The following is a 121,896-nucleotide window of genomic DNA, read 5'->3' on the forward strand; positions in this document are numbered from 1 at the left end:
AGATGTAGTAGGTAACACATTTCAGCTTATGAATGGTATTTTGCACATTTGATGCCTTCATGAAAGGGCAATAAAAATGTAATACAATTTTCTACTCCATTAATTTCAGGCAGCATCTAAGTTAGTATTTTGCCTAGTTTCAAGTAAGCTAAAGCTTTTGGTTGCAAAGCCAGATACATTTTGGGCGCTGCGGCATATTAAATATATAATAAATAGTTTTTCTGCATGAGAAATACAATGTGTGGCGGGAGTATGTGACAAAAGACCGAAATAAGTGACTGTCACGCTCAATGCGTGACATTTGAGAGAGCCCTGTTTATGTCAGTCAATCTTACAATGTACCATCTTACTCAGGCAATCAATGAATACAATGCATGCCACATTTCAAATGAAAAAGCAAAGTCCATTTTCAATTGAATTTCATATGTCTTTCGAGTTATGACCCTGACATATTTCAATCTCAATGGAAATTCACCATCAGCTATTTCACTTCCTCTCAAGTTGCCTATGGATCCTGCCAAAACTCAAATTAAGTTGCAATCCCATTTGCATTTCCAATGCCTGCACATAAACTTGTCAATCACAGTGTTGGGGTGGGAATATATTATAGGGCGTGTATGTATTTGGAAGCAGCATCACTCACACTCTACCATAGCTAAACGGCCACAAGGAGGAGGACAAGAAAAGCTAAAATGATTATGTATATTATGTACGTTATGTATATTAAATTATATTACCTTATATTACCTTAGTTATTTTCCAACAATTATTAACCAACCTTTTAATATTGTTCGCAAAAATGCCCCATAAATTATTTTTAGTTAGTGCCTTAGCTAAAACTAACATGAACTAACAATGCTCAACAGTTTGTTTTAGCATTCATTAATCTTTGTTAAGGTTAATTAATGTCAGTACAGTTACAAACTTCCACAGCGTAGCTTAAAGCAACAGTATGTAAAGAAACATATACAGAGGATGTAAATATCTTTAATAAAGTCTAGGCCTCACACAACAATAATCCACAACAAAATCAGCAGAGCAAATGAATGTGTTCATGTCCGACTGGACAGAAACTAAAACTAAAGCAGTGTTTTGGTTAAAGGGATAGTTCAACCAAAAATTATATTAACCCCCTAGGCCTAGGGTCCAAAAACGCGGACCGCGTTTTGACGTGTTTTTTCCTTATCATGGCAGAATCAACTTAAAATACTCCATCATTAATAGTCATACACTTACGTGTTTGACATCATTTGAAACGGTAAAGGGTCTTCTTTAATATGTGTTCATTCACAATAACAACAGATCTTTGTGTTTTTGTCAAATAAAGAAAATAAACAGGGTGTGCATCCAGACATTTCTGTCTCCGCCAGCTGTCTCTCAAGACACGTTACAAAAATCAATTGAAACTCCGCGAAAATACTTGTCACACAAACATGATACACATATCCAAAGAAAGCCTGAAATGTCTAATTTTAAACAAGCTAAATATAATCGAAAACAAATAATGCCTGTTTATGTAATCTGCATTGAAGTAAAGAGAATACCGTTTTTCCTGGCTGACTTCATTATCTTTAATTCGGTCACGCCCACACGCGGTACCCGCTGTTGACATGGAAATCAACAGACGAGCGGTTCAAAACATAATAAAGCGTAAAGTTTATCAGATTTTAAGACTTTACCGCATGTTTGGATTATAAACTTTATAAACACACGTGAGGAATATCTTCATTTTGAGGAAGAGAAGCATTTATCTTTAACGTTACCTTAGAAGAACAATGGAGGACGCACTGGAGCTGGAGGAGGATATTAGAGGTAAGTAACGTTAACAGTTAATTTATACCATTTATATTTGCTATCATGTAATATGCTCATGGCTTGTGCAGTTTAGTCTACATACAGTAAGCAACCTCAGCAGACTGCACGCTTCGGATTGAAAAACTTTCGCATTGTTTACAAACAACCGCGATCTCACGTAATGGCGGATTTCACTGTTGCATGCTGTAACAGTGTTAAACACAGTTATTCACTTATATCCTTCATGGCAACTTTCAGTAAGCCTGAACTGCTGTATCGTTTAAGTGTGTGCTGTAATATGATTCCATGTTTACATGCTAATTTGGGCCATTCTACCGAATTGGTGCAAATTGACACTTCAACACTTCTTGAAAAAAGTGTGTTTTTTCCTGCAAGCTTTGTAATCATAAACATAGTAGAACATCTAATGAACACTAATCTACTGATTGGACACTTTAGTTTCTTAGCATGTTTTTATACAGTTTTGAAATGTTTTCTCTCTCCCAGAATTTGTCACTACCGAAACACAACAACATTTGATATAAAAATTTGGTTTTTAATAGCCTATTCTGATTTTTTTTACATTAACCTTCTAAATATATATATTTTTTTACATTTTTTTAAAGACAGTGTCATGGTTATATTGATTAGAAATATTATTTTAACAAAACTATTAGAGTGGTTCATCAAATTAAATGCATTTTGAAAGCAATATTTCTCTGTAATTGCCATACATGCACTTAAACAGTTTTCAAATTCAAGGATTCATTAGTTTAAATTTATATCTAACTAAATAAAATTATGTCATCTTTTCTGTTAACAAAACCTATTTTATTTTTTCAGAACATTATTTGTTTCGGTTGTGACATCAAATGTTCGGTAGTGACGACCATATTGGATTGTCCATATTTTGTGTTAAAAAAAAGTAATTAGTTAGTCAAAAATGGTTGGCATTATGCAGTCAAAACATACAGCATAAAGAATATCTAACGCAACACCACATAAAAGCAGAAAAAACTGAAATTACGCTGAAGAGATGGCGGATAGTTAAGACCTTGAAGGAATGCAAGATGCTGTGTTGATTTTCACATCTCTTGAGAAAAAGATGACATAATGTATGTCCATATAAAACTTCAGGCCCACAGTATAAACTACAGAATTTGGTGTGTGTGCACCCATGTCCATCTGTAATGTTGGTGTACACATGTGTGCCTGTTTTTCCATTACACATTCTAACTTCTCTAGTGATGAGCAAGTCACTCGAAACTCGGATCATTTAACCCGATCCCTAAAATGACTCGAGAACCATGAGTCCTTAGTGACCATTAACCTGAGTCAGTTGAGTCCTCTCAGATTTTGCTTTAAAAATGAGAAATTGGATCAAACACAAAGCTCTTCAAACGTTTACAACAGAATTACAACACATAACTCTACATAAGCTGCCATATGTTCTATAACTTGCAACCACGAGTTAATTTACATCACCAAATGTCGACTGGGGGTACCGAGTGAGCCAAAAGCTCACTCGTAATTTTCTGCAGCTCAGAGTCTGAGTACAAAGGGATGCATGCGCGCGACAATGAGTTGGTCAGCGGCTCAGGGATTCACACAGAGAGGGATTCAACTCATAGAGCTTGAATCCTGGACTAGGAGAAACGAGCCTTGCTTGTGTTATTAACCCACTGACTCATGTAGGCTAATCTGTTGCAATATTTGACTGGCACAATGTTTTGGGTAGAAGCTGCAAATGTTTAAAAATTTTAAATACGAGGAATGTTGCAGCAGTGCTGCTATAAAGATCCGCCACCGACAGACGTACACGGCTCCTCTTGTTGACTAAGTCACTCAGAGTGACGTGACTGGTTTACTCACAGGACCCGTGCAGGAGCGGGCGAGCGGCTCTGTCTGGGACTCACTTACAAGATCATGTTCTTGCGCGGATGAGTGACTGTGTGGCTGCATTAACCGAAGCCTATCGTGGATCTTGTAAGTCAATCTGAAACAGGATACGTTCCTCCCACGTCCCAATTCAACAAAGCCTCACATCTTTTAAACGTGGTGTTGATATATTTGTCGTTATGAAATGAAACTAAACACACACACACCGAACTTTTACAATTATGTTATTGATAATGTTACCACGGACATGCATGTTTTTTTACAAGTTCCTCAGGTCACATGACCCCTTTTTTGCGAGCAGAGAAGTCGTAGACTCGTAGCTGCATGCGTGATCTGAGTTGCTTGGTTGCATTAGTAATTAGCGATTGGAACTGGGAGATTTTGACCAAATGATTCAAGTGACTCAAGTGACTCGCACAACCCGGATCATATTAGTGAGTGACTCAGAATAACCCGAATCCTTAAAAAGATCCGGGTTGACCATCACTAAACTTCTCTAAACCTCCTTAACTGATTCTCTTGTTGCTGAGTTTGACTTTTTTGAGTTTGAAGTAAACTTAATTTTTTATTTGATTTGAGGTTGGTTGAATCAATCTTCATATAAAAGAACTAGTGAACGACCGATATATCGGCCGTTTTTTGCGAGTTTTATGTGTATTGACATTGTCCGATTTGTGGCTGCTGTGTTCACCGAGTTTTTCCGGCATTATTTACAGACAGAAATATCGTTTTTAAGTTCAATAAATGTTACTTTTTAAAATTGAGACTTATAAAAATGACACGATGATGACAAATGTTACAAGTAAACTAAGTGAGCAAAAGAAGTATCAGTTCAAGAAAATAGGTTCTCTCAGTCTGTCCGCTCTACTTTCATCTTTCCGTCTATGCATGTTGGTGATTCCTCTCTCTCTGCAGCTATCTCTACAAATTAACCAAAGATATTTACATTTACATTATTAGTGTGAGCCTGCCATGTCTACACTTAACAATGACATGTCAATTTACAATGATACTGATAAGTGCTATCTGTTATGTCAATTATATAAAGCAATCAGTCAAAGTCCCACTTAATTATCGCAGAAAGTTTTCCTAGAGACCTGGGGCCTCATGTATAAAACTTTGCGTAGATTCCATCCTTAAAGTGTGCGTATGCACATAAGGCAGAATTTGCGTACGCACAAAAGTTTTCAGATTTATAAAACCATGCGTACTCCAGAAACTGCACAAAATTCCATTCATAAATCCCAGTGAGCAGAAGATTGTGCGTACGTGCGTCCCGCCCCCATCTCCTCCCCGAAACAACCATATATGGAGCGTACAACCCTTAGTTTTACTGGGCATAATATGGTCTGCATATCATTTTAATATGGATTGACATTACAAAACACAAGGAAAATATCGTAAAAATATATTTTTAAATTCAAAATAATTAAAAAAATGCCAAAAATATATATTTGCTGAAATATATTTTGAAATATGTTTACAAAAATATACTTTTCACAAGTAAATACATTTTAAAACATTAAACATATATTTAGCCCTTCATATATTTTAATTCAAGGAAATAAATTCATGTCGCATTGGAAGAAAAACTTTGTTACAAACCTGTAAACAAAACAGTTTTAAAAAGATTAAAATTAAATAGTTTCAACTAAGTTAATTTTATAAATTATATTTTTTATTTAGCATATGTTTAAAATATACTTTTGGCCAGAGAAATTATAATTTTTTGCCTTATGGGTTTTTATGAAATTATAAAAAAGCTGTTTAAAAACTGGCATTGTCAAAGTTGATACTGGTTTCACATATGGCCAGACAGGTGTCATTATATTCATAACATTTTTAATGGAAAACAAACTCAGAGGGAGATTAAATGTCTTTGACCAGCGGATGGTAGAGATCGTTTCGGGTCATGTTCGTCTTTATCTCAGGCGGCAAGCGCATCAATTATACCATTGAACGCGATTTAATGCATTAAGACTGCAATATTACATAGCCTACCTTATAGAGAATAGGCTGCTATAGGCAAGACGAGCCCAGCATATAAAAGTTTTGCGTTAAGTGTTTCCCATAATAAAACAAAGACAATGATGTATTACGCGGCGCAGCCACAAGGCATGAAGATATAAAAAAACAAAAGTTCAGTAGCTACAAACGAAAAGTTCAGTACAAACCTAAAAAGCATATTTACAGGTAAGCAGATGAAACCAGAATATAAAAACCAATGAGTTTAAATAACTTACGTGTTAGTGTTTTTCTTATATAAACTCGCATTGAACGTATCTTTATTTTAGGCTAAACTTTAAATGGGCTACGTTATTAAATGTCCTAGTACATCACATTATTTTTCATCATCTTACAGGTTATAAAGTTTATTGTATAGGCACTCGGGTTTACTTCTGTCAATTGGCCTAATAAAATCAAAACTATTTTTTACAGTTTTGTCTATGATTAGATGAAAAAGACTAACAAACTTCTTATCATTCCTTAAATACATGAAACATTAGCCTTTAGTGTTTGAGTGAAGAAAAGACTTTTTCATATAGTTCTTTTGCGTTTCAAACATGCAGACGCGCTCATGACAGATGTGTGTGGGACTCCATTCACCGCAGAGGCTTTGTCTTTTCAATACTTTTCATCTGTTAAATATTTGCTACGCATAGGCAGATGCGACTCCTATATGTAGTTTGAGTGCTGATCTTCATGAATGAAACAGGAATATTAAAACTAAATGTGTATAAAAACAAGAAAAGAGTTTGTGTTCTTTCACTCCGCTCAAAAAGAGTGCGTACGCACAGTGGAGAGCATCCGTACGGTGCGCACTTATTTACGCCAAGTTTATTTTTTATAAATCCCGATATGTGCGTGGAAAATTGCGTACGCATATTTCTATGCTCATTTTGTGCGTACGCAACGTTTATACATCAGACCCCAGAGGTAGAATCATATAGCCTTCATTTATATCAATAATGAGTCAAGCTACTACTGTATGAATTAATTAAATTAATCTGGCCTAGTTCATTTTATCTTAGTTTGTAGTCCTAGTCAAATCACGTACAACATTACATAAATTGACTGACAAATTATTTGTACTGAAAAAGAATATATGTGCAGTTGAAAGTTTCTATTTATTAATTAAAATAAAGAAATAAGTGTCATTTTGTCACTACCGAAACAATCACGTCACAACCGAAACGTCAACAAATGTTTCGGTTGTGACTGTTTCGGTAGTGACGATTTAAGCTAACTTTGATCCTACTGCTAAGATGCTAATCAGTACGTAGTTAGCTAGCACAGTTCTCGACATTGAAACATGAGTAAAACCTAAATGACCAGTAGAAAAAATTTAAAAACTGAATTAATCATTGAAAATGTGTGATCGGTAGTGACATTCATAAATGTCACACACTGATTTCCAAACTTTTGATCACATTTACTTCAAAACCATGGGATTGATCTAATCACCATGTCACCACAAGGCAGAGAGGCACAGACAAAGTTTCTGGTTCAAAATGGAGGGGAGTGGCTTAAAGCAGTATTATATTATTGACCAAACTATGCAATGTTTCAGTAGTGACGTGAAAATGCGGGACAGTCATTTTTTTACATGATTTTACATGATTTTCACTGAAAATATCCAATAAATATATTTTTGGTTTTAATTAACAAAAGTATTCAAAATGATACTTCTTAAAACAATGATAAAAAAATATATATTTCATATATATATATATATTTCATATATTTTTTTCCTATGGTGAAATTCAGACCTTGGGGTTTGGGCAAACCACCTCTCAATTGAAAGCACCATATAAATGATGATATTTTATATATAAAACCTGACGCTACCTCAAATATTACTTTGGGTTTTGATTGCTATTTGCTTATATTTTTTTATTATCAAACATTTTCCTACATTAATGCTTTTTAAATTAGTTTTTTAGTTCCGGGACAGCAATTTGCATGAATTCGGTAGAATGGCCCATTTACAAACAAATCCGCGTGACCTCCCGTAATGGCGGATATCTTTTACATGTTTTACAGTGTTAGACACAGTTATTCACCTTTCGTATCCTTCCTGGCAACTTTGAGTAATGCTGCACTGCGGGATTTGCTCTAAAATGATTCCATATTGTTTACATGCAAGGTAATTCCAAACATTGCGCTTTACACGCGACACCGTTTTTATGAGCACCGCGTTACACGAAGACGCGAGCTCGCGCACATGGACGCCATATGCAATGTTTTTTAAAAGTTCATACACGCTTACAGAAAAGCGTTTAAAACAGAAGCTAGACGATATGGGGGGGCATCTGAAAACAGTCATCTGAAAACAGCTTTTAATATAACTAATCGCTGCAGATGTTTATCTGAGATTTAGTTTATGTACAAGATAGTTTATATGAATGTAGTATCAGTGATATTTACCCATAAGTTATATATGTAAGGGTATTTCTGTTAGGGATGCACCAAATCCAGGATTCGGATTCGGACAAATACTGGGCTTTTTGACGGGGTTCGGGTTCGGACGAATCCTAGATTTTTTTCCCACCAAACCGAACCCTTGGCTTGCTGGTCGACGTCATGCGGCCGTTGATTACACACATCGGGTGCTGACGTGGAGATGAGCTTTTTCTTTCGGTGAGCCTTAGGGGCTGGACACACCAAAACTTTTAAACATGGCTGAAAACGCCTTGAGGACGCCAAATGCCAGCTGTTTTTCAGCCGAGCGCTTGGTAGCTGTGATGCTTCAGCTGTGAGCTGGTTGGTTGCTGTGGTAATGTCCCGCCCCTCCTCCACTGTAATTGGATGGCCGTGTGAAAACTGACATTGACGAGCGGAGCTTCTCACTCAAAGTTAAATATAGTTTTCAGCGCGGAGCTGCTTGCTTATTGGAAAAACGAGCGTGTCGCAACGCATCGCTTTCATTATGCATAGACTTATGGTAATTGTCAAAATAGTTTTTCCAACTTGTCATCCTGGCATAATGTACAGTTAAAATTAAATAAAATGAAAAATACACTGCTGTGGACGTTGTTTACTTCATTAATGTGTTTTACTGTGTTAATGGGATAAGGATGCGAGTAGGATTCGGTATTCGGTTTCGGCCGAATCTTAAACGGTGGATTCGGCCGAACCTAAAAAATCTGGATTCGGTGCATCCCTAATTTCTGTGGACAATGTATGCTAACAGCAGTTTATAACTCTCTTAGAGGTCTGCATCTCTCTCATCAGTACAAAACTATTAAGTGGAAAAACACTTTTTGGACATAAAGTTATATGGTAACATGAGCCACATGAAGTTTACCGCTCTGTTGTGTATCATTTTCTTAGTTTATACAAAGTTTTTGAATAGGGTTTGTTTTCAAATAAACTGAAAATGTCCTACTGACCTTCATTTCTATTTTGATTATATTGTTAACTTAATAAACCTCAAACAAACATGTGTACATTTGTCCTCACATTCTTTACTGTAGTTCCCAACATTCCTGCCTCATTATGCAGCTCATTATGCAAACCTTTGTTTGCTAGCTGTCAATCAATCCTTCTCGCATACGGCCCCTCTAAACAAAAAAGTGTCTTACAATTTCTAAATCAATATATTGTTTTATGTGAATAAGTAGGCAGGATGATTTTCACATCATTTTAAAGAAAAAACTCTAGACTACTAGATTCTGATTCATGTTTAGTATGGGTTTTGTGGACTTATATCAGTGACTTAAAAATGTAGCTTTTTTAAAAACCACGCATAAACATTTTTCTCTCAAAATACAAACATACATGTAGCTCATATAATATTTTAGCCCAGTTTGTGCTGAACGCAGTGGTATGAGACACTTGCCATTATTATGTTTTAAAGCAACTGAAAAAAGACCAAATGTAAGAGCATGTCAGAACCTCTGACAGTGTCCCAAAATGGTCATACCCCAGAGGGTTAAACCCATGATTTACAACATGGGCCATCTTAGACGCACTTTTCTTAGTGACGTATGACAAATGCGGAGGCACAGAGCAGCAGCAAAGAAACATCTGCAAAGTGCGTACGCTCTCTCATGAATGCAGACGCATCTAAGATGGTTATTTAATGGAAGCTAGTTATTTTTGTTTATGTGGTGGAAGGCAGTTATGGGTGCCGGCGTGACCACGCCCCCCTAGGTAATCACTTTCACTTGCATTCTGGTTAGGATGAGCATATATAAAGGCTGAAGGTAAGGCAACCGGATGTCATGCTCAGCTGTTTGCATTTTTTTCAGTATTGCATTGCTGTCACACGAGAGGTATGTACTGGCGGTCATTATGCTCGGTCCTATTATTTGGTTTTAGCATTCTAATAGTTGTTTTCCGTTTAGTATAACCTCTTGTGAAGTTGGCATTTGTGCCGCAGCATTCTCTATTAGAGGATCGCAAACTTTTAGTCTCTGGTAATTTACGTGGCATTCCTTGCATCGGGAGATTGAAGGCTCAGCTGTGCTGCATTTCCGATATCTTGTTCCAACATAAAAGGTATGTACCGACGTTTTTCATAAGTACTGTTGTCTGGTTTTGCTCTTCTAATAGTTATGCTTTTTGCTCATTGTAGCTCTCTGAGGCTGGCATTTGTTGCCGTGGCATCCTCGGCATCTGAGCATTACGAACGATTGGTTCATTCTATATTAGGGAATCGCTGTGTAATTGAGGCATGTGCTTTTGATCTGCGGCTTCTGTCACAAGTGGTTGATGGGGGCGACGGATTCGGCCGCGGAGTATAAACTCGCTCCTGTCCATTCAGCCTTCCTTAAGACATGTGACTGTTGCTAATGTTGTTTGTGTTTCAGGTGTTTGAGTTACCCGGCATCATGGCTTAAGGTCCTAACACTGCTGTTTTGCTTTTTGTTTATTTTGGACTCTTTGCGTAGTTTATTTCGTTTAGGTTAGTAATTTGTGTATTAGCTTATTTTTGTCCTTTTTGTGTGATATTTAATACTCTCTTGGTTTCTTTACGTTTGCTTATTACAATTTATTATTTGTTTTTGTTTGCTTATTCATTGCAATTTATTATTTGTTTTTGTTTGCTTATTAATTGCGATTTGTTATTTGTTTTCGTTTGCTTATTACAATTTATTTGTTTTGCTCATTTGTCACGGGGTGACTATTGTAGGGCGGAACCAAAAGTGGCGGAGACAGGTTCCACCTGAAGATGGTTTCCGCCCGGGCCCGATTTTTAAAACACTTTTACTTCCTGGTCTCCCTGACAACAGAATTTGGGGCTTATTAGAAACAGGTGCGCAGGATTAATGTGGCAACCCACGATTGGAAGAGAAATGAGGACTGGCAATATAAATAGACCGGGAAACACAAAGCAAGGAAGTCGATTTCGGGAGTAAGCTCCGCTCCGCCAAGGGCGGATTAAACATCCACTCCTCCGAAGGCGCTGTTGATCCGGGAATCGCTAAAGCGAGCGGAAAGAAGACGGCCGAAGGAGCCGAAAAGAAGGAGTGGAGGCTGTTTATACAAGGAGCCCCGTCGTCGTGCTTAGTTGCTGTATTGTGGTGCTGTGATCGGTTGGTGATACCGTGTTGTGCTGTGTTACTGTGGATACCACGGAGGATTGGAACACAAAGGACTGGGTGAAGGAAGATCGCTAAAGTGAGTTGAGCGAAGTAAAGACCGTTGCTGTTTGAAACCGGATAGCTGGGAAACTGCAGCAAGTGTGAGTAAACGGATCCGATCATTCAATGTTGCTGATACCAAGTGTCATTTGATCTTGTGCTGTGTAATATTACGGCCCCACCGACGAGAGAGAGAGCCGTGGGCGAGTCGAGGAAACCACTCTGGAAGTGAAGCGTCTATGTGAGTAATACTGCCGTTTACGGTGTGTGTGGTGAATGCAACGTATCACCTGATCTTGTGCTGTGTACCATTATGGCCCCACCGAAGAGAGAGAGAGAGGCGTGGGCGAGCCGAGGAAACCACTCTGGAAGTGAAACCTTCATGTGAGTAATATTGCTGTTTGTGGTGTGTAATGTGCATACAAAGTATCACCTGATTTTGTGCTGTGTATCATTACGGCCCCACTGAAGAGGGAGAGAGAGAGAGACGTGGGCGAGCCGAGGAACCATCCTGAAAGTGAAGCATCCACGTGAGTAATATTGCCATTTACGGTGTGTATTGTGAATGCAAAGTATCGCCTGATCTTGTGCTGTGTATCACTTCGGCCCCACCGAAGGAGGAGAGAGAGCGAGGCGTGGGCGAGCCGAGGGACCATTCTGAAAGTGAAGCATCTACGTGAGTAATATTGCTGTTGATGGTGTGTATTGTGAATACTAAGTATCACCTGATCTTGTGCTGTGTATCATTGCGGCCCCACTGAAGAGAGAGAGAGACGTGGGCGAGCCGAGGGAGCCATTCTGGAAGAAAAGCAGATGCGTGAGTAACATTATAGTTGGTGGTGTGTATTGTGAATACAACAAATCACCTGATCCTGTGTTGTGGGTAGTCGTGTAGCATTGCGGCCCCACCGAAGAGAGAGAGGCGTGGGCGAGCTGAGGGACCTTCCTGGAAGCAAGACACCGGCGTGAGTAGGATTTCAGTTTGTATTGTGCTTGTACATACAAAGTATTACCTGGCCTTGGGTGAGAGTTAATCTGTAGTGCTGTGGCCCCACTGGAGAGGAAGAAGCGTGGGTGAGCCGGGGAGCATCGGAGTTACCAAAAGGGGGTCCTGTGTCCCTTTTCCATCTACCTCACCCCCACCACGACAGGCCACTCCACCACTCATACGGCGGCCCGGGTCGAGTCTGGCTTCGTCCATAAATCACGAAGTGTGTGTGTAGTGCTGTGGGTGAGTCCCTGTCTTCATTTGTGTGTACACTAAATCGCTTGCAGTGCCGTGCTGTGCCCTTGTTGACAGAAGCCATTTTCGAGACCCGAGGAATCGTGAGAAGACTCAGGCCGTTGAGGTCTGTGGAGTGTGGGGGAAAAAGTGTGCAAGTTGGGACTCCCTTGGGTGTGCAGTAATAAAGTTCTCTTCCCCGACGATTAAATGGGCAGCGGTGAAGCATCTGGACGATCCAAGTGAGTAGACCAGTTTAGAATCTGTCGCGCTGAAGGGTCATTGGGTTGACGGCTGCGAGACAATAACTACCTTTGTGTGGAGCCTCTTCAAAGGTTCGCCCCAGTCCCGTGTCCTTGACGCCGTGAGTGAAGGAGGATCCAGGGAAGCGTTCGGCTCCACGCTATTGTTCTCCACGTCCGATCCTCCCCTACCCTTGGAGGCCGTGAGTTGAAACACACTGTGTGGGTCTCCTCGATGCTTAGTCTGCTGCTTACCTTTGCTTACAGCACGAACCTAGAAGGAAGGGAAATTCCAGTATTGTGTAAACACTTACCTTTGCTTACAGCACGAACCTAGAAGGAAGAAAAGTCCCAGTATTGTGTAACCCTTACCTTTGCTTACAGCACGAACCTAGAAGGAAGGAAAGTCTCAGCATCGTGAATTACTTGCCTTTGCTTGCAGCACGAACCTAGAAAGAAGAAAAGTCCCAGTATTGTGTAACCACTTACCTTTGCTTACAGCACGAACCTAGAAGGAAGGAAAGTCTCAGCATCGTGTATCACTTACCTGTGCTGGCAGCACGAATCTAGATGGAAGGAAGGACCTAGAAGGAAGAAGTGTTCTCACGCGCCTAATACTCGCCTCCACCAAGAGCCTAAGGAGAGGGGGAGAAGAGGATTAGACATTTGGTCGATATCAGCTGTTGGAATATCCCTGGCACCGGGTGAGACTTGTAGCCAGTCCAGTCACGACCCTTTCGTGTGATTGCCTCCAGGAGACGAGGCGCGCGCCACAGGTACAAGTGAGGACAGCCCACGGACCTCGCCCCCCCCCCCGTCCCCGAGGACCCCCGCCTAGAGGCGCGACGAATCATTGTTTTAAATTGCCCCTCTTCCCCATTATTTTAAATAATTTAATAAAGATTTGTTTAATATTAACTCTCCACTCGTGTGTCTGGTCATTGGGGTGGCTTTGGGACCTCCTCGAGTTGGACACTAGGAAGGGGCGTGACCCTTTAGCTATCTCGGGTCCGCTCTGACCTGTGACACATTCACTGCAATTTATTATTTGTCTTCGTTTGCTTATTTATTGCAATTTATTATTTGTTTTCATTTGCTTATTGCAATTTATTATTTGTTTTCATTTGCTTATTGCAATTTCTTATTTGTTTTCTTTTGTTTATTCATTACGATTTATTTGTCTTTTGCTTATTCATTGCAATTTACTATCTGTCGTCTTGTGCTTAATTCTTTTTGATTTGGGTAAATGTTGAGTGTTTTTCTTTTGAAGTGTTTGATTATTTTGTCTGTAAATTGGGGCCCTGAGGAAGGCAGACTAAGACTGAGCAGAAATAGCCTCCCCTAATGTGGTGTGAATTTGCAGTGAATCTGTTAAGGTGTTGCAGTGATTTGGTGCACGTGTGTATTTATTATTACAGTTACTATTAAAGCTCTGTTTCTAGTCTGCCTCCTGGTTGTTATATCCCAGTTTCAGGCTTGTTCATTTTCTTTTTTATTATTCCTTATTTCATGTCAGTGGTGTGCCTTGATTTTTATGAGTGCTCTTGCAGGCAAGATCTTTTAAACATTTCTTCTTGTAATAAAGCTTTATGAATCTTTTTAATACCAATTATCCACGTCTCTGAGTCCTCTTTTAGGGAGAGTGAACCTGTGGGCCTTTTTGGGTTCTTCATGGGGGGGATAAATCCCAGGTGGCGTAGTCGTTGCGCTTTGGTAACCATTAGGATAATTACGTATGCAGGTTATTTAGTTCTTTAGAACTCGCCCTTTGGCGTGTGTATCGCCACATTTATAACGTTTAATATATGGATATTTCTATGACAACACCGCACGGATTACCCTCAGAAGGCATTTGTTTGTCCCCCTGAAGCCGGTTGGATTGCTTTTGTGAAGGATGAATGCACATTTTTTGGATTTGAAGGAGGTGGACCCCGTATCTTACAAATTACATAAGATTCAAAGAAAGACCATTCAGGATTGGGATAATGACTCTGTCTAATCCCTGATGGGGGGGGTGTTTTGAAGCAACTGACTGGAAAAAAATGTTTTCGGAGCAATGGGGGGAATTTGGACTTACTTAATGACTCAGTTTGCTCGTATTTGTCCTTTTGTGCTGGCAATGTTATTCCAACTAATGAGATCAAACTTTATCCAAACAATATGTCATGGGTTAGTAAAGAAATGAAACACTGCATTAATAAAAAAAAAGGCATTTATTGAAGGTGACAAAAGACTTGTAAATGAAGGGTAGCCAAGGTCCGATATAAAGATAGAATGGAGGAGCAATTCATGAAGGAATACAAAAACTTTATGGCAGAATCTTAATATTATGATGGGAAAGCAGGTTTCAGCTCGAGTGAGGTGTTCAATTCCTATTTCCTTTGTTGAGCAGTTAAATGATTTTTATGCAAGGTTCAATGTGATCAGCTCTGAGAAGGACTGGAAACTGATAGTAATGCTCCCACGCCTATCAGTGTGGATAAGCAAAAGGTTGTTTCCACTCTTTCTAGGTTAAAGCCAGGGAAAGCCCCAGGCGCAGATGGTCTGAAAGCCGTATATTGAAGGAGTGTTCAGCTCCATTAGGTGGAATGGTGGCTCAGCTCTCCCAGTGGTCATTAATACACTGGATATTTTCCAAAAGCATGGAAAGAGACAATGATAATTCCTGTTCCTAAAAAATCTAATGTGAAAGAGATGGAGAATGTTAGACCTGTTGCACTTACCTCAGTTTTCTGTAAATGCATTAAGAGGGTGGTAGTAGGGGAGTGCTTTGTCAATGTAGGTCAGTGTTTAGACCTGCTTCAGTTTGCCTACAAGTCAAACCAGGCAGTTGAAGATGCTTGTCTAACTCGTTTAGATACTGTTACCAGTCATTTGTATGTTCTATTTATGGATTTTTTACACAATTAATATTAATTTATTGTTGGACCATCTTCAAGGATTGCAAGTTAATCTGACTCTTGTGCAATGGATAAAGGATTTTTTTAAAGAATAGACTATATGTTAGAATGTATGACCATAGACTATATGTTAGAATGTATGACCAGAAATCAAGTAGTGTTATTATAAATACAGGAGTTCCGCAAGGTTGAGTCTTGTCACCTTTTTTATTTTCCATATACACAAATGATATCATGTGTGATCCATACCCTAGCATTCAGACAAAACACCAGAAATCAATAGGCTATAATGATGTTCATTAAAGATAATTTTAAATATTTTAGTAGAACATATCTGAACATTGGTACGTCACTAATAGGGATAATTTACACATGTGTTCAACTTCATGCTATAACACAGGAATCGACAAGCAGATGACATCAAAGTGCGGGAAGAGCGGTTCGAAAGCAAATTCCTCCGATGATTTCTCGACTCACCCTCGTGCTACTTTAATGTCATCAGCCTGTCGTTCTTGCAGCGCAGCTTGAATAATAATAATAACAAACTTTATTTTATATAGTGCCTTTAAAGTTGCATCTCAAAGCGCTTTAAATCAAAAAATACATTATAAAGTACACATACATCAAATGTAAGAACATATAAAAGAAGATGCATACAAAGGGAATAAAATCACTTATATGCTAACCTAAAAAAAAAAAAACGTTTTAAGTGAGGAGTTAAAAATACTTTTTAGAGTCGGCCTGTCGAATCTCAATGGGAAGAGAATTCCAGAGCCTGGGAGCAAACAAATAAAATGCCCGGTCACCCATCAGCGTAAGTGCGTCGAAGGAATCATTTAAAAGCCAGAGAGCGAGGATCGAAGATTGCGTCTTGCAGCATATGCAGTTAAAATTTCAGGCAGATAATGTGGCGCTAAACCATTCAATGCCTTGTAGGTGAGCATGAGGATTTTAAAATCAACACGAAACCTAACTGGGAGCCTGTGCAAGGACTCCAGAATAGGAGTGATGTGCTCACCTTGCCTAGTTTTTTTTTTTTTTGAAGTCGACACAATCTATAATAGTGGGGTTCCCCCTACAGGAGGTCTTATGATGACCGCTGCTGTTATAATATTTATTTTTTCACAAGTAAAAATCCTTTTTGTTTTAACATTCAAACAGACTCAATGCGCTATATTGAATACATTATTACAGAAGTAATATGATTTATTATCTGTGAATAAAATAAAAACATGTTATCTTCCACTGGGAAATTGTAGCACAGTCGAAGTGAATTGTATTAATTATTTGCACGCATTTTTGAATATGGACACTTTTGCAATAAAAACTACATGACGACAAAAGGTAAGACTTGTTTTTGCATTTAGCCCTGTTTTACTAAGTTTTATTTTGTGTTTTAGTCTTAGTTGGTTAACTCATGTGCTCTATCACATCATTTAATAGTCTTCATTGTGTGTAGTTTATTAAGTGTTAATTGGCGGTTGTCATGACAAGATTTGTGAAGGGATGTCACAAAGTATGTTTTGTTTTGATATTGTCTTGTTTTAGTTTATCTGTTACTGCAGTTGCACTTAGTTAAGAATTACAACATTTGAAAAGCATTTCAAAACAAACATGATTTCTATTATTGTTTTTCATTTGTATTGCTTCCAAATTGTTGTCTGTAACTGTACATCTGTCCAATCTTAGTATGATTTTGTACAGGTTGGTGGAGTATGTACACATATAATGTGGATTCATTATTCGATAATGGCCTTCTTGTACGATGAATTTTGCCATACCATAGGTTTTTTGGAAACACCACTGGCAGGAAGTGCAACAGGTTAAAACTTTTACGTATTTGGGCACTGTGATTGACAGCCAACTGTCCTTTACACAACATGCGAATGGTGTCTACAAGAAAGCTAATCAGCGTTTATTTCTTCAGAGTCAGCTGAAAAGATTTAATGTTAGACAGGACATTATGACTACAGTGTATTGGTCACTTGTGGAATCAGTCATGACCTTTAATATTGTTTCTTGATATAGCCGCCTTTTACCTGGAAACAAGAAAAAATATCAAGAACTATTAAGTAGTCATCAAAGCTTACCGGGGTCTCACAGCTTTATCTTTCAAACCTTTATTATATGGCAGTTAAGAGGAAAGCAGCTTCTATTATTACAGATTGTACACATCATTTTTATGATGATTTTCAAATACTTCATCAGGTTCCCGGTTTAGAACTCCTTTGGCTAAGGAGGCGGCTTACAGGAATTATTTTGTACCCAATGCAATAACTATTTTAAACAGGGTTAAAGGTGCGAAAGAGGATGTTCTGAGAATCCAACGCCTTCCAAAACTCGTACACGAGTATTTGAACACGAGTGTTTGTTTACCACCCCATATGCTGTGTCGCGTCAGTGGATTCATTGTGTGAAATATGATAATAAACACATAAGACGTGTAACGTTAGATCAGTCGACGCTACTCCCATTTCAACTAGCATGTAGCAGACTGGTTACTGTCTTACAAGCCTACAAGAACAACGTCAATATACCTGAATAACAGTACAAAAATAATTGTTCTACAAAGAAAGAATAATCACTGTTACCTGTCGAGAAGAATTTTTGCGAACTGTGCGTCTGTCTTGACACCTCTCTGTTCCTTTATTGCTCTCCAGCGTTGAAATATTTCTCCAATAACGACTCTGGTTACATTACGTTCTTATGACAATGTTTCTTCTCTACCATGGTGCAAATTCGAGGAGGAAAGCAGGAGCGACAATGAAAACAAACCGAAACTTAAGACGGAGTTTTATGCGCTATGCACATGCGTCGCCTGTGTAAAGTTACTGGAGCACACACATCTCTCACAAGGATCGTAAAGGCAGTGATTGATAAGCCAGAGGGTCAATCACTGATGCGATGACCACATCAGCAATTGGCTGATGTTTTTAATGCCCTATCTTGTGCACAGCTGACGTATATTAATATTATTACTCTCAGTCCACCTAATTTCTTTTATCAGTTAGTAAAGACAGTTTCGAGTAATACTGCAAAAATGTATAAAACAAACATCCTCTTTAGTACCTTTAATTAATTGTGTGTGTGGTTGTTTTGTAATCTTAAAGATGTTTGTTTTAAAATTAATTGTTTATTGTGGTTGTATGTATGTATGTATGTATTGTTATGTTGTATTGTATGAGAGCCTTTTAACCAAAGAAAAATTTCTATCTTTGCTTATGCACAATAAAGTTTCTCTGAACTCTGGACAGCTTGGGGGTGAGTAAATCAGGGGTTTAATATAATTTTGGCTGAACTATCCCTTTAAATAAAGCAGGATCACAAGTAATAAAAGACTATTCAGGATACTGTTAAGATTAATGAACGGAGAACAAAGTACATGCTGTTACCAACAAAAATCACGAACAACTACACAACCTGCCCTGGTCACGCTATACTTATATTACATTTTTTTCTCAGTTGCTTAAACACATTTCTTGAAACTGGGCCTCATATTCTCAAAACATTAAACACAATTGCATAACATCTCACCCAATACTCCAAACATCCTATTTTCAGGTCAAAATGAAGCTCTACACTCAAACCATTTACTTTTACTGAAAAACCAAACTTTTCCCTCACACACTACAACATAGTATTACACACTGGTGCAATAAATCAAAACAATATATCCAAAACTGGTGAGTTGCTTGTGGTTCTCCCCCTCAAAAACCTTTTCTTATGACCAAAAAAGACACAATAAATGTATGCATTAGCACATTTTTAAGAAACAACAAGCTCTCCTGTGCTAACAAATTGACACCAGGGGATCTTATAAAAACTTTCATTTTACGCGAACCCACTGAAAATCGAGCAGGACCAAAACATTTTAGGGTTGATCGCGGTCAAAAAATTTCGGCGACGACGTCCCAAGTATAACAGCAGCAATGACAATGTTATTAATATGACAAAGTAAGTGTTTTGGTTAATGCCATTAATGTTTATTTTTTTAATCAGTTGATACCCCTAGTCAACTAAATTAATATAACATGGCAAAGATGAATGCACATTTATTGATTCAATAGATTTATAGCATTTTGGAGAAAAAAAACTTATGGAAAAATAATTTTATAATAAATCTTTGAAAAAATGTTGAATCTTTGAATTTTTATGTTTTTATAACCTAAAGATGCTATGTGAAAGTTTGTTACAGAAAATAGTGGTTTTTATCTTGTCACGTTCTTGGGATAGAAAACACGTTTTTACCGAAATTAGTCAAAATGGATGTATTGCGTTTTGGAACCAAACTCTTCATGTAAACCTAAAATTGAAACTAATTTTATTTTTTCCTATCAGAATTCAGTGGCTGCACAGTGCCATACTTAAAGGGATTTATGTTAAACTTGGCTAATAAGGCACAATGACTCATCAGCATAGGTTATACTTTAAAGCTCCACTGTGTACTTTTTTGAGTTAATTCTTAGCAAAAACCCACGTTTTCTTTCAAAAGTATGTGCTCATTCATGTGTAATTACTTCCATCCCACTAATCAAAGTATTCTCGTAAGTGTAGAATCTGCTATTTAAAACACATACGGTCGAGTCGCTCGACTGGCACATCCATGTTGTGCCTCCATCTTTGAAATACATTCGCCGACGAGGGACATTCCTGAAATTCAAGCTCCGCCTTTCGCGCTTTCAGTCACTCACGCTGCCCGCTAGCTGAAGCCTCCGGAGGTTGCATGTGTAGGCGGTAAACGTCATCGAGACAACAATTATAAAGCTGACAATTATTCTAAGTTAATTGTAAATTGATGTAATATGCTTATGACTTGCGAATGTAATGCTCAGTTAATTTAAATAAACCAGGCTTGATGACGTATGCAGCCCGGATATGCGACCTGCGTAGACTGAATCCTTCGGGTTTTACAACAGCCGCACACTAAGATGATCCCGCGATCTAATGCTTTGATTTGAGGCAGATTTGAAAGCCTGTTGAAGAACTATTCTCAAGCACATTAAAACACGTCGCCAAGGAAGCTAAACGGGGATTTAAAACGACAACGCGACAGGAAAAACATCAAGACCAAAGTCAATATTGGAGTAAGTTAATGTTAGTTTACCAAGATCATGAGGCTCAAGGGACACAAAAGTTGCATACTTTCTATCTTCTCCACAGGTAATTCAGCATATTCGTTTACATCTATATACAGTCTATGTTGTAAACTTGAAGTTTTATAGTTCTTTGGCTAACTATAGCATGGTTATACATAACACTTGTTAGTGTAAACACGCATGTGGTTTAATGTGTTCGAACAGCCACACGCCGTCTCTCCGCCCATTTATGTAATCTGAGGTACTGAGATAAAAGTTTTTCATCTTTTCTGACCTCTAACACAAACACACGGTGTACAGCGCAATTTTTAGCCTTTCATTGATAAAAGCGTCTGATCTGCGCGTCTTTTGTTTCATTTTACAAGTGTGTGAAAGTTGAGTGATCTTATTTCACCAATATCAGAGAAAGCTCTTACATATACACGGACATGTAACGTTTACTTAAAACATAAGCATTGGACTCTGACATAATTTTAGTTTGCCTCCATTTAAACCCGTCATTACTCCCGCTCATGATTAAATCTCCCTAGTAATCTGGAGAGAAGCGGTCGAAAATGGACAAAAAGAGACAGATTTAAACACCAAGTGTAAACGTAATGTGTCTCTCTCGTCCACTTGTGATCTGATCAAAGAAAACACATCTTAATACCAAGTTTAACAGCCCCTGTGATATTTTTCCTCGCGTCGATGAAAAAGGAGTGTCTAAGCTACGTTTATGGTTGCTTTTTGTATGTGATTTTAAGCGGACATATCATGACAATCAGACTTTTTCCATGTTAAACATAAATCTGTGTGCTTTGATGGATCACAGGCAAAGGACATTGCAAATTGTTCATTTTTTTCATTGCCTTTGCTTTGTAGCTACTGGAAGCCATGTTAACCTTGGCATGACACGGCTGGGCCACCGTACGAGTTAAAACGCGTTCCGAATGGGGGGGGGCTACAAAGTAATATTCAGTTGGTTGTCATATAGACTTTCACCGCTAGATGGGAGTAGATCCTACACAGTGGAGCTTAAGGCTACATTTACACATAGCCGGGTATTTTGAGAATCGAATACTTTCCCGCCTCCGTTTTCAATAATAACATCGTGCACACAACATCATTTTCAAAAAAACTTTCCATTTACATCAACCCGCATAAATACGCCGTCAAGCGGCATAATAACTATGCCAAACCTGTGGGAGGCAGTGTAGGAAGGGGAATACAGCCATGCAAGCCAATCAAAATCGTCAGAATCGACACCAACGAAGAACACGAGCGACTTCCTGTTCCTTTCATAACAGCAAACATGATAAACCTGATTGATCAGTAGCCAAACAAACTGTAAGGGCGCTCTCATGACGTTTAAGAACCTAAAACCCCGTTTCTCCCAGTTGACACGGCAACACATAACCGGGGTAATCAGAAATATCCACTTTGGCTGGAGGTTTTAGAAATAATAGTTTTCTGTAATAAAAACGCAGTTTTCGTGTAAATGACAGGCCAAACCGCAGGGAAATATATGCGTCTTTCCTTCGTGTAAACGGGGTATTAAGCTTACTACTTTATTGCTTTGAGCATTTTACATATCTAGAATTATATATAATTATATAGACCAGACATTTCCTTCCTTACCAAGTAAACCCAAGCATTTCAATGAGCCATCAATAATTTCACTACTTCCATATTGCTTTAAGGAAGATGAAGGCATATTGTGTAACAAAACTGTTGCTCAACTTGCAACTTGCTGTTTTTTTAACACAAGGTGGGGGTGATGCAATGCAATGGTCTAATGTCAGAGGCGTACACTGGTATTAACTGGAAAAAAGGCGTCTTGCACAGAAACATGTTTAATTTTAGTAATATATTATTTTATAGTTAAGTTGAAAATAGTGAATGGTGTATAATGACATGTTTACTATGCTATAAACATGGTTTATGGGGACACAGGAAGTGGACAAACTAAATAGTACGTTTTCAAAGATTAAAGACTATCAACAGGTTTTTGTGACATTGGGGTTAGGGACTGGGGTTAAGTTAGGGAAATAGAATATACAGTTTATACAGTAGAAAATGCATTGCACCTATGTTGTCCCCGTAAACCACATATGCCATTGCGTGTTTGTGTGTGTTATTAAAAAAGACATAGCTGAATGACATGGAGGAACAGCAGTAGCAGACTCGTGTGGATTGAGCACTTACCCGTTTATGTGACATCAGACTTTAGTTACTGTAGGTGTTTGCATAATGGCAAGATAAAGTCTTGTTGATACCTTTTTCACATTAGCAGACACTAAAAAAATACCAAAATCAACACTATATCTTAATGCAATAGGATATAGAAATAGCTCACTCAGAAATTTAAACACACACACACACGCACGCACACAGACACACACACACACACACACACACACACACACACAGGTTTCCATGTATATTGTTTATTATTATTACAATATTTATATTGTGTAATATATTATTATTACAATATTTATATTGTGTAATATATTCTATCTATCTATCTAACCCCAACCATCACAGAAAACTTCCGTATTTTACATGAAATAGTCTGTGTATTTTACAGTTTCCTTCTGTTTTTGTGTAAAACAGAATTTATTTGATAATAATACAGAAATGTACCGTGGAATTAGATTTGAAATATAAAATAACAGAGAGAACCTGTTACTGTAAATAATCATGACTTTCTGTTTTTTTATTTTTTATAGAAAATGTCCTTAATTTCATATGAAAACACTGTTAAAATACAGGGGCCCAAAACATATTTTATTTACAGTTTGGGGAATTTTACAATGTTTTCTCTGTTTTTTTACATGACAGAATACGTGTCTTCAAACCACAAGAATATTGTTTAATAAAATGTGTAACATGATTTACATAGTAATTCTGTATAAATATACTACACTAAATATCTGTTTTTAAACAGATTCTAAATTATTTTAGCAATCGTAAAAATACAGTTTTAATTATGGGCTTTTAACAAGTAAAAATACTGTAACTGTCACGGTTAGTCTGTGACATGTTTTGTGTCTGTTCTGATTCTTATCACCTGGACACTTACTCATTGATTGCCTGTCTTGTTTCACCTGTTGTCAATTAATGTGTGTGTGTATATATACCATTGTCTCTGCCATACTCACTGCCGTACTGGAGAATTGTTGGGAGTATGAGTATAAAAGTATAAAGAGTTTTGGATGGGTAGCAAATGAGGAGGCACAGGAAATGGGTATAACAGAGATAGAGGTAGCTCCATCTGTTGTAATTTCATCTATACCCCCATGGTTATTCCCAATGCCAGAAATAGACCTATTCATACATAGTGAGATGCATAAAGATGAACTAAATTTGCCATTAAAAATAATGGTTCAACAATACATTAATCAAGCATATAGCAACATGACTCACATATTCACAGATGGATCCAAAGATCCAAAAACAGGTAGAGCAGCTGCAGCTGTTTATATTCCTCAGTACAATATCAGAATAGCAAAAAGAGTGACTGATCATATAATTGTTTTTACAACAGAACTTGTAGCCATGTTATTGGCTTTAAATTGGGTAGAAGAAAAGCAACCTAACAGTAGTGTGATATGTACAGACTCACTTTCAGTTCTGCAAAGTTTAGAAAGTGGATCATCTTTAGCCAGACAAGATATTTTAAACGAAACATTACAGAAGGTATATAACATAAAGCGCTTAGGGGTAAAAGTAAGGTTTTGTGGGTTCCAGCCCATATTGGAGTAAAGGGAAATGAGGAAGTTGATAAACTGGCAAAGGAAGCATTACAAGATCCCGAAATCAACATCAGATTGCAGCTAAGTAAAGCGGAAATAAAGGGGATAATTGGGAATGAAGTGAAAAAGAGTTGGCAGAGATTATGGGATAATGAAATAAGAGGAAGACATCTTTATAGTATACAAAGAAAAGTGGGTGTGGAAAGAACGATGATAAATAACAGGAAAAATGATGTAATAATAACAAGGTTACGTATTGGGCATTCGGCACTAAATCAAAGTCTATATAAAATAGGTAAAGATGAAACAGGTAATTGTGATAAATGTGGATATCCAGAGACAGTAAAGCATGTATTACTAGAATGTATAGCATACAACAGAGAAAGAATTGAACTGGTTCAGTTACTAAAGAATGGGAATGTAAGTAGTCTTTCACTCAAGGAAATATTAGGAGAAGGAACAAATTATAAAATACGTGAGGAGTTATTAAAATATTTAAAGGATACAGAACTGGTAAAAAAGATATAGAGTTAATCATTAAATATCTTTTTTTTTTTTTTTATCACCAAATGTATTCAACCAAGTAGTGCTCCATACTCCAATCCAGTAGGTGGCGGTAAATGCACCTTAAGTTGGTTTGCCACCCGCCATTTAAACAACAGAAGAAGAAGAAGAAGAAGAATACTCACTGCCGGATCATTGTCGTAACTTCCATGTGTGTTCCATGTACTGCGTGTTCCTGTTTTATTTACCTGCCCGTTGTTTGCTACTCGTGTTTTGTTTCTCATCTGTTATTAAATGTTATTTATTTCATTGTGAACTTGCAGTTGTGTCCTTACTCCTGTTCCCAGTCATGACAGTAACAGCTATGTCAATTTCTGACACCACGTGTGTCACAGATGATCAGAGATCTGTTAAAAAGAAACTACTGTAAAGTGAAGTATACTCATTTGTTAATTTGTACAGGTTGGCATTTTCTATTTTCTTAGTAATGCATCTTTGTCTATCATACTTTTAGGTGTATAAAGTATTCAAAAATGTTACTCAGGTGAAAGTACAAGAACTGAGTGTAAATTTTACTCAATTAAAAGTAAAAGTATCTATACAGAATCATACTTGAGTAAAAGTAAAAAAGTACCACATTAAAATTGTACTTGAGTATTAAAAAAGTAAAAGTAAAGAAAAAGAGATTCATGTTTAAGCTTTTCATCTCTAAAAACATGAAGTGAATGAACCACATTTTATCCTTTGCAACTGTTTGTATTTAATTTTATTTCATTATCAAACTATAAGACTACTACATCATTTCCAACATGATCTCACAAAGTTCCATGGTATAGTCACAGAAGTTTTTGCTCATTCATCTGTGTTATTGTCACGGATCTCCGCATTTTTCGGTCGCCGTGATTTCACCAAGTAAGATGTGATCCTGGATCAACGTTTTAATCAAAGATACCCCAACCTACCCTTAACTCTAACCCTAATCATTTTAAACCCTCAAATTAGTGTGAAATAATAGTTTGAGGGGTATCTTTTAAAAGCCCCTAACCAAATCCTAAACCTAAATCTAACATACACCCTAATCCTGCAATCTTATTGGTTAATGTAAATGATGATCCAGGACCAACAATGGTGTTGATCCAGAATCACATCGTACTTGGTGAAATCACATTCACCGCATCTTTCTGTGTCTGTACCACTGACTTTCTTTTCCGTGTCAGTTTCAAGTATTGGTTACTCAGTTGTTTTTCCTATTTTTAAACCATTTTCACGTGGGTTTGGGTTAGGATGTCACTTTGACTATTGATTTATACTATTTTTTCCAGACTTTTAAACAATTGTCGCCTGATGTTAGGGTTAGGAGTTGGGTTAGGATGTCATTTTATGTTACAGAAAGTCGTTCTAAACCCAAACGAAAATGGAAAGAAAATAGTAAAAACAATTGATTAACCAATATGTGAAACTGACACGGAAAAGAAAGTCTGTAGTACAGACAGAAAAATGCGTAGATCCGTGACAATGACACGGATAAATGAGCAAAAAATTCTGTCACTATATCACGGAAATTCGTGAGACCAGGGGGCATATTACAGAAAAATCCAAACTTTAAAATCTTATCTTAACTGTTTGGTAACCATGGTAATTTCAGTTAGGACCTAATTTGAGACAAAAGCTATTACAGAATGACGATCCTAAATGCATTATCTTATCTTAACTGCAGATAGAGAAGTGGTATTACAGAAGCATCCTAACTTGACAAAACATCCTAAAAACGGTCTTAACTTTAGGATAGCCCCACAGGTGTCCTAACTTAAAACTTTAATGATAGCCAGCTGAAACAATCACATTATGATAGAGCTGCGGGAGAATTACATTACATTTTTTAACAAAGTGCAGAATGAAAAACAGCAATGTTTGTTTTTGGATTACTCTTTGAATATATTTACCTTCACACATTCACATAATCACAATGTTTCTCACTTGTTGGAGCGATCTTTCAATTTCTATCATCCCTCATTATTAAAAAAACAGTTAAGTTATCTAATCTGTGAACACTTGATGGGATTATAGTGAATACAGTACACACTTGACTCAGCATCTATTTCTTCTCATGTCTCTATCAAATGTTGAAATGTACAGTAGTATCCTAGCACTTAGGATAGGAAGAATAGTTTTTAAAATTTCACATTTGCTAAATGTTTAAATTGAATGCGGTAACTGATAGATGATGTGCTAAAACACTAATAAAAAAACACAGATTATGATTATAATGAATTTAATAAAAAGTATTTTTCTGTCCCATTAAAATTAAAAGGACAATTCTTTTGTTTACTGTAGCAGCAGCTCACGCATTGCTGGTTGTTTGGTAACAGACATGACAGTTGATAGCCGAACATGATTAAGCGATTTGGGATTTCCTAACTAGAGATGAGATAAGATTTGATGAGATAAGATGAGAATCCTAAATCAATTTAAGATTTGCTTCTGTAATATGAATTTGTGAAAAATCTTAATTTAACACATCATATCTTAAGTTAAGACCTAAGATAGAAAGTTTCTGTAATACGCCCCCAGGTTGCTAATTTCAGTATGCAACATGCTACTCAAAATTGTAAAACCTCAATTTTAACCTAAATTTCAAGCTCTATCAAGCCTCTCACAGGCAGCCAATGCAGGAAGAGGTGTATTAGACCTTGTTCACACTGCATATCCGATAGGAATCCAATCACATTTAGAACGCGTTAACGGCAAAAAAAAAATTTTTTTTTTCAAATATGTTTCAGGCTACATCCAGAGGTGGTTTGAAATCCTTTTCAAATCACATTTCTGGAAATCCATTTCAGTCTGACCACCCTGATCGCATTTGTGTAGCTTTTCGGTTACGTCATGCTGTCACCTCACGTGAAACATGTCAGATGTCCAGGCAGATTGTCATGTCAGCACGACATCATTGCCATAGAAACAGTGCAGATAATCCAGAAAATGGCTACAGGACGCACAGATCAGATCTGAACAGTTGTGATACACAATGTGAACAGTGAGTCTGTCAAATTGGATATGCACCAAAATCAAATTTGGTCTGACAGTGTGAACAAGGTCTTGATAGAGAGGCTGCAAATAGTAGGGAAAGTGTCAGACTTCATGTGTTGTCGGTTTCAAAGAAGCAAAAAAATCTTCATCATCAGATGAACTGTTGGCCAATTTCTTAGTGTGGTCCAAAGGCTCCAGAATAAATGAGATTTAAATTGAACGTGCCATCAGCGCGAATTCAATTGGTTTGGTAGAACAAGGGAAAATAGATCTCTAAAATAGAAGTACTTTTTGACTGTAAATAAAATTGTAAGGAGTAAAAAGTACTTTTTTCTTAAAAAAAAAAAATTAAGTAAAAGTAAAAGTGTTGATTTTTAATTGTACTCAAGTAAAGTAAAAATTCCCTTTAAATAATACTTAAAGAGCCAGTAAGATGACAATTTTAAGCATCCTATCACTATTTATAAGTCCCGGACAACAGGTTTAAATGCATGCAAGGTCAAAAAACACTGTAATTTTCTCAAAATATAAATTTAAAATTACCCCATTTCTCAGAGATCCCCAAACGATTCGTGTGAAGCCGTTCAACGACTCAGCCTGCCTAAACCCCACCTTGCAGTAGCCTACTCTGCTCTGATTGGTCAACTGACAGAGTGCCTTTGCACAGATCAGTCTCACAGACCACAGATCGGTGGCACAGACCAACAACAGTGCAATATGTTTTGACCTCGTGCTAACATGATTTACTGAGAAGACATTGTCAACATCAATACACATCATTCATCATCATTAATCCAAGCAATAAAAACGACGATTGAAACTAACATTTTATACTCATTTAAGCATTTATGTAAACTAACCGGGTCATAGCAAAACCGTAAATAAGCATGCATTAGCCGTTTGCTAACGTGACTGGCTGACAGTAAATTAACAGTTTAAACACACAACATCATTCATCATTAATCCAAACAATACAAACGACGATTGAAACTAACAATTTTACACTCATTTAAGCATTTATCTAAACTAACCGGGTCATAGCAAAACCGTAAATAAGCATGCGTTAGCCGTTTGCTAACGTGACTCTCTGACAGTTAATTAACAGTTTAAACACACAACATCATTCATCATTAATCCAAACAATACAAACGACGATTGAAACTAACAATTTTACACTCATTTAAGCATTTATGTAAACTAACCGGGTCATTGCTATCGTGACTCGGACAGTATAGTTAAAGTTTAAACAACGATATCATTCATCATTAATCCAAGCAATAAAAACGACTATAGACATTTTACACTCATTTAAGCAAGTATGTAGCTATAATCATACTTACAGGTTGTGGTTTGGAGACGCATGTTGTTTCAAATAAAGTGGGTACTGAACCATCTTTCATTGCCAAACGTCTAAATCCCCCCGTTAAAAATTTATTTTAAGCACTGATTCTTCACAGCCAGACACGTTTAGAATATCCCTCCTTGAAAAAGTCTCCTTTGGTAGTGAAGACAACACAAGCTGAAAACACAGCGTGAGCTGATGTTTACACTCACACACTACCTAGCTGTGGGCGGGTCATAGTTTTCGTTTCTCCCACAGGCAAGGCTGTAGGCGGAGATTAGTATCTCGTGTGACGTGGATGCGTTCGTGTTACGTGGATAAAGACAGGCAGGAGATTCAATCCATATAACAACTCGTTTAAGCGATTCAGAGTCGACTCCCTGCTTTAGAAGCCAATAACTTTATTAATTGTGCACTTTTTGGTTCAACTACTTTACACGTTGTTTACATTGATGGACAGCTACACGACACACTGCAATAAAGGTTAGTTTCGATTTTGGATCTGTGTGGCTCTTTAATAATACGAATCTGTGTGTTGATTTTTGAAATGTGTTTTCAAACAAACTGAGCGTAGTTAACTCCTCCCCCTCCCTTCCGTGCTTTCATGAACGCGCCCAAACCCAACCCCCAAATCCTTCTTGGCGTTTATTGGTTAGAACACTTTAGCCCTATTCAGACCGGATTAGTTTTACGGGTGACCTCTGAGAAAATCGTGCTTCTCAGAGGTCCTCTGCGTTTTTAATCCCGTCCGAATCGGCCATGTCTGTGTTTTTCTCTGACGACCTCCGTAAGAATTCCAGAGCAATTTACCTACTGTTTTTCCACCGAACTCAGAGGTCCTCTGAGAAATTTAATCCCGTCCGGATGCAAATGTCTGTGTTTGCTCGCAATATCTTTTGAAAACGCGGTTCATTTCGTGTTTTGGCCAACGTGATCTGCTGTAAGGTCTTACTAATGCGCGTATATTGTATTTTCTGAGTCCCATTCATTCAGATATGAATGTTTTTTCGCATTCGGCAAAATAAAATAATTAAATCAATACGAGCTGAATATCAAACACTGTTAAGACTAAACACTGTAATATCATTAACATTATAAGAAACTCCGTTCAAAGTTGTTCAACTCCGGAATGGTTATGTTAATTAATAAAGATATTACATTTTATTAATAATTATTTCTTCACTTCTTGTTATAAGCAGACAGTTATATAAAACACGTAAGCTAACGTTACTTTAGTAGGATTTGTATATTTTATTTTATTTGTTAAAATTAAATTAATAAATTACATGTTCTGTCATAATTTTACATTTAAAGCAAAATATGAAACATTACAAACATGCGTATCCAGAGCACGTGCTACTGCAATGCCCAAATGCATGAAACAGACACTCCCATCTCTGGAATAGCCTGCATCATTTTAATCCCGTCCGAATCGGTATATAAAATCACAGACGTCCTGGGGGACACGCTGAAACTCAAACGTCGTTTGGAAAACTAATCCCGTCCGAATAGTGCTTTTGTTATGGTTTCTGGTGTAGGTTTGGCCAGTTTGTTATTATTGCAGTTTGTGGAGGCTGGGCTGTCTACAGAGATCGCGTTTTTTTACAGTTTGATCAGCGGACAGGAAGCAAGCAGATAGTGAGGAGATGTTTGCTGTATGTAACAAAAAATGTTTTATGGTCTAAAACGTGTGAATTCACTTAGAGAACCTTTAAGTACAAAAATCAAGTAAAATTACTCAAGTCCTTTACACCTCTGCTATAGTTTCTTTATAGTTTTCCTTTTCACTACCTACTATGTGACTTTATTCTGAGCCTTATGTTTTCAATAAATTAGACTACACAATACCACAGTATTGGACTCCTTTTAAGGTGCAATAATTCAAGGTATAAATTTGTAACATACTCAGTTATATAGAGAATATATAACCAGTAGTGAAATGAAAGTCATGTCAGCTCCATGGACAGAGTAAAGTATACTGTAAGTAACTCATTGTTTTTTTCTCATGAAATAGACAATTGTCCTGGCACCAGGCCAGCTGACAGTCTTGCCTGGGCCTGGGACAAGATAATCTAAGGGCGCACTCACACTATCCAAACCGCGCTCGGGCGCGTTTGACCCCCAAATCCTGGTTTGTTTGACTAGTGTGATCGCTCTGTTCCGCGCCCGGATTGGGGTATCGCGCCGTGGCCGGGTTGCAGAGGTGGGCCGGAGCGGTGTTCACTTGGGCGCAATCGCGAGATTCAAAAGGTGAAGACGTCAGTTGCGCGACCACTCACCTTCATCTTCCTCCGTAAAAACCTTTTGATGTGAGCAGTGGGGTTACGTGAATGTCCTAGCTGCATACGTAACAGATCAACTAAGCAATATGATGACATGTGATAGGGCTGTCTGTAATCGCGCACCAAACGACTCAGAATAAAAAACACAGACTTATCATTAAGGTGGGTTCCAGTGTTAAGAGAGCGCTTTACTTCCTGCTTTTTTCAAAATAATCACATCTTAATGACGAAAGCGCGCCCGGACTCGGATCGATAACAAGTACAGTGTGAGTGCGTGCACCTGGGGGAGTAGGGAGGGGTGACAATCGCGCTGGGGCATGGTTTGGTTTGGATAGGATAATGTGAGTGCGCCCTAAAAGGCCCCCCCGCCAACTTTTTACTGGTAACAAGACATTTTGGCATTATCAGATTCAGGACCCATGAATATTGCATTATTATACATTGTATTCAACATTTATATAGTAGTTAAATGTAGTACTGACACTATATACTGACACAAAATAACCATTATTTATATAACGTCAAACCCCTCTTTTGAAAACCCCAAAAAAGTCATACCCGAACTAAAATTAGATACAGTTCATGAAGCCTTTACACTAAAAGCATAAACTTAGCTTAGCACACCATCAAAACACAACAAATAGTGGGATTAAAACCATGTTTTTGCTACAAACTCACTTTATAACAGAATTCGAGTGTTTTAAATAACCACATGTGAGCTGATGTGGCTTTGGGTCCTAAAATGAAACTATAATATAAAGTTATTGTATTCTACAGTGCTAAAGGCTAAGTTTATAAGTGTTGCATTATAATAAATATACTGTATTGGTTATTAAAATACCCGACATGACTGAAAGAACACAGATAGACCATATATAATCCCAACTGAGTTTATTGTCTTCTTGTTTTAATCTGTCACATTATATTGCATTTTAACACAACTGAATGCTATTTTTACATATTATTTGTTCTGTTGTCTATAAAATAGTGAGTAAACAGGACCCAGTAATGACCCACGACCCAGTAACTCCTTGTTTAATCCAATCAGCTCTGTCTAAAACGCGCCCTCATCTGACAAAATCATTATACATTTACATTAAAGCTGTGCTGATGTTGCTCTTCTCATCAGCGTTATGAGCGTTTTTTTATTTTGAATACGAGTGGTAGTTTTATTTTATTTTGAATACGAGTGGTAGTTTTATTGTATATTGCATATAGCGCAGACAATTTGTTGCGAATTCAGAAATATGAGAGAATACACGGTTGCTCTTACTACAGAACATGTCCATGGGCATACTGCATCATAGGTAGGGAGAGAGCTCGGACACAGACTCACACCAGAACGGGTATGTGTGGTAATGCTAACCTTTTGTTAAGTCACTCATGATGAACTCGTTCAGCCCTCTTCTCTGTCAGTGACATCCGTGACTGTTGACATTTACGCAAAAAAGAAAGTACACGGAGGAAAGTACCCTTACAGAACCCCCCCTCTTAAGGGCGACTCCTGGAGCCCAACACTCATCAAATATAATGTCCCATGGTGGGTGGGTGGGCAAGGACCTCTTGGCTGAGGCGAACCAGACGACTCAGGTAAATCATGCGAACCAGATGACTCAAATGAATCAGGCAAACCAGACAACTCAGGCAAACCAGACAACTCAGGTGAACCAGGCGAACCAAACGACTCAGGTGAATCAGGCGAACCAGACGACTTAGGTGAATCAGGCGAACCAGACATCTCAGGTGAATCAGGCGGACCAGACGACTCAGGCGGACCAGACGACTCAGGCGGACCAGACGACTCAGGCGGACCAGACGACTCAGGCGGACCAGGCGACTCAGGCAAACCATACGAATCAGGCAAACCAGACGAATCAGGCGAACCAGACGAATCAAGGGAACCAGATGAATCAAGCGAACCAGCCGACTCAGGCGGACCAGCCGACTCAGGCGGACCAGGCGACTCAGGCGGACCAGGCGACTCAGGCGGACCAGGCGAACCAGGCCTATAAAAACCTATGTTATTCTAGGATAAATACCCTTGAAAAAATACTAAGAATTGTCAGTGTCTACCAAAAACTTAATATCTAAGCCTCTGTGCACTTATTTTAAAGGTAGGAATCTCAGGTTTTATTAAAACATGCTCAACATGCTCCCTTGGCATTAACATAACACCACATTTTTTAAAACATTCTCAAATTAATGAAAAAGGATGCCGAATACAAAATGCTGCGCCACGCAGCAGCCGGCAGGAACTTCAGAGTTGCGCAATGCAGTAACCGGCGGTAGATGTAATGTTTTGGCGTGCAGCATCAGTTGTGCATCGTCCATCGGCACAAACCTATTACTCGGTTAGCTGAATTTGATTGTTGATGATTTGGCTTGATCTTGGATTATTTGGTTCTTTGAAGCTCATCCTAGAGTTGCTGTCATAGCAACCGGTTCGTAAGATTACTGCTCGAAAGCAGGCTTATTTCATGTAAACAAGATTATATCACACATTTTTAAGCGGAGGTGATACGTAAACTCAGTCGCAATCATGTATTCACCATTATACGAGCGCAATCTGCACAAGATGCACGATTAATATGAAGAGCTTTTTAAATTCAACATGTAATAAAAAAGATAGATTGAATCTTTTAGCGATGTTATTTAAAACATATAAAAAATGTAAAATATAATGTTTATGTACTTGCGAATCTTGTTTTTGTGGAGCAGCTGTTTTGATTATTATTCTTAAACGAATGACAAGACAAACATGCTTATGATCACATTCATTTTTGAAAACAGAAATCAAACTTCTTTAACCAGCAGGAATAGATGTTATGTAGCCTACAATAAAGAAAATTACTCAGTGTGAAATAAGTTTCCTTTGAATAAACTCATCTCCAATTTTACTTTTGTGTTTAGATTGTCAAGTAGGCTTACAATGTCACACATGAAAGGGTTTGCTAGTCATTTCTATCTTTAAAACTCTGTCTACAAAGATGTTACCCTGTATTTTCAGTGACGAAATAATGCCAATAACCAAAAAAAAAAATGTTTTTTGCACATTTTAACATATCTTTATCTTCTTTACTACACTTTTCTGTGCAGACTCAGCAGATGCAGGACTTTCAGTTAATGTGGACTACTGCTGATATTGTTGTAGTCAGAAATCAGTTAAGAGAATCATGCAATTGAATTAAACTTATTTAACCACTTGTAGGTAGTTTATCTACATGACTTTCATCTGAGATGATTTCTTTACTGTCCTGTGCATTGCTATCAGAAACAGTTGCACTTTATATTTTTTTGATGTAGAATAACATTTACTTTCCCTTACTGCACATCATAGTTCATTTACCACATTCTTGGGAACTGCTGAAAGTGTTGGTGTATTATCTACAAAAGCACAAAAGAGGATTGGATCTTATAATAAACTACAATTCAAAGTTTATTTAGCAATAATGAAAGTGTTGCATTGGCCGTGGGTTTAAGAAAGAGCAACTGTCTCCAGAGATGATCTGCACAATCAATCAGTTTAGAGACATCACATGAAGATACAGGACCACCACCTGTGTTTTTTATTCTGCTTTTTGGGTTGCTGTTATAAACATACAAAACAGCATTTAACTGTTTTTAAAGAGACTTAAAGTACTTTAGGAGCATCAAAATTTGATTACAATCATTAATTTCAAAGACAAAATATATAAACCATATACAAAGACAAAATATAAAAACTATATACAAACAACATGTACAACTATATTACATGCAGGAATAAAAAGGATCTAGCTTGGAAGAGGGACAAAGTAAAGGAGACGAGAAAGGAGAGCCAGTCTGGTTCCATCCCTGCAAAGAGTGTCTGCCTTTATTTTTCTACAGGCTCCAAATTAAGTACAACTTCGAAATTTTCATACATTACTTTATACATTTGAAATTTGACAAATTCCCTTTTCTCAGGCGGCACCATTTCCAGGGTTAGGAGCCAGACTGGACAAGAAGCGCTCCTCAGCTGAGCGTGGAGGTGGCTCAGGACGGGTCCGGAGTGCCTCCAGGAGCTACCGCTTAAAATTTCTCCTCTGGCCTATCCTTCTTGATGCTGTATGAATTGATAGCACATTTTGTCCAATGAGCAGAAAAAGATTACAGGCATTCACAAGCCGTCAGTGTTGTGTTAGGCTATGAGTGCTTAAAGCTGCGGTCGGCAACTATTTTGATCATATTTTTTTATCATATTCACTGAAACCAACACTATGGTCCAATAGAACAACCTAAATTAGACTGTTTAAGAAAAAACCCCGCGCTTCTAGCTCCACCTAGAGCCTATTATTTGTTTTGCAAAAATCCACCGCTCCCAGTTAATTTGGTCCAATCAGCGCAGGCCGGTTCATTTGGTCCAATCAGCGCAGGGCTGTATAAAATCTGCCTGTCAATCACAGTACCTGCATGCGCCACAGATCCCCCTCCCACTTATGCGCGTTACAATATCACGTGCATCCGCCTGAAGTTCACAAGCGTGTTGGATTGAACGCAGCGTAATGGCGAAGAGAACTTTCACTAACAAACTTCCGATTCCTCGGTTAACAACCAGAGCTAGGAAAACAACCAATGAAAAGAAGGAAACAAAGATAGAAAGCGACCGTGACCCTAATAAAACTAGGATCAATATCGGACCAGCATTTAAAAGGTGGAGGAATCTACGAGATTTTAAAGGGTTCAAGCTGGATGCAGAGCTTGCCACATTTCTTCTCGACAGGTAATTGTGCTTTATCAACCATTGATTGTGTTTCGGAGTGTTATGTAAGTAATCTAAGTATTCTTGCCAAGTATGTGTTCACAATAAAACTGGTGCACACGCGCTGACGAGGACAAGCTCGAGAAGGGAGGTGGCTCGGTGGTAGTGGGGGAGGGAAATGAAATTGTAAACATTTGGAAACTGCTCAATCCTCCAGAGTTGCCGACGGCAGCTTTAAGTGTAAATATAATATACAATGGATATAAAAAGTCTACACCCCCCTGTTAAAATTGCATGTTTTAACAGGGGTGTGTACAGATTCTGTATCACTGTACATGAAAGCATGGTCATTTCTGCCTGTGCACACCTGTGGGTACAGCTGGAGAAGTGGAAGGGCCGGAAGGGGTAGCAGCAGCAGGTTCTGGCAGAGGGGACGTAGGCTCACTGCCATTATAAACAGTCGGCCCTGTCATGACAACATCAAAAAGTAAGACAACATTACAGCAAAGACAAATTAATTTTCACTTTCAAAGCATTTTCACCATAAAAAAACACCAACATATATGCCCTGTTGTGTTGCTTGAGTTGGCAACACACCTCCTTTCTCTTTGTGCCCTGATGCTGCCGCGTCTGTCACGCCCAGGTCCTCCGGGTACTCATACCCTGTGGCCTGACTATTCTCATCCCCCCTCTCCATATTCCCACTTGTCTCCCTTGGGGAGATGAAGGGGTCGAGGAAAGACAGGACCGCAGAGTACTTCCACTTTCTCCCTGACCCTGCAGCTGACCTAATCCTTTTTTCCATCTCCTTTCTTCTCTCCTTTAAATATGTGTCCCTCAGCGTCTTCTATTTTTTTCTGCACATTTCCTCTGAAAAAACATGAACTCGTCGGCAGGAAAGTAGTTGTACAATATACTCAATTTGCCACCTTTTTACTTGCGTGTAGTCTCAATAGGTATGCACACACACGTTGGTGTATGTGGTTTACGGGGACATCTCCATAGACGCAATACATTTTATACTGTCCAAACTGTTATATTCTATTCCCCTAACCTACCCCAATCCCTAACCCCAATGTCACAAAAACCTGTTTTAATACTTTAATACTTTTACTATTCTTTACTTTAAGTTTTGTTTGCACGTTTTAAAACAAAATTATCTCAAAATACCCTGATTATAGTGGTAAACACATTAAATGAATATAAGCAGTTGATAAATAAAATTGATCCGTGCATTAAAAGTGACATTATAAAACGGCTCGTTCTGGTTCTTCATTCTGATTGGTTGAAATTTTTATTTTATTTATTGGTTTATTTAACAGGGACAATGCAGTAAACATTGCTACACTTCCAAGCAGCCAATGCTCTACATATAGGCTTCTAGCCAAAGGCTAATTTGCAGCCCCAGTCCCTGGTTAGGCTTTTTTTAAGAACAATAAAACAATAAATCACACAAAAAAACGAAGTGAAAGTTAAAAACAAAAACAAAAAAAACAAAAACAAAAAAAAACAAAGCTGAGACTGTGCAAGACTATCAGTGTTCACAAATTTGTTTTTGTTTGAACCACTTTTTCAAATTTATTTGAAAAATGTTCAATTTTGTTTGCATTTTCAGTTCAGTTGGCAGGCTGTTCCAAAGCAGTGTACCTTGAACTGAAAATGTGGATTGTGCAAATTTTGTTTTTCTCTTTGGTACTATGCAATTCTGATTAGTTATAGCTCTTGTAGTCATCCCCTTACTACTCTGTTTCAATATTAATTTGCATATAATGTCTGGAGCAAGATTATGTACACATTTAAAAACCAATTTAATAAGAGACAAACTAATAAAAATTTCATAACTAAGCAGACAATGTTTTTGTATAATTTTGCAATGATGCCATTTATTTGGTTTCTTGTCCAGAATTTTTAGTGTTTGTTTATATAAAGATCTAACAGGTTTAATAGTCAGTTGAGAAACCTGACTCCAGACAATCACACAATAAGATAAATGCGAAAAGATCATTGCATGCATATACAACTTTGCTGTTTTTAGAGATACATACGGTCTAATCATGTAAAAACAATTCAAATTTGATCTGATTGTTTTACACAGCCTCTTTACATGCACATCAAATTTTAAATGAGAATCTAAAATAACACCTAAATATTTAAAATTGTTAACTGTCTCTAATGCGTTCTAAGCCGTGATAAAATACCCCGGTAAACCCACGGTTCAGACCGCATCACAAGTATAACTGCGCCACTGTTGCTGCGTACTGATTTATGAAAATAAACACCACAGTCTTTAATCATATTTAAATTTTTCTACATTTGCACAATTATGGCGATATCCCGATAAATGTCATAGATATTGCCGAGTCATTTCGTCAATAAAGAGAAAACGTTCTCTGGGTTGTTTTTTTCTTAAATGGATATTTTCGCTATTGTCCACTAGATGGCAATCTTACCCAACTTAAACACTGACACATTTACTCAACACAACAGCGTTGTGGTGGATTTAGCGTGACGTGTACGTTTTGATGGCTCTGAATCTGATCTCTTACAAAAGTTCTTCACAAAAATTGAATTATCTCCACTTTTGAAAATTTGAGAGGTGATAACTGATAAGAGAACAAATGAAGGTAGGATGAAACCTTTTTTGTTGTTGTTGGAAAGCAGATGGTCTGTTCTTTCATTTGATATTTTATGTTTTAAAGGATAAGTTCGGTATTTTACACTTAAAGCCCTGTTTTCAGATTGTTTATGATGAAATAGAACAGTTTTGACTGAAATTTCGACGTTTGCGGCTGCCCCGAGAATTTTTGGGTGTTTGTGTTTCAGCTCCTACCTTTACAATGGGTTTAATGTTGCACTGGAACAATCCTTTCTAAAATGCATTAAACTTTCGTTTACAAAGACGTGAAACTTATCGAGTGGTCAGGGGTGTTCAATGATATGCTCACACAAAAATTGCGTTAAAAGATGCTTTCCAACAGCTATTTTAGCATGCGTTGTTAACTTGTGGACCTATTTTTCCAAATGCCCCACACCCGTACATTCTTCCGCTTAGAGCTTGAATAATAGACACTCCAGCCCAGTTGGTGGCGCTAATCCGCCATTGCCAATTGCAAGAATAGAAACAAAGTTCCCGGCGCGGAGTAATACCGTACCTCACAGCACAACTAATACAAGTCAATGGAGTTGGCAAAAACTACGATAAAACCTGTTGGAATGCGTATTTTGCAGCGATTTTTGTGTGAGCATACCAGTGAACACCCCTGACCACTCGGTGAGTTTCACGTCTTTGTAAACGAAAGTTTAATGCATTTCAGGAAGGATTGTTCCAGTGCACCATCAAACCCATTGCAAAGGCAGGAGCTGAAACACAGACACCCAGGAATTCTCTGGGCAGCCGCATATGTCGAAATTTCAGTCAAAACCGTTCTATTTCATCATAAACAATCTGAAAACAGGGCTTTAAGTGTAAAATACCGAACTTGTCCTTTAAAGAAGATAGTTTTTCTGTTAGGCATTAAACTAAAACTGGGTCGGGCAACTTAAAAAAAAAACACACTGACAGGGAAAGAGTTAAGCATGCTTCCAAGCATATATGATCATCACTTCAACAGTTGCACCATATAAATGTTAATGTATATTTTAGATGAATATTGATTTATAAAAAATAAACATCACAGTCTTAAATAATATTTTAATTGTGTCTTTGCTGCGTCTGTGTTGCTTTAGAATTGCGTTCTGTTGCAGCCACACTTGATTCTGAGGAACTACTTTGTTTGGCGGAAGAGCAATATTTGTACTAATATAATTACAACTTATTTGTGTTTCATTTTGTGAAACCCTGCTATGCATATGAAGTAACCGTTTTATAAACACAATAAACCCCCGCGAAGCAGTGGGCTTACAGTGCATTTTATAACAGCTAAGGGGGTTGTAGGCACTCCCCTTCGCGTCGTGCCTAACAACGCCCCTTAGCTGTTATAAAATGCACTGGTAACCCACTGCTTCGCAGGGTTTATTGCTTTAGTACACCCAGCATTTTTAGAGTATAAACCTGATGTTGTTTTTAATGTTAATCAAACCACAGACAAAGAAAATCATAATTTCCCTGTCTTGAATGAATAACTTTTGTAACTTTAATAAGGATTAATCCAATCGACACAGTAAAGAATATGCAGTGTTATCTGATTACTTATCTGACTTATCTTAGTTTCAGTACTGTAACTGAAACTATAGACCAGTGGTGTCCAATCCTGCTCCTGTAGGGCCGGTGTCTCTGCAGTTTTATTCCAACCCTAATCAAACACACCTGATCCATGTAATCAAGGTCTTACTAGGCAGATTAGATACTTTGAGGCAGGTGTGTTGAAGGAAGTTTTAGCTAAACTTTTCAGGACACCGGCCCTCCAGGACCGACTTTGGACACCCCTGCTATAGACCAGTGTTTCTCAAACTTTTTCAGCCCAAGGACCACTTTATCTTCAATTTTTTTTCTGAGGACCACCTAACAAAATCTCACTCTAACACGCCCCCAAAAAACAACATAATAGGAAGAATAAGCTAAATTTAAGTTTAATATGCAACTGTTTAAGTCAAAAACTACTTTTTAAACACAAATGCAATGCCATGTTCAGAAATTATTATATGAATTTTATTTCATTTAAAAAAGTAAATGTGAAATGAGTTGCAGCTTAATATGAACAACAAACTGCACATGTGAAAAAAACCTGCAATTAAACATACTGTAACAGCCTAGGTTCCACTTAATGTCATTCCAAAGAGCCAATAGTTTAAAACTGAGGTGGTGGGTATATGAAGTCTATGATTGAAAACTATGGTAACAATAAAATGCTGAAAAAAAAATGTTCCCCTTAATGTCCAAAATCACTGAAATTACAGGAATTTTACACATGAAACAAAAACTTGTACATTAGAAAACTAATAGAAATGTGGATTTAGCTGCTTTCAGTTGAAGCTTGATCTTTTCTTTTGACTCCTCTTTGGTTTAGCCATCGATACATTTTTAAGTTATTAAAACAGTATGGCAAGAACTTATATCACAGTTTCACAAGTGCAATAAAAATCTACTTAGGGATGGCTCCCGCGAAACTGACGTTTCGACACTGTGTCGAGATCCCAAAGCGTAAATGTTTCGAAACACTGCTCCGAAATGTGATTCGAAACACCAATGTCACGTGATGAAGTGATTCGAAACACCAAACGGTGCATTTCACAAGTATTTCGAAAGGTGGCGTACCTGTCGAATCTGCGTCGAATCTTAAACTGACAGGGTATGAAACAAATCTGACAATACCTCATAGATGCGTTTTTGGCAAGATCAAATACTATAAATTACTGAAAAGAAGTAATTTTTCCTCATAGGTATGTAACACTTAGGCTACTTACAAAAAATGCATGCCAGCAACAAGTGTCCCTTGTGTGAGAATGTTTTCAAAGGCTGGAAAAATTATATGTAAAAAAGAAGCTGGTTGAGTTTATCAATACATTATCAACGATTTATATATTTAAATCAAGATCTTTATATGTAAACAATGTGGCATATTATGGCTTGATATATTTTATGAATCTCTTATTATTTATTTGGTATATCTCTATTCTATTTTTTTTTTATTAAATAGACCCGAATAGCCTATAGTTATCGACAATTGTGAGCCTAAAAGCTCATGTAGTTGTCAAACAACAACAAAAAGCACTGTATTATGATTGTGCAGCACATGCATTTCCCGGGTTCGATCTACGCATGAGAGTCGAGAGCACTACCCACTCTCCCATTCTATCACTTGTGTGTCAATCAAACAACATGTGGGATACAATTTGTCAGCGCTTGTCTAAAATCTTGTCAAGGCTGCTTCATGTAAAGACATGCAAACGACCACTAGTTGTCACTGTGGAGGCGGTTTCGGATTGATGTTTCGAAACCTCGAAACATACGGCACAATTGATTCAACTGTTTCAGTGTTTCACGAAGCCTCGCTCTGCCCACCACTAAATCTACTTAAATAAGTGACGATTGTATAAACACTTGCCTAGTTTAGGTCATCTTTTGGCGGACCACTAGTGGTCCGCGGACCACACTTTAAGAATTTAAGAATTACTGCTATAGACTGTCACGGTAGGCAATCCATTGTTTCCTCCGTGTCGTGTGTGTGTGTGTGTTTGTTTACTCACCTCAGCCATGTGCTCATTAGAGCGATTCAGCTCACCTGTGTGTTGATTGTCTCGCTCCAGCTGTTTATCATTACATCTCCTCCATAAATACTCACATGACTTTCTGTTCCCTGCCAGATTCTCACTCTATCCGTGTGTCTCAATTTGTTTCCTAGCTCCGAGGTCGTGAATCAGTAAATCGTGTACACAGGTTCGGGCACTGGTAAGGACCCTAGCTCACTTCACATTGGGACAATGCTCACTTATTTTTCTGTCACGTGGCTGCTTAAGCGCGTTGTAATCACTCACAGCTGTTACTCATCAACAACTGGCAAAACTTACATCTCTCTGACTTAATTTTAAAAACAGTACATTGTGAAAAATGCTGTCATTATACTCTTTCATATCTGTGCATAAAATTGAAAGCATATAATTACATTTTAAATGTAATAAATATATTTACAATTTGAAATATAATTATTTTAAATATTGAGTAGATTGTAGGCCATTATTGTGTAGTAATGTGTGTTTATATTTACAACTAAAACAAACGTTTGTCTTTATAAAAGTTCTGTAACATTTCATAAAGTTTGAGTTGGATCACGTGATGTTCGGTTGGCGAGCTTCAGAAAAGGTCACATGATTTCCGGTTAGGGAACATAGGGACCATCGATGCTCACTGGTTTTTGAGTTGCATTGTGGGAATTTTTAGGGAACGAACGTTCCAGTGCACTGAACGGATTTTGCGATTGAGATGTTTCGGCTCCTGTGTTGCGTGGTTGTCTCGTGTCATTTGGATTACGTGTTTCAGTTAGATGTGTATTGTCGTTGTCTTCGTGTGGATGTTCCCGTGTTCAGCCTGGATTTCACCACTGCTCACCACTCCACCAACGTCGCACTCAATACCATCATCACCAGCTTCCACCGTAGTCTTCGCCACCATTGCCAGCAACACCGGACTGTGTTTCTTCCGCATTGACTCTGAATACTCTCTCTTTGTTTATATTTTAATAAACATTGTCTTATTCACCTGCATTTGCTTCAGCGCATTTCGTATCATTACACTGTTTATTTCATTTGTATGTTTGAGCTATTGTATTTATTTTTGCTATTACTCACATCTCCAAGTATTCCAACAAGTTCTGTGTTCCCTTGTCTATAAACATTAAACATGTTTTGACCAATGGTGAATTTCATTTATCAAGTTGTGAATGTGGCTTGTGTGCCTTTTGTTAACATACATATGCAACCAAAGATTTTTAAGAACATAAAATTCCTCATAGATCTATGGCACTTGTTTTTACCCTCAAAATGCACTACATTGATAACCTTTAAATGCACTGAATTTGTTTACCCTGATGGTTTTGTCACAGGTCGGAGCGGACCCGAGATACCTAAAGGGTCACGCCCCCTCCTAGTTTCCACCTCGAGGAGGTTCCCAAGACCACCCCAATGACCAGACAAAACGAGTATACTACGTTTAAAACACAACTTTATTAAATATTTAAAAGCAGGGGGGAAGGGGGAAAGGCAGTATTAAAACAAGCTTCTTCTCACCTCCAGGACTATTTCAACTGTGGAGCGGGGCTAAGACTCCTTTCCAGGGCTTTCTTTGATCCGTGGCGCCCTCCGCTTCTCTCCTGGAGGCAGAACAGGGAAAACGCAATTAGTGGCTTGGTCCAGTACGTTGTCACTACTTGCCTAATCCTCTTGTCTCTCTCTCTCTCTCGCCCTTAGGTTCTCTCTGCTGGGAGCAGAGGTACGTGATCCACACTACTGAGACTTTTCCTTCTTATTCAAGGTAATGCTGTAAGCAGAGGTAGGTTATGCACCACACAGGTAAGTTACCCACAAGACTTGGGCTTTTCGTTCTCTTTAGGGCGTTTTCTGGGGCAGAGGTAATGTACACGTCACAGAGGTAAGTTATTCACACTACTGAGACTTTTCATTCTCTTTCGGGTTAATGCTGTAAGCAGAGGTAGGTTATGCACCACAAAGGTAAGTTACTCACAAGATCTAGCTCACCCAATGCTCCTCCGGGCAGTGGACTTTCACAGTGGCAGTTGTGTACCGTGTACCTTCACCCGATGGGCCTCTAGGCGACAAGGGTACTTCCCGGGCTACCTGGGCTGCTTGGGTGTCGTAGGGACGTTTGGTCAGGCTGCGCGGAGCCGAACGCTTCCCTGGCTTCCCCTCCTTTCCGGTTTCAGGGGTCCTGAGCTGGGGCGAACCCTCGATGAGGCTCCGCACACGGATGGTTCTTCTATGCAGATCTGTTCACAATAATGACCCTCGGTCCATACGATACACATCAACCACTACTCACTCTGATATCCAGCTGAGCTTCACCACTGCCTGCTCTTGGGATCTGCGCGGGCTCTTGCTAGCACACAGGGAATCCAAATTTAGTTGCCTTCTCTCATGTGATCCAGGCCTCAACGTGCTGGTACCTCTTCACAATTCGTACTGGGCCAGGAGCGGCTTCAGTCGCTATAAGCACAGCACCACACAGCAAGCTTTAGTGTACACACACAATGAAAGTCACAACTTACCCACAGCACTCTCCACACACTTCACGTGAATTATGGACTTAGCCAGCTAGGCTCAGACCCCTCGTGAGGCTGGTTGGGCGTTGTTCTCATCACAGGGAAAGAAAAGGGTACGTAGTTATAGTCAACGGACCCCTATATGCTCCTTGTAACACTCTCGGCTCACCCACGTTCCTCTCGCCCGTGGGGCCCGAACTCTGCTGGTTAGACTCACAGCACAGGTTAAATGGATATACCTGCTAGCAATTTTCTCAGGGTGTTACATTCGGTTACTCACATATATAGAGGATGCTTTACCGGCTGGTTTCCTCACTCGTGCTCCACTGTTCATCCACAGCTCACCCACGTTTCCTTCCGTAGTGGGGCCGGAACTCTTCAACACACTTACAACATATGACAGGTAACTCTTCTTCTGAATGTTTCGTATCAATACATTTACTGTTACTCACGCTTCGTTGTTAACACACTGCCGGTCTTCTCTTCCTATCCCAGTTCTTCCGTTGTCCTCGATCTTCAGAAGCGCCAGCTCTGGTAAGTAATCCTCAAAGCGTTTGCATGAGTCAACACATCCATACGCCAATATATATATATATATATATATATATATATATATATATATATATATACGTTCCTTGTATTCAGCCCAGCCAAGAGTAAATCGCCAAATATTTCCTTCACCCAGTCACCTTCAACCTCTTTCCTTCTATTCAGACGCGAACAGGCTTCCGTTGTCTTCCCCAAGGGATCGGTGTGGACCAAAAACACAAGTCTGCACAGCAGCAACAAAGCACACCAAAAAGCACTTTTCAGTGTGGTGCTCCTATAATTTTCCACAGCTCCTTCCTTTTCGCCTCTTTCGGCTGCCGCACTCTTTCCTTTCGCTCTAAGCGGTCCGCAGATCAACGGCGCCATTCGGCTCTTCCAAGGACGGGGCGTGTGGTTTGGGCCGCCCTAGGCGTGAAAGAAGCTCACCCACGAAAAACAACTCTGCTGCTTTGTGCTTCTTTGGACCTTTTTATGTGGCTTGTCTTCACTCCCTCCTCCAATCATGGGTTGCTCCATTGATTCGCCACACCTGTCGCTCATTCCTCATTTTCGTTGTCAGGGAGACCAGGAAGTAAAATGGTGTTTGAAAAATTGGGCCCGGCGGAAACCATCTTCAGGCGGAACCTTTCTCCGCCACTTTTGGTTCCGCCCTACCATAGTCACTCGGTGACAGTTTACTTTGGGGCATGTAGTAAATGTGGGGGTATATAGTAAATTATGAGAAAAAACTTTAACAAAAGTTGTGTATGCAAATATTTTAGTAACCTTGAAAACATTGTTGAAACTAACTAGTAATATATTTGCCATTTTCATTAGCACCTGACAGACTACAGATTATGGTGGGATATTTGAAACAGCAATATAAAGATTATGTACTCCCAAAAGTGTTATTACGCCATAAAATATAGTTCCTCTTTTAAATCCGCTTAGAAAAGTGCTACGTTTTATTTTGTACCACCAAACTTGCTTGTATAACTACTCGTCTTAAATAGGAGAAACGTTGATGTGTTTGGTCACTTCTAACTTTATCTCTAAATGGTACCATTGAATGAATGCGGCTAAGCTAAATGCTATCGAAGCGTCGCAGCGTGCTCCAGCGCTTATGTGCACGCACACAGATTATAGAGGGATGTATCAACAATTCTTAGTTAAGGTAATAACATTTTTTAATATTGAAAATGAGTAGACTATTCCTTTAACTAATACACAAAGGATGGTTGTCCATCCACTTGCGCATCAGAGATTTTGGTTTCACTTTTCAAGAGCACCTATTGTCCAATTCACGTTTTTATATTTCCTTTGGTGTGTAAGTGTGTATTAATAGGGGTGAACCCTCTGTTTGTTACACTTAACTCCACCTATGGAGTAAGTTGTAACGTTTGCACTCCTGTCACTTTCAGTGTAATTGTACAATAGACCTGTTTGAGTCGTGACTCACTCGGATCTTTCACCCGGATCTTTAAATTAACTCATGAGTCGCGAGTCTCTAGTATAATTAACCCGGATCAGTTGAGTCCTACTACAATTCAATGTAAAACCATAAACAGCGCCACCACACACACAAACCTCTTTCAACATTATTAATGAGACTTCGCTCGCTCTACATATCCACTCGTAACCGTCTGATCTGCGCGAGAACTGACACGGGATTCTCACTCAAAGCCCGGAAACATTGCAAACTCGAGAGACATGCGGATCCGCGCGACCCGCGACTTGACCCGAGATTCTCACTCAGAGCCGGAAACATTGTGGACTCGAGAGACATGCGAATCTGCAATGTTTCCGGCTCTGACTCGAGAATCTCTCAACTCGTAACCGGCTGATCTGAACCGGCTGATCCGCAACCGGCTGATCTGCGCGAACTGTCTCTCGAGTCAGAGCCGGAAACACTGCAGATTCGCAGAACTGCCGGAAACATTACAGACTCGAGACTCTCCGGCTCTGACCCATAACGTAGTAGGAAGACTCACTATTTCAGATGTGGTATCAAAGTTTATGAAAAATAAACCCCTTTTCAATGTTTTTAAACTTGACCTAAAAAATTCTATAAATTGTATTTCTGGATTAAAGGGTAAATCAGAATCAAAATGTATGCAATACTTAACTGATTTAACTGATAAATAAAAATAAGAAATATATATATTTCAGATGTGGTATTTTTTAGTCTGCCATGTTGCCAGCTTTACTATGACAGCAGTTTTCTGCAGTTTTTCATGAGTCCCATGGTCTGCAATGGTTACAAGTGGGTCTGTACTGAGTTTTCTTGGCAATTTAGCAATACTGACTCGAGTGACTCACACAACCCGGATCACTTTAGTGAATGACTCACAATAACCCGGATCCTTAAAAGGAATCGAGTTTGCCAGGCCTATTGTACAATAACAGTAGGTTCCACAAACAAACTTTAACCATCTGGTGTCTGACCATTTTGAGACACTGGAGACAGAGTTTCTAACATGCTCTTACATTTGGTCTTTTTTCAGTTGCTTTAAAACTTATGTGATATTAGCCATTAATAACACTGCATTCAGCACACACTGTGCTACAATAATATGTAAGTAAAATGAACATACATGTTTGTATTTAAGTAAATTATGTTTATGCATGGTTATTAAAAAAAGAAAAATTGCTTAAATAAGGTGAAGGAACAGATCCTAAACATTTGTTCACAAACAATAAAGTTCTCTACTCTTGTACAGTTGAGAATTTGCTACGAAATGATGTAAAAACCATTTTACACACTCATTCTCATAAAACAATACATTGATTTAACTTAAGTAAGACACTTTTTGCTGTGTAAAATGTGTCACACCTGAGACCCAACCCCCTATTGGCTCATTGAGGAATGTTGTGACTAAAGAATGAATGTGGGGAGACATAAAGATTAAATCTTTCGCTTGTAGTTTAATTAAATAGTGTATAATAAAGTACAAAAAGACTTAAGACTTTATTTTTTATCTGCAATTAGTAAAATAAAAGTCTAATTTTGTCAGTATACGTAACATAAGAACATTTAATAAAAAAATATGAAAATAAAACACAGGAATCAAACAACCGACATGTAAGTAACACAGGAACATGTAACATGAAGAACAGGAACAGACGTGGTTGCAGCAACAATGATCCAGCAGTGAGTATGAAACAGACAGGGGTATAAATACACAGACTAATGACATACAGGTGTGATGAAGCAGGTAATTAATTAACAAGAGTCCAATTTAATCAGAACCGTGAGTTTTGTGATCTGTCACATCCAGGGATTAGACTAGTCCTAATACATAAGACAAACAAACAGCTGTCCAAACTGAAAACAACTTGCACTGACATTTCTTAAAATACATCAGTGCCCTTTGTTTAGCCTCAAAATGCACACAGGCAATGTTTTTAGTAAGGCATGTTTGTTAAAACTAGTTATATTTCCTATTTAAACTAAGGCCTAGTCCTGGATTAAGCTAATCCCTGTCGGGGAAACCGCTCCATAGTGTTAAGTTGTCAAACAAAATAAATGTACTTAGTGTTGTGTATTGGACATTTTATTGCTGTCACTAGCTATAGCTAGGCTAGCCTGGCTCCGCTCTCCTACATTCTTCCGCTTAATTTTCATTTAGCTTCAGAACAACGTCTGGGGCTGCTGTCTAGAGTTTTCTCCGGCAAAAATCTGCAGGTCCAATCAGCGAACAGCAGGGAGTGGCTAAGACACAGACATTGAGGTTGTGCGCCAGACTGAGTGACATACGTCACGACCAAACGTTAGCGATTGGTTATGACAGATTCAGAGTGATTCTGGGCATATCCAATAGTTTTAAACTTCAACAGAGGACCCTCCTTAACGGTTTGCAATGGAGTGTGGCCAGACTCTCTGTACAAATGAAATGAATGTACGAGAGTCTGGTTGCACCAGGCTATAGCTAGGCTGCTTATGTTCAGTAATGGCAATGAAAATAACATTCATATAAAAACATGATAACAAACAGACACACATTGAACACACATGTTCTTTTTTGTTTACTGTTAGTGTCATGGGCTTGCCAGACCTTTGTGTAAGATTCAGGTCTGATTTCAGAGGGCAAGATCATGGCAGCATTGTGTTTTGTGTGGGGACACGTGTAGTCACATCATGTGTTGGTGTCACGTGTTCCCAGTGTCTTGTCACTTTTACCTTACTCCCTTATGTGCTCTCGTCCTGATTAATTAATCATGTTCATCTGTTTCCTATTTGTGTTGTCTTTATTATGCCCTCTCGTTCTCTGTCTTGTGCTTGTTCGTTTGTCGAGATTCAGTGTGTTAGTTCATGTCCTTCGTGTTCCTGAATCTCAGCATCAGAGTCTGTGTTATTTTGTCCTGTGTTTGTTTCCTGGTTTTGTGTTACTGCATCATTGTTGATCACCTGTTTTACCCCCTCGTGGGTTTTTGTGTTTATTATTTAAATAAACCTTCATTTTTTTTATGCCTTGTCTGCGTTTGGGTTCTCCATAATTCCTACTGTGACAGTTAACTTATTTAAAGGCAGATGCTGACAAGTTTGTGAACGTGAAAATAAAGACATGGTTAACTGTCAGAAAAACATCTTCGCCATTACAAACTGAAGAAGGGTGTTTAGCCTTAAATGTCCGTTGTTGTTGATTAAAATACTATTTTGCAAGTGAACTGTGGGTGCTGTCCTAACTAACACTACTTGAAAAAGTTAATGTACCAATTGCAGACTGAGATAGGCTGCTTTACTTTAACCTAAGTTTTACGTATATAAGCAGAACAGTGAGACTTAACTAACTACAACCAAAGGGCTAGAGCCGGCCCTGCATCTTTAATCTTTTAATCAGCTTTGATTCAAACTGGTGAGGGCTGTGTCCACTAGGGGAAAAAAAACTCTGTTAAAGTGCTGATCTGGAGTGGACTGTGTTTCTTTTCTACCCTCAAACAGAAACTACCTGGTTGTTTTTCTTTTTTTTTAGAAAATGTCATATCAATCTCTAGGTTTTCTGCTATCTCCCTAGCATCAATCTGAAAGGCAGTAAGTCAATTTCTCCTAAAATTATCCAAATAGTCTCTCACTGTGCTTTTTTATCTTTTAAGTGTTTCAGGAGAAACAGTGGGGCTCTGGAGAATTTTGCTGACTCGGTTGATCTTGCACAATATTGTATTGTACCAGAAAACAGTGCACATTACAAAACTCCATTTCATGAGTTCCTCCTTAACCCTATGGGGTCCGACCATTTTTGGACACTAGCAGAGGTTCAGACATGCTTTTAGATTTGGTATTTTTTCAGTTGTTTTAAACATATTTATGGCTAATACCACATAACATTGTATTCAGCACAAACTGAACACATACTAAAAAAACTTGAATACAAAAAGTTACACGCTTATTCACATGAAACAATCAGGGTTCTACATTAACACCCGCCAAATGCGGGTTAAAATTAATTTTGGCGGGTGTTAATAAAAACTTACTAGCCAGTTTGGCCGGTGATGCATGAGGCCTTGCATGCATGGTACATAAAGTTCTCGGACATTTATCCCTCTGGCAGTACTTTCTATATTTCCCATCAACACTGTGCCGTAATTCTACGCGATGATGTTTTATTCGCACATTGGCTGCACACAGTTTACAGCGAAACCAGCGCGAGAAACCATGGAAACGAACTGAGCGCTTCCACTAGAAAACACAAGGAAGAAGGAGAACGAACGGGCAGAGCAGGGAGGATAGACTAAAAGACAGCGGTGTCGCCACACCCCTTTTACTGGGGCACATGCCCCAGTGTAAATCTTTTGTGCCCAGGTGTAAATCTCAAGTTTAAATTTTAGCAGTTAACTAGTGTATTCCTTTACAAAGATAATATCGGTAAAACCAGATCTATATGCAATGCAGTTACCCAATTTACGCTTGTAAAAGCGATGAAGCAGTCGCACTGACGCGTGCACGTATGTATCCATGTCCACGCGTGTCCTTGCGTTCATCCGCTCGCGGAACTGCATTCAAAAGGTGATGCCACGTGAGTAAGTAATTATGAAAACATGACGAGATGTAAGTTTCTAAATAATAATGCTAATTTTATGTTGATTCGATCATTATTGGCTTCTGTAGATGGACATCAGAAATGTTTTGTGCAAAGTAGGGAAAGGTACGGTGGCCGACTGGGGTCGCTGGACTGCAACAAAAGAAAACACATGCAAATAGAAAAAACACCAGCAAATAAAGAAAACATCTTCATCAGTTTGACAACACATGTGCTGCAAAAACTCGCAACACATCCAAATACAGAAAACACGTTGCAAATTCCTAAAACACAAACAAAAACAGAAACGCGTTCCAAATCTCACAACACGAACAATAACACAAAAGCGCTGCAAGTAAAAAAAAAACACGACCAATAACAGAAACGCGCTGCAAGCGGATCAAACGACAACGGAAGTGTTTCAGGGGGGACACAAAAAGTGATGCACCGGTCTGGGAAATGTTTTTCCGGAAATGTTTACAGAGCGTAGACACGTTGTAAGAGGGTTAAAGTCAAGTTAAACTAATGGTAAGTTTTACTCACATTGCTAATAAAATTTAACATTACTTGCTTTTCATTTGTTTACAATTACACAACATTAACTGGCGGTGTAAACGTAATTTCCAGTTAGAGGATTCTTACATTTGTTTAGATGGCCAATCTCATTGTCCAGTTTGCTTCTGATGTATTTTCACTGTAAAGTTAGTGAAAATAACTTCGTAGGTTTGTGTACCAAGTATCTTAAGGTAATCATAAGGGGCCTCTCTTACATGTAAGTTACACATTTAAGCCAAAATGTCTCCCGAAAAAAGGTCACAGAAATTCATTTGTTTAGTGAAAATGTTAATGTCTTTTAGTTACAACATACAACAGGTATTTTAAGGTGTGGGTGTGGTGATTTTGTTTTTGAACCTTTAAGTGTTTTTTCTCAAAATTGACATTTCTGACTTTTTTGTCAGATTCCAACAAATGAAACATATTTTGAACTTAAAAACTATAATACATTTTTGAAAATTTGTTATATAGAAACAAACACAAGGATCTTATTTGAGATGATGTAAAGATTGAAGGCTCACTCAAATTTATTTTAATTTCTCTTATCAAATAAAAACTAATAAAAAAAATGTGTTATTTATAATAGGGATGCATATGTCATGACTTTGGTTTTATTTTACTGCTGTATTTTTGTTTCTCTGTTTGTGTTTCTGTGTTGACAGTTTCACACGTGCGCGTCTCTGTCACGGGTGTCATTAGTGTCATCTCCTTCACCTGCGTCCCTCACCTGCAGTTCATTTGATGGCCAGTCGGTTTAGTATTTAATCCCTGTGTGTTTTTCGGTTCATTGCAAGTTCGTCAGTGTATGTTCTCGCCAATTTACTAGTCCTGTCGTGTGATTGTTCTAGTTTGTGGATTTAACCTTTCCTACCCCTAATCTGTGCTCTCTGCTGTCTATGATTATTTCGGAGACTTTGTTTGTATCGACGGCTCCCAGGACTGTTTTTCATCAGTCAGTTACGGACTGCTAACACCTTCTGCCTGCTTTATAGACTGCTATTTAATATCAGCAGTAGCGGACGCTCGCCGCGGCTTTGCCGCTGTCCAGTTGGACAGTCCTTCATCCCTGGAGCTGCCCAGCTTCTCCCATCAGCACCACTAACGCTCTCTCTCTCTCTGCCCGCCGCAGGATCTCTCCTTACCATCTGCCTCGGTAAGGAGGGTTGCCGGGTTGACTACGACTCTCCTTGTGTGTGGTGGATTACTTGCCATATATACTCTCTCCCACCGTTCGCTTGTCTGGCCGGAGCCCGAACGTGTGTGGTTCATCGCCCCAGTGCCTGTGTGTGCTCCCCACCCCAGCCGTCTGCCTTGGTGTGGCTTTTAGCCCAGACGTGCTTTTGTCATTTTGCTTACATTATTATTTAAATAAAACTTTCTGTTATCCGCACTGGGATCTTCTGTGTTTTCTGCATGACAGCATATCAATTAATTGTGATTAATCTATAGCAGAATAAAAGTTTTTGTTTACATCATATATGTGTGTGTACTGTGTATAATAACTTTGTATAGATAAATGCACACACATGCATGTATATTTTTAAGCAATGTTTACATGTGAATATGGGCCATTCTACCGAATTGGTGCAAATTGACACTTCAAAACTTCTTGAAAAAAGTGTGTTTTTTCCTGCAAGCTTTGTAGACATAAACATAGTAGAACATCTAAGGAACACTAATCTACTGATTGGACACTTTAGTTTCTTAGCATGTTTTTATACAGTTTCGAAATGTTTTCTCTCTCCCAGAATTTGTCACTACCGAAACACAACAACATTTGATATAAAAATTAGGTTTTTAATAGCCTATTCTGATTTTCTTTACATTAACCTTCTAAATATATTTTTTAATTTTTTTTAAAGACAGTGTCATGGTTATATTGATTAGAAATATTATTTTAACAAAACTATAAGAGTGGTTCATCAAATTAAATGCATTTTGAAAGCAATATTTCTCTGTAATTGCCATACATGCACTGATAGAGTTTTCAAATTCAAGGATTCATTAGTTTAAATTTTTATCTAAATAAATAAAATTATGTCATCTTTTTTGATAACAAAAACCTATTTTATTTTTCCAGAACAATATTTGTTTCGTCGTGACATCAAATGTTCGGTAGTGACAACCATATTGGATTGTCCATATTTTGTGTAAAAAAAAGTAATTAGTTAGTCAAAAATGGTTGCCATTATGCAGTCAAAACATACAGTACAAAGAATATCCAACGCAACACCACATAAAAGCAGAAAAAAACTGAAATTACGCTGAAGAGATGGCGGATAGTTCAGACCTTGAAGGGATGCAAGATGCTGTGTTTATTTTCACATCTCTTGAGAAAAAGATGACATAATGTATGTCCATATAAAACTTCAGGCCCACAGTATAAACTACAGAATTTGGTGTGTGTGCACCCATCTCCATCTGTAATGTTGGTGTACACATGTGTGCCTGTTTTTCCATTACACATTCTAAGTTCTCTAAACCTCCTTAACTGATCCTCTTTTTGCTGAGTTTGACTTTTTTGAGTTTGAAGTAAACTTAATTTTTTATTTGATTTGAGGTTGGTTGAATCAATTTTCATATAAAAGAACTAGTGAACGGCCGATTTTTGCAAGTTTTATGTGTATTGGCATTGGCCGATTTGTGGCTGCTGTGTTCACCGAGTTTTTCCGGCATTATTTACAGACAGAAATATAGTTTTTTAAGTTCAATAAATGTTACTTTTTTAAATTTAGACTTGTAACATTTGGCATCATCGTGTCATTTTTATAAGTAAACTGAGTGAGCAAAAGAAGTATCGGCTCAAGAAAATAGTCTCTCTCAGTCTGTCCGCTCTACTTTCATCTTTACGTCTATGCATGTTGTTGATTCCTCTCTCTCTGTAGCTATCTCTACAAATTAACCAAATATAGCAGCAATTGTGACTTGGATAAGTGGGGATGAGGAAGTAAAGTGGACTCAAATAGAGCAAGGGGAAGTTAAAGGTGTACAATTGCATGCCCTACCCTTTACAGATCCAAAACATGTTAAAAAAAATGAAGATTGAAAATGAATGGATAAAATATACAATAAAGGTATGGGTAGAAGTAAAGAAAATGCTTAAGGATGTTGGAACCATCTCACGAGCTATGCCCATAGTGGGTAATGTAGATTTTCCACTTTCAATGTGGGACCATGGTCTCAAGAAATGGGCGGTTAAAGGCCTTTTTATTTTAGACCAGCTTTTTGAAGAAACACACTTGAAATCCTTTACACGACTTCAAGAACAATTTGATCTTCCCTTAAGTGATTTTTACAGATATTTGCAAATCAGACATTATATTACAAACCATAAAGAAAAAGAAAGAATTTGCAAAATCCCAAATGGCATAGAACAATATTTTATTACATAATCGAAAAATGTTTCTCATCTCTATAAAAGATTGTTAACAGGTATGGGTGGAAACACCTACAATATTAAGGAAAAGTGGGAAATAGAAGCCAATATAGAGATAGAAGATGAGTTGTGGGATAAACTTTGTTATAAGTGCCACAAGGGAATTAATAGCCAACAGTGGAAGGAATTTGACTGGAAACTTAAAATACGGTATTTTCAGACTCCTTTGGTTATTTCAGCTGTATGCTGGAGAAAATGTGGTAAAACAGGTAACCATACACACACATTCTGGGATTGTCCTGTAATCCTTGAGTATTGGAAAAATATTAAAGAAGAAATGGAGAAAATTGTAAAAAGAGAAGTTCCATTAACTGTGCAGTCTTGCTTACTGGGGGTTGTATCAAGTGATGTTTTCAATGCTGAACAAAGATATATTATACGTGTGTTAATATTAATTGCTAAGAAAAACATAACTGCTAACTGGAAGTCTGTGAAATCACCAAGTGTAATTGAATGGAAACATAGATTAAAACAGATTTACATGATGGAAAAAATGACTGCATCATTACAACTGAAAACTGACCTTTTTAATCAGAGTTGGTACATAGAAGAATACCTAGATTTATAAATTGGAAAAAATGTGTGTTGTTTTTTTATTTTTATTTTTTTTTTACTTTATATTATTATATGGTTTTATAGTATTATTATTATTTTATTTATTCATTGCCTCAGATAATGTTTGTGTTGTTTTTGTGGTGTAAAAGAAAAAAATATATAAATAAAAAGTTAAAAAAAAAAGAAATATCAATGTTTAGGGAAGTTAAATGTAGAAAAGTGCAAAAAGGTTGTTGAAAAATTTTGAGATGAAAGGAATGTTTTAAACAGGAAAAGGAAAAGTCAAAGCAGAAAGAAATATTAAGTGAAGGAGAATGGTTTGAAGAAAGTGTTAGAAGAAAAGAATGTATAGAAAGAAAAAAGTTTATAATAATGTATAAAAGTATAAAAATAATGTTGGTGTATAGACAGGAAAATAATGAAACAACCCCTGTAGTACGGCCAACAGCTCTAGAGCCAGATCCTATCCCGACCCTTGAAGCCTTAGCCCATGTTGTATCTGCTCAGATCAGTTCCCCTCAATATCAACCATATGCAGGGGCAAGAGCAGATTTGGACAGAATGATTAATAGAGCTACCCAGTATTATAATACCATAACAGCGTGGCTCAGCCGAAGAGTAACATGATCAACACCTTTAAAGATGGCTTTAACTTTTTCCTCCATAAATAAAATGGCAGAAACTGTTACTATAGACACTTTCCCCATGATCCAAGTAGCAAACCTTAAGATAGGTGAAGGCAAGGACCCTTTCGTCCTTGTATATAGGCCCTGGACAGCTATAGAATGCCAAGAGCTGTAGAGATGTTACCCCCATATAAGGAAGACATAGAGGAATCCATTGCGCAGGTAGAACAAAAAGAAAATGAAATAATGCAGGCAGCGTTAAACTTACAATGGAAAAAATATAGCTGCAAGCAGTGATGGCGGGCCCTCGCACGTTTTTTTTACCGCTACACGGTGCCTCCGAGAAAACGATGCACGGTGGGCAAGGGCATCAAGTGGTTAAATATCAGTGGGCAATTTAATATTGTTACTGACACATTTGGGCACTGAAGGTAAAAGAAACCCCACATTTTAGACAAACGGGGGCACTACTGAGTGACTTAAGAGACACACCTATGTCTGACCTGTTTGTCAACACTTAACAGTTGACAACTCTGATGTGTGTGCCAAATTTGAAGTTAATCTAAGCATGCCAAGAGGCTTCAATATTCCTGAAATAATAGTAAACTTTGATGCATAGCCATGGCAACACCGTTTGAGATATCAAAATTCCCTTCACAATTTATCATCTACAATGTCTCGGCATCATGATCACCATGTTTGGTGTCAATCGCATGAATATCCTAGAAGGAGTATTGAAAAGTTCACTGCATGCAACTGAAGGGCTTAAATATGCCTTTAAAATGAAAGTAAAGTTTGATGCGTTGCCATGGGAACAACGTTCGAGATATCAAAAATCCCTTCGCATTTTATCATCTACAATGTCTTGGCATTATGGTGAACACTTTTGGTGTCAATCGCTTAAACATTCTAGGAGGAGTATTTAAAAGCACATCACATGGAACTGTCAAAAAAATCAACCTTTGTGACTGCAACACTTCCTGGCGCCTGTTGGTGGCGCTATACCCGAGACTCACAATAGGCACATCGATGTGATCGGAATCCTTGGCCGAACAAACACACTGCGTATCATCCCAATAAGATATTTTTTGCTTTAGATAATAGACACTTCCTATTTCTCTGAATTCGCCATAAATTTGTCGCCTTGCCATGGCAGAACCGTTTGAGATATCAAAAATCCCTTCGCAATTTAGCAAGTACAATGTCTCGACATCATGCTCACCACGTTTGGTGTCATTCGCATTAATCCCCTAGGAGGAGTATTTAAAAGTTCACCGCATGCATTTTTTAAACAATCCAAAATAGCCGACTTCCTGTTGGGCGGAGCTTAAATGTTAGAGGGCAATGAGATCTATATGCGTACCAACTCTCGTACATGTGCGTACATGTTTGCCCGTTCTGTGCAACAATGTTTTTTTTTGCATTACGGGGGCGCTACAGAGCCCCCCTGCCACGCCGGAGTTCCAGCCTTTGCCCGGTCCTAATGGCCAACGACTCTGACGTCTGTGCCAAATTCCAAGAGTTTTCGAGTACGTTAAGGCACCCAAATTGCCCAGAAACGTAAAAAATTAAATAAAATAAATCAGAGCAAAAACAATAGGGCTTCGCACCTTTCGGTGCAGGCCATTCTGGCCTGCTCCTCGATGCTCGGGCCCTAATTAGAGATGATTTCACGGGGAGAAATGTAAACGGAGAGGCAGTACCTTATAATGATGCCAACTTACAAAACTTTTGAGCCCCTATAGGAACACATGAGAACCATGTTTAAGAGAAAGGCTAACTATTGAGCTTTAGCAGAAGTTAAACAAAAAAGAATGAACTGGTAGATGATTTTGCAGTGCGTTTTGAAAAATAATTAAAAGCGCATACTGGCATTGTGTTTGCTGATAATCCAGAGGGTCCACATCAGTAGCAATTATTTAAAAAAAAATGCTCTGATGCAAGGTTACCATTCAGAAATATCTGGATTTATCAGAAAACACTGTAGCTTTTGACACTGTCAGCCTAACAGATTTAAAAAGCTGGGCAAGACATGTCGAAAAAATTTCACATGACAAAAAGAAGAAAATTGCATTTCAGGGATAGCAAAAAATCTAAAGATATTTATGCCCCTGTAGTCATATCGCCAAAATACGCTGTTAATTTGTTAGGAAGAGATTTGATGTATTAGTTTAATTTCTGTGAAAGGAGGCATGCAAGCAGCTTATTCTTCAAATAAAAACCCAGACAGCTATGACAGCTCTCAGTTAGAATATTATTACACTCTAGACATGAGAAATCTAGAGGAAGCGCAAGATCTTTTGAAAAAAAAAAGGGTTGCATTGAAAGAGGAAGTGCAGTTGACTGTAGAAGTGAATGCCCTTATGCCCTTATTTCTTAATATATTACATGACAATATATTTCATGTGTCTCCATATATTGTGAAATTGACATAGTAATATATATCATGATATATTATATAAGAATATATTATATATATGTAAGTGATATATTGCAGTATATTATACAATACTGCAATTATTGCCGTTTTCATATATTGAATAAATACATCTCATTATACTATTTAATATATCCCATAATATATTGGAAATATATGTAGTAATATGTTGATACATACATTCTAAATGTATGTAATATATTGCAGTATATATTGGTAATATATGGAGTAATGTGTTGATACATATATTCTAAATGTATGTAATATATTGCAGTATATATTGCCAATATATGGAGTAATATGTTGATATATATATATTCTTAATGTATGTAATATATCAATACATATATTCTTAATGTATGTAATATATCAATACATATATTCTTAATGTATGTAATATATTGATACATATTTTCTAAATGTATGTAATATATTACAGAATATATTGGCAATATATGGAGTAATATGTTGATAATATATTCTAAATGTATGTAATATATTGATACATATATTCTAAATGTATGTAATATATTGCAGTATATATTGGCAATATATGGAGTAATATGTTGATACATATATTCTAAATGTATGTAACATATTGCAGTATATATTGGCAATATATGGAGTAATATGTTGATACATATATTCTAAATGTATGTAATATATTGATACATATATTCTAAATGTATGTAATATATTGCAGTATATATTACATGATATTTTCCAATATACTGCAGTATATTTTTGTTGCATAAGGGTGGTGTTTTTGATAAGATCAAACAAGAATTAGTTTTTTAACTGTGTTAGATTGAAGAATGGAATTAATGGCTTACGTGTTGTAACAAAAACATGGCACAAAGTTAGGACCTGTAGATTTTCATTAGATATGGTATGGTATATCAGCACTACCACCCTGTGTACAAGCAGTTTGTGCAGCAGTGGCTGTAGAAGTATCAGCTGAAATTATTTTATTTTACCATTTGACATTTTTAATTACACATGCTGTAGATATTTTACTTTTAAAAACTAAACTGAAGTTCTTATCACCTGCTCGACATATGTCTTGTATGACTGTGCTAATCTCACAACCACACATTTCCATTCAGAGAGGTAATATAAGACAAACCATTAGAAAAAGGAGAAGTGTGGTTTGTAGATGGTTCGTGTTATAAAGATAGCACAGGCAAAACTAACACAGGATATGCTGTGGTTAGCTCAGATCAAATTATAGAAGCCAGACAGTTGCTAAATACACATTCAGCACAAGCTGATAGAAAAATAGCTTTGACAAGAGCATGTCTTTTGGAAAAAAAGGCCAATCATTAACACTCTAAAAATGGCTGGGTTATTTTTTAACCTAAAATGCTGGGTTGAGTCTGTTGGGTTGTTTTGCTGGTTTTTTTTTTTACATTTTAAACACTTTTTGGGTAGTTTCAGTTTTCTAGGTGTTGGGTTAAAACTGCTGGGTTATTATGCTGGGTTGTTTGAAGAGGCTCATGTGCTTCGCCCCCTTGATGTTTGAATGTGCTCAGCAACGGTCGTCGTGAAAGGACAGAGTCACTGGAAGCAGTTGTTTCAAGGTAGGTTTATATGTTTTTGTGAACATTTCATGAATATAAACAAGATTATAACTTTTTGCGAGACAGCAACGTGTTAATTTATACAGACTAAGACGACGGGTGTAATTCGGAGGAATGACGACTGTTACCTCAGATCGCCATTTACACAAATTGACTCGAATAATCGTTCTAAGATGTTTGATATTGCATTTTAATAAAATTAATAAAATCGATGTTACAAAATCCCCATCACACGGTTGATTACGTTAACTCATGACAATTTCTGTAAGCCTTTAACAAAGCGAGTCAAAACCGGAACCGAGTCGACCTCGGCAACCCCCACTTCGGCTTATTGTGTCAAACATGCGCACAGTTTTCCCTTTCCCAGCTAAGCGATAGGGACGCTGTTAAATTAAATTTAGCGACAAACGAGTTGCTTTCTTGTCATTCGATATGTAAAGACAGGGCGCGAAGACATGTTACCGGCGGCGGAGGATCACGGAGCCAGCGTCTACTCTGTCACTGAGGCAGGGACAAGCAGCACACTCACTTCACAGTCGGTACGACAGGTAACGTGTCGATAAATGAAAACGAAACAGCGTTTCCAAGAACCGGTGTCTTGTATGTATTTTGCTTGTTCCTCTCTTTTAAAATGTAAAAATAATTTAAGTGTTTGGACATGAACTTGAAAACATAAACGTATTTGTCACCAAGACGGAGGCTGCGTGGAAGTGACTATCAGTTAACAAACATGTGTGTTATATGAAATTAGATGTGTTATTGAGTCGTATTTAGTTACTATTTTATATTCATTTCATAATATTTTTGGGTTGTCTCCTGTGATTTCAAATTTATATTGACCAACCCTCTGATCTGTGGCTGATACTGTATCAGAGATAATATGTTTTTTGCAGAGATTAGAGGTGATTTTGTTTTCCCATTCTTTTTTTAGAGTGTGCAGAGTTTTTACGTCCATCCATTGATGAGGCTAGCAAGACCTTCATACAACTTCAGCCAGTAAGTATAACTTTTAATAATTCCTATTTAAAATGTATTGGGAATGTCTTATTTATCTGCTGCATTTTAGTTCTGCAGCACTTTCATCCTATTTGTCAGTCTGTGTGGTTTGCAGCCTTTGTTGTTGGCACAACAGTTAAAGGAGTGTAACACCAAAGTCTTATGCAAACCGACGACAGGCCATTGCAGTTTTGGAAAAAAAATCTTGCACGTGGTGGTAATGCGGCCAGGGATGCAAAAGGAAGCCTTATATTTTTTTATAAAATGTATAATTCACAATTCTGAATACTTAAATCTGATCATTCAGTTCAGACTACTAAAAGTTTTTTCCTCTTTTGTAGATTGCAACAAATGTGGTGGAATTTCTTCTCTGGACAAAATCCTCGAAAACCCTTTCCTTTCGTCCTGGCCCTGGGAAACATGCAGCAGATCTCTCAATGTTTTTTCTCAATCAGTCTCTCTGAATGCGGAAGTGACTTAAACTGCAATTCGGCCAAGATGGCGACGGCACGCACCGCCTACTTTTAGCTTCAAAAATGCTCTTCACAAACAAATGGGTGATGTCACGGACACTACTTGCATATTTTTTACAGTCTATGGTTTAAAGGCATTTTAAGTGCTTGAAAATAAATACCCCAGGCAATGTGCTTCTATGGGAATTCCTGTAGTCTGTCATTTTTCAAATGGATGAATCCTCTCCTGTTCCATTCCTTTGCACATCTTTGTTCGCGACGAGTAACTTTAATAATTGAAGTATTTTTAGTCAAATACATTCCATTCTGTGAAACTTAAAACATTTGTTCTGTAAAAAACCTTTACACATCTATGAATGATTTTACTTTTAATTTAACAATTACATTGTTTCTTTTCTTACACTGCTGTAGTTTTGTTTATGTACATTTCAGTATTTCATTTATATACTGTAAAATTACAAATTCTGTCTTAAATTTAAACGAATTGATTCAACCTGTTACATTGTTACTTCAATGTGCATAATTTATGATATTTTATAAATATATTTATACTTGGGTCGGTAAGCAGTCCTTTAAATGATTTTGCAACTTCCAACTGTAAAAATGTAAGAGTTTGTAGTTATTTTGTAGTCAAATAAACATTTATTTGCTGTTAACAATGGTCTTGATTTACAATAAAGCACATGATAAAAAAATAACCCAGCAAGAATAACCCAAAACCCAGAATATTAATGCCATAAATGGTTAAAGGTATAGCGGAAGATTTTCGCGAATTTTTGAAAATAACCGCCCCTCCACTTTTTTAAAAAATGCACATGCGCAATACTCTACCTTCTCCAGAGAGGTAACGCCTATTAATCATGTGCACGAGAGAGCGTGAACGAGCCGCCTCGTGCACGCTTTGTTTACAAGTTGCTGTCGGCATCGCACAACGCAGAAAAAAGCTACTTTACAAGTGAATATTTGCACTTTTTCCCACTATGTCAGACTCACCACAGGTAAGTGAAAATCTAATAACGACAAGCATCTCTATAGCTAACTTTATTATGCTACAGGCCAATAAACAAGCTATTTTCTAGCATTTAAGTTGTTGTTTTTTATTGCCGGTGCGTTTAGAGCTTTCAAGAAGAGAGTCTTGTGGGATCTGATATTGACTACGAGCCCGTGCCCGGTTAATCCCAACCAAGATGTAGTGGGGGGGTGCGCCTAGAGCCCGAGGGAGACGAGGTCGGGGCAGGGGCGCAAGAGCAAGCACCAGCACCAGCCGAGAGCGGGGAGAATGCGGCCGTGGGAGAGGGAGAGGAAGCGGTCGGGCTAGAGGTCGTGGCCGTCTGCTCGTTGACCTGTCACGGGAGGACTTCCTAAGGGTTGAAGAGCTTCATAAACAGAGGATGGCAATTGAGGAGGTATGTGTACATACATAATCGCTAAATCGTCATTTTTGTTTCACTATACATGTATTTCTTACTTACAAACTCTTTTAGTACAAGCACTACTATTGTGACACGTTATCTTTCCTATTGTAATGCTCCCTAATACATTGCAAGGCAGACAGTGTGCAACAGTGAAAACATTGAAAAGTGTACTGCCTTATTCCTTTTATTAGAAAAAGTTTTCACAAATGAATTCAGTTTGCCTGTTACACTATGGCAGTGGTCTTCACTATTTTTTTCATGAGAGCCACACTGATAGGTCAGGGTCAATAGGAGAGCCGCCTTTACCGCAAAGTATCAAAAGTTACATGCAGTCATAAATAGCATGTCTGCCTATCAATCCGTCAATCTGTTGCAATGCAATAAATACAAGGGCAAATCATTCTTTATCATTTACCAGTCTGAGACAATATGATTTCCCTTAATGACAAAAAAAGGATTTTAATGCTAAGCATTCTTATAATATGCTTATGCAGTACCCCCCAAACCACCAGGGGGCCACCTTTCTCGTAATTTCATGCGGCGCTGCACAGAACGGTTGTCGAGTGACATCTGTGCCGCGAGAGCAATTCGAAAGCATAACAAGCAGTCTGATCTCACGGTACTTTGATGTCATATGACGATCGCTCTGTGCAAGAGCTGCATGTGATTGAACACGGTTCTCGACGTGCATCTTGATCTAATAGGTATGGGTTTCTAACAAAGTTAGCGTCCGGAGCAGAAAAAACAGAAAAAACGCATGCCTGCATGATCATATCACTGTATTATATTACAATGCCATGTGAGCCACAAATTAAAGCTTGCCGAGCCGCATGCGGCTCGCGAGCCGTGCAATGAAGAACACTGCACTATGGAGTTGAAAGTTGTATGTGTCAAAGGGCTACTAAGAGAACATTGTCTAAGTGTGATTTTGTTTTTACAGGATAGGATAAAGAGACTGACATTAGATGACTGCCAACAGCTTCTACAAAGATGCCTCACTCGTGAACCTAGTCTCATCTTTGACCTCATGAGTCTCACCCCTGATCCCCCTCCACCAGGACCTCCTCATCCACAGGCACCCAGCTGGTGTGTCTGTAGAAACTGCAGAAATATGCCAACATTGCTGGAACAGAAATGCTGTCAACAACAACCACAAAACTGCACATCACTATTGCCACACGTGGAGCTATACATCTTGCAGGAAGGTGTGCTAAGACTGGCCAGGCGAATCTGGAATGACCTAAGGGCAGAGGTGGACATCCAGCAAATGGGAGAAAGTCACAGACAGTTTCGTTATGCTGCATATAGGAACTTTGTTGTCTGGCAATATGGTGTTCTGGGACCAGGACATAGAATTGTTATAGCTTCATGCTGTGTGTGGAAAATTAGAGATCCCAGCAAACAGGGGACGTCCCCCGGACGTTGTGAACGTCCGTTTAGGTCCGCATAAGGTCCGCATTGTAACGTTCGCTGGCGGACCTTGTGGGGACGTCCGCAATTGGTCCGCATTGTAACGTTCGCTGGCGGACCTTGCGGGGACGTCCGCAATTGGTCCTCATTGTAACGTTCGCTGGCGGACCTTCCGGGACGTCCGCAGTTGGTCCTCATTGTAACGTTCGCTGGAGGACCTTCCGGGGACGTCGGCATAAGGTCCGCTTTGTAACGTTTGTTGGCGGACTCCCATGTCTGGGTTATCGTCCTTCATCTGACCCGTGTTGCATTTCGGCATCATCAGACAAGGCTCTTTAGGAACACGGAAGTTTCAAAAGAAAAAAACACCTGAACTAAGATTGGATTTTACCAGGGCCGGGTTTCCCGATAACGATTGAACTCAGCACTTAAGAGCGCTTTCTACGAGCTACTTAACGAACACTCGTTTCCCAAAGATGCACGTTAAACGATCGCTCGCAGCTGGGTTTTAAGTGCTACTTACTTACGAGTTGCTATCCATTTGTCAAGTGCTGAAATGTCACCTTTAGAATGACTCGAATTTGTAGCAGAAGCTTGTTTAGGCTAATGATCTTCAGCTGATGTGCACTAACTTTAAAAAATATATATTTTTCATTATTGTTTAATGACTAAATATTATAAAATTTAGTCATTAAACAATTATTTGTTTCAAATTATCAAAATGTTTTAATAATTTGTGCATAATGAAATATTATTTTCCGTGTTTGGTTGGGACTCGTCCCACTGCGGAATGCCTTCTGCATTTTATGTATGATTTAGATTATTATTATTATTTGTTTTTTATTATCTATGTTTATTTATTATTAGGGAATATTGCATTGTACCGTACATATTTATTTGCTTTCCTTAATCAGATGCCATTTCTTTTGAAAACAATTATTTTTACTGTAAATTAATTATAGAAGCAATTGGTAAGAACCATTTATCAATTTGCTAGTACCAACTTTTACCAAAATTTACCAAATATGTTTTCCTTCTTTATTAATTTATGTTTAGTCATTTAAATTTTATTTCTCATTTTAATTTTAAATATATTATATTAAAATAATTTAAACAAATAAACAAAGAAGAACCCAATAAATCTATATAGATTTAAAACATTACATTATCGTCATTGCTGGAGTGCAATTTGCTGGTTGTCCTGCAGGTGACCTTCTAACTCTGTTGTCTTACGATGAATAAACGATTACTCCAGAGCACTCGTAGATCTACGTTGATTTTCAAGTCCTACTTAAGTTACGAAGCTTTTGGGAAACGGCCCGTAATTTTAAGATGAATCGTACGATCGTTTTTACGATCAACTTAGCCTTACGATGCTTTTGGGAAACCCGGCCCAGGAATGTGGCGGTTCCTAAAAATATCTCTTTAAATTATGTATTTTAAGCAGATTAGTGTTTTGCATATTGGCACTTACTGTGGTTTTAATACAAATGTACCATATAGTAATAGAAAAAACATACACATGTGCATGGTTGTTATGTTTGTATTGTAACAATTAAAGTAATAGTTACTATCAATACCCTTTATTCAATATTGATCTAAAAGATTAGTGTTATTTCAATGAATAATTTTCAAATATGCAAGAAAAGATTTGTACTCTTAAAATATTTATAAAAATATTATATAAAAATATTTGTTCAAACAGGAGATAAGAGATTTTAATCTCTTAATAAAGACAAAAAATAATAATAATAATCTAAACTAAAATATTAAATGCAGAGGGCATTTAGCGGTGGGACGACTTCTAACTAAATACGGAAAATAATATTTCATTATGCATAAATTATTACATTTTTTTTTAAAAAGTCATTAAACAATTATGAATAATAATATTGAAATTATTAGTGCACATCGGCTGAAAATAATTAGCCTAAACAAGCTTCTGCTACAAATTCGAGTCATTCTATAGGTGACATTTTAGCACTTGACAAACGGATAGCGACTCTTAAGTAGCACTTAAACCCAGCTGGGAGTAATCGTTTTACGTGCATCTTTGGGAGACGCACGTAAATGAACAAGGAATGTTCGTAAAGTAGCTCGTAGAAAGTGCTCTTAAGTGCTAAGTTCAATCGTTATCGGGAATCCCAGCCCTGAACGCTCATGGGCGCAAATGCATTTGCTATTTAAACAATGTAATAGTGAAAATGATAACTGTGCCGCATTGAAACTAGCAATAAACACTTGCGTCGCGCTTTTCGCTAGCATTGCGCCGTGTGTATGATAGGGCCATATGGCTCCTGAAGTCTAAAGAACTTAAGGAGCGCATTAGTAATATGCGCCTATAAACGAGATGAAAAACACAAACGTTTATAAATATGAAAAATTAAAGGATTCAAATGAAAAACGATTATTATTATTGTGTAAAAAATTGATTAAATTCAATTAATCATTTTTTTTCAGTGTAAATAGTTCTAAAACATCATAACCTTTTTAAGTGCTATGACACCCATAGAGAATGTACCGTAGGCGATGCACCACTTTAGCACCACTTGGTTCTACATAGGATAATATGGGTTAGCTCAGTGGTCTGCCCGCAGGTTTGTGAGATGCTCGCCAAAGCGCATTCTATTAAAAGCCTCAATTCCAATATTTATTTATTACATAATTTATATTAGCTTGTATTAAACCATATCAACAAGTACAATTAAATAAAATCAACAAGTAAAACAAAAAAGTTTTGAGTAGACTATATAAAAAAAGTAGCCCTCCAGATTGTTTTATTCATTGTAATAGCCCTTTCTCATAAAAAGGTTGGAGAACCCGTCATAGCTGCTATATAGCTCAAAAATGGTCCCCTATATGATTACGACCAGTGAACCACTTTTAAGCACATTTTTAGAGTGACCTAGGATTACAATTTTTTGCACAAAAAGATTTTGCACAACGGTGTTGCAACTTCAAGTATATTAGTCGTAATGAAAAAAATGTAAATGCTTTATTCAAATTATTAATAAAAATTGCACCTGTAAATACATACAATTTCAGGGGAAACAATTACACATTAAAACTGCAAGCAGTGATGGAAGGGCCCTCGCACACCTGACACCGCCACGCCGTGGCATGAGAAGAATTAAAGGGAACAGTAGTAAATAGGCATTTAAGCATGTAAACATAGGTGAACCATTTAAAAGTGTAGTATAATGTGCCACATTTCCTGTTGCTAATTACAAATGACAGCGAGGTAGCATCGTGTAAGATAGCATGAGAGAGAGAGAGTGAGTGAGCGAGTGTGTGTGTGTATGAGTGACTACATGTAAATATTGGCACGTAGATGTGTTCTGTCCAGGACTCTTATCAATCATGTGAAGTTTGGGACAAATCCGACATTGCATTATCATTGTAAACATGTTACTTCCTGTTACCAGCTGGTGGCGCTATGACCGTAACTGACTATTGGCATCATAAGTGACTATCAGTGATGGGAGTAACGCGTTACTGTAACTCCACTATTTTTTTAAATCAAGTAACGCAATTACAATTACTGAAATTTAAATGAGTTCGTTACGCGCGTTACTCTATTTTGTAAAAAATAGACAAGACATATCTGATGTCGCAGGACTGTAGTTGGCGGCGCAATGATTCATTACACTTCATCATAGCTGACAGTGCATATAGAATGAACATGAAAAATCTAAACGGGACAACATACCTTTGTTTAAAAATTGTGCGCAAGTCATAATCCATCCGGTCTCATGTTTGTAAATTATCTTCACCAAGCAATCGCAGTATGACATCAACTTGCATTTGTAGTCCACAAAGGTAATAAATCTAAGAAATGTTCATATATTCTTAGATGTTTACATCGGCTTCATGGAAGAGAATGATCCGCAATTGTTGTTTCCACTAAAATATTCACACTGCGGTGTACACCCGTGTTAAAACTCCATAGTATGTGTGAGCTCGCTTTTAGTTTTAGTTTCAGTCTCTCCGTATCCGAACAAAAAATCCACTCGCTCTGTGTCCATCTGACAAAACAATCCACTCGCTCTGTGTTCGTCCGACAAAACAATCCACGTAGCCTACTCCGTTTTCTGAATAAATATCTTCCTTTAATCCTGTGTATCATTTAAATCCAACAGAAAACAAACAATATATGACCAAAGAGCGCAGTCCCTGTGGCAAGCTTCACAAGCTGTGTTCCAATTCAAGTGCTGCACCCTACTAAGCATGCAATAAAAGGTGAGCACTGGCCCATTCAAGGCGCTCAGAAGTTCGCGAAGAGAACTGAAATGAGACGGTCTAACCTTCGGAGGACCCATAATTTGCCTCATCTGCTGCACACGCATCGTGCCTGTCAGCAGGACACAGCGGAGACGTTTCTAACTTATTAAAATAATATGAAATCAGAAAAATTATAATTTATTTGAGAAAATTTGACATGTTGACACAATTGTCTCCAAATTTTTAAAGAGACACTACACAATTTTAACACATTTTATATTTTTGTAAACATGCAGAATATTTGTCTAAATGGTCTAAATGATATACATAAATAAACTAAGTTTAAATATTAAGATAATTTCTAACAAAAATATTCAAAGGTTGAATCTAAAGCAAAATAGGCTCCTACAGTATGTGATATATTAGAGTCTTACGTGTAAAATAGCCCGTCCATATCATTTTACTGTTTGACTGTTCAGTACTGTTCATATTTACATTTAAAAAGCAAACATAAAAGTAACTTAAAAGTTACTTTTCTAAGTAACTAATTACTTTTGATATACAGTAACCGGTAGAGTAATTCAGTTACTTTTAAAAGAAGTAATTAGTAACTGTAACTAATTACTAATTTTTTAGTAACTTGCCCAACACTGGTGACTATTGACATGTAGATGTGTTCAGTCCAGGACTCTTATTAATCATGTGAAGTTAGGGAAAGATCGGACATTGCATAATCAGTGTAAACATGTCACTTCCTGTTGTCAGCTGGTGGCGCTATAACCATAAGTGACTATTGACATGTAGATGTGTTCAGTCCAGGACTCTTATTAATCATGTGAAGTTAGGGAAAGATCAGACATTGCATAATCAGTGTAAACATGTCACTTCCTGTTGCCAGCTGGTGGCGCTATGACCATAAGTGACTATTGACATGTAGATGTGTTCAGTCCAGGACTCTTATTAATCATGTGAAGTTTGGGACAGATCAGACATTGCATAATCAGTGTAAACATGTCACTTCCTGTTGTCAGCTGGTGGCGCTATAACCATAAGTGACTATTGACATGTAGATGTGTTCAGTCCAGGACTCTTATTAATCATGTGAAGTTAGGGAAAGATCAGACATTGCATAATCAGTGTAAACATGTCACTTCCTGTTGCCAGCTGGTGGCGCTATGACCATAAGTGACTATTGACATGTAGATGTGTTCACTCCAGGACTCTTATTAATCATGTGAAGTTTGGGACAGATCAGACATTGCATAATCAGTGTAAACATGTCACTTCCTGTTGTCAGCTGGTGGAGCTATAACCATAAGTGACTATTGACATGTAGATGTATTCAGTCCAGGACTCTTATTAATCATGTGAAGTTTGGGACAGATCAGACATTGCATAATCAGTGTAAACATGTCACTTCCTGTTGCCAGCTGGTGGCGCTATAACCATAAGTGACTATTGACATGTAGATGTGTTCACTCCAGGACTCTTATTAATCATGTGAAGTTTGGGACAGATCAGACATTGGATAATCATTGTAAACATGTCACTTCCTGTTGCCAGCTGGTGGCGCTATAACCATAAGTGACTAATGACATGTAGATGTGTTCAGTCCAGGACTCTTATTAATCATGTGAAGTTTGGGACAGATCAGACATTGGATAATCATTGTAAACATGTCACTTCCTGTTGCCAGCTGGTGGCGCTATAACCATAAGTGACTATTGACATGTAGATGTGTTCAGTCCAGGACTCTTATTAATCATGTGAAGTTTGGGACAGATCGGACATTGGATAATCATTGTAAACATGTCACTTCCTCTTGCCAGCTGGTGCCGCTAGAACCATATGTGACTATTGACATGTAGATGTGTTCAGTCCAGGACTCTTATTAATCATGTGAAGTTTGGGACAGATCAGACATTGGATAATCATTGTAAACATGTCACTTCCTGTTGCCAGCTGGTGGCGCTATAACCATAAGTGACTATTGACATGTAGATGTGTTCAGTCCAGGACTCTTATTAATCATGTGAAGTTTGGGACAGATCGGACATTGGATAATCATTGTAAACATGTCACTTCCTGGTGCCAGCTGGTGGCGCTATAACCATAAGTGACTATTGACATGTAGATGTGTTCAGTCCAGGACTCTTATTAATCATGTGAAGTTTGGGACAGATCAGACATTGGATAATCATTGTAAACATGTCACTTCCTGTTGCCAGCTGGTGGCGCTATAACCATAAGTGACTATTGACATGTAGATGTGTTCAGTCCAGGACTCTTATTAATCATGTGAAGTTTGGGACAGATCAGACATTGGATAATCATTGTAAACATGTCACTTCCTGTTGCCAGCTGGTGGCGCTATAACCATAAGTGACTATTGACATGTAGATGTGTTCAGTCCAGGACTCTTATTAATCATGTGAAGTTTGGGACAAATCAGACATTGGATAATCATTGTAAACATGTCACTTCCTGTTGCCAGCTGGTGGCGCTATAACCATAAGTGACTATTGACATGTAGATGTGTTCAGATCATGACTCTTAGCAATCATGTGAAGTTTGGGACAGATCGGACACTGTATGCCTGAGTTCCAGCAACCTGTTTCATAGCGAAACATCAAACTTTGGCTGGCCGAAATAGACACAAATTTTAATATAGAATCAAATCCTTCGCAATTTAGCATCACAAAGGCCTTAAGATGAGACTCGCCAAATATGATGATGATCCGACGAAAACTGTAGGAGGAGTTAGTTAAAGTATGACTGCTGGAAATGAGAAAAACTGAGCCAAAATCTGAGAAATAATTCAAAATAGCTGACTTCCTGTTTGGTTTAGGGCGTTGCTCCAAGAGACTTTTTTGTAGGGCTTGTAATAATACATGAGCATACCGAAATTCGTACATGTAAGTTAAACACAGTCCAAGGGCTGCTTCATTCAATATTTGAAAGTGGCGCTAAAACATGCTCCTTCAGGTTGCCAGCTGGTGGCGCTATGGCTATAAATGAAAATTGTTATGTAGATGTGTTCAGGTCAGGACTCTTAGCAATCATGTGAAATTTGGGACAGATTGGACACTGTATGCATGAGTTCCAGCAACTTCCTGTTTCATTGGAAAACATCAAACTTTGTCGGGCCAGAACCGACACAAATTTTTACGTAGAGTCAAATCCTTCGCAATTTAGCATCACAAAGGCCTTAAGATGACACTCACCAAATATGAAGATGATCCGACGAAAACTGTAGGAGGAGTTAGTTAAAGTATGACGCCTGGAAATGACAAAAACTGCGCCCAAATCACAAAAATAACTCAGAATAACTGACTTCCTGTTTGGTTTACGGCTTCGCTCCAAGAGACTTTTTTGTAGGTCTTGTCATGCTACAGATGCGTACCGAATTTCGTAATTGTACGTCAAACACAGTCCGAGGGCTGCTTCGTTGAAAATTTGTAGGTGGCGCTATAGAGCCATTTTCTCACGCCTAATTCTAAAGCATACACCACATGTAAATTTTCATCACTCTTGACATCTGTGCAAAATTTCATGAGTTTTCGAGTATGTTTAGGCCCTCTAAAGTCCCGCTGAAGTCGGAGAAAAAGAAAAAAAATAATAAATATAGCTGCAAGCAGCGATGGCGGGCCCTCGCACATTATTTTTCCGCTACACGGTGCGTCCGAGAAAACGATGCACGGTGGGCAAGGGCCTCAAGTGGGTAAATATCAGTGGGCTATTTAATGTTGTTACTGACCCATTTGGGGACTGTAGGTAAAAGAAACCCCACATTTTAGACAAACGGGGGGGGGGGGGCTAGTCAGCCGCTAAATAGACACCCCTTTATCTGACCTTTTTGTCAACACTTAACTGCCAACAACTCTGATGTGTGTGCCAAATTTAAAGTTAATCCAAACACGCCAAGAGCCTTAAAAAAGCCTTAAATAAAAGTAAAGTTTGACAGGTTGCCATGGGAACAGCGTTCGAGATGTCAAAAATTCCTTCGCAATTTATCATCTACAATGTCTCTGCATCATGTTGACCACTTCTGGTGTCAATCGAATGAATATTCTAGAAGGAGTATTTAAAAGTTCACTGCATGGAACTGAAAGGCTTCAATATGCCTTTAAAATGAAAGTAAAGTTTGACACGTTGCCATGGGAACAGCATTCGAGATATCAAAAATCCCTTCGCAATTTATCATCTACAATGTCTCAGCATCATGTCGACCACTTTTGGTGTCAATCGAATGAATATCCTAGAAGGAGTATTTAAAAGAACATCGGATGGAACTGTCAAAAAAATGCACCTTTGTGACTGACACACTTCCTGGCGCCTGGTGGTGGCGCTATACCCGAGACTCACAATAGGCACATCGATGCGATCGGAATCTTCAGACGAACAAACACCCCGCGTGTCATCACAATAAGACATTTTTTGCCTTAGATATTAGACACTTCCTGTTTCTCTGATTTCGCCATGACTTTGTCGCTTCGCCATGGCAGAACCGTTCGAGATATCAAAAATCCCTTCGCAATTTAGCAAGTACAATGTCTCGACATCATGATCACCACGTTTGGTGTCAATCCCATGAATCCCCTAGAAGGAGTATTCAAAAGTTCACCGCATGCATTTTTTAAACAATCCGAAATAGCCGACTTCCTGTTGAGCGGAGCTTAAATGTTAGAGGGCGAAAGTTGTTCGGGTCGATGAGATCTATATGTGTACCAACTCTCGTACATGTGCGTACATTTTTGCCCGATCTGTGCCCCAATGTTTGTTTTTGAATTACAGGGGGCGCTACAGAGCTCCCTTGCCACGCCCGTATTCCAGCCTTTGCATGAGCCTAGTGGCACGCGACTCTAACGTGTGTGCCAAATTTCAAGACTTTTCGAGTATGTTAAGGCTCCCAAATTAGCACAAGTGTTGAAAAAAATAAAAAAAAATATAGCTGCAAGCAGCGATGGCGGGCCCTCGCACGTTATTTTACCGCTACACGGTGCCTTCGAGAAAACGATGTACGGTGGGTATGTGCATCAAGTGGGTAAATATTAGTGGACTATTTCATGTTGCTGCTGATCCATTTAGGTACTGTAGGTAAAAGAAACCCCACATTTTAGACAAACAGGGCGCTAGTGAGCCACGAAATAGACACGCCTTTATCTGACGTTTTTTTCAACACTTAACAGCTGACAACTCTGATGTGTATGCCAAATTTAAAATCAATCTAAGCACGCCAAGAGCCTTAAATATGCCTGAAATAAAAGTAAAGTTTGACGCGTTGCCATGGGAACAGCGTTCGAGATGTCAAAAATTTCTTCGCAATTTAGCGTCTACAATGTCTCAGCATCATGTTCACCACGTTTGGTGTCAATCCCATGAATCCCCTAGAAGGAGTATTCAAAAGTTCACTGTATGCATTTTTGAAACCATCCAAAATGGCCGACTTCCTGTTGGGCGGAGCTAATAGGTTTGATTGTGAAAGCTGTTCTGGTCGATGGGATCTATATATGTACCAACTCTCGTACATGTGCGTACATGTTTGCCCGATTTGTGCACCAATAATTTTTTTTGCATTATAGGGGGCGCTACAGAGCCCTACTGCCACGCCCGTGTTCCAGCGTTTGCCCAGTCCCAATGGCCAATGACTTTGAGGTCTGTGCCAAATTCCCGGTGTTTTCGAGCATGTTAAGGCACCCAAAGTGCATGCCAAGTGCTTAAATATGCCTGAAAATGAAAGTAAAGTTTGACGTGTTGCAATGGGAACAGCGTTTAAGATATCAAAAATCCCTTCGCAATTTATCATCTACAATGTCTCAGCATCATGTTGACCACTTTTGGTGTCAATCGCATGAAAATCCTAGGAGGAGTATTTAAAAGTTCACCACATACAACTGTCAAAAAATCCACCTTTTGTGACTGCACCACTTCCTGGTGCCTGTTGGTGGCGCTATACCCGAGACTCACAATAGGCACATCGATGCGATCGAAATCCTTGGCCGGACATACACACTGCGTTTCATCCCAATAAGACATATTTTGCTCTAGATATTATACACTTCCTGTTTCTCTGAATTCGCCATAAATTTGACGGCTCGCCATGGCAACACCGTTCGAGATATCAAAAATCCCTTCACAATTTAGCAAGTCCAATGTCTCAGCATCATGTTCACCACGTTTGGTGTCAATCGTATGAATTCCCTAAGACAAGTATTTAAAAGTTCATGACTGACTCACTTCCTGGCGCCTGGTGGTGGCGCTATAGCCGAGCCTCACAATAGGCACATCGATGCAATCGGAATCTTCCGACGAACAAACACCCAGCATGGCATCACAATAAGACATTTTTTGCCTTAGATATTAGACACTTCCTGTTTCTCTGATTTCGCCACAACTTTGTCGGCTCGCCATGGCAGAACCGTTCGAGATATCTAAAATCCCTTCGCAATTTAGCAAGTCCAATGTCTCGACATCATGTTCACCACTTTTGGTGTCAATCGCATGCATCCTCTAGGAGGAGTATTTAAAAGTTCAATGCATACATTTTTTAAACAATCCAAAATGGCCGACTTCCTGTTGGGCGGAGCTTAAATGTTAGAGGGCGAAAGTTGTTCGGGTCGATGAGCTCTATATGCGTACCAACTCTCGTACATGTGCGTACATGTTTGCACGATCTGTGCGTCAATGTTTGTTTTTGTATTACAGGGGCGCTACAGAGCCCCCGTGCCACGCCCGTGTTCCAGCCTTTGCACGCTCGCAATGACGGACGACTCTGACGTCTGTGCCAAAATTCAAGAGTTTTCGAGTATGTTAAGGCACCCAAAATGCCCAAAAGTGTTAAAAAAAATAAAAATAAAAAAAAAAATAATAAATTCGAGCAAAAACAATAGGGCTTCGCACCTTTCGGTGCAGGCCATTCTGGCCTGCTCCTCGGTGCTCGGGCCCTAAAAAATAATAAATTCGAGCAAAAACAAAAGGGCTTCGCACCTTTCGGTGCAGGCCATTCTGGCCTGCTCCTCGGTGCTCGGGCCCTAATAACTCCTTGAAGAACAATAGGGTCCTCACACCCCGGTGTGCTCGGGCCCTAATTATGAATGTATATTCTTAATTGTGTATATATCTATAAATGCATTTATAATCGATGAAAGGTTAAAGGATTATGGATTGATAGATGGATATATCACACTGTAGACAGATGTAAACAATGTCCAGCTAGCAAGTGTTACAACAAGCCCTCTGCCTGTTACTATGAACCCCACATATGGAATACTGAACATTGTAAGGCTTGCACTTCTGTCACTTTCGGTGTAATTACATAAGAATGATACATTGTAAAAAAAAAATCACTTTTTAAGTAAATTTAACTTTTTTAAAAAAACTAAAAAAAAAGTAATTCTTATAATTTTCATTGAAATTAGTTGAATTATTTAGTAAATATAACTAACTGGGAATTGGACTTGTACTTCCCAGCATACTTTGCATGGGAAGAGTAAAATTTGAAATTAAACGCTAATTTATGTGTTTTTAACAAAAAAGAAAGACTTCTTAGTGTTTAATGTTAAATTATCTTTGAGATTGAGAAGAGTGTTTGTTTCTGTTTTGAGTTTTGTGGTTACTAATCATTCAGAAGAGTGGTGCTTGTGTATAGACAATATTTGCTGTCTTCCAGCTATGGTTTATTTGTTTTTGTGACTAATGGTGAGTTACTGGCACTCTTGTTTGGGAAAGCAAAAATCTCTTATTAAAGGACAAATTGAAAATATTGGGTTTGCTTTATTTGTCTGAATATTAATGAAAGTTAAGATAGAATAAGAGATAAAAAACTATTAGATTAAATTTAAATTTAGTGTACTGAACATAAAATAAATTCTACTCAAAATAGTTTAGCTACAATTATGAATATAATAATCTGAAATTACTTATAAAATATAAGCACACTCAATTAAAAATTATAAGTACCCTCAACTTAAAAAAAATATATTTGGATTTAAATAAATTTATTGTGTGTGCATCTTTTTGCAAATCGTCTTGCAGGTGTTCATTTGTAGCCGATATGTGTGTTTTGCTTATGTAAAATTAAGATTAATCTAACAATGTTTTGAAATGATAAAGGCCAAACCAAAAAGCGCTGTGCCCGACTTGACCTACTCTGCACTCGCGGAGCTTTGTCTGGCCAACCAGTCTGCGCACCCCAGCATCAAAACGAACACACACACACACACACACACACACACGCGCCTGTTTGGGGTTCGTGGATCTGGTTCGCGTGACAGATGCTCTGCCAATACATCTATGCAAAAGACAATCTCTTTACTGCCTGTAGAGGCACCTAATTTAAAATACACAATAATTTCAGTAATGTTAATGTTACAGTATCACATTCAAATTCAGGGTGCGAATGATTAGTAATCAATAATACATCTCTATTACATAAACATTAAACGTGTTTTGATGTATACTGAACTCTGTGAATATATGATGTGTATTTGGCTTGTGTGCTCTATTACCATTCATATATGCAACCAAAGATGTTACTGCAAAATGGTTAGAACATAAAATTCATCATAGATATAGACGTCATTTTCACTCTCAAAATGCACCACATGTATTGATGTATTAGATGATTTATTTTCGTTTATTTGCACTAAATCACTGTTTTGTTTAGTCTTGATGGTTTGAAAGATAAAAAAAATCCCTGTTTTTATTTCACAAATATGTGATTAATCATAATGTAAATAAAATGTATTGTATTAGGCTAATAATTTACTAATAATATTTATTAATACTTATTTAATTTAACTTTGTATTATTACAAATACATATTATAATAATTTACTACACTTCAATGGTTTTTAGCCTTGGTCTCATGTTTTTTTTTTTTTTTTTTTAAGCGGGGGTAATAATCTACAACACAAGTGTGATTATATGTTTTTTTTAATTATTATAAAAATAAAATATGTAAACTTTGCATACAAATCACAAATCTTATTTTTTATCGCGCGTGCAAACAAGCGCGAGACCCAGCCGTTGGTTCACAGCTCGCGGCACAGCCTGACTCCGGTGAGTAGCGTCTGACTGGATTACTGCAGCTGGCTTCAAGTTTTCCTGAGGTAGGTTCTTATTTAAGAAATTCTAAACAAAATTCAATTACGAGTAGCATTTTAAAGGTTACCCCACCACAAAAATATCAGACATTGTGAAATAAATAAATAGTTAATGGCTATTTCTATCAGGACTCAATCTGAGGGAACTGGCTTGTGGCGTCATTTATAGAAAAAAACTATAAACTTTTTAATAAAATGACTGGATGGCTTTTTATAAGTTAGTATAACACGTCTAGCATTCACAACCAATTAGTTTCGTAGTTTTTTTTACTACAACTCACTAGTCGGGTTAAAAGCCGTTAAAGTGCGTGACGTCAAATGATTCCTTATGTGGCAGTAATGCAGAGCTTCAGGCTCTGGCTCAAACGTCTCTTTCGCTCAACCACTCACACACTCGCAGCTGGAGAAATTGATAAATTCCGGCTCATTTACTGCCCATAAATGAAATAATCAGTGCTTGTGGGGCTACTATTTTTGATACTTCTCATATTTCTGATACATGTACCGCTAGATTAGATATTTCGGAAAAGCATTAGGCCAGGGCCGTTTATATGAGAATTAGACGGTTGTTTAGCGTCACCAGCTGCAGGGGGCGACAATGAGCGCATATTCATTTGAGTAAGGCTAAAATAGCAATGCACTTGACATTTTGCCTTTAAAATAATTATTCATGATTTAACTATAGTTTTTTTTACAGTAACTTCAAATTTACTATAGTATATTTATATTTATTGACCACACTACTTAAAAATGCTGGGTTATTGTTTTAACCCAGGGTTGAATCAGAATAGGACAGAACAAAGCGCTGGTTTGTTTTGAAGGGATAGTTCACCTTAAAATGAAAATTCTGTGATTTTTTTACTCATCCTCATGTTTTCTAAACCTGTATGATTTTTTTTTTTCTGATCAACACAAAATAAAATATATTTTGAGAAATTATGGTAAACACACAGCAGATAGTGACCATTTACTTCCATAGGACAAACATATTTTGGAAGTATTGTGATAAATGGTGAAGATATACTATGGAAGTCAATGGTCACTGTCTGCTGTGTGTTTACCAAAATGTCTCAAAATATCTTCTTTTGTGTTCATCAGAAAAAATAAATTCATACAGGTTTAGAACAACATGAGTAAATGATTAATTTAATTTTTTAGGTGTACTATCCCTTTAACCAAACTGCTGGGTTATTGTTACCCAACTATGAGTTGAAATAACCCAACTGTTTAGCTAAAGCAACCCAGCAGTTGGGTCATTTTAACTCAGCAGTGCATTTTTACGTTCTGTTCAATAGTGACTCAACCCTGGATTAAAATACAATGTCCTATCTTTCAGGATCACAGTGTTACAAATAAAACAATACAGATATACACACTCAGTTGAAACATTCTAAGCTTACACCTACCTGGCTATATAAACTGTAATAATCTATCTGTACAAATACAAAACAAAAGAAAGAAAATAACTTTTTATATTAACTGTACACATATTCAACTTACAATGTTCAACATTTTTAACATAAAAAAGTGCAGTTACAAAAGACAGAAGATGTGCATATATAAATATAATAATGGCAGCATAAACAGGGAACTTTGTGACTTTTTTGATTGAAAAATTAACAAGGATAAACAATGGAGACTTGCTTTCACAGTTACTTTGCTCAAATTTAAATTTTTACACACACACACACACACACACACACACACACACACACACACACACACACACACACACACACGTTTCTATATAAAGATAGCTAGATAGATTGATAGATAGAGTGAGAGATAGAGACAGAGAGAAAGAGAGAGAAAGCATTCATTTATTATACTATATTATATTACTATACTATACTGTACTACACTATATTATAATATTTTTATATTACCTTATTTACTTCTCTTTTTTCAGCATTTATACTTCTAGCAAATATGTCCTCAACAAAGGTAAGTAAGTTCAGTACTAAATCAGGTTATATGTTAATGCTGGTACACTGAGAAGAAAAGATTAAATTTGTAAGTGTACTGAAATTTTAAATGTATTGAATTATTGGCAGAGACACCGTTACACTAGCTTGATGACATCTAAGGAGCGTAGGAGGCAGTACAACAAAATCTGGGCTAGAGTGTCAAGGGCACAAAAGAAGCCAAACAACAAAGAACCTACAAGTTCAGTTGAGATGGCCAACATTGCAGAAAGTGACAGCCTCAATCACAACCAGCACATTGAGGAAAACCATTTTGACATGTTTTCAGACCCAGCTCTGTCAAGTTCTGAGAGCGAGCAAGATATTGCACCCACACTCAGGGAAGAAATTTCCAAATGGGCATGCATGTTTCAGGTTAAACATAATGCTGTGGATGCTTTATTAAACATCCTTAAAAGACATGGGCACGAAGACCTTCCCCATACAGCAAGGACACTATTTGGACACACAAACCATTATGAACTTACTACCAAAGATGATGGTGTTGAGTGTGTCCAGTTTAATGTGGCAGATCAGCTCTCTAAACATCTGAGTAGGTATCCTGCGTCTGTGACAGACCACCTGGAGTCACTTGACATCTCCCTGAACATTGATGGGCTTCCAGTGTTCAAAAGCTCAAACCTATCCCTTTGGCCAGTTCTTTGTTCAATAAACTTGTCTCCAGAATGCATTTTCCCGCTGTGCATATCCATTGCAGCTTCCAAACCCAAAACCCAAAAATTTGTCTCTGACACTGTTCAGCAATTGGCAGAACTTATCCAAAATGGTCTTACCTGGGAAGGGAGACGCTTAAACATCCAACTACGATGTGTTACTTGCGATGCTCCAGCTAAGGCTATGGTTAAGTGTGTTAAGCAGTTTTCTGGATACTATGGGTGCGATAAATGCAACCAGAGGGGATCTTGGGATGGTCGGATGACATATCCAGAAACAAATAACCTGACCATGAGAACGGATCAGTCATTCAGGGAATGCTGGCAACCTGAACACCACCAAGAAGAGGAGATCTCCCTGTTCACGGTTCTCCCGATCGACATGATAAAATCATTCCCCATAGATTATATGCACCAGTGCTGTCTCGGGGTAATGAAAAAGCTGCTGCTCCTGTGGATAAGAGGGAGATCAGATTTCCGGATGTCATCAGGAGATGTGACGCGTGTAAGTGACAGGCTGAAGACACTGCAGAAGTCCATTCCAGATTGCTTTGCTAGGAAGCCAAGGGGCTTGCAGGAAATAGATCGCTGGAAAGCAACAGAGTTCCGACAGTTTGCCATCTACACGGGGAAGATTGTTCTTAAGGGAATTCTCCAACAGCAGCTCTATGAACACTTCTTGAGCTTCAGCACAGCTCTTTGCATTTTGGTGAATCCTGATCTCACGAAGTCACAGGGACCTTATGCAAACCAGCTGCTTAAGTATTTTGTAGAGAGAGGACAGGAGCTGTATGGAGGGACCTTTTTGGTGTACAATGTCCATTCCTTGCTGCACCTTGCAGAAGATGCCCAGAACTTTGGCAGCCTTGACAGCTGCAGTGCTTTCAAGTTTGAGAACTATCTTCAGCAAATAAAAAAAATGGTCCGATCTGGAACAAATGTTTTGGCACAAGTTGCAAATCGTCTTGAGGAAGCATCCAAGTCCAAGATAGAAATGAAGGAAAAATTGATGTCATTCAAGTGCCCAAACAATGCCTTTTTGCTAGACCCAGAACGATTTTGTGAGGTGGTGTCAGAACAAGCAGAAGACAGAGTGTTATGCAGGGTGTATGCAAATCTTCAGCCATATCTGATAACACCATGTGATTCACGCCTCTATGGAACATATGTGGCTAACATCAGGCATTCCCAAATGCTTTGTTTAGAAAGAAAGTCCCTTCAGAGGAGGGCATTCATCGTGGAGGACAACTATGGGATTAAAATTGTGGTGACGATTCTTCATACTTTCTAGGGTGTGACAAAATATAAACTCAGCAAGATAAAAAGGCAAGATAACGGCAATTTGTGAAATTACATACATTAAAGGATTAGACCATTTATAAAAAATCTAGGTAATTAACTCACCCCCATGCCTTTCTTTGTTCAGTTGAGGAGAAATTAAGTTTATTGGAGGAAAACATTCCAGGATTTTTCTATTTTAATAGACTTTATTGGATCCCAACAGTTTACAATTTTAATGCAGTTTAAAATAGCAGTTTGAACGCAGCTTCAAAGTGCTCTAAACGATCCCAATGAGGCATAAGGGTCTTATCTGGCAAAACAATTGTAATTTTTGGCAAGAAAAATACAAAATATGTACTTTTAAACAACAACTTCTCGCCTTCCTCTGGCTGTGTGATGCACCAGCGTGACCTCACGTAATTCGGCATCACGTCAAGAGGTCACTGATGACGTATGCAAAAATACCGCCCCTGTGTTTCCAAGTGTGGAAAAAGAGGACCGTTCCAATGTTGTTGTATGTGTAATGATACTAATTAATGTTTTTTGTGTCTGTTTATTATTTAAAATGGTCCACAAATGTGTGTTTCAAATATGTAACACGTGACCTTTCGACGTCATTATGCAATTACATGAGGTTGCGCTGGCGCATCACACGGACGGAGGAAGACGAGAAGTTGTGGTTTAAAAGTACATATTTTAAATTTTCTTGCCAAAAATGACAATTGTTTTGCTAGATAAGACCCTTATGCCTCGTTGGGATCATTTAGAGCCCTTAGAAGCTGCGTTCAAACTGCTATTTTAACCTGCATTAAAACTGTAAACTGTTGGGGTCTAATAAATAAGGAAAATCCTGGAATGTTTTCCTCAAAAACATAATTTCTTCCCGACTGAACAAAGACATCAACATTTTCGATGACATGGGGTGAGTAAATTATCGGGATTTTTTTTAAGTAAATTGACTAATCCTTTAAGTATTCCTAAGTTTCTACATCCTTCACCCCCGAATCTCCGCCTCCTGAAGCTTTGTTCCCTGTGTGTCTTGCTGCTTCGGCTTTACCCCTGAGTTTTTGGGTCCTGAAAGTTTTCCACTGAGTCTCTGCCTTCTACAGCTTCACCTTTTGGCCTCTGCCTTTGAACATTTGCCCCATGAGTTTCTGCCTCCTACAGCTTCCTCCTGTCTTCTGGTGATTTGCTCTCCAATGCCATTCACTCGAACCTAGATGTTTCCAGAACGACAAAAAGTAACATTGGAAAACATAAATTAATAATAAGGTTAGAGAAAGTAACCCGTGATTGTCTATTAATAGGTAATTGTGTATGTTTAATTTGTGTGTTGGAAGCTGTACTTACAGATTTACCTAAACTTCACTTACAGGTTTATCTTCGCTATGTAGTACTTAATTTCATTGAGCAAAATGAGGTTGAGGTGGCACCATCTTCATGGCTCGAAAGGATCGATGGGGTAGGAATTGTTATTAAACATAAATGATACGCATTAACTAAGATCAACTATATACATTTATACCACGAGGCTGTTAAATGCTTTATTCCTTACAGAAAACAATAAGCAGTTGTCATTGTCTCTCTCTGACAGGTACTGTTCTGCTTTTGGCCTAATTCAAATGTTGGGACCAAGGTCATAAAATGTGCCATTCCAGACAAACATCTCTGGACAAAATATGCTGTAAGAGTATTTTCTGACACAGGTAAAGTATAATACCAAGATTATCTTTAATCTTATCAATTAACTAGCAAACATTCCTCAAAAATATTTTTTTTTCATAAGAATTATTAAACAAAATGTGTGCTATTTTTGAAAACAGACAATTACAACATAGCAAGGTATCGTGCACAAAAAGCACTTGAAACTTCACATGTTGAGGACTCGGATGAAAATAGTGCACGAAAAATTTTACCACCAAGAAGATTTAGAGGTATAAGAAATTTGCTGACACTGTAAATAAGGTAACATTTTTACACTGAGAGACAATTGCATTTCTAACCTCTGCTTCTTGCAGAAGAAGAACCTCGCATCAACAAATCTAAAAAAACACAGCAGACAAAACGATGTAAGAATACATGCAAAACAAATATATTTGGAATGATAAAGAAAAACCAAAATGCATGTGCAGTATATGTCTATGTTGTCATCTTCTTTAAATGCTAATTTTGTTTTACAGTTCTTGAGGACAGTGAATCATCCCAAGGTGAAATCATTATAATATCACTGTATTCTTTATTTAATACTAGGTTAAACAGTGAAAATAAAAAACATTTTGAACAGTACCATCATGCATATTTTTTCTTACTATTTATTTCCCTGCTGCATTGGACCCTGAAGATGAGATTTCCAATCTGAGAGCAAAGAAAGTGAACAAACGGCCAAGATCAACAGCAACTGCATCTATGTGTATGTAAAAAGTTAACAAAATCAATCAACGGTTGATGATAATCTAAAATGAAACAGTTGTGCAAAAAATTAGGCATGACAGCCATATCATTAAAGGGATGGTTCACCCAAAAAAGAAAATTCTGTCATTCTCACCCTTGAGTTGTTCCAACCCTGTTTTTGTTCTGCTGAACAGAAATGTTTACAGACATTCGTAACATAACAGAATTTCTATTTCTGGGTGAACTACTCCTTTAAGAAATCAAAAAGTCCCTGCTAATATTTTTTTGTTTTGTTTTCAGCTGGGGAGCCTGATGAAGGTAAAGTCATAATGATGCACTTTCATTTGTTTACTATAGTCTAAAATTGTACAATTGTATATATTATATTTATTATGTGTGTGTTTTTATTATTAGATGAGGAGCAACCAGTTAAAAGAAAAAACAAATCTGTTATTTTGCCTGCTGCACCTTGCTGTGAGTAGATTAAAATCTCAATAGAATTAAGGAAATTTTAAGGTTAAAGTCAAGCTACCATATTTGTGTTATAATGTTGATTACTACAAAATTTAAATTTTTTATAAAAAAATATGCACAACTCTAGACAATAAAAATAGTTTATTTTTTATTTTTTAAGATATTGGCTTATGATTTAAACAACATGCTAATATTAATGTATTTATGGCTGTACAGCTTACCACTGTGTACAGCAGTAGTGTGGCTGTTGGACTAATAGGTCATGAATATTTACATTTAATTATTTTTTCTTGTAATGATTACAGTTCCATCTCTTTCAACACCACAACAGCAGCCACATCAATCAAAAGTTTCAGCCAACTGCCAGAAGCAAGGTACACTTATACAGTTACAGTATATAAACTGATCAGCCATAACATTATGATCACCTGATTGTGTAGGTCCCTATTTTGCCACGAAAACAGCCCTGACCCGTCTTGGCATGGATTCCACTAGACCTTTCTGTCAGAACCAGCATTCAGTTTTCAGCAATTTCAGCTCCAGTGGTTTGTCTGTTGGATCGGGCCGCGTGGGCCGGCCTTTGGTCCCCAAGTGCATCAATGAGCCTTAGCACCATGACCCTGTCTGCTTTTCTGTCCTGGGACCAATTTTGATAGATACTGACCACTACAGAACAGGAACACCCCACAAGTGCTGCAGTTTTGGAGATGCTCTGACCCATTCATCTAGCCATCACAATTTGGCCCTTGTCAAATTCGCATAGATCAATTTTTCCTGCTTCTAACACTTCAACTTAAAAACAAACACGTTAATGTGTTAGAAGCAGAAAAAAGGGGAAGTTTAAGGATCTGAGCGCCTCTGACAAGGGCCAAGTTGTGGTGGCTTGGTGACTGTGTCGGTGCGTCTCCGGGGCCGCAGTTCTTGTGGGGTGTTCCCGGTCTGCGGTGGTCGGTGCCTGTCAGGCGTGGTTTAGGGAGGGAAAGGCATCGAACCGGTGACGGGGTCATGGGCAGCCAAGGATCAATGTTGCATGTGGGGAGCGAAGGCTGGCCTATGTGGTCCAATCCAACAGATGAACTATTCATATACTCCTACTCAGGCAATATTGCTTTAATGTAACGGTTAGATGGCACAAGATTGAAAAGAAAACTAGCAAACAAAAACTCTTTTGTGAGGAACTACTTTGCTTCCGCTATGGACTTGAAGCTCAGAATGACAGGCAATCCTTTCAGCCGTTTGTTTTCTTTTTGAAAGAACGCACGTGCATTTGAATGTTGGGAATCTCTCATTTTAAAGAGTTGAACTTCATGTTGCCATGACACGCGTGTCCTCACTACAGCACGCGCGTCATTGTTTATGCTTGTCATGCATCATTTCCTGATAACTGCTTCAATCTAGTTTGCGTTATTTCTTGTCATGAATGTTTACCGGTATATGCATGTTATCTCTCGTTGTAAGGAGCTGAACCATAACTTTTGTTGTGATGATGCGCGCGTCCTCACAACGACACGCCCATTGCGGCATTGTTTCGGCTTCTTGTTCACACAGAGGGTTTTCGTGTATCTTACTAGGTCCTCTTTCCGGCAACAATCCCAGAAGATATGCGGGACGTGTTTGCGTTCACACAGAAGCTTGTCTGGCAATTTCACGGGTATTTTCTGGGACTAAAGGTCTGTGTGAATGGGGTTATAGAAAGTCTTTAAAAACAGCGTTTGTGCAACTGAATGTGTGAGCGTGTGACCATCCGCCCTGTTGGCAGCTTTTTTCCGTCACAGATATGTGAGTGACCATCTGTATGGCTCAAGTGATTCACACCTTCCTCACTCAAACCCTATTCACACAGACCTTTGGTCCTAGAAAATATCCGTAAAATTGCTAGACAAGTGTCTGTGTGAACACAAACACGTCCCGTATATCTTCTGGGATCGTTGCCGGAAAGTGGACCTAGTCAGACAACAAAAAGTTACAAAAGTTATGGTTCAGCTCCCCAAACCGAGAGACAACATGCATACAAACACTCACCACGAGAAACGCTGCAAACTAGATTGAAGCAGCCATCAGGGAACGATAAATGAGACGCACAAACAACGACCCACATGCCATAGTGAGGACGCGTGTGTCATGGCAACATGAAGTTGGTTCAACTCTTTAAAATGAGGGATTTACAACATTCACGACGAGAAATGTCAGCAAACTGGACTGAAGCAGATATCAGGTAAGTTAGCTTGTCACTTATTGCGTTGAAACGGAGATCATTCAGCAGCATAAAAGAATTAGGGATGGGCATTTTCCAGTAATTTAATATTCAAATATATATGCTCATAAAGAATAAATATTCGAATATTCGTTTATTTAAATTACGTTAATTAAGACATACGTATTTTGTATTTTTAATTTTGTCACAATTTCACAGAAGGCTTATAATTAGGAAATATCCACAACAAGCTAAGCTTATATTCTGTATATGTATGTATGTATTTTTAAGTTGAAAACATTGTTAAAAAATATATTTTTATAATTCTTCTTAAAAAAAAATAGCTCACAGAAAAATGGTGTTAAAACCCACACGGAGCGAAGTCTGAGTCAAATAGTTTCAAGTCGTTCATTAGTACGAATTCCGTAGGCCTAATGTTTGATCTTACAGAAATTACATTATACCAAATATAATACCCAAACACAAGTGAAGATTAAAGTTTGAGAACTTGACAAAGTACGCAATCATGTAAACAGACTCAAAGCACCAAGGTAGAACCCGGAGCGAACGAAAAAACATATGCTCTGTCCCAAACCACATACTTCCATACTATATAGTAGGCGAAAAGCACTACTTCTCGTATTGAAGTAGGCGGTTTGGGACGCAGTGATAGACTACATAACAGACTGCTCAGTTGGCATATAAATATCTTCTCTGTTTAGTTTGACATGTTTTTGTGAAGAAAGACAACAAAAAATGTAGTCTACCAGCTCCGGTGAAAGCCTGTTCTTCTGACTACAATAATGCCGGGCTGCGGAGAAAACAAGAGACGGATCTAACAAGAATATCTGAATTTAACATTATTTTACAAATAACATAAGCTGCCTCAAAACACAATCTTCTGACACTGACTGTGCAAAGTTACAAGCTTAATTTAACAACACAAAGACGGGCTATTATTGTCTGCTTTTAAAAGAGCACCATATATAATTAAAGTTCTCAGTTTCATTTCGTTCTCTGTGTCTGTCTCGTTATTAACAAAGTTAAGTAGACTATATAGCAGGAAGCTAACAAACCTCTCATGATGCGCTGATGCGGGCGGCGGAGAAGCACGTCTAAATAACATGTGAGCTGGTGGCCAAAATGGACAACCCAGAGTTAAAAGTAAATACTTAAATTTGTCTGCAATCTGAATTGCCAAGCAATCAGAAATACATAAAAAAATTCATTCTAAAACCACTAGTGGTGGAATGATTTGCAAATGATGTGAAGTAGTGGTTACTGTGACATATATACATGATACAGATATTTACCTGATAATATGTTTTTTTTGTGACTTGTTTTAGGAAGTTCGATTGATTCGCATTCCCCTCGAGATGGTAACTATGTAATTGCATTTTAATCAATATATTATTCATAATGGTCATGAATGTTTTATCTAATGATTTATTTTCTTTTTTTTTTTTTTTTTTTTTTTTTTTTATTTGCCCATAGAATTACATTGATAGCAACAGTGTCAGGATACAGCAGTGCCAAGTACAACTAAAACAGTGGCAAGAAAATCCGAAAAAACAAGCGAAAATAACAACAAAAAAGGTAGATACAGGGAAAAGTAAAAAAAGCCAAAGGAATTAGAAACACACAACCCCGAAACATCAACCCCGCCTCACAACATTCCAAAAGTTGTAAGTATGGGATAAAGGACAAAAAGAAAAGAAAGAAAAAAAGATATGTATAATTATTCCTAAAACCTTTTCATATATTCCCAAAGGGGAGACCAGAGCAGCCAAAATTGTTCAGATTTTTGCTGTTTATCATAAGTGAGCTTTTCAAAAGGTAATAGTGTGGCAATTTGTGATATCCACATTTTAAGGGTTGGAGCCTGTGAAGCGGACCAAAGTAACAAGATGCATTTCTTTGCTAGATATACCAAGATGATAAATAACTGCGTTGTTTTTTTATTAAACAGAGTATTCACCTTAAGATTAAGTAGGTATACTGCTGGGGTCATATCAAAGTTCACTCCAGAGAGATCTTTCAATACATGATGCACTTTTTTCCAATAAGGCAATATTTTGTCACAATACCAAAAACAATGAATGACAGTGCCCTTATGTTTGTTACACTTAAAGCACAGGCCTGAGGTATTGGCAAACATCTTTTTAATACGCATTGGTGTAAAATATACCCTATTAAAAAATTTAAAGTTGAGCTCATGCACCCCAAGAGAAGTGCATTTAGGGTATACATTCTTGCATACGACATCCCAGTCATTTCCCTCAATAGGCTGGCCTGTGTCTTTTTCCCATACTGCCTTAAGTGCTGGAAGGCTTGAGATGCAGTTATTAACTAGAATGTCATATATCTTTGATATCGATCCCTTTAACTCAATTGGGTTTTGTAAAAGGTCCTCAATAGCAGTTATTTGCATGTTCAGCTCCCCTTTATCTACAATTGTTTTCAAAAAATGACGTAACTGGAGATATTTATAAAAATCTGACTTTGGAACTTTGTATTGATCCACAATTTGCTGGAAAGATTTTAAAATACCCTCTGTAAATAAGCAAGATAGTTGGGATATTCCCAGCTTTAGCCATGTTGAGAGGCCAATATTTTGCAATGTTAAAGGAAAATCAGGGTTAAAACAAATTGGAGAGGATAAGGAAAGGAAGGCGGGAATTTTTAAGTATGTCTTAACATCTCTCCAAACTCGGAGAGTGTTCGCTGTGGTAAAATGTTCAGAAATTTTTTTAATCTTAGTATACTTTTTGATAAAAGGTAAAGATTTAATTGGAAATGGGGTGCAAATTGATGATTCCATATTATACCAAATAGAGTTTGTTCTCTCTGTACTCCATGTGATCATATTTTTTATCTGGGCTGCCCAATAGTACAATTGCAGATTTGGCAGAGCTATCCCACCCCTATCTTTTGGCTTAAGCAATTTTGAGAGTTTTATACGGGGCAATTTGTTATTCCAGATAAACTTTGAGAGGTGTTTGTTAAGATCCTTAAAAAAAGAACTTGGTAAATAACTAGGTATAGATTGAAATAAGTATAACAATTTGGGAAGAACATTCATTTTTATTACATTTATTCTGCCCAGAAATGAAATTGGAAGTAGACACCATGTTTTCAAGTTAGTCTTGATTATTTCTGTAAGTGGGGTGTAATTGTTTTTTATAAGATCACTAAGTGAGGCTGTAATAAAGATTCCTAGATATCTGAAGCCTTCCTCTGGTGATTTATTTTCTTGTAATGTGATTACAGTCTCATCTCTTTCAACACCAGAACAGCAGCCACATCAGACCATTTCTGCCAACTGGCAGAATCAAGGTACACTAAATCACGCACGAATACAAACACGCATACACACACACACACACACACACACACACACACACACACACACACACACACACACACACACACACACAAACGCGTAATGTATACATGATCTAATAAAATGTTTCTGTGACTTGTTTTAGGAAGTGTGATTAATCCACAATCTCTTCGAGATGGTAACTATATAATTTCATCATAATTATTCGATTATGTTGTCGTCTTATGGCAGAGTAATGATGTCTTGGTAGTGCTGTTTTTATTACTTTTGTTTATTACTCTTTAATCTCATTTATGCTTCAACATAAATTCTGCACAGACATCTACAAGTTATTTGAGAGTCTTGAAAGACGGATCATGTTAAAACTGGACCAAATACAAACAAGCATCACGTCAGCAGTGGACATAATGACCCAGTCAATAAGCCAGCCAAGCACCTCTGTTTCTGATCTCACAGAGGTGCTAGAGCAGCCGTGTAAGAGTGTAGAAGATCTAGAGGATTTGTGTAACAAGCTAAAAGATGCAGAATTTCGAAAGAAGATGGTATGTGCCATAACACAAGCTACATTACTATATGTGTAATAATTTGCTGTTGTGTTTAATAACTGATTGTTATTGTTTGTAGATTCGTTATCTGTGTCTGCAGAGTGGTGGCAGCTTGGGAAATGGAATAAGGAGGATGCTGAAAAAAATTGGAGAAAATTCCCTATGGGGACTGTACAGTTATAAAGGCAGAAAGGGCAAACTTAAATTTCAGGATCTCCTTATTAATGACGTCATCATACGTAAGTTGCAAAACTTGCCACTAATGACTAATAATATGTCTATTTATTGTTCACCAGTTGAAAAAAATACCTCAGCAAGTGATTCCTACAATATCATTTCTTGTTTCTTTATCATTATAGTTTTCATGTGAACACTGCTATTCTCTTTAAAACAAAAAGATTTTTACTATATTTTATACTATATTTTTCATAGTTATCGTTATAATATAAATGACCTTTAACTGTATATGTATATTTATGGCAGAAATAAGAATAATGTTAGATGTTTTAAGAACTTTGTTTTTAATTTTAATAATGGTGAACTCTGTTCTAAATCAAGGTGCCTGTAGCAAAGCATACCCACAACAAAAAACTCAGAGTGTTGAAGACATGATTGCTGTCACCCTAAAACATGCCCCGGATCGGGAAAAAACAGTTCATCAGGTTAGTGCATTATTCTGAAAATGCCATATATCTATTGATTCGATATATAAATGTGCATTCATCTTTGCCGTGTTTTATTCATTTAGATGACTAGAGATGTACACAGATTAAAAAAAAACATTAATTGCATTAATCAAAGACACTTTGTCATATTTAGAACACTGTCATTGGTGCTGTCATCCTTGGGACGTTGTTGCTGAACTTCTTTGACAGTTAAAGGTTTTGGTCATGCACGATTGTCGTTGACTTTGAGTAAAATAATGTAACGTTTTTCATAAGATCCCCTGGGGTCAAATTGTTAGCATGACAGAAGCTTGATGCTGGTGTGTGAGAACAACCAACAATTATAAATAATTCAATCTTGATGGCTTACAATGCTTCCCCGCCGCAGAAAACAAATCCACGGTTTTATCAATGACATCTAAATTACAATTTTGTTTTTGTTTGTTTGTTGATCACAAAGTACAAGGTAGATGAGGAAAACTAGGATTCCATGTGTATTCAAAGCGCCACCATAATTGCTGTGCTGTGATTGGTTAAGGTGATTTATTGCATTCTGCAGAGAATGAAGACTAGCACTTGTTACGGTTTAGAAAAAAAGGGAGAAAAAATGACAGGATAACACGGCGGATATCGGATTTTGCGTAAAATGAAGAATTTACTTTTTAATACTGACCTGATACCATACTAATTTTGCCGGTAACTTTTTTTTGTTAATGGTGTTTATCATGTTTTGGAACCAAACTCTTCAAATATAGACATTGAGTAATAATATTTACCGCACATTATTCATACACTTGCAGAGGCACAACTGCACATTTGCTGAGGGTTATGCAAGATCACTGTTGGCACCCCTACATTACCCCCCCCCCCCCATTACTGAGGCCTAACACACACACTTGTTTTTGTGTCTTATTTAGAGTTGATCTAAGCTTCTGTAGTGTGCAGACCATGGATCTCCAGCCCTGCTCCTGGAGGGCACCCGTCCCGCACACCCCAGTCCCAACCCCACTCCAACACACCTGCCTCTGAATTGAAAAGCAGGTTCAGGTATGTTTGATTAAGGCTGGAGCCGAAACGTGCAGAAAAGGCGCCCCACAGGAACAGGGCTAGAGATCCACGGTGCAGACTGTACAGCGTATGGAAAAAGTATGTGAACTCTTTGTAATTACTTTCTTTTCAACGTTTATTGGTTATAAACTGTAATTTGATTATGTCAATATTATTAGCAAATGTTTTACAAATCATTTAATTAAATGGCACATATTATGCAAAAGTAACATCTACGATGTGTTTGGACTTAAATAGACATAAAACCTCCCTATTGTTATTTTTTTAAATCTCCATTAAAACAAATATGTTTTATAGACCCTTCGCATTTTGGCAACAGAAGTGGGGTTGTTCCCCAGTGGTTGTAACTTGTAAGCAAGTCAGAACGTTTATTATCAAAATGTCTGGTTGTTGCATTTGGTTACACTAATATAATTAACTAATATACGTATACATGTATCTGGACACTTTATATTTGGTCACCTGCTAACATCTATCCACTCCACTATAGTACACGGATCTGGTAGCTGTGTTGAAAAAGTTGATAAGTCAACTTCTTAAAATAATTTTCTCTGTGTTGCTTTACTGCTGATTCTTGCTTTACTTCCGTTGCCTAAATGCACAAGCATACGCTGCCACATCATCGTGTACAAACAGTAAAAGGGTATATTACACATGCTGTTTTGATTAGGGCTGGGTATCGATTCAGATGTTCCAGATCGATTCGATTTCGATTCACAAGCTATCAAGTCGAATTGATTTCGATTCTCGATTCAATTTGATTTTTATACTCAATTCTCGATTCAACTCAATGAATATAGATTTAATACAAATACTATATTAATAAAAAAGAACAGTGAACAGCAGTTTACAAGTGGGTAATTAATAAAAAGAAATTAAAAGCCACAACACTATCATCGTCGTCTTGCTGCGAAATCTAAAAAGCTTCCATACCTCTGACTTTTTATGTGTTATCAACGTCGATGAAGCACCTAAAACCGCCATTTTAAACACTGAATGAATGAATGACAGGCTCGCCTTACGCGTGGATGAGATTTGCTTACATTGTTTACATTTCAAAGGAGGAACAAGCACTAAAAAGTGGCTGGTCCGCTGTTATGTGTGAGCGTATTTTCACAATTCTGATCCGGTGAGGCGTCAGTTCATTGAATTGCAGACATACACAAACAGTCACTTACTTTTAAATGAACATTATCTGTGCTGTCTGTACCACCCCACAAGTATCACCCCTATGTGAGTCTTTCGGGGTCTACTCTGTACACTGCACTAGACACAACATAGGCTGCAGTTCTGACAGTAGCTGAAGCGTGAAAGACGAGCTACGCGCACAAATGCGGTGCGGTGATGTCACGGCATATAGAAATACATATTATTTTATGTTGTTATTGCTAACATAATTAGTTGTTTTAATAATATATAAGATTACTGCTTTCCTGCGGTGGGTTGTTAACAGCCTACCGCATGATTTTGTTGCTTCTTCACCGCAATAAAACAAAAGCCTGTACGGTCACAGCCAACAAATCAGCGTAACAAATGAGGACCACTTACAAATATGCAGGGTTTAAAACTGGGCGAAGCTGAACCCCGTCACAAAGGCTGAAGTCTGCTCCGGTGTGCCCGCTGCAAAAGTAAGTTACTGTTTGCTTTGTATGTCCATTCTCATGAAATGCATACAAATAGCACGCAGTGTGATTATCGTGCTATACGTCAAATTTCAATTTTGAGAGCATATGATACACCAGTCCTTCCCGGATTGCGGCGCATGTATTGCACGATTATCACACTGCGTGATACTGTATGTGTATGCATATAAGAATGACTGACGCCTCACCGGATCAGGGTAGGGTTGCACCAGTCGTTCGTAATTTCTTACTTAAACTGGGACGTAAAGTCCAAACTAGAGGCTTAGTAACTACTAGCTAGTTTATAACTAACTCTTTACTTTATTCGGTTGCACCATTTGTTCTTAAGGCAGAACGTAGCTAGTAGGTCGTAAGCTCTTCGTAAAGTAATGCGTTGTCGCATAGAATGACGTCTATTTCTCATTCTTGAATCACAAACTGAAAGTTAAAAAAGACGTTAAAGCAAACGTTATGGACTTTAAAAACATTACACTTTTCATTGAAAATATCTATCCCACACATGGAGGAGAAAATAAACAGGAAGAAATTTTTTATCTTATTTTAATTGATGGATACACAGAAAATTAAACAGTTCTTGAAAACTCGATGACGAATTTGCGGCTCTTCATAATTTATAGCTCATCGATGTAATATAATCTGGCTGACATCTTATTCCAATCGCTATTCATGGACAGAGGCTTCCGTAAATATTTAGTTACAACGTATTGTTAAGTTTAATGGTGCAACGCAAAAACATTTAGTAGTGCGTAAGTTGTAACTTAGTGCCCATTTACGTCGTAACTAAGCTACGTTGTAACTTACGAACAGCCGGTGCAACCGGCCCCAGATGTGTAAAAATATGCACATACATAACAGCGGACCAGCTTCTTTTAATGTTTGTTCCTCCTTTGAAATGTAAACAATCCACGCGTCAGCTCGTACAGTCTAAAATTTAAATGTTGCTCACGGCCCAGCTCCATGCACAGAGGGTAGACGCACATTTCACCGTGACAGCGACACCCGGCACTCGTTGGCCAGTACAATCGACACAGTAGCCTAAGATTCATCCAAACAGTCGCTAAGTTTGGCTAAATGAGTCTAAAAGTTGCTAGATGTAGCAATAAGGTCGCTAAGTTGGCAAGCAACACAGTCACTGAGTTGGCAACACTGCTTCAGCCAATCCCCTTTTCTTAAGCAAGTAAGCCCCACCCACTGATTAACATTGAATTTGCATACAAGTTGAAAATAAAAATGAACAAGAAAATTAAAACAAAACTTTGCATTTTAATTTTGTCCCTATTATTGCTTGGGCATGAATAAAAAGCCTTAAAAAATTATTTACAGATTTCTTTTCAAGCTTGCCTTTTTATTTTAATATTGTCAGTCTTGACTCAAGATTATATTGAAAATGAAACGTCAAATCATCAATTTAATTACATTTTTTTAAATTTGGCAGGAATGATGCTTCATCACGCTAAAAATGAAAATGAAATAATTTAATATAATGTTTTAATTTTTATTTTAGCATTTCATTTTCAAATTTGGGACATATTTTGCGATTTTATTTTTTTATTTGATAATTTAATTAATTATTTTAATTAAGTACAAAAATACCTTCCATAGCCACTGACTGTTTCACGCAAAAGCTTTTCTAAATGTGTTTATTAGCACATTGTAGCATTAACAGCACCCATAACACCATGTTTTTGCTCCCAGACAAATTGGGGCATTTTGGACATGTTATAACAAGTGATATGCAGGGTGTTTTTAGCTCAAACTTCACAGATACATTCTAGGTACTACTGAGAATTTTATCACATCTTGTAATAATGCATTGTCGGAAAAAAAGGTACAAAACTGTACTTTTTTTGTCGCTGGAGTGGTACCCCAAGGTACTGTTTTGTACCTTTACAGGTATATAAACTTAATACAATGTTGTACCTTTTGGGGTACATTACTGTTCCTTAAGGATCTATTTTGTACCTTTAAATGTACTGTTAACTGTTTTGTACCCCTAAAATTTAACAAAAGCTCCTTAGAGTATTGTACCCCATAAGGTACAACATTTCAATGTGTTTTATATCCATAAAGGTACAAAATGGTGCCTTTTAGGGTTCCACCCCAGCGACAGAAAAAGGAACAACTTTGTACCTTTTTTTCTGACAGTGTGGGCATAAAAGTTCCCCTTTAATGTCTACATGCCAACACAATGTACTTGAGCTTGATCTAAAAACACACAAACAATTATAATCTTTCATGTCTATATTGAACACATCCCATTTAACCCTCCTATTATGTTTCACAGCGAAATCCCTGGTGTTAAATGAACACTGCTTGGTGTTTATATAATCCACATAAAGATTGGTGTTAAAAACACGGAATCAGTTAAAGGGACACCATGAAACTTTTGGCCACTAGGGGGTGCTAGACACATATTTTTCACTTCTAGCGCCCCTAGAGCCCACAAGCGCCGCAGCACTGTCGCAAAGGAAAGGAACTGGCCAACCTTAAAACTAAACTAAAAACTAAACATTTAAAATGCTAAACGATCAACATTTTGAGACAACAGGGAGAAACGCAGTCATGTTACAACTTTCTGATGAGGAACTCGTCGTGGCAGAAGCCATTTCTCAATCTGAAGGTTGCAGCCTCCGGATGTCGTATTTCTAATACGTCATCAAGACTGTCTTATTTCACAATATTAACAATTACAAATTTGACTATTATACTTAGTTAATCGTAAATTGTTGCAGTATGCTTATGACTTGCGAATGTAATGCTCAGTTTACCTTAATAAACCAGGCTTGATGACGTGTGCAGCCTGCATATTTGACCTCCGGAGGCTGCAGCCTTCCAATTCAGAAACGACCAGACGTATTTCCTTGCCTTTTTCCAAACAAATATTGTTGCATCCTCTCTCTCTCCCTCGCCACCAGGATTTTCCGCAATGGCGCTCGTTATTCCTCTTTTTTGTGTGAAAATCGCTCCAAATCCAAGTAAACCGATGCGTTTAGGTCTGCCGCTTTGTAATACGTCAGGCGAGTGACAGCGGAACGCAGCAAATGAGGAAAAGAGAAGAGAGAAACGCTCGGATCTGATTGGTGAATGAATAGGGTTTGGTTTTACACTGTGAGCAAGTTTGAGTGCTATAGCATCCTGGATTATAATGTAAATATCATAGACACAGTAAAAAGAAAGGTAAATACGTGAACACAGCATCTGAATACAGGGAACTATATGCAATATAATCGCCGTAATTTATAAAGAACATCGCATTTATGTATGAATCAACAGTTTATATAAAAAATTGCCTTAAAGGGGAATCGAACCCGGGTCGCCCGTGTCAAAGGTCCGTGACACTAAAGACTGTGCCACAGAGTCACATAATAGAAACTGCTCTCTACACTCCTTAAGTAGCCTCCAGCAAAATTCACGTTAAAAACAAATTGTGTGGAGGAAGTGACGTATGCCGTAAAGCAGTCGAATTTTGTAGTTTTTTTTGTGCTCTGGTTACTACCACAAACCCTAAGTTTTAAAATACGAGTAAAAGTGATACAGACCCCGTCAGGCTATGGTAGACATGTCATTCAACCTATTTAAAGTCAATGTACTATCACAAGGGTCTTGAAAATGTATTATGAAGGTTGAAAAATTACATGGTGTCACTTTAACAAAATAATGAAGTGATTGAGTAATTAAAGGTGAACACGTTTTGGTCATTCTGTGTCAAATCAACTCAATTCTGGAATTGTTCCTGTCTTTAATTTATTTTGATGACTCTTTTTATGGAAAAAGTAATACTAAATTAATGAAAAAGGCCAAAATATTAAATACGATAGATGAAAGCATGTCTTAAATAATTTTGCGCTTTAAAATTACAGATTTTTTGCAAGAAAAAGCTGCATCACAAAGAGCAGAGAACGCGTGATAAGGCAAAGGATTGTTTTAACATGTTACAGTTTATTTGTAATGCCAGAGGAACATATTATTCAAAAATATTGTTTGCCAAGCCATGTTATTGATAATTTGCTGAAGTAAGTAAAATAGGAGTCACTAGAAGAAGTCACACAATACCAGGTGTTTTAAAACTTATTTCAAACCTTCACTTTTCAGTAAGAGCATCACACGTTAAATCATCAGCTCTGCTTATTTGCGACCCTGAACTATTTTGTGCTGCTCTTAGTAGATTGGAGAGATCATTAATCAGCTGTTGTGCCTGTGTCATTTAATTTGCGCCTTTTTAGTAAATAACCCGCAAATATTACCATTCCTATTGGCACTATGTTGGAATTGCGCTTGCACGCTAATTTGCCCAGTTTAGTAAATCTGGCCCATAGTATTTTCCCCATATTATGGAAGTCACGAGGCTTAAGATGTGCGTGTATTACAACGTCTTTATGGAAATTAATGTAAAATGAGCTCATCACGTTTGCATTTACACATAGACTAGTCTTCACAACTTTCACAGTTTCTTCCGCTTTAAGGTGTGTGTGTTTGCGCCAATGTCACTAATTATTGTGACATATGAAAAGCTGTCAATATAGGGTTTTCAGGAAGCGTCATCAGAGCGGAAGACGCCATATTGGAGGCACTCCGCATCACAACAGAGCCCAGACACTGATGTATATCCCGAACGTCGTCAAGGAAAATGGTTAATTATTGCCGTGTTTGAGGTTGTACCAACAGGACATATTGAGAAAAACATTTGGAATATTATCGAATTCCAAACGTTATTAAAAACCAGGGAAAGGAATGCAAGAAATGATCAGAGGAGGCGCTTGTGGTTGGCAAAGCTCAGGAAAAATAGTAGTATTGTATTAGAAATATGATTGAAGTACATAAAGTATAAAACAATTATGCTTCTACTTGTTGTGCTTTATTTAAGGGGTATTTAATATGTACTTTAGTGTTTGCACAAAATGTACTTAAACACAACTAAAATTTGCGCTGCAATCCCTTAATGCCAGTGTGCTTAATTGCTCATAACAAATTTTCTATTGTAATGATAATAATATTTTTAATAGTAAATGGTAAAAACAAGTATTGCTTTAATTTTTTACTGTGCTTATTTTACTGTAAAGCACTTTGGTAGGACACTGGCTATTTTAAATTTGTAATATAAATAAAGCTGACATTGACATATGGGCTCGGCAAACCAGGTAGTTGACTAACTTACAGTATATCGGGATATGCAACTGAAGGAAGAATCGCCGGATCGTCACGGATCCTAGAAGAGGGAGCTCGTAGGGATCTGCACCGCCTATAAATTGTAATTTCTCAAAATATCGTGCCTTTTCTTGTGGTCCAAGTCCTTCCCTATATGCCTTTGCATCTTGGAAGCGTTTTCTGTTGTTTAGACATGTCTACATTCACTTAAAGTATCCAAAGTGCATAATATTCCATTGTACTCCGTTCAGGGCTGCGTTTCCCGAATACGTTGACTCTTAGCGCGCTACAAAGACTCTTAAGTTAAACCTTAACTACAGGTTTACCTTTTTAGGCGTGTTTCCCGAACTGTACCTTAGCGGGTTTCTTAAGGTATTCCTTCTTACGTCCGACGTTACCAGGTGCTGTCCATGGCGATGGTGCTGAATAGGTTGATATCGATTGCTCGACAATCAATTGTTCACTTTATGTAATAGGTTTCGCTGCGTTATAAGATAGCGGTGTTCTTAATTAAAGAAACATTTTTAGAAGTAGTTCAAGTTAAATTTATTAGGAATATCTTGTAAAAATATTTCAAATTGCAAACAACTAAATATAAACCTTGAATATTTTATTTTATATCAAACCCGTGCAAAACTCGCAACTTCATGTCCAAAAGTATAATGCATAAACTGCTCCAATTCATCCATTATTCATTAACTTTAACGGATAATTTATATTAGGGGTTCCCAATAAATGCGTTGCCAACATAATCGTTGCACAGGGGAATAAGGTGGGTCATGCAAGTCACCTGGCTTGGCTGTGCATTACACTTAAAATATATGAAAACAAATTGTTGTTCATTAGTTCACGCGTTTATTGTGCTTGGACACTGGATGTTTAAAATGCGGATAAAGCTTAATGGACGCATTTCTAGAGCCGCGCCTGTCTGTTTACCTTAATATAACATTAAAATATATGATATATAAATATATATTATGATTGTTTTAGATTTTAGCTTTGATTAGTTTTAATGTGGAAAATTTGTTGACCTTATACAAGCAATAATCAAGTGGAGCAGTTTCTTTTGAGGGTTTATAAAGAATATGACATGCAGCTGCCTCAAAGTTAGAAAACATTTAAAAACTTCGATGCAAAGTCGACTTAACATCAATAATAATATTTAGGAAAATCAACAATTATGATTTTGTGATGAATGTGGCATGCGATTTTACTTGATTTGTTTTTTTGCAGCTAAAATAGCCGATAAACTAAAGATTTAACGGATTTGAAATGCACAAAAGAAATAGTAAGATTCGCTGTATATCTAGCTGCCACCTATAACTCCTCCAATCAAACTCTTTTTTTTTATAGTTTCTTAAGCCTGTAATAATAGTTCGAAGCTGATGTTCCTTTGGAAAAAAATATTAATCTAACAACCATCAGTGTAATAATGTCTAATTATGTTTCATTCTTTAAATAAAAAAGCCTAATTTAACACGGAGTGTGCTTCAACTTTTTTTTACAGATATTTAGTTATATAGACTGAAATCTACACAAGCTTTAATCACAGTCATGGCCCCTAGCGGAGTCAAGTGGGATAAGGTATAGCTAAGAGTCCTCCAGACCAACCTTCCGAACGAATGACTTACAGAAGTGATACGTAACTAAGAACGTTTCGGGAAACACGTATTAACGATAGGGTACAGCTTAAGGTACAACTTAAGAACGACGTAGAGCTCAGAAGGTTTCGGGGAACGCAGCCCAGTTCTTTACACTGAGTGCCTCCACAATGGCCGCGCATCCGGGTTACCGCCCAGAACGTGACGTCGGTGAAAACCCTCTATAGGATTAGGGTGTATAGGCGCATGTGTTAACGTCGTTATGAATCAGTGCAGAATGACGTTTGCCTTTACACATACTCAGAGTTTTCAGAGTTCGCGCCAAGCCCAAATGCGCGCACAATCGAGGGCCAAAAGAAACATTTCAGTATCTTTACGTCCCAGAAAATAAGCATAAGAACATTAAAGATAATAAAAACAACACACATATGTCATAAGACAACTTGCCCTACTTGATGTCACACTAAAAGGTATTTTTCGAACGGCTTTCAAAAGGATTAGGGTGTATAAGCGCATGTGCCAACGTCGTTATGGAAAGAATTAGTGCACACAACTCTGACAGATTCTCTGACTTTAAGGTTTCAGAGTTCGCGTCAAGCCCAAATGCGTGCGCAATCGAGTGCCAAAAGATACACTTCAGTATCTTTACGTCGCAGACAGTAGAATATTAAAAATCATAAAAAAACAACCCATATATGTCATAAGACAACTTACCTTACTTGATGTCACAGTAAAAAGTTTCATACGGCTTTCAATAGGATTAGGATGTATACGCGCGTGTGCCAACATCGTTGTGGAAAGATTCAGAGCATTAAGTCGAGAATGACGGTTGCATTTACACAGCTATACTCTGACAGATTCTCACACTTTAAGGTTTCAGAGTTCGCGCCAAGCCCAATTGCGCGCGCAATCGAGTGCCAAAATATACACGTCAGTATCTTTACGTCGCAGACAATAAGCATAAGAACATTAAAGATGATAAAAAAACAACGCATATATGTCATAAGACAACTTACCTTACTTGCTGTCACAGTAAAATGTATGTTTCATACGGCTTTCAATAGGATTAGGATGTAGATACGCGCGTGTACCAACAACATCGTTGTGGAAAGAATCAGTCAGTGCATAAAGTCGAGAACGACGTTTGCATTTACACGGCTACACAACTCTGACAGATTCTCCCACTTTACTGTAGGTTTCAGAGTTCGCGCCAAGCCCAAATGAGCGCGCAATCGAGTGCCAACATATACACTTCAGTATCTTTACGTCGTAGACAATAAGCATAAGAACATTAAAGATCATAAAAACAACGCATATGTCATAAGACAACTTACCTTGATGACATCGTAAAATGTATGTTAATTCATACGGCTTTCAATAGGATTAGGCTGTAGATACGCGCGTGTGCCAACAACATCGTTTTAGAAAGAATCAGTCAGTGCATCAAGTCGAATGACGTTTGCATTTACACGGCTACACAACTCTGACAGATTCTCCCACTTTACTTTAAGGTTTCAGAGTTCGCGCCAAGCCCAAATGCGCGCGCAATCGAGTGCCAACATGTACACTTCATATCTTTACGTCGCAGACAATAAGCATGAGAACATTAAAGATCATAAAAAACAACGCATGTATGTCATAAGACTTACCTTACTTGATGTCACAGTAAAATGTATGTTTCATACGGCTTTCAATAGAATTAGGATGTAGATACGCGCGTGTGCCAACATCGTTGTGGAAAGAATCAGTCAGTGCATCAAGTCGAGAACGACGTTTGCATTTACACGGCTACACAACTCTGACAGATTCTCCCACTTTACTGTAGGTTTCAGAGTTCGCGCCAAGCCCAAATGCGCGCGCAATCGAGTGCCAACATATACACTTCATATCTTTACGTCGCAGACAATAAGCATAAGGACATTAAAGATCATAAAAAACAACGCATATATGTCATAAGACAACTTACCTTACTTGATGTCACAGTAAAATGTATGTTTCATACGGTTAGGGTGTATAAGCGCGTGTGCCAACGTCGTTGTGGAAAGGATCGGTGCATCAAGTCCCATTTACACGGCTACACAACTCTGACATATTCTCCCACTCAGGGCCGTTTGAAGGAATTTGGGGGCCCCAAGCAAAATGGACACGGAGGCCCCCCACACGCACACAAAGCCTACAGGAACAACAGCATAGCCATACAGTTTAAGTTTACCCACACTTTATATAAATAAAAATGGTTTACAATGGCAGTAAAACTAACTATTATCAGCTTAAATAGAATTTAGTTGTACTTGATAGCAGAGGACAGCAGAGATCACGTGGTTGGCTGGCTGCTGTCAGCGACTACTGAGAGGGGCCCTCTTGAGAGGGATCCCGATAACCGTGTCATTGCACTTTACTGCATTGACTATCAAAGGGGCGCTCACACAGTTTGTCGTTGCATTTTATTCTTAACCAGTCATTGTCTTGGGGCCCCAGGCCAGCTCGGGGCCCCAAGCAATTGCTTGGTTTGCTTGCCTTGTTGCGACAGGCCTGCTCCCACTTTACTTAAAGGTTTCAGAGTTCACGTCAAGCCCAAATGCGCGCGCAATCGAGTGCCAATACACTTGTATCTTTACGTCACAAACAAGCATAAGAACATTAAAGATCATAAAAAACCACCCATATATGTCATAAGCTAACTTACCTTAATTGATGTCACAGTAAAATGTATGTTTCATACGGCTTTCAATAGGATTAAGGTGTATAAGCGCGTGTGCCAACGTCGTTGTGGAAAGAATCGGTGCATAAAGTCGAGAATGACGTTTGCATGGACACGGCTACACAACTCTGACAGATTCTTCCACTTTAAGGTTTGAGTGTTCGCGCCGATGTCATCCACTAGTGACATGAGAAGCGCAAATGCGCGCGTAATCGAGTGCGAAAAGATACACTTCATTATTTACATTCCAGACAATAAGCATAAGAACATAAAAAAACAACCCATATATGTCTGTCATGGTTCTGTCAGACATCCGTGCTAGATGTAGGTCTGAGTGCATCTGACAGGACCGTGGCAGTATCATGTTCCGTGTGGGGACATGTGGGATCACATTCTGTGTGTGGCTGCCACATGTTCCCGGTGTCTTGTTGCTGTCGTGATCGTGCCAGACCTTAGTATAGATCAGGTCTATGTTCTGTGGGCAAGGTCAGGGCAGCAGTGTGTGTACGTGGGAACACGTGTGTTCACATCATATCTGTGTGACACGTGTTCCCAGTGTTTTGTGGCTGTCATGGTCTTGCCTGACCTTGGTTATTATCCAGAGGGCAGGACCAGGGCAGCATTGTTTTATGTGGGAATACGTGTTGTTTCATATCATGTATGTGTAACACGTGTTCCCAGTGTCTTGTCACTTTTACCCTACTCCCTTATGTAATCATGTCTTAAGTGATTAATTATGTTCACCTGTTCCCCATTGATGTGCTGTCTATATAAGGCCCTTGTGTTCTCTGTGTGGTGTGCGTGCGTTGTGGTAGATTCTGTGTTCATGTATCCTGTGACATGTTCATATATTCCCAGTTTATTTGTGTTTCATCACATTGTTGATTATTCCTTGTTTTCCCCATCGTGGGTGTTTTGTTTCTGTTTTGTAAATAAATAGTTATATTTTTGTACATTGAGTCTGCGTTTGAGTTCTCCTTTTATTTTCTACTATCCGGTTTACACGTACCGTAACAGAACGCACGCACCAGAACTGAACTCAGCGGACCCGAGGATGCAATGTGCATCAGACCCGGAATGGTGGTCCTCCATTTCGGACCAGACGCTCTCCGGGGGTAGCCCCTTCCCACCACAGAGGGAACTCCCCCTCAGAGACTATGCTTTGGCGGTGGAGAAGAGTAGGGGGAGTTACCCGGAGTTTCTGGCCAGCGCCTACCTGGTGGCTGGCATGAGGGATCCTCCGCCAGTGCAGGAGAGAGGGAGTTTGTTGGGGCTGCCCTACTGGGAGTTGGTGGACTGTCTCGCGCTTCGGCAACGACCAGAGAGATCAGCGGAGTCTGCCGGAGTCCGCGCAGCTCCGTCCAGCCCGAGGGGTATTGGGACCGGGGCTGTCAGGATGGGAGGGTCGACTCTCGTTTCCTCGACGCTGGGGACTACTCACGCGACCAGTCGCTACCTTGATCACCCTGTATCCGGGCGAAGGAGGAGGAGAACAAGGAGAGTCTCGCAGCCGGCACAGCCGGGGACACGTCACCCGCCGGTGCAGCCGGAGACACGTCACCCGCCGGTGCAGCCGGAGACACGTCATCCGCCGGTGCAGCCGGAGACACGTCACCCGCCGGTGCAGCCGGAGACACGTCACCCGTCGGTGCAGCCGGAGACACGTCACCCGCCGGTGCAGCCGGAGACACGTCACCCGCCGGTGCAGCCGGAGACACGTCACCCGCCGGTGCAGCCGGAGACACGTCACCCGCCGGTGCAGCCGGAGACACGTCACCCGCCGGTGCAGCCGGAGACACGTCACTCGTCGGTGCAGCCGGAGACACGTCATCCGCCGGTGCAGCCGGAGACACGTCATCCGCCGGTGCAGCCGGAGACACGTCACCCGCCGGTGCAGCCGGAGACACGTCACCCGCCGGTGCAGCCGGAGACACGTCACCCGCCGGTGCAGCCGGAGACACGTCACTCGCCGGTGCAGCCGGAGACACGTCACTCGCCGGTGCAGCCGGAGACACGTCATCCGCCGGCGCAGCCGGAGACACGTCACCCGCCGACGCAGCCGGGGACAAGTCACCAGTCGGCTTCTCAGCCGCAGGACTTTATGACTCAGGTTCCCCATGGACATTTTGTTTCCCCTGTTTTTGCCCCACCACCCCTTCATCATATATTGTTTTTGTTACATCACCCCAACCCGTTTGTCACGTATGTCTGTTTACCTTTGTTGTTTGTTGTAATGTTGTCGTGGTTGTCTTCTGTTGTGCAGTCTTTCGTTCCTCGTGTTTAATGTTTTTGTTTGTTTTTGTTTGTGACGTCTTGTATCCGTCTTTTAAGTGGGGGGTACTGTCATGGTTCTGTCAGACATCCGTGCTAGATGTAGGTCTGAGTGCATCTGACAGGACCGTGGCAGTATCATGTTCCGTGTGGGGACATGTGGGATCACATTCTGTGTGTGGCTGCCACATGTTCCCGGTGTCTTGTTGCTGTCGTGATCTTGCCAGACCTTAGTATAGATCAGGTCTATGTTCTGTGGGCAAGGTCAGGGCAGCAGTGTGTGTACGTGGGAACACGTGTGTTCACATCATATCTGTGTGACACGTGTTCCCAGTGTTTTGTGGCTGTCATGGTCTTGCCTGACCTTGGTTATTATCCAGAGGGCAGGACCAGGGCAGCATTGTTTTATGTGGGAATACGTGTTGTTTCACATCATGTATGTGTAACACGTGTTCCCAGTGTCTTGTCACTTTTACCCTACTCCCTTATGTAATCATGTCTTAAGTGATTAATTATGTTCACCTGTTCCCCATTGATGTGCTGTCTATATAAGGCCCTTGTGTTCTCTGTGTGGTGTGCGTGCGTTGTGGTAGATTCTGTGTTCATGTATCCTGTGACATGTTCATATATTCCCAGTTTATTTGTGTTTCATCACATTGTTGATTATTCCTTGTTTTCCCCATCGTGGGTGTTTTGTTTCTGTTTTGTAAATAAATAGTTATATTTTTGTACATTGAGTCTGCGTTTGAGTTCTCCTTTTATTTTCTACTATCCGGTTTACACGTACCGTAACAATGTCATATAGACCATTGCTGTGGAGTAGTTAACTAGCGACCCAACTAACTTAACTACATTTTTCTGTAGCTTTACGGTAGTTCAGTTACTGTTAAAACAGTGTAGCTTTACCAGTAGTTAAATACTTTATCCAGCATGTAGCGGTGTTCCGCGACCAGACATGTACGTGCCTCCTCCACAATGCTTTCAGCTGTTCGGCGCACTGACTGCGCGCTGCTGCGTCTTCTTCGCTTCTTAAATCACAAACTCACATTCTTCATTACTGTCATCTATTGTTCTATCATCACGCGTCTTTGCAGAAACGTCTGATGATTTCGTACATAACGCGCGGGCATCGACACACACTTATATTTTAATGTCCGTGATGGACCAAGGCATGACGGCAGAATCTGAAGATAGCAATATTTATCCAAGTTCTGTTCATGTACCTCAAAGAAACAAACCTTAAAGCTTAATGTTTTCTGTGCAAGCCATTTGTCTGTCTGCGTTGAAAACTTAAAGCACAACAAGTAAGAGCCATTTTAAATGAATCATTCCGCTTTATTGCTTCTTTATCAAATGTCTATTTAAGTACAGTGATGAATCTGTGTTTCCCATTATTCCATAATCTAATCTGTCCCCACTGTTTTTGTAACAAACCTATAAGAACACTAACCTTGTGTTTGGGCCACTACTTTAGCATTTGTCACTCAAACAGAAAAGGAAATCCGGACATAGTTAATATTATAATATTATATACTTATAGTGCATTTATCAAACCACATTATATAATTATATATTTAGTTCCTTTATAATAATTAGTGATAATGAATCATAATTATTATTATAAAGAGCTGAAATAAAAGTGTTTAAAAGTCATTTAAAAAAAATTATGCTCTCTGTTTTTTTTCTTTTCATGACTACACATTGTCAATTTTAAAGACTATCAGTTTGAGATAAATATAGAATACTGAAATCATAATTGTATTACATTATGTTCTTTTAAACCCCAAATCCTTTTCTTAAAAAAAATATAATTTTCATTAAAATTATATTCAGTTATTTGTAATATAACGTCATTGTGTATTTTTCGTACGGCTTTCAAAAGGATTATGGATGTATAAACAGGGGCGCGGGAAGTGTACAGTGCAGCCCCTGCAGTACCCCCTGGTGGCAGCGATTTAAAACTGCGATGACAATGAAATTATATCTTATAAATATCTCTTGCTTATAGTTTGTTTACAAAGACATTTTGTATGCCATGTTTTGGGTGTGTGATGAAGAGATGGATAATTTTAGTAATTTTAAAATGATTTAATTTATTTCAGTGTGTATTAGCCAGATTCTATCAGATTCATAGGCATAAGCATAACACACAAGCACGCACACTCACAGCCACATACTGAACGCCGAATGAGTTTATCTATCAGCTTCGCAATGTCTCAAAAGAGAAATTTGGATTTTTTTCAATCACACAACGCAAAATTCCCGAGGACTAGTTATTAAGGCATGTATTGCTAATACATTTTTACAATGATTCGCATTGATTTACAATGGTCGCACTATATAAATAACATTTTACTTTGCATGCGTAAAAAGGTGTGCATGCAACAATGAAACACATATAAAACGAACAAGAATGAACAGTGGAGTGTGGTTGGCCTATATGAGAAGGTCTACTACTCTTAAAATAATTTAGCATGATTTTAGAATATATTTTAATCAAAATATGGCCCATTTTGATATTTTAAACATATTCCGATGGAAAAATGCGTCCAAGCTAAGCTAGGTTCAGTAAACGATTTTCTAGTTCGTCATCTTTTCAAAAATATTTAAAAATATAGCCAAATTGTTTTGCGGTGTTTAACGCACTTGTAAATGTTACAGAACATGTGCTTTATTGAATGAAAGTATAAACGGTTGAATTAAATTATTAAAACGACCTAAAAGGAACTAAATTATATATGTACAATAAGGAACATGCATGCGACATTTAAAAGGTATTTAAAAAAAAATAATATAAATTATTCCCATGCATCGATTTTAATGTTAAACGTCTATGAATTCAAATGAATCCATTTGGAATATATTCCGACAATTTAGGATATGATTTTTTAATTTCGAAAGTCGAAAAATATCTTATTTTTACACCGCAGGAGGCATGGCAAAGTGAAACAAAACTTAAAGACACAAATATTACATTTACGTGTAAAAATAGAATTAAATGAAACCCGTGAAAGGTCCACTATAATCATGTACACTATAATATGTGTACATAAACTGGTTCCATACCTCCGACTTTCCTCCAAACTTGCTCAAAGTTAATTCTCCTGTTTTTCTTTTTTCTTTACATCTTACTCCATGTTGCACTTAAGCTCCACCATACCGCACAGCATGCCCGGTGCGTGATGCGTGCCAGAGGAGACTCCGCACCTGACTCGCGTTGCATTTTGTAACTTTTACAAATCATTTTGTAATTTGTGTAACTTTTTGGAGACATTTGTTACTTTGGCCTAAATATAGTCTATATAATATTTCTGATTATATGGCATAGCTTTCTCCCCAATTGGGCTAATAAAGTAATGATTAAAAATATGCTTATATCGGCCCGGCCCGAGGATAGTAGCGGAAAATAACGTCCTGGGCAGAATCTCTACTATGTTGCAATAGGCTATATATCAGCTCAGCTGTAGGCTACTTTATGGATGGAAGGGGCGAGTGGTTTTTAAAAAAGAAGACATAGGTAGAGTGGTATGCAGAATACAGAGCTTTTGAACAACATTAGAATTCTATAAACGTACGTTCCATCACCCCCCCCCCCCCCGCTCCCATATACCGAAAATATCTTCCGGCGCCTCTGTGTATAAGCGCGTGTGCCAACGTCGTTATGGAAAAAAATCGGTGCATCAAGAAGACACCGAGAATGACATATTTACACACAAATAATATTTTATTTTAATTGATGATGACCTATACAAATTAAATTAATAGGTTAAAAAGATTTAAGTGGATCATTTAATGAGTAATTTTGCAGTGGTTTCATTGCAAGAAAAGATTTTAGACATATGATATGGAATGTTTTAATTTTGTTTTGTTTTTTTAGGTAAGAAGCCGACGGGAAGAGTTAAGCGAAGAGAATGAGTCGGAATAAGAGACTGCTTTGTTTTGATGCTGCCCCATGCCCGGATAAAGCATGTTTAATTTGTTAAATTGTCCTGTGTTTTAAATTTAACCTGTATGTCGTTTTGATATCATATGTTCAATGTTAAAGAAATGCGCTATAATTATTATAATTATTATTGCATTGCATGTGTTTTATTATTAATTCCACGAAGTATTCCAGGACTTTGGTCCATTTTAATGGTTTTTTAAATTGAATTGAGAGCTGAGATTAGTTCATTTTACATGTAATTTTTCTCTTGATAATTATTTTCAAATTTTTCTCTTATTTTCTTCTTTCTCTTAGTATTTTTGTTCTTTGCATATATTCTGATGTACTGTTATAGCCTACTATAAGCTTTCATTTCTTGTTAACATCTAATAAAAATGAAAAAAAAAATTTAATTGGTTAAATAAAATGACGCCTATTTTCCATCTATTTTCATGTGTCTATTTTCTTTACCTAATCGTAAAATAAAATGACATTTGAATATTTAAAGCGAAAGTCCCCTAAAAGTCCCGAAAGTCCGCTGACCGTCCTGCAAACGTCCTTGTGAAAGTCCGGAGGACGTCCTCGCGGACGTCCGCTCGACGTAACAGGGGACCCTACACAATAACGTCCAGGGGACGCTCGCAGAGGACACCTAGGGGACGTCCAGGGGACCTTTTTTTGTTAGCTGGGATCGTTTCCCGGATCCTAATGGCAATTATGTAGGCTTTATTCCGGCCAGAGTGTAAATCTTTTTTGTACTTACAATAAATCTTCCAACATATATTGTGTTTTCATTGACTTTAAATTATTTTCCCCTGCTTCTATAAAATATTTTATTTTTATTTGTTAGTGGCTGTAGAAAGTTCACAAAGGACAATAGTTTATGTAGGCTTGTATGTGATAACAGTTTATAATTTACATTTACATATATAAAATGTACCCATTAAACCATAATTACTACCCTTACAAAAAAGTCCAGTGGTAATCCTGTGGTACTGCTTCGGAACAACAGGAAACTACCACACAACAAATGAGTGGGGCTAAATATGACAGGAATACCACAGCACTTTTTGTTGTACTGTATCACACGAATTTACCATTAGATGCTATATGTGGTTTTTCTGTTGTTTTTGTGTGGTAAAACCATAGCGTTTGGACAGAGCTAAATATTACAGGAATACCACAGCACTTTTTGTTGTACTGTATCACACAAATTTACCATTAAATGCCATGTGTGGTTTTTTCTGTTGTTTTTGTGTGATAAAACCATAGCGTTTGGACAGAGCTAAATATGACAGGAATACCACAGCACTTTTTGTTGCACTGTATCACACGAATTTACCATTAGATGCTATATGTGGTTTTTCTGTTGTTTTTGTGTGGTAAAACCATAGCGTTTGGACAGAGCTAAATATGACAGGAATACCACAGCACTTTTTGTTGTACTGTATCACACGAATTTACCATTAGATGCTATATGTGGTTTTTCTGTTGTTTTTGTGTGGTAAAACCATAGCGTTTGGACAGAGCTAAATATGACAGGAATACCACAGCACTTTTTGTTGTACTGTATCACAAGAATTTACCATTAGATGCCATGTGTGTTTTTTTCTGTTGTTTTTGTGTGATAAAACCATAGCGTTTGGACAGAGCTAAATATGACAGGAATACCACAGCACTTTTTGTTTTACTTTATCACACGAATTTACCATTAGATGTCATGCGTGTTTTTTTCTGTTGTTTTTGTGTGATAAAACCATAGCGTTTGGACAGAGCTAAATATGACAGGAATACCACAGCACTTTTTGTTTTACTTTATCACACGAATTTACCATTAGATGTCATGCGTGTTTTTTTCTGTTGTTTTTGTGTGATAAAACCATAGCGTTTGGACAGAGCTAAATATGACAGGAATACCACAGCACTTTTTTTTGTACTCTATCACAAGAATTTACCATTAGATGCCATGTGTGGTTTTTTCTGTGGTTTTTGTGTGGTAAAACCATAGCGTTTGGACAGAGCTAAATATGACAGGATTACCACAGCACTATTTGTTTTAGCCTACTGTATCACATGGATTTACACATTAAATGTCATATGTGGTTGTTCTATTGTTTTCGTGTGGTAGTATTATTTAATTACCTGTCAGAAACATTTATAACTCAAATCATGGTTATACAAATATTGAAAAAAATTATGAAAAAATATATATAATTTTTCATTAGGGTCCGTCTGTTCAGTTATACAGTGATCAATTCAATTAAAAGTAATACAACTATAATAAATTATCCGAAGGTTTTGTCCATTCAGTTAAATACGAACACCTGATAGCAATAAACGTCTGCCCCGTGAAGCAGCGCTTTCTCGCGAACGCGCACGTCCGTTTCGCGACTGTTGGGTCATCACGTGATTCATTTCAAACACTGAGACGCGCGTTCTGGATAACGGAATTTCTCTTCAGACGAGAGGTTACTGTGGTAGATTCTGAGGTAAGATTCCCTAAATTCTTGGTTAATTTATTGAAATTAATTTACAGTGATGTTAATTCAGTTGTTAGTATAATTTGATATGACTAATATATGGTAAACTTTAATGTTATCTGTTGATTTGGTGTAGCTCGAGCGCTGACAGTTTGACCGTTTCACGAGCTCGTGGCGGAGCCTGTATTTCACTATGAGTAGTGATCTTAATTTACTTGTCTTCACCTTGAACATTTAAAAAGATATATAATTATTATATGATAAGAAAAATACAGTTACAGTGTAGTAATATTACATTTAAAAAAGGACATCTTAGCACTTCTCATATTGTCTTTATAGGATGAAATGCTTCATTGTTTTTCTCACTTTATTAAGTCCCTTTGGATAAAAGTGTATGCAACTATACCAAAGTTTTACTTAAATACTTTAAAAATTGTTATCCTGCAATGAAGATATCACTACATTTAAGACTTTATTTTAGTTGGGCATCAAGTAATTGGAACTAAAGATAAATCAAGGTTAAAATAAAAACATTCCTTTTAATATTAGTATAGATACTTTGATTAATTGTGATTTTAAGTTTTGTTAAGACAACCATCATTTTTTACTGTTAGCATTTTGATTATGTACTTTTTCACAGATGCTGTGACAAAAGGAACCAGGACACAGCATCTGCAATGACCGAGGGCATGAAGGGGGAAAGCAGAAGGACCAGATATTCACTAAAGAAACCGTTGCCTCTAATTTCTAATAAGTGATTTTACGGGGTTTGTTTAATAAAATCCACAGACATTTTGCACTAATTCTTGCATTTTTCTTACATTAGTTCACACAGCCAGGGTAAAAGATGAAATACCACAGAAATATGAAAGTAATCCCACAAGAATATTACAGGAATACTGCAGGAATATTATACACTTTTCAACAAAATCCTGTGGTAAATACTACAGAAATATGAAAGTAATACCACAAGGAATACTGCAAGAATATTATATAACAGAATCCTGTGGTAATTACCGCAGAAATTTGAAAGTAATACCACACAATCCCACAAGAATACTGCAGGAATATTACATTAAAACAAAATGCTATGGTAAATACTATAGAAATATGAAAGTAATGCCATAAGAATATTACAGACGCTACAACAAAATTCTGTGGTAAAGTGTCTCAAAAAACAACACAATACCTGTGGTAAATACTACAGAAATATGAAAGTAATAACACAAGAATATTACAGGAATACCGCAAGAATATTATATAACAAAATCCTGTGGTAAATACTATAAAAAATATGAAAGTAATACCACAAGAATATTACAGGAATACCGCAAGAATATTATATAACAAAATCCTGTAGTAAATACTATAGAAATATGAAAGTAATACCATAAGAATATTACAGACGGTACAACAAAATCCTGTGGTAAAGTGTCCCAAAAAACAACATAATACCTGTGGTAAATAATACAGAAATATGAAAGTAATACCACAAGAATATTACAGGAATACTGCAAGAATATTATATTACAGAATCCTGTGGTAATTTCCGCAGACATATGAAAGTAATACCACACAATCCCAAAAGAATATTACATACTTTACAACAAAATTCTGTGGTAAATACTACAGAAATATGAAAGTAATACCACAAGATTACTGCAGGAATATTACAGACGTTACAACAAAATCCTGTGGTAAAGTGTCCCAAAAAACAACACAATACCTGTGGTAAATACTACAGAAATATGAAAGTAATAACACAAGAATATTACAGGAATACTGCAGTAATCCTACATACTTGACAACAAAATCCTGTTGTAAATACCACAGAAATATGAAATTAATACCACACAATCCCACAAGAATATTACATACTTTACAACAAAATTCTGTTGTAAATACCACAGAAATATGAAATTAATACCACACAATCCCACAAGTTACTGCAGGAATATTACAGACGTTCCTGTGGTAAAGTGTCCCAAAAAACAACACAATACCACACAATTACCACACAAGTTTTGTGTGGTACCTGTGATGTTTTATCACAGGATATACCACAGGATTACCACAGTACATTTTTGTAAGGGTAATTCCATTTTTGAAAGTTTTGTATTTTATTTGCTGTAATATACAAATTATATACTGTTCTTTTATACATGGCATACATTTACCAGAACATTTTTGATATGGCACATTCTGTACAGGGGAAATTAGATGTCACCCTTTATATCCATCTAAACTTCCAAAATCACATTCTCTTCAAGCACCAAATCTACTGACAGGTCATGTGTGAGATGGTTGACCTGTAAAAAGACAAAAAAACATAGGTTTACATGTTATCGGGATATTTTTAGGTATAAAAAGATAAACATTTTTAAATTTATTATATCCTATGTAACAGCAGTGTACACTGTAGAGCTGTGGTTCTCAAACTTTTTCATTGTGCGCTCACTTGTGTACAGTGCATTCCTTTGAGAACCACTGCAGTAGATGATTTAATTCAACAAAATGAGGCATTTGACTTGAATATATCTCACCTAGTCCTCGGCTGGCTTTCTTTTCCTTTAATTCTTGTACTGTGGGTGCAGGCCCTCCAGACAAAAGCCCCAGCCTTCGTGGATCATCAAGTGCAAGAGGCTGCTTTCCTGTCATCCCTCTAGGAGCCAACAGTCTTGAACGGAGAATGGCGCTCTGTAGATCTGGGATGTACTTGTAGGTTTTTGGATTCTTGATGGTGTACAGCCGCCACATCTTAGATCTTTTGTTAAAAATTCTGCCATACCTTTGAGAAGTAAACAAAAATATTTCAATATTGCCATTGTGTCCATAGAATAAATTATGAAGTGTAGGTAAACAGCTATAACAAACTTACTGATGTGAGCCATCTGCATTTGTTCGAGCTCCTTAGGTGGTAGTTATAATCCAGCCCTGCCAACAGGGTCCGAGCATAGTACACTGGTGGTTTGAAGCAGAAGCGCTTTGAGGCATACATAAGAATATGATTGTGGAAGGACTTAAGGTCTGAGGTCGATCTATAAAACAAAAATAAAGAAGCAAATAAGACAAATGTGAAATAAGCATTTACCAACATTTGATAAAGCAGCATTGTGGTGGTTTGGAATGTAATTCCACTTCTAAAATGTCTACACTCTTAGAACGGATGTGTTAAAAGCAACACATTATTATTGATTCTGGGACAACACACTAAATGCGTTGTCCCAGAATCCACCCATCGCTGTGTTATTATGGAAACAACACATTTTAACACAACTTGTGTTATATTTTAACACAAAATCAACACAAAATGACACATAACATGTTAAAATGACAAATAATTTATTAAAAGCTCAATGCACAAAGATGTGTAAATCCTTTATAAGAGTTTACCTGAAAGAGAGATACTTTGGTATGTTTTTCAACCAGCGTGCATCATAAACGATTGTTTGGAGTCTTCTGTGTGCTGCAGAGCCCTTTGGAATCCATTCTTTATTTCTGTCTTCCTCCAAAGGGCCATGTCGACAGGCCCCAAAGTACCACTCATGTACGCCAGTCACATGATGCAGAACTCCCGTCCAGAGATTCTGTAATCAAATTGTTATGCATAGTAAATAATGTGTACTACTAACACCCTTTAGACATTAGTATACTCTAATTGATTACAAGTATATACAGTAAGTAAATACTTACGTTAAAAGCTTCAAACGTTTCTGCTTCTTTACAGCTGTACCAAAAGTGGTTGCAAATATCTCTGTTCCAACTCAGAAGCAGGGCACAGTCCTTCTCATGTCCGGCCTAAAAAAATGTGTAAGAAAAAAATGATTGGTTTCTTACCAGAGGACAAACACGTATCAATAACAGTATACATACAGCCAGAATCTTTTTACTGAGGTTCTTTGCACCATGCCAGATATCCAGGCTGTGTTTCACACCACAGTCTTTGTATTGGCCACTGTCTGTGAAACATCAAAGAAGTATTATTATTCATAGAACATCAAACTTGTCTTTATGTAACTAATATTGCAAGAAGCCACTTACTAAAAAGTGCTGATATTTGTATATTGGCATCAGTGCAAAATTCCTTCACATTCCCCACCTGTGGACACAGTGTGTCCATGGTCTCCATGAATGTTGCCTTCTCCATAGCCACAGAGTTCCCTCCGACCTGTCGTTTGTCCATGTTGACAATCGACACAATTTTTTTGTGTCATTCTCCATTGTGGTGTACGTGCAGAATTCAGCACAGAACCCTGGACTGTCCATCCTAGCATCACCTTATAATGACAAATATAAACGGATTAAATGTTTTGAAAATGAATAACAGAATGTCGACAGAAAATTATAATAATATTTCAGATGTAGTGGTGTAATAAACTAATCAAGGAGCACAACAGAGTCCTTTGAACTCAACTGGCTGATGACATTGCTACTCTCCCTCTTCCACATATCTTCAATATTCAGCAGACAAAATTAGTTTTGGATTTTGTAGAATGTATTCCGGTCTATCATCCCCAAGTTCATAAACTTGAAGAGCAGAGCTATTTTCCGGAAGTTGTTTCCAGACAAGAGGATGTTTACACCCAACATAAAATCCCCAGCGAGCATTCCATACTTGAAATACCGCTGTGAACTCCACTTCCAAACAGTGTGACCATTTGGACATATCTGTAAAAGTGCAAATGTTGAGAAACACTGAAGAAAATGCCACTATTGAAATGATTGTTTGTGAGCTGCAAATTTAAACATGTAATACTCACCCATTCTGCAATGACAGCTGAGCACCTTGATTTTACAGAAACCTCAAATGGCTTAACTGCATTACAGGGTGCCTTTGTGATGGAATCCTTCACTGTGCATTTTTCAATTGGAAGAATAAGGAAGTCCAGCAGCTGCTTTAAAATGTCCAGATAAACTATAGATGTGGGCCGACCGATGACGTCTTCCTCTGTGAGTACCATAGGTGCGTCTGGTGGTGTGGCAACTTCCTGCCTTTCATCTTCATTAATTTCCGGGTCATCGTGCACAGTCTCATCAAGGCCAATCACTGGATAATTCTCTAATGACATTCCATTTGGGAGGGCAACAACAGATCTGAAATTGTAAAGAAAAAGATATTTCACACATCACCCGGAATACCAAAGCTTCCGCCAGCCACTTATGTGGTAACATTAGTCTGTCAGCTTTCCAGGTATTGTAATGGCTCAGCATGGGATTCCCTAGAACAGGTTTCCCCAAATCTTACCCTGGAGGGCCTAGGCACTGCAGTGTTTAGCTCCAACCCTGATCAAACACACCTGGCAAGCTATTTAAGGTCTTTATGATCACTAGAAAATCACAGGTGGGTAAGATTGATTAGTGTTGGAGCTAAACTCTGTAGTGCTCCGACCCTTCAGGGTAAGATTTTGGGGAACACTGTCCTAAAACAATACAGAGGTATTACAATTCAATACGATGTTGGACACAGAGACATTTAATTTTCATGTGTTGGAGACACTGCCTGGAATGTCAGAAAAACCTTTCCAAAACCAATACCTACAAAGTGTTTTTACATACAGGTAAAAAAGCCCTAGCAGTTGCATAGTTTTTGCATCTGTATTGCGTTCGGGGACTAACTGCAGGAAGAAGGTATTTTGGAAAAGCAACAGTAAATTTTCCCCCACTGAAAATCATAAAACATATAAAACAAAACTTGCAAGCATCAAAATATTTTCCATAACAAAAGGATACAATTATTATTATATACATACCTAATGCATATTTGAGGATCCAGGTCTTCTGCTTCATCCATGTCAACGAAGGTTTCATGGGTTTCACCTGAGAGTTCCATCTCCTCAGTGTCATCAGGTGTGTTCGACATCGGCTGTGGCTGGATGTAACCGATCTGCGAGATTAGCCGCATGCAGGCGGAGAGGAGCTGAAAACGGAGACGTGAAGTCGGACGCGCTGTGGTTCCCGTAGTTTGCTGCATTTACGTCAGGCATGGCTGATCACGTGCCGTTTGCTTGCTTAATCGCATTTAACATGATTTGTAAGACGTAAACTACATAAAAAGTGAATTATACTGTTTTGAATGTCCGTGTATGAGCATGAGTGGAACTGAAGAGGCTTACAGCATCTGTTTTTACAAGAATAAAGTTCAACATAAGCATATATTATTTAAATATCAATGTGGTGGGGTCTACGTTTTTATAATCCATTTTATTTTGATGAAGATGACACAATATAACATCGCGACTACATGAAAATAGCTTTAACTGTTATAAAAATACAGAGCATTTGTGAGCATTTGTGAAACTGAGGGGTGAAAATAAACACGAAATACACGTGATGGTTGTCATGTGGTGAATCCGACCAATCGTGAAAGAGCTGTGTCGTCATTACAGCCCGTGCAGCTCCTCTTCGCGAACTGCGCTGGCTAACTCAGGCGGCTGATCTCGAATCGCTCTCGCGGTACTTAAAAACCATATGACACAGTCACGTGCCTGCAGCGCCAGCTGAAGTCGGACAAAAGTACTAACCGTAATGCACTGCTTCAAGTCAGCCGCCGATCGGTCTGCGCAGCGCTGCATGAAGTCGAACACACCTATCATCTTCTGAGGATGACTTTGATTGTGTCTCTGTATCTGGAGTCCAAGTTTCATTATCCCAGTCAATCCTTTTGAATAAAGTAATATTAGTGGCACTTTCAGTATCTCAAATAAAGCCCCTAAAACAGTAATACTTACATTGAATTTTGTAGATTGTTGAAGGCATCTTCATCAATATTTACACTAGTTGAGGCCCTAGAAAAAAGTTATCAGTAAATGACCAAATATAAATAAAAAAGTACAGTTCAAAATAACAGGTATCTGCACAGAATTCTAAAATTATAATTACCGTGCTTCCTCTTGTGGAACAGTGCTTTCTTCCCCACTGGCACTACTGCTGGCCATTTTCTCGACTCCCTTCACAGAGAAATCCGCTTCTCTATAAATTACACACATAAAAACCATTTCAAATGATGTAAACAACACTGGTCCAGAAACACTTCCTGTTTCAGTTTGGGACTGTTTTTTATTCATTTCACATATATCGTTATCTTCAAGATGTTTAACTTTTTGATTCAGTTCTATATGTTCTGTTGGATGTATTTCATCCCAATGTTTATCTAGTGTTAAAAAACTGAATCAGGAAGTTCTTCTGGACCAGTGCTGTTTACGGTTTTTTGAAATGGTCTATAGAAGATATAATTTGATGCTTATCTTTGTTGGTACAGCCACAAATAAAAGACATAGTTTTTACTGTAAAGTAATTAGCTTCATGATAAATATGACAATAACTTACCGATCAGACAGTGACTCCATAATTGTGGACACATCTGGAGGCTGGGGTCTGACCCATTGAGTGTGTGTCAGCGGAGTGGATGTAATTTTATCATAGCTGTAACAAACATTGAATTATACACATGTGAGTTATTTGTTCTAACAAAGTACAAGCATAACATATTTTATATTATAGCGCACAGATATGTTGATTGTTTTGAAGGGCATCCAAATTTGGCTAGTCACATTTGGTTGCACAATTAGGCTATGTTGCAAATTATAAACAAACTCAAAAACATTCATGCAAGACAAAATGTCAAATGCCCTTCCGAGTTTTATTTACTTATTATACAGATCGATGCCCTTCCGAGTTTTATTTACTTATTATACAGATCGATTGAGTGAGGACTCAAGACCATGATATGCAACGGAGAAGTAGCGTGTTGCATTTGTGTAATAAATACTATACTATGGTGAACACATAAGAAGTATTAAAAATGAACACACAAGGTTTTAGTACATTTTAGCGTGACAACTTTTAAATAATTGGTCATTAGGCTAGACCGATTGTCCGCGCGGTACGTGATTGTGCAAAGGCTAGCATCGATAATCATAGCTTACATCAACTTTTACTAGTACTAGCAGTGATTTTAAAAGGAATTCTCAAATAGCATGCCAGACTTTACCTGTCCAGTAGAACCTTCGCGACTGAGGCATCAGTGGGAAGTCCAATCTGTGTTTTAAGCGCACACCAGCGTGTAAAACTTTCTCCCAAAAACACTCTGGTCTTGTTTCTTTCTTCTGATGTCTTTCTCTTCTTGTCATACAATTCCACGACAGTTTTCTTTCTCTTGCCACGATCAGACATTTTCAAAAACAGTGAGAACCGCGACTCCGCGAGCTTCAATTGCTGAGCACACATACACTACTTGAAAGTGCGCATGCGCACAAATCGGAAGCTGGGGACGAGCACGTAAGACGGCGTTACGTAAGCATATTATCGGAATGATTGACAGCTAGGAGGACCAATGTTATAGGTGATCCACCCGGAAATCTAAAATCTTCCGCTATACCTTTAACATGACTACATGTTGGGTTTTCTCAACAACCCAACCTGCTGGGTTAAAATGTGTTACCCAACGTGCTGGGTTACTTTAACCCAGCATGTGTTCTGTCCAATATTTACCCAGCGCTGGATTGCCAATTGGGTTGTTGTGTTACCCAACGTGCTGGGTTACTTTAACCCAGCATGTGTTCTGTCCAATATTTACCCAGCGCTGGATTGCCAATTGGGTTGTTTTTAACCCAACCATTTCTAGAGTGAACTGTCCAAACAGTTGTCAGTAAGCCTTTTCAATTTTTGTTTTAATTTTTTTGCTTTTTTTGTTTTTGTTTTTTGTTTGGTTGATTATTTGTTGTTTTTGATTGGAAAAACAATGGGAACGAAGATGTATGAAGACCTCTACGGGAAAGTTAATAACTCATAATTAATTGTTTGAGCCATGGGCTTTGTCAATATCTCAACAGGGGGGAGTATAAAGTAATAGAGGAACATTTTATACGAGGAACATTTTATAATCTATGGATTTAATACTTACTAAAAAAAATTTTTTGTAAAGCATGTACTATACATAAAGCATAATGCACAAGGAAATATGAGACTACTGAGAGGTAAATTCCCGGAACCAGAATACCCTTTTCAGAATATTTGTATGGACATTGAATTGAATCAGAGTGGTCCATACAAATACTGATGGCATTCCTGAGAAAATATATAGTCACAATGATCCCCATTTTGTGAATGAGGTA

General features: G+C 38.0%; 2 protein-coding genes and 1 long non-coding RNA gene across 4 annotated transcripts; 2 read left to right on the forward strand and 1 right to left on the reverse strand.

Annotated features, from left to right (window-relative positions):
• The first annotated feature begins 59,972 nt into the window (after positions 1-59,972).
• LOC129447207 (uncharacterized) lies at positions 59,973-65,071 on the forward strand. Its single transcript, XR_012360280.1, has 4 exons — positions 59,973-60,799; positions 61,731-61,795; positions 62,137-63,674; positions 64,624-65,071. It is a non-coding gene; the product is annotated as an uncharacterized lncRNA (long non-coding RNA).
• A 14,470-nt stretch (positions 65,072-79,541) lies between these two features.
• LOC141353191 (uncharacterized) lies at positions 79,542-110,978 on the forward strand. Its single transcript, XM_073859671.1, has 17 exons — positions 79,542-80,362; positions 83,713-83,799; positions 83,932-84,043; positions 84,161-84,271; positions 84,356-84,406; positions 84,518-84,544; positions 84,679-84,747; positions 85,029-85,046; positions 85,143-85,202; positions 85,508-85,576; positions 88,743-88,775; positions 90,667-90,732; positions 90,885-90,917; positions 91,058-91,281; positions 91,364-91,523; positions 91,843-91,946; positions 110,256-110,978. The coding sequence occupies exons 1-17, from the start codon at positions 80,348-80,350 to the stop codon at positions 110,301-110,303; spliced, it is 1,287 nt and encodes a 428-aa protein (XP_073715772.1). The 5' UTR covers positions 79,542-80,347; the 3' UTR covers positions 110,304-110,978.
• A 3,063-nt stretch (positions 110,979-114,041) lies between these two features.
• Positions 114,042-121,277, reverse strand: LOC129436272 (uncharacterized). 2 transcript variants are annotated; one of them, XM_073859679.1, is made up of 13 exons: positions 120,774-121,277; positions 120,110-120,205; positions 119,663-119,752; positions 119,512-119,568; positions 118,534-119,441; positions 117,544-117,877; positions 116,825-117,451; positions 116,657-116,742; positions 116,477-116,581; positions 116,177-116,370; positions 115,662-115,821; positions 115,327-115,571; positions 114,042-115,092 (listed from the first exon to the last, which is right to left on the reverse strand). In XM_073859679.1, the coding sequence occupies exons 7-12, from the start codon at positions 116,964-116,966 to the stop codon at positions 115,554-115,556; spliced, it is 705 nt and encodes a 234-aa protein (XP_073715780.1). In that variant the 5' UTR covers positions 116,967-117,451; positions 117,544-117,877; positions 118,534-119,441; positions 119,512-119,568; positions 119,663-119,752; positions 120,110-120,205; positions 120,774-121,277; the 3' UTR covers positions 114,042-115,092; positions 115,327-115,553. The 2 variants fall into 2 exon arrangements, with proteins under 2 accessions (XP_073715780.1, XP_073715779.1); XM_073859678.1 differs by lacking the exons at positions 114,042-115,092; positions 115,327-115,571; positions 115,662-115,821; ... (1 more) ...; positions 116,477-116,581; positions 116,657-116,742 and having other exon boundaries at positions 117,016-117,451.
• Between the last annotated feature and the right edge of the window lie 619 nt (positions 121,278-121,896).

Source organism: Misgurnus anguillicaudatus, chromosome 21, assembly GCF_027580225.2.
Source record: "Misgurnus anguillicaudatus chromosome 21, ASM2758022v2, whole genome shotgun sequence".
Lineage (NCBI taxonomy): Eukaryota > Metazoa > Chordata > Actinopteri > Cypriniformes > Cobitidae > Misgurnus > Misgurnus anguillicaudatus.

Excerpts from the sequence above, each read along its gene's own strand:
- LOC141353191 (XM_073859671.1), top strand. Across the intron at positions 85,203-85,507 it reads TTTGCCTGCTGCACCTTGCT|TTCCATCTCTTTCAACACCA; the intron begins GTGAGTAGATTA and ends TAATGATTACAG. Across the intron at positions 85,577-88,742 it reads AGCCAACTGCCAGAAGCAAG|GAAGTTCGATTGATTCGCAT; the intron begins GTACACTTATAC and ends GACTTGTTTTAG.
- LOC129436272 (XM_073859678.1), bottom strand. The coding sequence starts at position 118,754 with ATGCAGCAAACTACGGGAACCACAGCGCGTCCGACTTCACGTCTCCGT. Across the intron at positions 117,878-118,533 it reads GATCCTCAAATATGCATTAG|ATCTGTTGTTGCCCTCCCAA; the intron begins GTATGTATATAA and ends TTACAATTTCAG. Across the intron at positions 117,452-117,543 it reads CAGCTGTCATTGCAGAATGG|ATATGTCCAAATGGTCACAC; the intron begins GTGAGTATTACA and ends GCACTTTTACAG.